Below are 144,179 nucleotides of genomic sequence, written 5' to 3'. Positions count from 1 at the left end.
CCATGGGGTCACGAAGAGTTGGACACGACTGAGCGACTTCCCTTTCACGTTTCACTTTCATGCATTGCAGAAGGAAATGGCAACCCACTCCAGTGTTCTTGCCTGGGGAATCCCACGAATGGGGGAGCCTGGTGGGCTGCCATCTATGGGGTCACACAGAGTCGGACACGACTGAAGTGACTTAGCAGCAGCAGCAGCAGTACTTATATTAGTTACTCTTTAAACAAGCAAGCAGCACATATATACTCAGATTCCAGGTAGGATTTTGGGGGATACAAGGAGAAGTATAAAAGGGCAGAACCTGGTCTCTGAAGTCTTTAAAGAGAAATAGGAAATCATTACAATGATTGGAACTGCATCTTTACAGTTTGGAATCCACAAAAGCTGGAGAAATGAAAGGGCATCTCTGGGAAGCCAGTGTGAATGCACATTTCCTGTGGCCAGGACTCACTCTCATTATCCTGCCTCTTTCTCTGGTTGTTTTTCTTTATCTTTCATGCAAATTAACCTGTCTCTGTAGTCCTTTCTTCAGTCTCCTTTTATTAATTAGAGCTGATTATTATTGCCTTCTTGGGTAATATTATTACCTTCTTTTATTTTTCTGAGCTATTCTACTTTAACTCTGCTTAGAGGATCAGTTTGAATGTGCTAATTACCAGGACAAACTTATTGGGGCTCTGACCTCCTTTATGTATAGGTCTATTGCCTATATCTTTGGGTCCTATCCCCCATCCTCAGCTTTCTCAAGGGCTGTGTGGACACATGGCACAAACCATAATTATCATAAGCAAGGACTTTATCTCAAGGATGGAAGCACGCTAGCAGAGACCTCTCATGAACTGTGGTGCTTGGCATCCCTTATTTTTTAATCATAAGTTGCTAATTTAAAAAAAAAATTCATTTTATTTTAAGCAGTCCAATTTATTGCTCCCCATCTATTCTCTTAGACCCATTTTTAAATAAACATAGGTTACTATAAACATTTCAGATAGAAAGTAATTTGGATAGAAGTAATAACAAAATCAAACAAGTAGGAGTCCTCTTACCTCATGCAGTCACCAGTAATTGACTATTTAGTCAAAAAGTCATTTAGTGTGAGGAATATGTTTTAAATGATATGCTGTTTAAAGATCATATTTTAACTTAATGCACATAAATATCTTATTAGAGTGTTCCATAGTAGTCCATGTTGTACAAAGACCATCATTTCTAATGAAGTGAAGTGAAGTGAAAGTCACTCAGTGGTGTCCGACTCTCTGTGACCCCATGAACTATACAGTCCATGGAATTCTCCAGGCCAGAATGCTGGAGTGGGTAGCCTTTCCCTTCTCCAGGGGATCTTCCCAACCCAGGGATCAAACACAGGTCTCCTACATTGCAGGCAGTTTCTTTACCAGCTGAGCCACAATACGACATCTCTAATATCTAACTTTGGCTTCTTTAAAGTGAAAATTTAAATACCTTTGCAAATTAAAATTAGTGTGTAAGTCTTAAGACTTTGAGACTATTTACCCAATCATTTATGAAATTCTTATCTATGCCTCATTTAAAAGAAAATTTTATCTAGAAACACAAGGTTATCATGGCTTAATCACAGAACTAAACTTGGTTTTTATAGAAATAATTTTATTTTCCACTCATATTTCATTCAATTATGTATTTGAACACATTAAAATTTTTTGAGTAAAGTCATTTAAAATAACATTGAAATATTAAATAACATAAGGCAGCAAGAAAACTAATTCTGGATAAGTCTGTAAGCCAGCTGATGGGAACAGAGGTACCAATATGGCTTGGAGAAAAAAATAGTCTTCTGGTCTTAAATGTTTGCTCTGTCATGAGCCTCAATCAACCTCACTCACTGTGATGACTATGATACAGAGAGGAAAGAGAGAATTCATTCAACTAGCAAGTAAGCTAAGGGGTTTTCCTAAACAGAAATTCAATGTGATTCTCTTAGGTTAGATTATAATACATGTAAGCTGAAAAAAAAATTTTAAGTGGAGAGAGAATTCCGTTGTTGAATTTTAAATAGAGGAGACTTCTGTTCGAAAAACACAAAACAACACAGAATGAAGACTTGCAGGTATAGGTAAATCAGTTCAGTTAGTTCAGTTTAGCCATTCAGTCATGTCCGACTCTTTGTGACCCCATGGACTGCAGCATGCCAGGCCTCCCTGTCCATCACCAACTCCCAGAGTTTACTCAAACTCATGTCCATTGAGTCAGTGATGCCATCTAACCAAGGATGTCATTCCCTTCTCCTCCCACCTTCAATCTTTCCCAACATCAGGGTCTTTTCCAATGAGTCAGTTCTTTGCATCAGGTGGCCTAAGTGTTGGAGTTTCAGCTTCAGCATCTGTCCTTCCAATGAATATTCAGGACTGATTTCTTTTAGGATGGACTGGTTGGATCTCCTCACAGTCCAAGGGACTCTCAAGAGTCTTCTCCAACACCACAGTTCAAAAGCATCAATTCTTCTACTCTCAGCTTTCTTTATAGTCCAATTCTCACATCCATACATGACTACTGGAAAAACCATGGCTGTGACCTGACAGACCTTTGTTGGTAGTCTCTGCTTTTTTAAATATGCTTTTTAATATGCTGTCTAGGGAATCAGAAACAGAAATAGGTACTTCCTCAAGATACATAATAGAAATAAAATCCAGGTGAATGAAGTTTACTTTATTCTACTTCATTCACTTCATTCTACTTCATTAGAAGTAGACTTCTGTTTGTCGCAAACACAAGAAGTGGAGGACATGAAGAAATACTTTATAGCAAGCATTCTTTAAATACATTGGGAAACCAGAGATGACAGGGAACCTGCCCTTCAAGATGTGCTAATCTTGACTTTTCACAAAGATTGAAACAGCAGCAGAGAAGCCAGAACTCAGAAAAGCAAGGAGTTGGACTGGAGGCCACCAATATACGTTAGAACCTGAAGTCCCTGCAATTAAAAGGTTAAAAAGAAAAAGGAAAAGGAAAGCTTCCTGACTCAGGGAGAATATAAGGAAGTTTACTGTAGACTGGATTTTGAGTGGCTAAAAAAATTTCTGTGTTGGGGCTGAACCAAACATTGTCTGGTTTGGAAAAGAAATTACCATAAAAATTGCTCTTAAACCAGTAATACTTCTAAGAGTCATGGAATTAATAAAGCATAAAAATTCCCTGATAGGACATGGTTTCAACCTAGGCTGCACAGGATTCCTATGAGAATGAAAATAAGTTTACAATGCAATTACAAAATGAAAGGAAACAATCCACCAGGAATGAGACAGCACATACTGCAGATATAAAATCCCAATAATAGCAGAAAATAGGACATTCTGACAGAGATTCTGAAGTAAATTATTAAGATGACTAAAGAGAGAGAAAATAAAAGCAAGACTTGAAGATGTAGGAAAAAAAGGCACAAAAGCATAAAAGAGAAGATATTGATAAATAGATATAGAGGGACCAGATGGACAAATATGTATTAGGATGTTTATAGTAAAATATGGGTGTGGTTATACAGGTGTGCAATGTAAAATGACTTCTTATCTGTTTGAATTTTTTCATAGTAAATTATTGGGAGAAATATACTATGAACAGAAATGGCAAGATATAAAAGGAATCAGCAACTATAAAAGCTGGACAGATACTTATAAAACTGTTTGCTGACATTAGCCGTCAACAAAGGATTACAATAAAATACAGAGGATCACGATAAAGCTGGAATAAGCAAGTTTAGAAGCAAATAAGAACCATCTGACCAGAAGAATATGCTCAAATAATAAAGACCAAAGTTTAACCTAGAGCACTGCTCAGTGTGGTCCTCTGACTAGCAACATCATCATCACCTAGAAACTTGCATAAGAAGTAAATATTCAGGCTCCTCCACAGACCTGCTGAATCAGAGACTCCATGGCTAGAGCCCAGAACTCTGATTTAATACAGTCTCCAGGTGTTTCTGATGCTCTATGATTCATCAGAGAGTCACTGGTTATAGGGAAATAGACCTTCTGGCATAAGGAAAGTAGCTTACAAAAAATTAATGATAATACTTAATCTCATGCTCCAAAATCACTGCAGATGGTGACTACAGCACAAAATTAAAAGACACTTGCTCCTTGGAAGAAAAGCTATGACAAACCCAGACAGCATATTAAAAAACGGACATCATTTTGCCAACAAATGTCCATATATTCAAAGCTATGGTTTTTCCAGTAGTCATGTATGGATGTGAGAGTTAGACCATAAGGAAGGCTGAGAACCAAAGAATTAATGCTTTCAAATGGTGGTGCTAGAGAAGACTTCTTTGAGAGTTCCTTGGACAGCAAGAAGATCAAACCAGTCAATCCTAAAGGAAATCAACTCTGAATATTCTTTGGAAGGACTGAGGCTCAGCTGAGGCTCCACTGCTTTGGCCACCTGATGTTAAGAGCTGACTCACTGGAAAATACCTTGAAGCTGGGAAAGATTAAGGGCAAGAGGAGAAGGCAGCAACGGAGGATGATATGGCTGGAAGGCATCACTGACACAATGGACATGAGTTTGAGCCAACTCTGGGACATAGTGAAAGACAGAGGACGCTATCATGCTGCAGTTCACGGGGTCGCAAAGTCGGACACGACAGCAACTGAACAACAAATCTTAAGAGAATTCCTTTTCAATTGAGTTCTTTTCAAAATGAATAGTATTACCACTTCTTTCAATGGAGTGCTTGCAAACAATTTTATTTTCTACATTAAAAATATTGGTGAATGTTATTGTCAAACTATTAAAACTGATAAGAGAGTTCAGCAAAGTCATGCTGGATGTAAGATTAATATTCAAAGTTATATAAAATGTAAACATATTTCTATGAGACAGAATGATTTATAAAATGTAATTTTAAGAGATACATTTACACTTAGGAAACTCAAACAGGGGCTCTGTATCAACCTAGATGGGTGGGATGGGGAAGGAGATGGGAGAGAGATTCAAATGGGAGGGCATATGTGTATACCTGAGTTTCGTGACATTGTGCAGGAGACAGGGATCAAGAGCATCACATGGAAAAGAAATGCAAAAAAGTAACATGGCTGTCTGGGGAGGCCTTACAAATAGCTGTGAAAAGAAGAGAAATGAAAAGCAAAGGAGAAAAGGAAAGATATAAGCATCTGAATGCAGAGTTCCAAAGAATAGCTAGAAGAGATAAGAAAGACTTCTTCAGCAATCAATGCAAAGAAATAGAGGAAAACAACAGAATGGGAAAGACTAGAGATCTCTTCAAGAAAATTAGAGATACCAAGGGAACATTTCATGCAAAGATGGGCTTGATTAAGGACAGAAATGGTCTGGACCTAACAGAAGCAGAAGATATTAAGAAGAGGTGGCAAGAATACACAGAACTGTACAAAAAAGATCTACACAACCAAGATAATCATGATTGTCGGGAGCTGCGTTAGGCATTACTGACAAAATGGAGGCATGGCCCCCAGCCCCCTCTCCTCATTTCACAGGCAGGGACCTGGGATTAAGGAGTTAGGCCTTGTAATTCTGACTTGTCTTTTCCTCTCCTTGACTGAGTTGACTGAAAAGGAATATTAAGGTGCTTATCGTTCTTGAGCATAAGAAGGCACAAAGCCTTCTGCAGCTGTGCTCAGAAAATAATTCATAAAGTTAATCATTGACATTTGTTCAAGGACGTTTACAAAAGAGTGTTCCAGGATGAGCACATAGTTGATAGCTTGAGGCCATGGGAAGGATTGCTATCTGAAGCCTATTTGTGAGGAGAATGTTTATGGCAAAGGAGTTTAATGAACTTAGGGCTTAGAAATAATTAAAATAGTTAGAAGTTAAAGATTTAAGGAATGTTGTAAGTTCAGTTCAGTTCAGTTCAGTTCAGTCGCTCAGTCATGTCCGACTCTTTGCGACCCCATGAATCGCAGAACGCCAGGCCTCCCTGTCCATCACCAACTCCCGCAGTTCACTCAGACTCATGTCCATCGAGTCTGTGATGCCATCCAGCCATCTCATCCTCGGTCGTCCCCTTCTCCTCCTGCCCCCAATCCCTCCCAGCATCAGAGTCTTTTCCAATGAGTCAACTCTTCGCATGAGGTGGCCAAAGTACTGGAGTTTCAGCTTTAGCATCATTCCTTCCAAAGAAATCTCAGGGTTGATCTCATTGCAGTCCAAGGGACTCTCAAGAGTCTTCTCCAACACCACAGTTCAAAAGCATCAATTCTTTGGTGCTCAGCCTTCTTTACAGTCCAACTCTCACATCCATACATGACCACAGGAAAAACCATAGCCTTGACTAGACGAACATTAGTTGGAAAAGTAATGTCTCTGCTTTTGAATATACTATCTAGGTTGGTCATAACTTTTCTTCCAAGGAGTAAGTGTCTTTTAATTTCATGGCTGCAATCATCATCTGCAGTGATTTTGGAGCCCAAAAAAATAAAGTCTGACACTGTTTCCACTGTTTCCCCATCTACTTCCCATCAAGTGATGGGACTGGATGCCATGATTTCATTTTCTGAATATTGACCTTTAAGCCAACTTTTTCACTCTCCTCTTTCACTTTCATCAAGAGGCTTTTTAGCTCCTCTTGACTTTCTGCCATAAGGTGGTGTCATCTGCATATCTGAGGTTATCGATATTTCTCCCTGCAATCTTGATTCCAGCTTGTTTTTCTTCCAGGCCAGCATTTCTCATGATGTACTCTGCATAGAAGTTAAATAAGCAGGGTGACAATATACAGCCTTGACGTACTCCTTTTCGTACTTGGAACCAGTCTGTTGTTCCATGTCCAGTTCTAACTGTTGCTTCCTGACCTGCATACATATTTCTCAAGAAGCAGGTTAGGTGATCTGCTATTCCTATCTCTTTTAGAATTTTCTGCAGTTTATTATGATCCACACAGTCAAAGGCTTTGGCATAGTCAATAAAGCAAAAATAGATGTTTTTCTGGAAGGAATGTTGTAAAGTTACCATATTTTACTATAGCTTATAGAAGTTAGGAATTTTTAGAGACACTATAGCTAGAAGCCTTTTTAAGAGATAGCATTCTGAAGGAGATCAGCCCTGGGATTTCTCTGGAAGGAATGATGCTAAAGCTGAAACTCCAGTACTTTGGCCACCTCATGAGAAGAGTGGACTCATTGGAAAAGACTCTGAGGCTGGGAGGGATTGGGGGCAGGAGGAGAAAGGGACGACAGAGGATGAGATGGCTGGATGGCATCACTGACTTGATGGACGTGAGTCTGAGTGAACTCCGAGAGTTGGTGATGGACAGGGAGGCCTGGCGTTCTGCGATTCATGGGGTCACAGAGTCAGACACGACTGAGTGACTGAACTGAACTGAACTGAGCTCAGGATGTTAGGGGCAAACAGGATTTAGGAAGATAAGTGGTAAACTGAGGAATATAGCATGAGTTACAATGTAATCACAAGTTAACTATAGGACACGTTAGAAGGAGTAGATAATAGATGATAAGGCTGATTCCGAGAGAATCACTGAAGCAGGAACTCTATTTGAAGAGCAACAATGATTTCTGGAGATAATAAATCTGGGAGAGAGGAAACTGAAAATTTCAAACCTCTGGCCTAATGTTTTTGTAAAAGTATAAAAGAGAATCTTAAACTTGAAATAAACAGGCAGTCCAAGAAAACTGAAAGGCTGTCTCATTCGCCGACACCATTCACCTCTTTAGGTTGAACCCCTGGCTGCTGGAGTTGGGCTCCGGCACATGATGGTATGATCACTCACCTACAGCCAGATATCCTGGAATGTGAAGTCAAGTGGGTCTTAGAAAGCATCACTATGAACAAAGCTAGTGAAGGTGATGGAATTCCAGTTGAGCTATTTCAATTCCTGAAAGATGATGCTGAGAAAGTGTTGCACTCAATATGACAGCAAACTTGGAAACTCAGCAGTGGCCACAGGACTGGAAAAGGTCACTTTTCATCCCAATCCTAAGAAAGGCAATGACAAAGAATGCTCAAACTACCACACAATTGCACTCATCTCACACGCTAGTAAAGTAATGCTCAAAATTCTCCAAGCCAGGCTTCAGCAATATGTGAAACCATGAACTTCCAGGTGTTCAAGCTGGATTTAGAAAAGGCAGAGGAACCAGAGATCAAATTGCCAACATCCGCTGGATCATCGAAAAAGCAAGAGAGTTCCAGAAAGACATCTATTTCTGCTTTCTTGACTATGCCAAAGCCTTTGATTGTGTGGATCACAATAAACTGTGGAAAATTCTGAAAGATGGGCATACGAGCCCACCTGACCTGCCTCTTGAGAAACCTGTATGCAGGTCAGGAAGCAACAGTTAGAACTGGACAAGGAACAACAGACTGGTTCCAAATAGGAAAAGGAGTATGTCAAAGCTGTATATTGTCACCCTGCTTATTTAACGTCTATGCAGAGTACATCATGAGAAACGCTGTGCTGGAAGAAGGAAAGCTGGAATCAAGATTGCAGGGAGAAATATCAATAACCTCAGATATGCAGATGACAACACCCTTATGGCAGAAAGTCAAGAGGAACTCAAAAGCCTCTTGATGAAAGTGAAAGAGGAGAGTGAAAAAGTTGGCTTAAAGCTCAACATTCAGAAAATGAAGATCATAGCATCTGGTCCCATCACTTCATGGAAAATAGATGGGGAAAGTGTGGAAACAGTGGCAGACTTTATTTTTTTGGGCTCCAAAATCACTGAAGATGGTGACTGAAGCCATGAAATTAAAAGACACTTACTCCTTGGGAAGAAAGTTATGACCAACCTAGATAGTATATTCAAAAGCAGAGACATTACTTTGCCAACTAAGGTCCATCTAGTCAAGGCTATGGTTTTCCCAGTGGTCATGTATGGATGTGAGAGTTGGACTGTGAAGAAAGCTGAGTACCGAAGAATTGATGCTTTTGAACTGTGGTGTTGGAGAAGACTCCTGAGAGTCCCTTGGACTGCAAGGAGATCCAACCAGTCTATTCTAAAGGAGATCAGTCCTGGGTGTTCTTTGGAAGGAATGATGCTGAGTCTGAAACTCCAATCCTTTGGCCACCACATGCGAAGAGTTGACTCATTGGAAAAGACTCTGATGCTGGGAGGGATTGGGGGTAGGAGAAGAAGGGGATGACAGAGGATGAGATGACTGGATGGTAGCACCAACTCGATGGACGTGAGTCTGAGTGAACTCCGGGAGTTGGTGATGGACAGGGAGGCATGGCGCGCTGCGATTCATGGGGTCGCAAAGAGTCGGACACAACTGAGCAACTGAACTGAACTGAACTCATGGCTGATTCATGTTGAGATTTGACAGAAAACAACAAAATTCTGTAAAGCAATTATCCTTTGATAAAAATAAATCAAAAAAGATACATTTACAATAAACATTCCTGTGTGGTTCTTATAGGTCCTTTATTGGTTCCTATAAATAAAGATAATAAAAGATATGTAAAATATTGTGAAGTGAGTAGATAAAATCTTATTGAAAAATCACAGAGATATCTAAGAGATATCTTACTGTATAGAAAAATTCAATCTCACACAATGAAGGGCTCCCAGAATAAGTGTGTACATATGTACACATGCATATGTTTTGGATATGTATATAGACATATATACACACACATATTACATATATGAATATGTCTTTAAATACATATGAATATGTCTTTAAAATTTCAGTTAGTTCCAATCAAATTCCCAAATATATTTTTAATGTGAAACAAGAATCAAGAACAAAGAAAACCTTAAAAAATGAGTTGATTTACCATCAAGGCTTGCCATAATTAAAACAATATGGTACTGACTGTAAGATGTGACCATAAGAACAATGTTGATAATATAGCCTAGAATCGTACTTTTGTATACACAAGGGCTTTGAAAATAGTTAGAGAATTATTAATTATTGGGGGGGAAATGGACTGTCCAATATAAATATGAGTCGGTTGTCTCCCATATAGTAAAAAATAAGATTGCATTTTTACCTCACATCACACCACATATAAAAATAAGATGATAGATGATTTAAAAGCTAAATGTGAAAAGCCAAATTTTTTAATTTTTTGAAGAAAATATCAAAGAATATCTTTATGACATGCAGTACTAAAGGATTACTTAATCAAAACACATTGAGCCAAACAGAATAGAGAGCTCAGAAATAAATCTACTCATTTATGGTCAACTAATCTACAACAAAGAAGGCAAGAATAAACAATAGAGAAAAGAGAATCTCTTCAATAAGTGGTGCTGGGAAAACTGGACAGCTACGTGTAAAAGAATGAATTAAAACATTTTCTAATGCCATATACAAAAATATACTCCAAATGGATTAAAGACCTAAATGTAAGACCAAAAATCATAAAACTAGAATAGAACATAGACGGAGCACTCTTTGATATAAATCATAGAAATGCTTTTTTGGGATCTGTCTTTTAAGGCAAAGAGTTTCCCTTGTGACTCAGTGGCAAAGAATCTGCCTGCCAATGCAGGAGATGCAGCTTCTATCCCTGGGTCAGGAAGATCTCCTGGAAAAGGAAACGGCAACCCACTCCAATATTCTTGCCTAGAAAATTCCACATACAGAGGAGCCTGGTGGGCTACAATCCATGGGGTTGCGAAGAGTCACAACTGAGCGACTGAACACGCAGAACCCATGCAACCACAATATATAAAAAGTTCATACAATTCTATATCAAGAAAAAAAAAACTTCATAGACTGATTTAAAAATTGGGCAGAAGATTTAAATAGATATTTTTTCCAAAGAAGGCATACAGCTGGTCAATAATATAGTCATCAGAAATGCAAACCAAAAACACAATGGGATATCATCTCAAACCTGTCAGAACAGCTGTCATCAAAAAGGCCACAGACAACAAATGTTGGTGAGGGTGTGGGAAAATGGAAGCCCCACGTTAGTTAGAATGTAAGCTTGTGCAGCAAGTGGAAAGCAGTATGGAGTTTCCTCAGAAAACTACAAATAGAACTACCATATGATCCAACAATATTCATGTATCCACTGCTGAGAATATATCCAAAGTAAACAAAAATGCTAATTCAAAAAGAGGCATGCACCTCAATGGTCATAGCATCACTATTTACAATACCAAAATACAGAAGCAACGTAAGTATCCATTAGCAGATGAATGGGTAAAAACTATGTTACCCACACACACACGCATGCATACATACACGCACACACACATGTACACATGCAGTGAAATATCAGCCAGTCATAAAAACGAGTGAAATTTTGCCATTTGCAAAACCATGGATGGGATTTGGAGGGTATTATGCTTAATGAAATATGACAGACAGAGAAAGACAAATAATGTGTGATATCAATTATATATAACAAGTGAATATGGCAAAAAAAAAAAAAAAGAGAGAGAGAGAGAAAATTCTCAGATATAAAGAACAAACAAGTGGTTACCAGTGGAGAGAAAAATGGGAAGGAGCAAGACAGGGACAGGGGATCAGGGGTACAAGCTACTATGTATAAAATAAATAAGTTGAGAGGGTGTATTGTACAGCGCTAGGAATATAGCCAATATTTTATAATAACTATAAATGAAGTATAACCTTTAAAAATTGTAAATCACTATATTGTACACCTGAAATTTATATGATATTGTAAATCTACTGTACCTCAAGTGAAAAAAAAATACATAGAGCCAAAATATGAAGGAAATGATGGATATATTTACCTACTAATTCTTTTATTTGATACAAGAAATCATAAATAAAGTGAAATCCAAAACTATCAGATGGAATAAACTATCTATAATGCCTAGAACTGGCAAATGATTAGTATCTAAAATACATAAAGAAACTCTTATAAGAAGAAAAGCTCAGTAGAAGAACGAATGAAAGCTCTGAAAAGTCAGTTCACAGAAGAATAATCCTGAATGGGCCAGAATGTATGGAAATGAGACATGTTTTCCCATTGGTTTTCTGTTCTTGCAGTCAAGTATGAGTTGCATACAGGAGGGCTATAAATGAATATTGCCTTCCCTTTTAAACTTTAAATCTATTGTTTTGTATCAATAATTTGAAAGTTTTTGCAAAAGCTATGACTAATTTGCTGCCTACTCAACCGGTTTTGATTTGAAGGCCTAATTTTGGATGAAGATACATGCTCTCACAGCTTTGACTTTCCAACTAGACCTAAGAAAATTCATTCATCTATTGACTTAATAGCTTAATTTCTATATAACTCATTGAGTTGAGAGTATTTCTGTTCTCACAGTACCCCACACTAGCAACAGCTAAGAGTGGCGGGGGGGGGGGGGGGGGGGAGTTTTTTAATGTCTGTTTGTGTGTCTCACAGTTAAGACTCACTCTCTGGGGGCATTTAAAACTTTGGGTGCAAGAAAAAATGCGTAAAAGTTTACACTTGGAAAAGCTATGGAAACGTTGAAGCTGGGAGCATTTTATATAATCAAGTTAGGTTATAGTCAAAGGAGGTAATCTAGGGAGGCCAAGGTCAAATCTGAAAATTAAGCGGAAGGTGGGAATACCTAAGGATTAGGAGCATAACTCAAACTTTGTCGTTACAAACTGACTTTTTAAGACTCATTTAGCTCTTACTGTTTGAATGTGGCAATTTTTAAATTAACTTTATTGGCATATAGTTGACATATTAGTTTCTGCTATAGAGCAAAATGAATCAGTTATACATATATCCATTCTTTTTTAGAATCTATTTCCATAAATATGGCAATTTTAATTAGCAAATTCTCTTGTACCTAAGAAAATATCACTGGTGGGAAAGTAGCTCAGATTTCTATTCATATTTTAAAGAATAGTTAGTGGGTTGGCAGGTTACATTTCCTCTCTGTCTCAGTTTCCTTATCTGAAAGATGGAATGGTTAAGAGCACCTACCTCATAAAGATTAAAGGAGCTAATACAGGCAAACACAAAATGTCTGCAAAATACTAAGCACTGGATAAAACTTAGCTATGTGGCACAATGGTAAAGAATCAACCTGCCAATGCAAGAGACACAAGAAACCAGGGTTTGATCCTTCGGTCAGGAAGATCCCCTGCAGTGGGAAATGGCAACCAGCTCTAATATTCTTTCCTGGAAAATTCCATGACCAAAGGAGTCTGGCAGGCTACAGTCCATTTGATCACAAATAGTGGGACATGAGTGAGCACCCATACGTACATACACATCTAAATTTGACCATACCTAAAGGAAGCCTGCCTATTTGGATCTTTAGTAAATAGCTATAGTTTAATGGCTGCCAGTGTTTGTGCCTGAAAAGTATTAAATGATCTTTTTTAAAAACCTGGAATTAAAAATTAAATGTTAAGAGAATGGATACATGAATGAAGATAACATTTATCTCCAAACAATTTCATAATTCATATTTCTGAGGGAATATACACAGATTAGGTTAGATCTGACCACGGATACTAAACACACACAGACACATACACACACACTCTCTCTCTCACACAGTTACACACACCCCAAATATAAGGGTCAGCCAAACCTGGGTACACATAATTTGCATTCCTAAAACCCATGGAAACAAACCACTGTGCTGAAATTGATATTCCATATAGTCTTTGCTATTAACCAGAAGTTAAAATACTTTCCAACACAATTAAAATACGATTGAAACTACAAAATGTGGAGTATGCATTTTAAAACCATTTTGAAGCCAAATCATTAAAACCAAACTTCTTAAATTTACAGATGAGGGAACTTAGTATCATAGGTGTTACCCAGGACTAGAACCTAGGTCTCTCAACAATCTGTCCAGTATTTTTCCCACTCTCCACTTTGATGATGACTTTTCCAGTTGTATTTATTGTAAATTTAAGGGATACGTTCATATGGCTGCTTATAAGGAAAAGTATATATTCAGTATAAACTTTGTGCCCAGGACTCAGCTAGACATCCTGGGGAGATGTGTGGTATTTATATATGGCAATTTTAATAAAAGATAGCTGGGGAAACTGGTCAACCACATGTAAAAGAATGAAACTAGAACACTTTCTAACACCATACACAAAAGTAAACTCAAAATGGATTAAAGATCTAAATGTAATACCAGAAACTATAAAACTCCTAGAGGAGAACATAGGCAAAACACTCTCCGACATAAATCACAGCAGGATCCTCTATGAGCCACCTCCCAGAATACTGGAAATAAAAGCAAAAATAAACAAATGGGATCTAATTAAAATTAAAAGCTTCTGCACAACAAAGGAAACTATAAGCAAGGTGAAAAGACAGCCTTCGGAATGGGAGAAAATAATAGCAAATGAAGCAACTGACAAACAACAAATCTCAAAAATGCACAAGCAACTTATGCAACTCAATTCCAGAAAAATAAATGACCCAATCAAAAACTGGGCCAAAGAACTAAATAGACATTTCTCCAAAGAAGACATACAGATGGGCTAACAAACATATGAAAAGATGCTCAACATCACTCATTATCAGAGAAATGCAAATCAAAACCACAATGAGGTACCATTTCACACCAGTCAGAATGTCTGCGATCCAAAAGTCTACAAGCAATAAATTCTGGAGAGGGTGTGGAGAAAAGGGAACCCTCTTACACTGTTGGTGGGAATGCAATCTAGTACAGCCACTATGGAGAACAGTGTGGAGATTCCTTAAAAAACTGGAAATAGAAGTGCCTTATGACCCAGCAATCCCACTGCTGAGCATACACACCGAGGAAACCAGAATTGAAAGAGACACATGTACCCCAATGTTCATCGCAGCACTGTTTATAATAGCCAGGACATGGAAGCAACCTAAATGTCCATCAGAAGACGAATGGATAAGAAAGCTGTGGTACATATACACAATGGAGTATTACTCAGCCATTAAAAAGAATACATTTGAATCAGTTCTAATGAGGTGGATGAAACTGGAGCCTATTACACAGAGTGAAGTAAGCCAGAAAGAAAAACACCAATACAGTATACTAAGTCACTTCAGTCGTGTCCAACTCTGTGCGACCCCATAGACGGCAGCCCACCAGGCTCCCCTGTCCCTGGGATTCTCCAGGCAAGAACACTGGAGTGGGCTGCCATTTCCTTCTCCAATGCATGAAAGTGAAAAGTGAAAGTGAAGTCACTCAGTTGTGTCCAACCCTCAGCGACCCCATGGACTGCAGCCTTCCAGGCTCCTCTGTCCATGGGATTTTCCAGGCAAGAGTACTGGAGTGGGGTGCCATTGCTTTCTCCGCCAATATAGTATACTAACGCATATATATGGAATTTAGAAAGATGGTAATGATAAGCCTGTATGCGAGACAGCAAAAGAGACACAGATGTATAGAACAGACTTTTGGACTCTATGGGAGAGGGAAAGGGTGGGATGATTTGGGAGAATGGCATTGAAACATGTGTACTATCATGTAAGAAATGAACCGCCAACCTAGGTTTGATACAGGATACAGGATGCTTGGGGCTGGTGCACTGGGATGACCCAGAGAGATGATATGGGGAGGGTGGTGGGAGGGGGGTTCAGGATTGGGAACTCATGTACACCCATTGCAGATTCATGTCAATGTATGGCAAAACTAATACAGTATTGTAAAGTAGAATAAATAAATAAAAGTTAAACAAAATAATAAATAAAAATAAAATAAATTAGTGATAGCCAAGTGTTGCGAGAGAGCATAATGGAGAGTGCCTGTTAATGAATACAAGGTTCCATTTGGGGGTGACGAAAATATTCCAAAAGTAGATAGTGTTGATGGTTACTCATCTCTGAATATACTAAAGAACACTGAATAGTACACTTAAAGGGGGTGTGTTTTATAAATGAGTATTTTGTCTCAATAAAACTGCTATTAAAATAAAGAATAAAATTGAAAAAAAAAAAGATAGCTGGGGTTTTTTTCTTTGTTTTGCAAAAAATGACCAAGTGAAAAGTAATGTGTGATATTTTCACTTTCAATTAAAGTGTTGTGGTTAAAAGTAAAGGGTCTTGATTGTTAAACTGGCAGGGTTCCAGTTTAGGTTTTACTAACTCCTAACCATGAAACTTTGGTTAAGATATTTAACCTTCCTTCAGCCTCAGTTTTCTCATTTTGTAAAAGAAGATTGTTGGACCTTGAGGGCATTATGCTAAGTGAAATGAGTCAGAGAAAGACAAATACACTACAATCTCACTTATACGAGAAATCTTAAAAAAAAAAAAATCTCATAGATACAGAGAACAGACTTGTGGTTACTAGAGGTGGAAGTTAAGTGGTGGGCAAAATCCATGAAGGTGGTCACAAAGTACAAACTTCCAATTATAAAATAAATAAGTCCTGGGGATGTAATGTATAGCAGGGTGAATACAGTTAACAACACTGTATTGTATATTTGGAAGTTGCTAAGAGAATAGATCTTAAAAGTTCCTATCATAAGGAAAAAGTTCTAACTGTATGTAGTGATAGACGTCAATTAGACCTGTGTGATCATTTTGCAGTATATACAAATATCAAATTATGATGTTGTATACCTAAAACTAATATAATATTCTATGGCAATAATATCACATTAAAACAAAAACAGAGTTTGCATCTTACTTGAAGAGTTATGAGAATAAAATTGCATAAAGTGGGCAAAGCACTTGTGGGCCAGTATCTAAAATAGAGTAATATGATCAGTAAATATGAAATTAACATTATTGTTACCATTCAAGATGTTATTAAAGCTCAGCATTTCTCCTTGAAATAGGAAGAACTCCAGAGGTCCTTCCTTCTTGGCTACTAATGATCACAAATTCTTTAGCTACCCTCTATTTTGTTCATAAATTTAAGCAAGAATACTTCAGGGTTATTGTAAGATTGAAATAGATAACCTACATGAAGAGCCTGGGAAAGTGTCTGAACTTGATCAAACCTAGGCCCCCATCACTTCTTTCAGTCAGTCAGTTCAGTCAGTTCAGTCGCTCAGTCATGTCCGACTCTTTGTGACCCCATGAATTGCAGCATGCCAGGCCTCCCTGTCCATCACCAACTCCTGGAGCTCACTCAGACTCATGTCCATCGAGTCTGTGATGCCATCCAGCCATCTCATCCTCGGTCGTCCCCTTCTCCTCCTGCCCCCAATCCCTCCCAGCATCAGAGTCTTTTCCAATGAGTCAACACTTCGCATGAGGCAGACAAGGTACTGGAGTTTCAGCTTTAGCATCATTCCTTCCAGAGAAATCCCAGGGCTGATCTCCTTCAGAATGGACTGGTTGGATCTCCTTGCAGTCCAAGGGACTCTCAAGAGTCTTCTCCAACACCATAGTTCAAAAGCATCAATTCTTTGGTGCTCAGCCTTCTTCACAGTCCAACTCTCACATCCATACATGACCACAGGAAAAACCATAGCCTTGACTAGATGGACCTTAGTTGGCAAAGTAATGTCTCTGGTTTTGAATATGCTATCTAGGTTGGTCATAACTTTACTTCCAAGGAGTAAGCGTCTTTTAATTTCATGGCTGCAATCACCATCTGCAGTGATTTTGGAGCCCAAAAAAATAAAGTCTGACACTGTTTCCACTGTTTCCCCATCTATTTTCCATGAAGTGATGGGACCAGATGCCATGATCTTCGTTTTCTGAATGTTGAGCTTTAAGCCAACTTTTTCACTCTCCTCTTTCACTTTCATCAAGAGGCTTTTGAGTTCCTCTTCACTTTCTGCCATAAGGGTGGTGTCATCTGCATATCTGAGGTTATTGATATTTCTCCTGGCAATCTTGATCCCAGCTTGTGCTTCTTCCAGCCCAGCGTTTCTCATGATGTACTCTGCATAGAAGTTAAATAAGCAGGGTGACAATATACAGCCTTGACGTACTCCTTTTCCTATTTGGAACCAGTCTGTTGTTCCATGTCCAGTTCTAACTGTTGCTTCCAGACCTGCATACAGGTTTCTCAAGAGGCAGGTTAGGTGGTCTGGTATTCCCATCTCTTTCAGAATTTTCCACAGTTTATTGTGATGCACACAGTCAAAGGCTTCGGCATAGTCAATAAAGCAGAAATAGATGTTTTTCTGGAACTCTCTTGCTTTTTTGATGATCCAGCGGATGTTGGCAATTTGATCTCTGGTTCCTCTGCCTTTTCTAAAACCAGCTTGAATATCTGGAAGTTCATGGTTCACAAATTGCTGAAGCTTGGCTTGGAGAATTTTGAGCATTACTTTACTAGCATGTGAGAAGAGTGCAATTGTGCGGTAGTTTGAGCATTCTTTGGCATTGCCTTTCTTTGGGATTGGAATGAAAACTGACCTTTTCCAGTCCCGTGGCCACTGCTGAGTTTTCCAAATTTATTGGCATATTGAGTGCAGCACTTTCACAGCATCATCTTTCAGGATTTGAAATAGCTCAACTGGAATTCCATCACCTCCACTAGCTTACTCCATCATAAAAAATAGGTTATAGATATTTCTGTAAATAGGAAAATCTAGCAATATTTTTCCCAAATAGAATGCTTAAAATACGTGCCTATAACTTCCAAATGTAGAAATGAGACAAGTCAAAGGGACAAATTATAATGACAACTGACAAAATGGATGTTGGTGAGAAGGGAGACAAGACTTAAAGAGCCTCTGGTTCTTTTCCTGAACCGGCAAAAAAAAAAGAAAAAAAAGAAGTGAAGTGGTCACAGAAATAAGTAGCTTGCCAATCTGGTATACATAAGGCTTGTAAAGTGAAAAAAAAAAGATGATTTTAAAATCTAACATCTTGTTATTCTGAAAGCATGTTAGATAAAGTTGCCAGCCAAGAAGCTAAACAGATCTAAAATTCTGTAATGATTAACAGAGTTCAGCAGTGTTCCCCAAAGCAACAAAGGCTGGGGCAGGCATTTAATATTATGAATTATACATCCGTTCTGAAGGGTAGAACATGAAAGGACTAAGGGTGGAGGGCCCACCAGAGGCAGAAGGACTGAGAAGGAGGGACCAAGATAACAGAAAGAAAATTCCTCTTCTTCATATTTTAGCCAAGAGCCTTCCACATAAGTTTTGTTAATGCAACTGAGCCCTGGTGCAAAGTGTGAAACCAATACCATTCAATGGATTTTGCCCACACTAAGAATCTTGGAAGCCATATGTTATGGGTTGAAATGTTTCTGCCCCAAATTCACACATCAAAATATTAACCCCCAGTACCACAGAATATGACCTTATTTGGAAACAGATTTATTGCAGATGTAGCTAGTTAAAATGAGGTCACACTGGAACATGCTGGTGCCTAATCCAACATGAGGGCTTCCCTGGTGGCTCAGATGGTAAAGAATCGGCCTGAAATGCAGAAGACCTGGGTTCAATCCGTGAGTTTCAAAGAGACATGACTAAGTGACTAAAACAGGGGGAATTTGGACATAGACATGCACACATAGAAGATGTGAAAATGAAGGTAAAGATTGGGTAGAGAGGCTACAAGCCAAGAAATGTCACAATGCCAGCAAACCTCCAGAAGCAGGTGAGAGACAAGGAACAAATCCCCACACCCACCCACAGCCATCGGAAGAAATCAGTCCTGCTGACACCTTGATCTTGCACTTCTTACCTCCTGGGGCATGCATGCATGCTCAATTGCTCAGTCCTTTCTGAATCTTTGCAACCCCATGGACTGTAGCCTGCCAGGTTTCTCTCTTCATGGGATTCTCCAGCTAAGAAGACTGGGGATTGTGAGACAATGAATGTCTATTATTTATGCCACCCAGTTTGTGGTATTTTGTTATGAAAGCCAATATGGAGAAGGCAATGGCACCCCACTCCAGTACTCTTGCCTGGAAAAATCCCATGGATGGAGGAACCTGGTGGGCTGCAGTTCATGGGGTTGCGAAGAGTCGGACACAACTGAGCAACTTCACTTTCACTTTTCACTTTCATGTATTGGAGAAGGCAATGGCACCCCACTCCAGTGTTCTTGCCTGGAGAATCCCAGGGACGGCGGAGCCTGGTGGGCTGCCGTCTATGGGGTCACACAGAGTCGGACACGACTGAAGTGACTTAGCCCCAACAGCAGCAGCAGCAAGCTAATATGGCTTCCCTGGTGGCTCAGTGGTAAAGAATCTGCCTGCAATGCAGGAACCACAGCAAACACAGGTTCAATCCCTGGGTCAGGAAGATTCCCCTGGAGGAGGGCATGGCATGGCAACCAATTCCAGTATTTGCCTGGAGAATCCCATAGACAGAGGAGCCTAGGGACTACAGTCCATGGAGTTGCAAAGAGTCAGACATGACTGAAGCGACTTAGCACACACAGCATAGCAAGCTAATAAAGATTTAGCTTTTCTGGCATTACCCCAATGCTGACTACCATTGTGACTTGCTGTAAAGAACTTTGTGTCCTCTTGAAGAGAGGATCTTTTCTTTTAAAAATGGTACAAGTAAACCTACTTATAAAATAGAAATTAAGTCACAGATGTAGAAAACAAACTTATGGTTACCAAGGGGGAAAGGGCTGAGGGATAAATGATAAGATTGGGATTGACATATATGCACCATGTGCATGCTATACTCAGTAGCTTCTGCCATGTCTGACTCTTTGCAGCCCCATGGACTGTAGCCCACCAGGCTCCTCTGTCCATGGGATTTTCCAGGCAAGAATACTGGAGTGGGCTGCCACGCCCTCCTCCAGGGGATCTTCCTGACCCAGGGATCAAACCCATATCTGCTGTGTCCCCTACATTTCAGGTGGATTCTTTACCTTCGAGCCACTGGGGAAGTTCCATAGATACACTACTACTATATATAAAATAGATAACTGTTAAGAGCCTACTGTATAGCACAGGCAATGATACTCTATACTCTGTAATGACCTACACAGGAATAGAATCTAAAAAAGAGTAGATATATGTATATATATTAGAGAAGGAACTGGCAACCCACTCCAGCATTCTTGCCTGGAGAATTCCATGGACAGGAGTCTGGTGGCCTGCAATCCATGGGGCTGCAAGAGTTGGACATGACTTAGCAACTAAACTACCACCACCATTACCATGTATATGTACAACTGACTTACTTTGCTCTACAGCAGAAACTAACACAACATTGTAAATCAACTAAACTCCAATAAAAAATTGATTTAAAAGAATTCTTTGATAAAAAAATTTTTTCAGAGACTGCTTAAGAACAGATATTTTTCCAGGTTTTTAGAGAGGTCTAATAAAGCTGGGAAGCAAGTGATAGACAAAGGAATGCCTATGTACAGTGAGCAGGCTAAAAAGAACAGGAAGGATCCAAAGATATTGGGTTTATTAATTTCATACAGGTAAAAAATGTCAGCTTGTTGTATGTCATAATAAAAATTAATGCATACAATTAATTTTGAAAAAATATTTAAGGAGGAAGAGTTGATCATTTTTCTCTATGCTAAGGCCCAAATAATCTGTAACTGATAGAATTTCAGAGCAGTAAATGACTTTAGACAGTACCTCATCCTATAAACGGGGAAGTAAAAACAAGAAGGATTAAGGGGCCTGGGCAGGCATGATGCTGGCCAAGACCAGAGACCTTTTGTCAGAGAAACAGAAAAGCGGTTGCTGCTGCTGCTGCTGCTGCTGCTGCTGCTGCTGCTGCTGCTGCTGCTGCTGCTGCTGCTAAGTCACTTCAGTCGTGTCCGACTCTGTGCGACCCCACAGACGGCAGCCCACCAGGCTCCCCCATCCCTGGGATTCTCTAGGCAAGAACTCTGGAGTGGGTTGCCATTTCCTTCTCCAATGCATGAAAGTGAAAAGTGAAAATGAAGTCGCTCAGTCGTGCCCGACTCTTTGCGACCCCATGGACTGCAGCCTACCAGGCTCCTCCGCCCATGGAATTTTCCAGGCAAGAGTACTGGAGTGGGGTACCATTGCCTTCTCAAGAAAAGTGGTTGAAGTCCTTGAATTGAGTCAGAATCTCTGTCCCTATTCCTTGCTTGAAGTCAAAAGCAAGCTTAGTCAAACATGGTCCTGGAAGTTAACTATGCCAAAATGCCAGTACAACTATTTCCATAGCAACTTCCATCTAACTTTATAAGCCACTGAATCATCATGATTCTAGAATCCAGCTAGTTTGTGCCTTTCTTTTTAATTCCTAACCTGGTTATAAGTGTTGGTCACTCAGTCATGTCCTACTCTTTGCGACCCCATGAACCATAGCCTGCCAGGTTCCTCTGACTATGAAATTCTCCAGGCAAGAATACTGGAGTAAGTATCCATTCACCAGCCTTTCACTTCTCCAAGGGATCTTCCTGACCCATGGATCAAACCTGGGTTTCCTGCATTGCAGGCAGATTCTTTACTGTCTGAGCCACCAGGGAAGCCTGGTTATAGGAATGCTGAACTTGAGCAATGAGCATTTCTAGGGCTGATGAGAAAGACATGGCATTTGAAGGAACACAGTCTGCAAAGTTGTTTCATTATTCACTGTGCTTACACATGTTTTGTTTTCTTCTCATCATCCCTTGGAAATTAAGAGCTATGGGGTAGGAGATATTTTAGAGAGTCACACCCCTTCAGTTTGCAAATAAGGAGGAGCCCTAGAGTGACTGTGCTTTACCCATGATTATGCAATCTATTTTAGCAGAACTGGGCCACGGGACTGGAAAAGGTCAGTTTTCATTCCAATTCCAAAGAAAGGCAAAAGAATGCTCAAACTACCACACAATTGCACTCATCTCACATGCTAGTAAAGTAATGCTCAAAATTCTCCAAGCCAGGCTTCAGCAATATGTGAACCATGAACTCCCTGATGTTCAAGCTGGTTTTAGAAAAGGCAGAGGAACCAGACATCAAATTGACAACATCCTCTGGATCATGGAAAAAGCAAGAGAGTTCCAGAAAAACATCTATTTCTGCTTTCTAGACTATGCCAAAGCCTTTGACTGTGTGGATCACAATAAACTGTGAAAATTCTGAGATGGGAATACCAGACCACCTGACCTGCCTCTTGAGAAACCTATATTCAGGTCAGGAAGCAACAGTTAGAACTGGACATGGAACAACAGACTGGTTCCAAATAGGAAAAGGAGTACGTCAAGGCTGTATATTGTCACCCTGCTTATTTAACTTCTATGCAGAGTACATCATGAGAAACACTGGACTGGAAGAAGCACAAGCTGGAATCAAGATTGCCGGGAGAAATATCAATAACCTCAGACATGCAGATGACACCACCCCATGGCAGAAAGTGAAGAAGAGCTAAAAAGCCTCTTGATGAAAGTGAAAGAGGAGAGTGAAAAAGTTGGCTTAAAGCTCAACATTCAGAAAACGAAGATCATGGCATCCGGTCCCATCACTTCATGGGAAATAGATGGGGAAACAGTGGAAACAGTGTCAGACTATTTTTGGGGGTTCCAAAATCACTGCAGATGGTGATTGCAGCCATGAAATTAAAAGACGCTTACTCCTTGGAAGATAAGTATGACCAACCTAGATAGTATATTCAAAAGCAGAGACATTACTTTGCCAACGAAGGTCCATCTAGTCAAGGCTATGGTTTTTCCTGTGGTCATGTATGGATGTGAGAGTTGGACTGTGAAGAAGGCTGAGTGCCGAAGAATTGATGCTTTTGAACTATGGTGTTGGAGAAGACTCTTGAGAGTCCCTTGGACTACAAGGAGATCCAACCAGTCCATTCTGAAGGAGATCAACCCTGGGATTTCTTTGGAGGGAATGATGCTAAAGCTGAAACTCCAGTACTTTGGCTACCTCATGCGAAGAGTTGACTCATTGGAAAAGACTCTGATGCTGGGAGGGATTGGGGGCAGGAGGAGAAGGGGACGACAGAGGATGAGATGGCTGGATGGCATCACTGACTCGATGGACGTGAGTCTGAGTGAACTCCGGGAGATGGTGATGAACAGGGAGGCCTGGTGTGCTGCGATTCATGGGGTTGCAAAGAGTTGGACACAACTGAGAGACTGAACTGAACTGAACTGGGCTAGACTAAGTTTTTCAGACTCCTAGTTCACCTGTTTTTATTAGCAGCACACCGCTTTCCCAGGGAAGCCTCTCTTTTATATGTATTTATTTGTTCCCTGTGAAGCGAAGGAAGCATCACTGCCATGCTGCTGATCACTTTAGAAATGGCCAACTCTTACATGTGACGTATAGATGGTAAACAGTGCACAGTCATTCTACAGGCTTGGCCAGCTCTTGAGCCTTTTTGCATTTCTTTATCATAGCCCCAGCTTACAGAGGAAATGGATTCTCTTCCAGTCACTTCCGTTGAAGGATATTATGTTTCTACATAAAAGCTTAGGAGTCCTGATAGGTACCCTGAAAATATACAAATGAATATAGTAGATAAACTTGTGCCAGACATACATTTGGCCTTGCTCTATGACTCAATGTGTTTTCAAAGTACTCTAAGAGCAAAATAGTTCTTTGGGGACTAGCCAGAACATATTTTTAAACCCTCTGTGCCAAGATCTCTGCACTTCAGCTACTAACTGACAATAGTTGGCACTCCCGAATTCATTCAATCCAAGTGTACAAGAGCCCCACTTTCAATATGCTGTCTGGCTCTACCCTGTGGTGCAGAGCTAGCAAAAATTCCACTGAAGTTAATAGGTCACACTCCTCTCAGTGTGGAGGGGAACAAGCAAAACCAACAGCCAGAGTCTACTGAACTTCAAACTGCCTCCCGCCGCCCCCGCCCGCCCCCCCCCCCCCCCCCGCCCCCGTGACTCTAGTCTCAATTACTCAATATGCAGACCATAAGTTTTGAGTCCTGAGGAGCATTCCTAGAGTTTTAATCTTTGTCATTCTAACTGCTTTTCTTCTGCATGTCTGCATTTCAATTACATTGTAAGAGATTAATTGATAGCCTCACAAAGCGCAAACATCAAAAGGAGAAAAGGAAACCAAATCCTGCATGGCTGTTTAGGCTAGAAGATAAATCAAGTTAGCAGTTCTACCCCTGGTAAAATCTAATACCAGTTTAAATGAAGCAGATAGCTGTTCAGTAATAATCAACTTTTTCTGAGCATCTTCTTTTCTTACAATGTTCTCCAAGGAAAATGCTGACCTTGGTTAGGACAATGGATTTGTTGCTCGTCAAGATTAGGCCTGTTTTTTCTGCTTCATTTTTAGACTTCCCTGGCTACTTCCAGATGCCTGAAAGTTCTTAAGCAAAACTTTTTACTCCATAAGTAGAGATTAAAGACTTAATATATCTGAATGTACTAGTGCTTAGCCACTCTGTCATGTCTGACTCATTGGAACCCATGGACTGTAGCCCACGAGGCTCCTCTGTTCATGGGATTTCCCAGGTGAGAATCCTGGAGTGAGTTGCTATTCTGTTCTCCAGGGCATCTTCCCAACCCAGGGATCAAACCCACATCTCCTGCATTGCAGGCAGATTCTTTACCATCTGACCCACTGCAGAAGCCTGAATATACTAGGCTACTCAATAAATATTAAATGAATGAACGATGTCATTATGTCAATTAGTTTCTGCATATATGGTTTACAACTTAACTCATTTGTTAAAACTACTGGATTTTACTGAATTTGAATTCAAACGTAACCATTTCTTGCTAAGAATCTAAAAATATACATTGTCACAATTTTAGGAGAGATGGTGAGTGGACCCTTAGACATATTGGATCAGAAAACAACAGTGCGAAATCCTCCCTTCACACGGAAGCTTCCAGTTGTGGAAAGAGAACACATGAGAATATAGTTCTAAAATCCACTTGACAAGCAGGGGAAGAGCAGTAAAACCACAACTTGCAGAAGGGATTTCCATCTCCATTATTAACAATTTTGAGCTGAATTCACCATTCCCCCATTTAGATAAGACAGTTCCTCATTTACTGAATTTGACTAGAGGAGCAATAGTACACCTAGGAGAAAGAATAATCTTTGAAAACTATTCTGGCTTCTATGTGTTTCCTCTGAAAATATAATTCTTTCCCTTTAAAATACCTTATATAACAACATTTAAAATGTTAGGGGGAATTTCTATATGTTTGATTTTTCTACACAGTTTGTTTTTTAACTGACTTAGCATCTTGCCTAAAACTCTAGAAGCCAGATTCTGTCTAGAATGGAGTTTAAGTCTCAGCAGGATTCTCTTTCCTGAAGGGAAAAAAATATTTCCTGTCATTCCTGTTTTAGATCGGGGGAGAATGGCCAGGAGTTTTCATAGGTAGACTCATTTGGTCAGTGTGCTTAATTTCTGGAATCAAAATATGCCTTCACTGGTCGGGGTTGTGAGGCTGATATTTATTCAGCTCTCACATTTGAGGGTGAGTGGATGCCCCCACGTAAGAAATGTGGATGTCTGTCCAAGAGGTGTGGGAGAGTCTGCCCTGGTTTCCTTTACAGAGTATTTGTCTCACTGGGTTGATGCATCTGGAATTCCTCAGCTTCCTTATGAAAATGTTGATGTTTATTCAGACTTGCTGAATCTTGACAACGATGGGCAGATGCCTGTGGCCACCTACGTCTCTGGATGGGAAGCTGGCAGCCCTCAGGACCACGTATTCTGCTGTCTGCGACACATCACCAGAGATTTGAAAACAGGCTGGTCAGAGTCAAGTCCAGATAGATGATGTGTAAATGTTTAGTCTGAGGTATTTTTTTTTTAATCTGTGTCTCTTTCTCTTGACAAACTCTCCTTCCTTGGTTTGTTGGTCCAGCTTGGTCCTGACAAGATGAGATACAGTCTATTTTTCTATATTGGCCTTACAAGAAGTTAGACTCCTTTCTGGTGTGAATACAGAAGGAAGTTGTGAGAAACTGAAGAGAATGGAGATTGTTAGAGTGATTGTACCTTTCAGAGAGATAATCAGTGCATTCAAAATATACTTCCTAAGACATGCGTATGATTAAATACACATTGCACTTAATGCATTTCATCCTGACATCCCAGGGTACTCCAAACCCAGGCTTCTCACCATGATCCCTGAACCCCAGGGGAAGCTTGGTGTGGTAAAGGATGAATGGAAAAGAAATAATTGCAATTGGTCTGAGGATGTCCATGGCTAATCCCACTATACCTGGATGATTTTCTTCTTAAACTGTAGTTTATTCCATAATTCGATAAGATTCATATCTAAAATTGTCAGGGTTTTTTTTGTTGTTTTTTTCCAGCTGTGATTCTACAACTACAGCAGATCTGGAAAATACACAGTTGTAGGCGTTTCGAGATCACATTTCAATATGACCCTCTGTGAGCAACAGGCCAACCGGGGCCAGACGAGTTCACCTTTTCAAGGCAAGGGTAGAAAACAGTCCCCAAACAGGAAACTCTACCGTGGAGATGATTTTGTAATTCAGGGGCTATGTGAGGAACCAAAGACTTAAATGAAGCACTTGAACTTACCATCCTTTTGGTATTCTATCATTCTAGTCTAACCATACAGATGTCTTACAGTTAAAAGCTGAGGCATAAAATCTGTTTGCTGAAAGACAGACATTTCCAACTTATTAAATATCAGCACATGAAGGAAGAAATTACTGGAACCTCTTATAGTTGCTTACTTTGGGCAGCAGCCAAAACAGAACATTCATTACTTCTGGGTAAACCTTTGTATATCTAAGTAGACTGATTTTCAGATAGAAGGCATGTATAGACTCAGCATCTGGAAAGCTTTCTCATAATCTTCAAAATCTTGGTTCAATTTTGAACGGTGGACTAACCACAGCTATTGAAATGCTTGGACTGCCTTTCCACAAAGGGTGTTTTAGGTGAAGTGAGGCTGGCTTCGTCTGGGCTTCACTTCAGACCTGGCAGTGCTTTTCCCAACAAGCAGGTGTTGGAAACAACAGAATTAAGGGGGTTACAATCGATAGGACACCTAAAAATGAAATCCACATAGAGCCACCATCCTCACTGATGTGCTCGGCAAAATGCCCATTCCTTGAACACAAAGATTTCTACCCATGTTTCATTTCTATTTGCTTGGTTTTTAAAAAAAAGCCTTGCTGTGTGAATACATCTATTTATAAGGTTTTATTCATTCTCAAAATAATGTCAATATAATTTTTCAATTACATTAAGAAGAAAAAAACTTATGTAGAGAGTTGGAATTTTTCTATTTATATTCATATATAAATATGAATGAGAAGGAGAGAGATTTTAAGGAACTGGCTCACCTCATTGTGGACACTGGCAAGTATGAAATCCGCAGAACAGGCTGGCAGCTAGGAAATTCCAGAGAGAGTTGGTGTTGCCGTCTTGATTCCAGAGGCAGTCTAAAAACAGAAAACCTTCCTTTTCTAAGGACCTCGGCCTTTTCTCTAAGGTCTTCAACTGAATAGATGAGGCCCACTCACATTTCAGGCGGTAATCTACTTTACTCAAAGTCTACTTTACTAATTTAAATGTTAATCACATCTAAAATACAACTTCACAGCAGCATCCAAACTGATGTTTGACCAAGCAGCTGGTGACCACGGCCTAACCAAGTTGACACATAAAATTAACCAGTACACTATCTCGTGCATAATTCAAATTTTTGTAACTTAAATATGCTCAGAGGAGTGTATGGAAAATTATAAACCTACAATACATAAAATCTGGATTAAAAGCTAGTCATAAATTATTTCAGTTTAATAATTCTAGTTGTCATTGGTTCCTTATAAGATGGCCTAGAAAGAATAGTATTAGGAAGTTATCATCCTTATGCCAAAATAGGATGTTAATTGAAACCTAAATCAATACCATAAATAAATTTTTCAAAAATATAATAAGGATATAAAGAATCCAAATTTCCGCTAAAACTAACCTCAGCGTGGAAATGATATTGATGTTTAGTTCGAGCTCACTGATAGGTTTTTGAGTTAGAGTTGATTACCTCTCTCTCCGGAAAGGTCGTTAACTTACAGTAAGTTCTTGAAATAGCATTCATTTCTGGGGAAAAGAGTGACATTCTCTGATGAACAGAGTCTTCCAGTTTAACTCTGAAAATGAAAGATGGATAAATACTGTAATCCAGTGGCAACCTGACAATTATTTAGAATCTCTTAGGTGTGACATAGCTTCTCAGTGATTTATGACCAAAAAGAAATTCATGTTATATGGTTGTGTACATGCATAGATCTAAAAGAAGATGTAAATTCAAAAGTTTTAAACTTTTTCCCAAAGACTCACATTTCTTTCTCACAGAATCCGCTTCAGATGACTATGTAGCAGTTACCCCGGCTCTCAGCTTTCCTTTGTGATTTCTGCTTACTCCTTCAGTGTCTCTTGGTCATTTCTTCCCATCCCACCTCCTTCACTGTATCCTAGGTTTACCTTCGCTGGGGAGCACTGATAAGATGGGCCTTCTCTTGTTAATAACTTACAAGTCTCACATATACCATTATGCCACAAATATCTGTCTCATTTTTTTTTTTTTTTTTTTTTTTACTAAATACACTGTCAGCTCAATTGGAGAACAAAAGTGAAAACTCTGCCCTTTCACAGAGAGGAATTTAGAAGAGAGCTCTAAACTCTCTCTTCTAGTGGTCTAAAAAAAGATGTTTAACTTGAAGATGAATCTGTTGCTATTGAATTGATTAATTTATTATAATTATTATAAAACTGTAGGAAGGCCAAGGGTTTCTCAGTGTTCAGAATAAGATTTTTTTATTTTTCTACCTCAAATGTAAAAGAAACAAAACACATTGAAAGCAGAGTTATTGCCTTAGCTTTCGAAATCAAAAAACCTTTGTTACTTCTTTCCATGACTGGTTAAAAATAAGTCATTAGGACATCGGAAGACCACTGAGTTAAGAAAAAAATCAAAGTATGGGATTTCCCTGGTGGAACAGTGTTTAGGACTCTGCTCTTCCACTGCAGGGGGTACAGGTTCAATCCCTGGTTGGGGACCTGGGATCCCACATGCTGGGCAGCCAAAAAAAGAAAGAGAAAAGGCAAAGCAGATTCTTCTGGCACTTGCTCTATGGAAATGTTTTGTTTCATACTTCATGTTTCTTTGGTATGCTAGGATTGGTCATTGATGACCGAGTCTTTGGTCTGGAAAAGTAATGAAATAAAAGCTACTTGAGTTCCACTCTTTCCAGTACCATAAAGCTCACCTCATTAAGAAAGAAGTAAAGGTTTCAAGAAAGCACAAAGCAAAAAGGATAAAAATGCAAAACTTCTTTAGGATGAAGTTTTCCGTGGTTTTCCTTTGCCAAAACATTTGCCTTCATAACACTACATCTGTGCTATCTACTACACTGTTGGCTTTTAGAAGGTGAACATCCTGCTTCTTTGGCAGTTTTGGGCTGTGGCCTCAACCTTTTTTTGATCATATGCCTCTATCAATAAAATTATTGAGCACATACTCACAATGTATGTATATGTATGTGTAAACCATACAACTGTACTTTTTAAAATAATATATACATTAAAAAGCTATACACACATAATTTTAAATGAGAAAAAATTTTCCTACACCCTAGTAAATAATTTTGTACCTCACATGCTACCATACCCTCTGCTTGGCAGATCATATCTTCAGCAAATTTTTTCCTTCTATGGACCTTTCACTTCCAGCAAATTTCAATTTCAATTAGAAAGTAACACCTGCTTACTGCAGCTACAGGTTTTACTGTTTCCTCTTATGACAAAAGGAAAGCCCTTTCGGCAACTAAGACCCAGCACAGCCAATTAAATAAATATATACATTTTTAATCTATGCCTTCCTACCCTTCTCTCCTCTCCTCTGATGAGCCAGGTTGCATCCATTTCATTATCCCAGTTCAGTTCAGTTCAGTTCAGTCACTCAGTCGTGTCCGACTCTTTGCAACCCCATGAATTGCAGCAAGCCAGGCCTCCCTGTCCATCACCAACTCCTGGATTTCACTCAGACTCACGTCCATCGAGTCAGTGATGCCATCCAGCCATCTCATCTTCAGTCGTCCCCTTCTCCTCCTGCCCCCAATCCCTCCCAGGATCAGAGTCTTTTCCAATGAGTCAGCTCTTTGCATGAGGTGGCCAAAGTACTGGAGTTTCAGCTTTAGCATCATTCCTTCCAAAGAAATCTCAGGGTTGATCTCCTTGCAGTCCAAGGGACTCTCAAGAGTCTTCTCCAACACCACAGTTCAAAAGCATCAATTCTTCGGTGCTCAGCCCTCTTCATAGCCCAACTCTCACATCCATCATGACTACTGGAAAAACCATAGCCTTGACTAGATGGACCTTAGTCGGCAAAGTAATGTCTCTGCTTTTGAATATGCTATCTAGGTTGGTCATAACTTTTCTTCCAAGGAGTAAGCGTCTTTTAATTTCATGGCTGCAGTCACCATCTGCAGTGATTTTGGAGCCCAAAAAAATAAAGTCTGACACTGTTTCCGCTGTTTCCCCATCTATTTCCCTTGAAGTGATGGGACCGGATGCCATGATCTTCGTTTTCTGAATGTTGAGCTTTAAGCCAACTTTTTCACTCTCCTCTTTCACTTTCATCAAGAGGCTTTTGAGTTCCTCTTCACTTTCTGCCATAAGGGTGGTGTCATCTGCATGTCTGAAGTTATTGATATTTCTCCCGGCAATCTTGATTCCAGCTTGTGTTTCTTCCAGTCCAGCGTTTCTCATGATGTACTCAGCATATAAGTTACATAAGCAGGGTGACGATATACAGTCTTGACATACTCCTTTTCCTATTTGGAACGAGTCTGTTGTTCCATGTCCAATTCTAACTGTTGCTTCCTGACCTGCATACAGATTTCTCAAGAGGCAGGTCAGGTGCTCTGCTATTCCCATCTCTCTCAGAATTTTCCACAGTTTATTGTGATCCACACAATCAACTACTACCTAAATCTCTCACTATTAGTATTCTGACTACACCCTTAGTAAGGCCAATCCCTTATTTTTTCATGAAATGAATGGATTAATTTCAGACTGTATCATTAACCTTGTTGCGTCTCTATATACCACTAGCCACAATATCCTTACAATGCTTTCCTCCCTTGATTTCTGCCTCAGTCTGTGATCCTTGGCTGCTGGGAACCCAACCTACTCAAGGCAGCCTAAGTGTTGATAACAGGAACCCGCAGGCAGCTACCCCTCTGGACCTCTGAGCAACTAACTGGAACCAGAAAGTTGTAACCTGATTTTCTTTCTCAAGCACCCCGTGGTCGCTGAATATCTCATACCTTCTCCTCGGATGAGTTTTCTCTGCTTTAGCACTGAGATGGCTGTCCTGATCCTAAGTTCCCATGGCCTCTAGTGCAAGATCCCAGTAAAATGACTCGAGTCTCTCATTATAGTTACACCCATCAAGAAGAGGGATCTGCTTGACCCATCTTGAGTCTAATGTCAGGTCCTGATCTCCAGCCCGCTGTGGTCAGTAGCTTGAGCTCTTTTGTTGGTGCAGACTCAGATTGTGGTAGGGGTGAGACTGTCCCCCAACATAGAGGCAGGTAGAATGTGATTTCGCGTTTCTAGAATAGCTTCTATGGCTCTGCTCTTCAATACTGTCCTCCGACTCAGGCTTCTCCTGCTTGGATTCTTCCACAGGCTCTTTTCTTCCCGTGTTTAGGGTGTTTTCTCATTCTGTCCATGATTCTCTGCATTCCCCACACTCGTTCCATTTAGCTGGCTTCTGCAGCCACCCAGCATTGATTTATTGATACCTCATAAGGCACACAGCACCCGATACTGTCCATACCAGTGTCCCTAGCTCTAAATCTGTCCTGAGCTTTAGCCCTCTCTACACCTACCTACTGTCTCTCTGCCTGATGCCTTGTGGTCACCGCAGCCCAGGCTAAGCTCACCATCTTTAGCCCCACCCAAACATCCCATCCCTAGGATCACCACCCCTAAGCAGCCACCAAAACCTAGGAGGAATTATAATTAGACTCCTGCTTCTGTCTGGACTATATGTTTTCGTTCTCATTGGAGATTTCTTTGGAAATGTACATTTCTATTGCTTTAAAATATAAAACATGACAGTATTCAAAATATTTCTGCTTAAACAACAGTGATCAAATATTGATTAACTTATCATAAATGAATTTAACATATAGCTTCCCAAATAACAAATAGCTATGGACAGGATCCCATGTCACTGAGGGCACTGATGCCAGAGAATGCCTTGGAGAACCATGAGGTAGTATCTCTCATTTATTATGTACCCTAACCATAGAATGTAAGTGTTTTTAGTATTCCCATTTTACAGGTAAAGAAAGATATTGCTCTTTAGAGCTTTTGAATAATTTGTGCAATTAATTTTTGCTGTTGTTGTTTGTGCTTGTATTTTCCTTTCCAAAAAAAGTCATTGCCAAGACCAGTAGAGGAGTTTCCTCCCTGTGTTCTCTTTGAAAAGTTTTGCAGCTTTGGGTCTTATGTTTAAGTCTTTGATCCACTTAGAGTTAATATTTGTGAGTAGGATAAGATAGGGATCCGGTTTCATTTTTCTGCATGTAGTTATTTGGTTGGAGAAGGCAATGGCACCCCACTCCAGTACTCTTGCCTGGAAAATCCCATGGACGGAGGAGCCTGGTAGGCTGCAGTCCATGGAGTCGCGAAGACTCAGACATGACTGAGTGACTTCACTTGCAATTTTCACTTTCCTGCATTGGAGAAGGCAATGGCAACCCACTCCAGTGTTCTTGCTTGGAGAATCCCAGGGACGGGGGAGCCTGGTGGGCTGCCGTCTATGGGGTCGCACAGAGTCGGACACGACTGAAGCAACTCAGCAGCAGTTGCTGCAGCAGCAGCAGCAGCAGCAGTTACTCGGTATTCCCACCAGTTTGTTGAAGAGGCTATCCTTCCCCCATTGGGTGTTCTTGGCTCCCTTGTCAAATGTTAGTTGACCATATATGTGTGTGGAGGGGGTTAATTCAGGGCTCTCTATTCTATTCCTTTGACCTATATACCTATTTTTATATTAGTACCCTTACTGTTTTTTCTATAGCTGTATGGTATAATCTGAAATCAAGAAGTATGATGCCTCCAGCTTTGTTCTTGTTTCTCAGGATTGCTTTGGCTATTCGGGGCCTTTTTTGGTTTCTTTCAAACTTTAGGATTTTCTTCTCTGAAAAACACCATTGGAATTTTAATAGGGCTCATTCAGAACTATACATGGCTTTGGGTAATATTAACATTTTAAAAATACTAATTCTTCTGATCAATGAACATGGGGTGCCTTTCTATTTGTCTGTGTCTTCTTCAATTTCTTTTAACAGAGTCTTATAGAATTCAGGGTAGAGATCTTTCACTTCATTGGTTAAATTTACTCCTAAGTATTTTGTTGTTTTGAATGTTGTTGTGCCTGAGATAGCTTTATTTCTTTTTCAGATGCTTCATTGTCAGTTTATTGAAATGCAACTGATTTCTGTATGTTGTTCTTATATCCTGCATCTCTATTGAATTCATGTATTAATTCCAACTGGATTTTTTAAAATCTTTGAATTTCCTATATGTATTTAGGGCTTCCCTGGTGGCTCAGTGGTAAAGAATCCACCTGCCAATGCTTTGAACCCTGAGTTGGGAAGATCCCCTGGAGAAGGCGGTGGCAATCCACTCCAGTATTCTTGCCTGGGAAATCTCATGGACAGAGGAGCCTGGTGGGCTACAGTCCATGGGGTTGCAAAATAGTCAGATATGAGTTAGTGACTAAACAACAACAATAGGTATATGCTGCTGCTAAGTCGCTTCAGTCGTGTCAGACTCTTAGCAACCCCGTGTACTACAGCCTACCAGGCTCCTCCATCCATGGGATTTTTCAGGCAAGAGTACTGGAGTGGGGTCCCTTTGCCTTCTCCAACAATATGTATATAAGATCATATATTCTTCAACTAAGAACAGTTTTACTTCTTCATTTTCAATTTGGATGCCTTTTATTTCTTTGTCTTGCATAATTGCTCTAGCTAAGACCTCCAGTACTGTATTGAGTAAGAGTACAGAGAGTGGGCACCATTTGCCTAGTATCTAATCTTAGAGTAAAAGCTTTCTTCTACATTGAGTATAATGTTAGCTGTGAGTTTGTCATGCTTGGCCTTTATTATGTTGAGATATGTTCCTTTTATACCCAATATGTTGTGGGCTTTTATAATGAAAAGATTTTGTATTTTGTTGAATGCTTTTTCTGTATCCAAGATAATTATATGATTTCAATTTTTTCTTCTATTAGTGTGGTGTTATCGCATTTGTTGACTTTCATGCATTGAACCATTCTTGCATTCTAGGAATAAATTCCACTTGGTCATGAAAAGATGCTTTTAATATGTTCTTGAATTCAGTTTGCTAATATTTTGTTGAGGATTTCTATATCTTCATCAGTCCCTTATTGATCTATAATTTTCTTCCCTTGTAGTCTCCTTATCTGGTTTTGATATCAAGGCAATGCTGGCATAGTATGAGTTTACAAGTATTCCCCCTTCTTCAGTTCTTTGGAAGCCTTTGTCTTTGAAAAACATTGTCATTAATTCTACTTTAAATGCTTTTTTGAATTCACTGTGAACCTGTCTGGCCCTGGGGTTTTCTGTGTTGGGACATGTTTGATTACTGATTCCTTTACTTACTATCGGTCTATTCATATTTTCTATTCCTTGATTCAGTCTTAATAAGTTGCTTGTTTCTAAGAATATATCTATTCTAACTTTTTAATTATTCGTAGTAGTTTCTTATAATCCTATATATTTCTCTGATATCAGTGCTTTCCTCTTTCATTAACAATTTTATTTGTTTGAGTCATCTGTTTTTATTTCCTTTGTTAGTCTAACTAAAGGTTTTTCAAGTTTGTTTACTTTTAGAAAACCCTCATAGTTTCATTGATGTTTTTTATTATCTTTCTGGTATATACCTCATGCATTTCTGCTCTGATCTTTATTATTTCTCTTGTGCTAACTTTGGCAAATAGATTCTGATGAGCATAATATAATCAGCCCTTCTGAAGTGACAGGTCCAGAATGGATTCTCATTTTTAGAGGAATATCCAGTTGAGATTCTCCTTGCTTGGAGACAAAGGAATATCCTCTCAAAACTCTTTCCAAGGTATATTAGAACATGTCCTACCCAACCCTTTAATCAAATGATAGTAGCATTTAAAACATCCTATACTTCAACTGTTTTAAGCCAACTTTTTCACTCTCCTCTTTCACTTTTATTAAGAACCTCTTTAGTTCCTCTCTGCTTTCTCCCATAAGGGTGGTGTCATCAGCATATCTGAGGTTATTGATGTTTCTCCCAGCAATCTTGATTCCAGCCTGTGATTCATCCAGCCCAGCATTTCACATAATGTACTCTGCATATAAGTTAAATAAGCACAGTGACAATATACAGCCTTGATGTACTCCTTTCCCTATTTGGAACTAGTCTGTTGTTCCATGTCCAGTTCTAACTGTTGCTTCTTGATCTGCATACAGATTTCTTAGGAGGCAGGTAAGGTGATCTAGTATTTCCATCTCTTTCAGAATTTTCCACAGTGTGTTGTGATCCACACAGTCAAAGGCTTTGGCATAGTCAATAAAGCAGAAATAGTTATTCTTCTGCTTTTTCGATGATCCAGTGGATATTGGCATTTTGATCTCTGGTTCCTCTGCCTTTTCTAAAACCAGCTTGAATATCTGGAAGTTCTTGGTTCATGTACTGCTGAAGCCTAGCTTGAAGAATTTTGAGTATTACTTTGCTAGAGTTTGAGATGAGTGCAATTGTGTGATAGTGTGAGCATTCTTTGGCATTGCCTTTCTTTGAGATTGGAATGAAAACTGACCTTTTCCAGTCCTGTGGCCACTGCTGAGTTTTCCAAATTTGCTGGCATATTGCATGCAACACTTTAACAGCATCATCTTTTAGGATTTGAAATAGCTCAACTGGGATTCCATCACCTCCACTAGCTTTGTTCATAGTGATGCTTCTTAAAGCCCACCTGACTTTGCACTCTAGGATGTCTGACTCTAGGTGAATGATCACACCATCATGGTTATCTGGGTCATTAAGATCTTTTTTGTATAGTTCTTCTGTGTATTCTTGCCACCTCTTCTTAATATCTTCTGTTTCTGTTAGGTCCATACATCCTGAGATTGCCTATGTGTATCTGAATTTCCTTTACATAAGGACAAAGAAAAACTGCTATCTTGTCTGAGTCATTTATTTTGAATTTCTATCATATTGAATCAAACCTAGTCTCAAATGATATAGTGTATATGCATCTATTCATTTAACCTCAGAATGAAGATCATGCCATCACTTCATGGCAAACAGATGGGGAAACAATGGAAACAGTGACAGACTTTATTTTCTGGGCTCCAAAATACTGTGGACAGTGACTGCAGCCTTGAAATTAAAAGGCCCCTTGCGCCTTGGAAGAAAATCTATGACAAAACTAAACAGTATATTGAAAAGCAGAGACATTACTTTGCCAACAATTGTCCATATAGTCAAAGCTATGATTTTTCCAGTACTCATGTACGGATATGAGAGCTGGACAATAAAACAGGCTGAGTGCTGAAGAATCGATGCCTTCAAACTGTGGTGGTGGAGAAGACTCTTGAGAGTCCCTTGGACAGCAAGAAGATCAAACCAGTCAATCCTAAAGGAAATCAACCCTGAGTACTCATTGGAAGGAACAATGCTAAAGCTGGAGCTCCAGTGCTTTGGCTACATGATGTGAAGAGTTAACTCATTAGAAAAGACCCTGATGCTGGGAAAGATTGAAGGCAGGAGAAGAAGGGGATGACAGAGGATGAGATTGTTGCATGGCATCACCAACTCAATGTATATAAGTTTGAGCAAACTCCAGGAGATGGCAAAGGATAGGGAAGCTTGGAATGCTGCAGTCCATGGGGTCACAAAGGACATGACTTAGTGACTGGACCATGACATTCATTTAACTAAAAAAATCTGAAGATGTAGTGTGTACTGGAAACTATGCTGAGTGCTTAAAAATGAGAGAGAAGACAAATCAGAAAGGTTCCCTGCCTCTGATGAGCTCACAGATTCATGGAGGAAACAAACATAAATATACACTTTAAATGTTTAGTTTTATAGAAAATTCGAAAAGAAAAGGTGAACAAAGTATTCAAAAAATCTTAGCTTGGAAGTTTGGGCAGAACTACCCAGAGCTAAGCTTTGAAGCTGTCCTTGAAGGACATGGGGAATTTTAGCAGTTTAGAGGTTGGAATGCTTCATATATAGAAAGAGCCAAGGAATGGGGCTAATGGTCATTGGATAGTGGGAAGTTAGATTTTGGTTTTTTTTTTTCAATTAACCTCATGGGCTTACCAGTTGATGCAGTGGTTAAGAATCTGCCTGCCAATGCAGGAGACACAAGAGTTATGAGCCCGATCTCTGGGTTGGAAAGATCCCCTGGAGAGGAAATGGCAACCCACTCCAGTATTCTTGCCTAGAAAATACCATGGAAAGAGGAGGCTGATGGGCTACAGTCCATGGGGCCACTAAGAGTTGGACATGACTGAGCAGGCAAACATACACACACACACAGACACACAGACACACACAGCAATAGAACACATTGAAGGTTCCATTAAAAATAATGAAGGTATTAAAGAGTGATTTTATTAGATTTACATTTTTGGGAGATTATTGTAGAGCTGCACTGCAGGCAACAGGCCTAGGTAGAGGACTGTTATTAAAAAAAAAAAAACTAACAAGAGATGATGAGTATATGAATGAGGCTAAAGGGCAATGCATTAATTCCCATCTATTTTAGTTTCAATTCAACTTGTCAAATGAGTTGTTAACCATCTGCAGATTAGCCTGTGTGGACCAACAGACTCTAACCTAGCACTAAAGTGAAACTTACCTCATCAGATAGTATATCTTGAAAAATATTTTTGACTAGCATCATCAGGCTTATGTAGAAGACATTTGGTGAAGGTGGCAGGCCTTCTGAACATCCCTGAGACAAGCGCAGGCCTGCTACCTTGCTAACGTTCCTTGAATCCTTGGATTTTCTCCATACTAACATCTCCCTGCCTAGACCAGTGCTGCCAGGGGGGTTGCTCTGCACCTGGCATGCCAACTTGGATCTACTCGCTTATCTTCTGTCTGCTCATCACACACAGATTCAAATGGATCTCCTTAGACATGACACTACATCTCCTTGGACATAAACTAATGTTGTCATCTTTGTGTCAAACTTCTGAAGTTAAAAACAAATTTGTTCCTGTGTTCCTGATATGGAATTCTAATTAGATGTTGATACCTATTTGATTCTGAACCATGAAAAGTGTTACCATTGGTACCTCTCTGGGAGTACTGTTTCTGCTCCTATTTTTTCCCCTCTGTGTGACCTCCCTTTCTTTCACTCTAGCATTGGATAGAGGCACACATTCATCTCTTTCTGGGAAGTGAAGCTTATAAGTGAGAGCATAGGCAAAGGCAAAATGAAAATGAGTTGATGACCAATCAGAAAGACAAATAGTAAAAAACACCCAAAAAGACTGGCTTTTCTTTAATACCAATGATGAGGGTATATTTGATGACATTTCTTTGAAATTCACAAAGAGTAGCATGAAAATACAATTTGCATTTATAGTTCTTTGCCTTTCCTCATTGACTAAACATGCAACATTTTTTCTTAAGTTTAAAACTTGCTAATCACTTTTGGATTGTAGATTTATTTTATCGGAACGTCTCCGTATTGTCTAAATCCACACGTAAATTACACACACACACACACACACACACACATACAAACATACATGCCACATATGATTTTATTCAAAGTCAGACCATGTAAAAGATGAAAGTGGGAGACTCCAAAGAAAATGTGGTTTCTTTCCAAGAATTCCACTGTGCTCTGATTTCAAATACTGACTTTTTTTTCTGGAAATCTCCTGTTGTTTAAATCGTCTACATACCAAGCTGGGTTCTCAGCTGGAACACTCAATATCAGAGACATGTTTCTGTACATATTTTTAAGGTTCATTCACATATTGTTTGAAAGGTGCAATAAATCAACTTAATTTGAATCACTTCATAAGCTCATGTGCCCCTGTAAACTTTATATAAACCATAAAGAAATACTTTCACTTTATTCACTTTCTCTGTTTCAGTGCTGTTTCAGGAGTTCAGTGTGGGTTTACTTGCACTGTTGATTTATTTATATATTCACCCAAGCAGCAGACATATATTGAATATCAACTATGTGGCAGATCCTAAGCTGGGAAGTGTGGTGATATAAAGATGAATAAGATTAACCTTATAGAGGTTAATATTAATAAAAATTAATAATGCTCTAGCCTCAAAGAACTTTCAGTCTCATAGGAGAAATAATATTATGTTGCATTTTTTCAGGCTTTGTAGCTTACGAAGCATTTTCAAACGCATACTATTCAAACTGCCTTTATAACAACCTGATGGGTTAGTCGAGGTAGGTGTTATTAACCCTATTTAACAGATGGGTAAACTGCATGAACTCTCATGAAGTCCAACTTTAAGCTTATCCACCATGACAGTGGGTTTCAACCCAAATACAATGAGAATCACCTGGGAAGGTTAAAAGGATAACCGATGCCTGAGTCCGCCTCTGGAGATTCACATTTTACTGGTCTAGGGTGGGGCCTGCTGCTGCTGCTGCTGCTGCTGCTGCTGCTGCTGCTGCTGCTGCTAAGTCGCTTCAGTCGTGTCCGACTCTGTGCAACCCAGGGTGGGGCCTACACATGGGCAATTTATTTTAAAGTTCATGAGATGATTCCTCTGTGTGACCATGGCTGAAAAGCACTGCTTTAATTTTACTGAACTACTTTTGCTTCTCCTAGGGCACCATACTGTTTCCCATCTCTCTTCCTTTGCTTCTTTATCCCTGCATTTGCTATTTTATATTGAAATACACACACACACACACACACACACACACACAGCCTTGAACTGTGTTGTATTCATCTTTTCAGCCCAGTTCCTAGTGCAGTACCTTATGCACAATAGGAGCAGAATAAGTTTCTTGAGCTAATGCCAACTTGATCAGAAAATATGCTCTCTTGTGTTATCACTTCTACCTCTCCTAGTCCTCTCATCATGGTCTCCCTTATCAAGGGGTGAAAATCTTTCATCTGATCAGGTCACCTAGTTCAGTTTTGTCACTAAAGTCCTGGGTCCTTCCCTGGGTCAAGGCAAGAGGACAAATTAAGTAGCTCCAAATCATCCCTCCCCATTCTTGCCCCAGCTCCCTCTTCCATGCCCCAACTCCCTCTCCTCACTCTGCATTTCAGAGAAGAGTAAGGGATGTGTTTAAAAAATGGGACATCTTAATATAAAAAATTATTCAGTTTAACATAGGGGGAAATTTTATTCTTGACCTCCAGCTGCTTACCTCATGCAGCCAAAAAGTTAGGGTCAGAAACCTTACCAAACTTCCTAAGAACACAATTTGTCTCACTGGCCCTAACAGATACGCCCAGCTGGGTCAACATTCAAAACGGCACCTAGTTTAGGCCTTCATTTTGCAGTCTACAGCATCCACCCAATACTCAGGAAGTTTATGTCTGAATAATAGATCATATCAGTATATTTTTCTAACAGAGTTAATGTTGTTTCTAATAAATGCAAAATCAAGTATTTTTATTCTGCAAACAAATTAAACTACCAATATCTCTAAAACAATTTCTAAAATTAATCCCATAATAGAATTAAAATATAAAAGCTTTATACTAGTTTGTGGACTTAAAAATGACTGCTTTTTTGGTTGTAAATGTCAATTTTTACAAATATCAGTAGGATAAAGTTGTTAAAGATTTTCCTGTTGACTTTGCAAAATTGACATATGTGTGTGGGCTTCCCTGGTGGCTCAGATTATAAAGAATCCACCTGCAATATGGGAAACCTGGGTTCGATCCCTGGGTTGAGAAGATCTCCTGGAGGAGGGCATGGCAACCCACTCCAGTCCTCCTGCTTGGAGAATCCCCATGGACAGAGGAGCCTAACGGGCTCCAGTCTTGGGGTCGCAAAGAGTCGGACATGATTGAGTGACTAAACGAAGCACACATATATATGTAGTATATCTCAATATGTGTGTATGTATATAGTATATGTCATATACACTGACAGAAAATATGAAATCTCTGAATTAGAGAACAGATTATTTCTCACAGAGCATCTTAGCTCCATTTCCCCAGAGGGCACTGGGATGAGGGCCAATTGTTCACCTGGGCATGCATGAGATTCATCAAAAGTCCTAGGAACAGGACAGAAACCCTGACATTATGGCTCAAAGTTTATACAGGGCAGCTGACATATCTACCCCTCCCTCTTCCTCTCCAGAGAGAGAGAAAACTTCACTCTGAAACATAACCAAATTTTCTCTGGGGAAAGGAAGGGAAGGGCTCTACCCTGGAATGTAAACAAATGGCTCTGGGGGCGGAAATCTCTAAATGTCCCTGGAGCAAGGCACAATCTCTGTCTTCCTGCATTTATGAGTTAGTCCTAAAGGCCAACTATGCAAAAATATGAAAATATCCATGGATAGAATTATCTCCCAAGAAAAATGATATACAGATATTTTTCGTATATATTTTGGAACAGCAGACCAGCATCCTTTCTTTCTTAATGAACCTAGTATTTCATGAATTTCCACAAATTCTAGAAGCTAAGCTAGATATCCACATATCTGTTCAATAGCAACAGGTATAAGAGCATCCTCGACTAGGCCACGTTCCCTACACCTGAGATCCTGGACCAAGACTTGAGAAAACCTGCTGTCTGTCAGATTACCGAGCATTCTGGATTTAGTGGGACATGAGTCAAGGCTATGGTTTTTCCAATAGTCATGTATGGATGTGAGAGTTGGACTGTGAAGAAAGCTGAGTGCTAAAGAATTGATGCTTTTGAACTGTGGTGTTGGAGAAGACTCTTGAGAGTCCCTTGGACTGCAAGGAGATCCAACCAGTCCATTCTAATGGAGATCAGTCCTGGGATTTCTTTGGAAGGAATGATGCTAAAGCTGAAACTCCAGTACTTTGGCCACCTCATGCAAAGAGTTGACTCACTGGAAAAGATTCTGATGCTGGGAGGGATTGGGGACAGGAGGACAATGGGACGACAGAGGATGAGATGGCTGGATGGCATCACTGACTCGGTGGAAGTGAATCTGAGTGAACTCCGGGAGTTGGTGATGGACAGGGAGACCTGGCATTCTGCGATTCATGGGGTCGCAAAGAGTCGGACACGCCTGAGTGACTGGAATGAACTGAACTGAACTGAACTAAAAAGATTTTCTATTTTGCTAAATCTGCTTTCACTATGCCAGGAGAAATTTCCATTTCCAAACTCCTTGTGAAATCTCAGTTTCTACAGTCACTTTCAACTTTCTTGTCACTTTTGGTTGTAAAAGAGTCCAGTCTTATTTAATCATTGCAAACTTTAACCTCATATCCTCCTTTCCTCAGCTCAACTTTAGCTTTGGCCTGCAGAATGAAGAATGAGTAAGGACTATGTGGACATGGGGTGCTCTGAGAACACCTCTTTGGCCCCTTTCTTGGTCACTTTCACTTTTGGCTTGGTGGGAGGAGACATGGAAGGTCATAAGCAATTGTTTCTCACCCATATCTTCCTAGGGCTTCCCTGATGGTTCAGATGGTAAAGTGTCTGCCTGCCTGCAATGCGGGAGACCTGGGTTTGATCCCTGGGTCAGGAAGATCCCCTGGAGAAGGAAATGGCAACCCACTCCAGTACCCTGGCCTGGAAAATTCAATGGACAGAATAGCCCTGTAGGCTACAGTCCATGGCGTCACAGAGAGTTGGACACGACTGAGTGAATTCCATCCAATCAATATATCTTCCTAAATACTCTTCTCTGAACAATAATCTTGATGATAGATTATAGAACAATAATTTGATGGCTCGCTAGTGGGCACATAAGTGGATTCTTTAGAAGAACGCTTGTAAAGACTTCTAAATACACAGCTTCTGTATGAGAGATTTGTTTCAGCTTGACCCTAATATCTCTATCAGCTGCTTCTTAGAGTGATCTTGCTTCTGAGTTGCCGTTGTCCAGAAGGCATTTCATCCACAGGATATTGCATGCATCTTGCCATGAAAGATAGTGAGAGTGAAATCCTGTTCCACTCCTGTCTCCTTCCTCAGTCTTTTTCCCATGTCTCCAGTCCATATCTCTCTAGTTCCCTTTCCTTTGCTCAATTTGATACAGGAATATTTAGTAAGTCCTCTGGAACCTACTAGATAATGAGATGCAAGGCTTTGATTAAAGCTGACTCTTCCAGTTTCTAGAAGTGATTCTTTCAGATCTCTCAGTCTGGGGACCATAGAGAACCACAATTCTACCTCCATGGAGGGGAAGCAAAAGCTGCAGTGCTCTCATCTTAGACTCCATCCATTCTCAAACTTCTGTAGTCTGCTCTTATAGACTGGTGGGCAGGGCTCACTGATGTTTCAAGTAAAAGAGCCAGTTTGGCCACCTTTTAATAAGACCTAAAGAGGTCTGGTCCCATTAGGATTCATTCAATAACCTTAGGCAGACTAACCTGTGTTTTCTTTTTGTTCACTAGTTGTTCTACATATTATAATTTCTAGTCTTGTACTGTGCTTCAATTCATGTAAATGCTCTCTTTCTACTTAGGTCACCTCGTTCTCTACCTCCTGTCATTCAATACTTTCTCAAAGCACATTACTCTTCTTAGACTAAGTAATAAATTATACTATCTAATGCTAAAAATGATTAACAATTTCAATAAAAATTTTTAAAGTGATTAACACCAAAGAATGTTCCAACTGGAAAGGACTGTCATGGGCTTAGTAAAATTCTTTCCATTAACTAGTAAGAACAGTGGATTTCAAAAGTTAAATTGTTTATCCAAGGTTATTGAGTGAGTTAGTGACAAAGATGGATTACTAACAAAGATGAAACCACAATCTTGGTTTTCTGTTCTGAAAGAAGACATTTCCCAGTACATTATAATGTTTCTCATGTCCAAATCAACATGTCCCAACAACAAAATTCATATGCTTTGAAAAATCCAGTTAATTACACTTATTTGATGACATATCTACTGAATACCATCACTTCTAAGGGGCATGAAAAGATAATTACATACCACTCATGATCAAATGGTCACTTCTTGTATTTATAAGGTCATAAGCCATTTGTTCTGTGAAGTCAGGCAAATTAAATACTCATGCTGAGTCATACTTAAAATTGACACTTTGTGTTTGGGATGCGCTCAGGAAAGACATCATTGCACAAAAGTGTGTATTCAGAAGAGATAGCAAGTTTGGATTAAGACCATAGAAACCAAGTTTCCGAGCAAATTGTGTCATTTTGCAGCTGTTTCCTTCATCTGTAATAACCTCGCTACAATTGACCAGTTTAAGCTGGAGGTGTCAGGATGTAACCTTTGTGATGACCCCTCTGGGTGCTAGGGAATTTTACTACAAGCAGTCACTAAAATATCTATAATAAGCTATTATAAAAGATACCAAAATCAGTGAATAAGGAGAACTATGCCCCCAAACTATTTTTCTACAAGTTTCAAGAGATTGAATTAACTTTGCAAAACATTTATAGGAAATATACTTGTCTTAAGAAAATTTAGGTGTGCATATCTTTCAAGAATGTCTTTGGAAATATTTATGAAAGAGCAATCCTGACACCAAGGTTAAGGAATCCAGCCCCTTCCCCCCTGAAAAAAACTAATTCACTTCTATAAAGTGGACGTTTCAAAGTCCAAAAGCAGGGAGACACAGGGCAGAGCAAGGCAGCTGTGTATATGGAGTAGGAGATTTATACCATGTTTATATTTATAGTGATATGATTCCCTGGCTCAGCTCCCTGTTTGGACACATTCATTTAGCTATTAATAATTTTGAGGTCCCAACTTCAACTGGACTGAACTTCTGCCAATAGTGGAGTATAAGAATATTATTCAAGACATGGTCTCTACCACTTAGGAATTTACTGCCTCTTTGGGAAATGAATGTGTACACCAATTATTACAATGCAAGCAATGCTGGTAGTAGTAACACCTCCTGCATCTTGCTGTCCATCTCTCTTGTTCCTTGGTTATGTTCCTGTTTTCCCACCACAGGTTAAGCTCTTAGGGAATCGGGATTGTGTTTTATTAATGTTTGTAGGCCTTGTAGTACCTGGAAAAGAGGCAAATACTAATATATCATAAATAAACCCTAGACAACATATTAAAAAGCAGAGACATTACTTTGCCAACTAAGGTCCATCTAGTCAAGGCTATGGTTTTTCCAGTGGTCATGTATGGATGTGAGAGTCGGACTATAAAGAAAGCTTAGTGCTGAAGAATTGATGCTTTTGAACTGTGGTGTTGGAGAAGACTCTTGAGAATCCCTTGGACTGCAAGGAGATCCAACCAGTCCTTCCTAAAGGAGATCAGTCCTGGGTGATCATTGATGGGACTAATGTTGAAGCTGAAACTCCAATACTTTGGCCACCTGATGTGAAGAGCTTACTCGTTTGCAAAGATCCTGATGCTGGGAAAGATTGAGGGCAGGAGGAGAAGGAGACAACAGAGGATGAGATGGTTGGATGGCATCACCGACTCAATGGACATGGGTTTGGGTGGACTCCGGGAGTTGGTGATGGACAAGGAGGCCTAGAATGCTGCGGTTCATGGGGTTGCAAAGAATCAGGCATGACTGAGCAACTGAACTGAACTGAAAAGGAATCACTTTGTGAATGAAGTTTTATAGTTTACGAAAAGCTTTTAAGTCCATGAAGCCACTTGGTTAACCTTATGAGATGGGTAGAGCCTACGTGTTTGCTCCCATTTCAGTCAACAAAAATCGGGTTCCGAGAGCTCATAATGGTTTCCAATAAACTAAGTGGTAGAAATGGGCTGTAGCTTATCTTCTGATTCCCTCTGTTCTTCCTGTACCCTTGGGCTGCCTCTTTAGTATGTGATAAGTGATCTCTGTGATGAATATTTGGAAAAGAGAGAGCTCATATGAGTAATCAAAAACAGGTGGCATTGAGTTTTAAGCTTCACTTCAGGACTTAGATATTATTAACTATATTTCAGTTAACATTTTTTGCCATTTTATTCATTTTTTTCTACATCATATTGAAGATGTTATTTTTAACTTGAAAGCTTCTAGTGAAAAAGATAATGTTTTGTACATGGAATATTATTCTGAATACCCATTGGTAGTAAGTATTTGATTTTCAACTCCTGGGTAATGCTCATCTTAAAATTTTTAGACTTAGATGCTATACAATTATAGAGCTAGACACCACTGTAGAAATACTTTAGCAAAGAAGTCCCTAACATTTTTGCTGCTTAGTGACCTTTTATTGAGCCATACCCATGAACAATTCTCCCTGTTTTAAAATAAGTAAGCCAGAAAGGAAAACACCAATACAGTATACTAACACATATATGTGGAATTTAGAAAGATGGTAACGATAACCCTGTATGCGAGACAGCAAGAGAGACACAGATGTAGGAACAGTCTGTGGGACTCTGTGGGAGAGGGAGAAGGTGGGATGATTTGGGAGAATGGCATTGAAACATGTATAATATCATATAAGAAACAAATCGTCAGTCTAGGTTTGATGCAGGATACAGGATGCTTGGGGCTGGTGCACTGGGATGACCCAGAGAGATGGTATGGGGAGAGAGGAAGGAGGGGGGTTCAGGACTGGGAACACATGTACACCCATGGCGGATTCATGTTGATGTATGGCAAAACCAATACATATTGTAAAGTAAAACCAAAAAAATTTTGCCCATTTTATTTCATGCAAAGTCAAAGAAAATATGGATCCTATATTCGAGGAATTTATAAACTAATGAGAGATATAAATCTGTAAATAAATGTGTGTAATAAATATATCCTCTGCCTATCTTGTGCTCTTTTAATATTCTCCGTCCCAGTAAATGATGTCGCCATTCACCCAGATGCCCTTGTCTTGAGCCTAGATTTTATTCTTGATTCTTATTTCTCTCATGGCCTACACACCACCCTTTAGAAGTTTACCAGTATGACTCTTGCACTTTATTAAAATATCTATTCAACTCTCACCTCCTTATAAAAACCTTTCCTGATCTCTTGACTAAATGTAGCTACTGTCTCCAACCTCTGTCCCCTTCTCTCCTCTTAAACTGTTTAATTTCTGTTTCTGAGACTGTCACTACCTGAATCACACTATATCAACTTTTATTTATTTATTTCATACTAGAATGCATAAAAAAAAACTATGACTTTGCATAATGCTCTGCTGTATTATTAGCTAGAATACATACAAGACTCCCAGCAAATATTTGGATAAATAAATAAGTGGATGAATGTATGAACAAATGGAATATTACATGAAGAAAATTATACCATGGGGTACAATGAAAAGGAATGAGCAATTGCATTTGAAACAAAAGCTAAGATAGGTGGCAAGAGCTGTGCTCTAAAGATAAATGAGCAGAGATTAACAAGACAAAGTAGGAGGGGAAGAGCAGTGCTGGCAGAGGACAGTGACGAGACCGGAGAGTGTGTGGATGTTTCCGTGGGTGGTTAGAACATAGGCTATGGATCAGAAATACCATCAAATGAGACAGGGTGTTCGACTGAGGCCTTGTATTAAAAGGCCTTGTATGCTTGCTTGAGATTTGGATTTGTTCTCTGGGTGATGCCAAACAGATTTTAAAAACCGAAATACTGTAATCAGATCAGAATGTACTTTACAGAGGAGAAGAAAGGAGACAATTTTGGACTTTTTTAATGATACTATCAACTGTGACTGAGTGATGCTTCTAAAATAAATGAAATGATGGAATTAAATGGCTGCATTTGGAAAAAGAGATGAAAAAAGTGATTGTTTTTTAAAAAAATAATTTTTATCGGTGTATAGTTGCTTTCCAATGTCCTGTTAGTTTCTACTGTACAGCAGAATTCATCAGACATACAAGTCCATAAATCCCCTCCCTTTTGAACTTCCTTTCTGTTCACGGCACCGCTGTACACTAAGTAGAGCTCCCAGGGCCATGCAGCAGGTTCTCATTAGTCACCTATTTTATGCATAGTAGTGTATATATGTCAGTCCCAATCTCCCAATTCGTCTGTATATTTCCTTGTCCCCTGGGTATTCATGTGTTTGTTCTCTATGTCTGTGTCTCTATTTTTGCCTTGCAAATAAGATCATCTATACCATTTTTGTGAATTCCACATATGTGCATTAATATACAATTTTTTTTTTCTTTCTGACTTACTTCACTCTGTATGATACTCTCTAGGTCCATCCTGGAATCTACAAATGATGCAATTTTTTTCCTTTTTATGGTTGAGTAATATTCCATTGTATACAGGTACCACATCTTCTGTATTCATTCCTTTATTGATGGACATTTAGGTTGCTTCCATGTCTTGATTATTGTAAACAGTGCTGCTATGAAGAAAGTGATTCTCTAATGCCTTTCTTAGCAGTTGTTAAGAGGGCGATGGGTTCATGAAAATAGGGAAGTCAAGAGGAGGCTGGGAATGAGGAGAGAGATGAGTTTAGTTTGAAGCAACAATACAATATCTGGCAGTCTATAGGTGTAAGGGAGTTGGATATTTGATTTTGAAGTTGAGAGAGAGAGAAAGATTAACTTTAAAATATAAGGGTTTGTGGTCCTAAGAGTATAGGTGGTAGCTGAATCCATGAAACAAACATCATAAATTGCTAATGAGTTTTGCACCTTTAGCATCTAAAACAAAATTTTTAGTTAGAGCTCCTGATTAGGAACTAACACAACCACTTATAACAAAAAAACAAAGAAACCTAAATTTTTAGCTAGCCTTTGGTGAATATATTATTTCTGAATTGTTTTAAAAAAACACACTGTTAATAATATACATCCCTATTCTTCATAGACATCTGGGAGAGAGGAAGTCAAGGACCTTTAAGTTAGGAATCAGTGTTCTAGCGCGGTTTTTCCAGGGGGAAAAAACAACTTTAAACCCTCAAGCAATATATCAGTTTAATGTTAATTCTGATTTTAAAATTGGACATGCAGGCTCCATGGCCATGGAAGCTCCTTGGATCATTTTTAGTACTCCCTTTCAGCTCATCTGATACAACAGTAAAAGAATATGGACTGAGGAAGGTTTTGGCCTAAAGAACATTAAATTCTGTCACAGTTATCATTCTGTCTTTACCTGTGTCCCTTATGCAGAGGATGGGGGAGATGAGCAGAAGGCAAGGGGCAGGGCTATGGGAGAAAGGCACAGAGGGCAACAGACAACATTTGCAAGCTCTAATCCATAGAAACACAAAATCGATATTGGGAATGATTATCCCCAGTTTCTAGAGAATATACCTAGTTTTCAGTTTCTTAGAGGTAAGATAGAAGGAGAAGGGGGCAACAGAGAGGATGAGGTGGTTGCTGAGGATGATGAGGATGATGGCATCACTGACTCAATGGACCTGAGTCTGAGAAAATTTCAGGAGATCATGAAAAACAGGGAAGCCTGGAGTGCTGCAGTCCATGAGACTGCAGTCAAACATGACAGCAACTGAACAATGACAGAGAGAGAAGAATGCCAGATGAAGCATTTGAACATGCTGCTGCTGCTAATTTGCTTCAGTCGTGTCCGACTCTGTGAGACCCCATAGATGGCAGCCCACCAGGCTCCCCCGTCCCTGGGATTCTCCAAGCAAGAATACTGGAGTGGGTTGCCATTTCCTTCTCCAATGCATGAAAGTGAAAAGTGAAAGTGAAGTCGCTCAGTCGTGTTCGACTCTTAGCCACCCCATGGACTGCAGCCCACCAGGCTCCTCCATCCATGGGATTTTCCAGGCAAGAGTACTGGAGTGAGGTGCCATTGCCTTCTCCAATTTGAACAAGGGACCTCTTATAATCAGAAATTGTGTGGTTTAATTGAGGAGGAAATACTAGTGTTTCTTAAAGATTAAAACTTTATTTGAGGATTATTAGGAAAATTATTGGGCTTCCCTGGTAGATCAGCTGGTAAAGAATCCGCCTGCAATTCAGGAGACCCGGGTCTGATTCCTGGGTCAGGGAGATCCTCTGGAGAAGGGATAGCATACCCACTCCAGTATTCTTGGACTTCCCTGGTGGCTCATTCAGCAAAGAATCTTGCTGCAGTGCCAGAGACCTGGGTTCAATCCCTGGGTTGGGAAGCTCCCCACAAAAAGAAAGAAAATTATTATTTTGCATAATGACTGTGTGTATATTTTTTTTTAATTTCAAGTTATTTTATTATTTCCTGTTATTTACTATTGTCTGTCCTTTTAAACTGCCCAGGAACGTTAAGCATGATCCGCCCCACCACTGTATGGTGACTCATGCTGGAAAAGATGACTTTGACGCCACATGGCATGTAGGTAACGTTAGTTACTTAGTCCCTTGTTACCATGGGCGTTTTGTTCTTGGTATTTTAAGCACCTTTCTCTCCTCTCTTAGAAATCCAATGTATTCACAGTTTCATTTCCTAAGATTTCTATCTTTTAACTCTAAATTACTTTTCCTCTGATATAACTACCATAGGATAGTTGTTGAAAAGAGGTATATATAGCCAAAATTGGCTAGAAATCCTGTTTGGGCATTCTATAGATGACCTTGGACAAGGTATGTAATCTCTGTAAGATTATTTTCCTCATCCACACACTAAGGATAATTTATCCATATAGTTAGGTTGTTTTGAGGATTAGATGAGATACTGCAAGGGAGGTCCTTTAGCTCCACAGCTGGCATATGAAACTATTCAAACAATTCAAATACCTTGTTTAAAATAATTCAACTAAAACCCTAAATAAGAAAGACTGGTCAGCTTAATTTTCAGGGTATACTTGCACTTAAAAACTGGAATCTATAGCCCATTTTTTTTCTTATTCTGATTCAGTAAATGACAACAAATATTTTTTATGGAACCTTTATAATTTACTTGTCTTATTTAATCCTCAAACAACTCTATGAGGGAAGTTATAATATTAGGCCAGTCTTACGGGTAAGGAAACTGACAGGTTAAGTAACTTACCTAAGGTTATAGCAATACATGTGACAAGTCCTAGAACTCAGGTTCAAAAGTAAGTCACCTGGCTCCCATTTTTTTAAATTTTCTTTTCCATTACCCAAAAATCGGGAAAAAAAAAAAAGTGAAGCAGCACTTTTCTGCCCCATAATCAATAATTGGTTACATCAAACGAATACTTCAGAGAGGAGGAACAAATGTGAAAGAAAGGAAATGTTGACACAAAGAGAAAAAAGATGAAGCAATGGAGAACAACAAGGTTTCTCAAGGTTAGCCAAAATCCTCAACTTGGAGACTTCTTACTGTAATCAGGAAGATAATGAAAGCTAAAGACAGAGGAAAGTCAGTCACTTTAAAATTGAAAACAAACAGCAAAATTCTGATTTAATCTCTCAAAAACGTATTTGGCCAGCAGATAAATCAACACCAGAGTAACATTCCCCATTTGCCCCTCATGTTTCATCATTGAGTCAGGAATAAGGACACCAGGTTTTTGTTTCTGCCCTGTGACTCAATAGCTCATCACACAAGAGGGAGAGAGATGGAAAGTATGTGAAGGAGAAGCATGCCCAGTGGGAAAGAAACAGTGGGGTAGGGAATAGTGTAAGGACTTTCAAAACCAGATTGGCTCAGAACAATGCATATTGGATACATTAGCAGTCACCCACGTAATTTTCATCATGGAATGGGTAGCCAAAGATTGTCACCTGAGAGGTGTCCTTTGTAGCTGCAAGGAGTATCTAACTTCCTATCTCTGCTTCCTTTAGGGCACAGATACAGTCATCTTAAAGAGAATTTAAGCAAGAAAGGAAAGAAAAAAATTCTTTTTCACAGCACACATCCATCTGTTTCATTTACAAAGTGAGCAAGCTGGTTGAGATAATTTCTGATGTTCTTTAAAGTTCTGTTGCTCAATGATAACTTGAAGAAGGGCTGACATGCTGAGTATCTCTCATAAAGGGAAAAAAGAATGGCAAATTTTTAGAGAATACATTTATGCCTCAAAGAAGTTTTTTCTAATTTGCAACAGTGAGGATTCGAAAATGACTGAAATATCAATAAATAAATGTTGAAAAATCTACAGTTATAGTCATGTTACGTACACAGTTCAGTCAGTTCAGTTGCTCAGCTGTGTCCCACTCTTTGCAACCCCATGGACTGCATCACGCCAGGCTTCCCTGTCCCAACTCCCAGAGCTTACTCAAACTCATGCAAATTGAGTCAGTGTTGCCATCCAACCACCCTCTGTCCTCCCCTTCTCCTCCTGCCCTCAATCTTTCCCAGCCTCAGGGTCTTTTCAAATGAGTCAGTTTTTCCCATCAGGTGGCCAAAGTATTGGAGTTTCAGCTTTAGCATAAGTCCTTCCAATGAATATTCAGGACTGATTTCCTTTAGGATCACAGTTATATAACCATTCACAGTTCACATTTATGTAGCCATTATTTAAAATTTCACTTATGGTAACAATGAGATTGTATATAACATGGACAAATGCTTGAATAAAAACAAATGACACATGCTGAAATTATAAGAAGTAATTCACACACTGTGTACCATGTAGAGCAAAATAAATGCTACTGAATAAATGCTAAGAAATAATAGTATTCAGTCCTCATGAAATTGTGGTGCTATGCTGTGCTTAGTTGCACAGTCATGTCTGACTCTTGGCAATCCCATGCACTGTAGCCCATGAGGCTCCTCATCTACTGGGTTTCTCCAGGCAAGAATACTGGAGTGGATTGCCATGCCTTCCTCCAGGGGATCTTCCCAACCCAGGGATCATATCCAGGCCTCCCACATTGCAGGTGGATTCTTTACCATCTGAGCTACCAGGGAAGTTCATGACTACTGGACCAGGTAATGAAATTATGGTGGAATGGGTTAATTTGCAAGTTTGCAATCTTCTGTTGCTGATTTTGGAAAGTGGTCTGTGTATCAAAAAAAGTGCCCATGACATTTGTACCAGGAATCTCACCTTTGGGAATTTATCCTAAGAAAATAATTCACAAGAAGGAAAAATACATATATATACTAACATACTCATTCGAGATCAGACGAGATCAGGTGCATTCAGGGTGGAATGGCCATAGACTAACACACTCATTCTACCATTATTTATACTGGCAAGAAATGGAAAATCAGGAAACACCTAGGACTTTGGATGATAGGGGAATGATTCAACTATGGTACAAAAACTGATGGAAGGTGATGCCTACTAAAATGATAATTATGAATATCAGCATACTAGGAAATCTTAAGGTATTATAAATTAAAGAGGACCCAAAATAGTGTCTATTCAGTGATCAGCTTTTTATTTCTATGGTCAAGTTCTACAAAGGAACTTAATAAAATGAAAAAAATGAAAATATATAATGTATATCAAACCATCACATTTTACACTGTTACACAACATTCTATGTCAATTATACCTCAGTAAAGCTGGGGAGAGGGGAAGAATAAAGTACTAAATGAGAAAAGGCAAATACAAAATTTTATATACATCATCACAGTCATGATTGAAAATACATAGGAAAAGAGATTGCTAGAAATAGACTGTTACTGTTGGTTGTCAGTGGGTAGGAGGAATTTGCATGAATTTTTTCTGGTCTTCTAATATCTGATTTTCTATGAGTGGGTTATTTTGATAAAAGTTCAAAAATAAATTTTTGATCACCTATATACATGTGGTGATTTCTTTCTTCCGAATGTATAAACTGCTTTATACTGCAGCCCTCACTGGGTATAAGAGGTCAGGCCGCCCTTGGCCCTGGTGACCATGAGCTGCGTGTAGTGGAAGCCTTGTCTAGTAAACTATGGACACAGTCATGTCATTCGCTTGTATGCAGACTAACTTAATTGCAATAGAGAACCCAGAGATCACCTCCAGCCTTTCCTCTTCTCCTGGGACACATTATTATTTGTTAGTGATAAGGTTCCTTTTGATGGAATTCAAAATCATTTCATCAAACATCAATATCTTTCATGACAGTAAAGAGTGCTGGGGTCATTCTTTCCTTCACTGTAATCTAGGCTATGTCTTGGTTTCTAGCCAATAACACAATCCAAATTCATTAGTGCCACTACCTTACCTTGATATAAACAATTATACAAAGCAACACTTCTTCCTATAAATTTGTTTTCGCTTTTGAAAAGCCACTTCTGCAGACTGACAGAGAGCAAACCAGTGGTTACCAGCACGAAGTGGGAGGGGCAGTACAGAGACTGGGGCTGCTAGTGCTAAGTCACTTTAGTCGTGGCCGACTCTGTGCAACCCCATAGACGGCAGCCCACCAGGCTCCCCTGTCCCTGAGATTCTCCAGGCAAGAACACTGGAGTGGGTTGCCATTTCCTTCTCCAATGCATGAAGGTGGAAAGTGAAAAGTGAAAGTGAAGCTACTCAGTCTTGTCCGACTCTTAGCAACCCCATGGACTGCAGCCTACCAGGCTCCTCCATCCAGGGGATTCTCCAGGCAAGAGTACTGGAGTGGGGTGCCATGAGTGGGAAGTATAAACTGGGTGAATGAAAGGGTCAAGGATGTATCATACAATATGGGAATATAGCCAATATTTTGTAATAACTATAAATGAAAAGTAACCTTTTAAAAGTGCTTTATATGTTTTAATTGAAAAAATATAAATATTAAAAACCATGTCTAGCCTTACATAAGAAAAGCACAAAGACAGCAGAAACTAAACTTTGTCACCATTCAGACTTTTGAAGAGCTTTCAAACCATTGACCTGCAGACCTTAAGAAATATTAATGAATTTCAAGAGAGGGAAAGTGCCATCAATCACAAATTTGCTCAATTTTGTTAGCCAACTCCCTTTACCCTCTAGAAAACAGAAGAAGTGACTCCAAGAGGAATAGGGAGATGTGAATATATAATCTCCAGTCTCAAAACCACATTCCCTGGCAACCATTGGGGGTTTGTTTTAAACCCTATGCACCAGCAACCTCTATCTTGGAAAATCTTGCCCGGGCATCAATCAAGCAGCAGGAGTTGGTCTCTGTTTGCCTAAGCAGAACCTTGAGAGAGAAATCAAGGACTCTTAACAGTACACTGCCTCTGCCCACATTGAGGGGCCTTCTCAGACTTAGTGAAGGCTGAGATCAACTGCCAAGAAAAGCCTTCAGGGTTCAATTAAGAGCGATGAGATGTTGGAAAATACTTAACAAAAACCAAGCTCCCAAACCAGCATAAAATGTGAAAATTCTGGACACTATAGGCAACATATCCTGCCAGATCCTTCTGATTATGTTTGGTGTATAATTGGAACTTCATCACCAGAAAAGTTTGGCCCTCTCTTGAAGTAGAAGAATATACAAGACCCCAAAGATCTCCCCTAAATAACCCAGGTTGCAAGAGAACAGGAATTATTTTTTAAAAGAAATAAATACCTACTGAACAAATATTTCCAGACCCATGATTTTAAGACCCAATTTCCAAAATATCTTTGGGATGATCAGCTTTTTTGTAAACATACTTGAATTAACTGAAAATCAAACTTGAAATCATAGAATGTTAGAACCAGAAGCAATCTTAAATATCAATTAATCCAACCTCCTCATTTTCTCATGAAGCCACTGAGACCTAGTGAGTTTTAATGGATAGCCTAACAAAGTATAGCTCGTCAGGATCAGAGTCATTGAAATAATCTCTCACATTTTAACAACTTTGAGATTTTCAAGCACTTTTTCATCTAATGGCTCGTTTGATCCTCAACTATCTCAGAAGCATGATGGCAGAAACTAATCAGTGGGTTGGTTCTTATATTTCTAACATGTTTTCAAGCAAAATAACATATCACTTGGGAGGGAAAAAAAAGTTCAAAAGCTGAAAAATGTTCCCTTCAATTTAATTTTCTGGGTACATTTCTAATAATGTCAGGAGGTTGTGTGTTCTTAGATGGGTCTTGTCTCAGAATCATACCAGGATGATCACCCATCCATGAACTCTGCTAAAGTAGTTGGAGTTCAGGTTTTCAAAGGAAAATCCTTATAATTTGTACTCATTAAAGAACACAGTAGAATGCTTTCCTCTAGAAAGAGGAGCTTTTTTAGAATTGGGTAGATACTCACCTGTGGGTAAGAATTATGTCAGAGTCTTTTCGGGAACTGGGGCTCAGGTTCCTTCAGTTCCTGGAAGTTAGGATTCTTTGGCTTTATTTTCTTCAGTTCAATAGGAGTTTGTTTTTTTTTTTTTTCAGCCTTAATACTTCTCAGAAATATTCTGCTCCTGAAACTCATTAAAGTCTGAATTCACCTAAAAGTTGACTAGTGTGGCCATGATATTATCTATCAAGTATAGACATTAAATTGGACCTAGCCTGTGACTTGCCTTCAGCGTGATTAATATGACTCTCATTCTTTCCCCACTTCCCCTCTGAGGACTGATGTAGAAAGCAAGACTACATTAATGCCTAAATAAACAGAAACTTTCTCCATTCATTCCACTTCTAAGCATCATAGTTTTCATAACACATGGATTAAAAATACATTTTAATCATACTTAATGTCATTAACTTTTTCACAAATAAAATAATCACATTCTCTAATGCCTGGTTAAACTCTTCTTCTAAAAGCTACTAACTAAATAACCAGCTAGAGTAACCAACAACTCTGCACTTTGCATGGCAGTAGAACTTGAGTTTACATTGAGTCAGACTTGAGTAACTAGGGAAATTTAATGAAATTAAGTACAGATGTGGAATTACAAACATTCATGTTTTTTAAATCTGTCACAATATGTATGGCTTTTCTCTTCCCTAATTTCCTCTTCCCTTGTTAATTCATGTGAAGTATCAGTCCAAGGTTCACACTCGTATCAGATTTCTCTTTCGGCCTATGAATCTTCAAATATACCTCATAAGAAATAATGTATGGGGTATACAGGCTGAGAGACACTAAACAGAAACTTCACATTTCACACTGAGACTACCATTCATGAGAAGCTTTTCAGTCCAATTTTATCATCTAGTAGGTAAGCACAGAGGTTTTTTGCTTTGTTTTTAGGGGAAAAAAATGAGTCTTTATCACACTTCTAAACTACAACATCTGTGTTTTTGTGTACACTAGATAAGTCTGTCCAAGGCCAAAAACAATGACAAAAACAAAAATAAAATTATTCTGGAAAAATAACCAAAACCCATTTTCCTCCTCTCAAATTCATACCTGGACAGCACTGTAAATATTAAACCCACAGGCAATCTATCTGGAAAGAAATTTTTAAAAGCACATCAACAACATTCCCATTTCATTCTTCCAGCTGAACTTGACTCAAGGGATTTTGAACAACCTGGTCGGTTATCATTTCCACATGATAGGTGCAGGAGCATTCCCCTCTCTATATTTCTCCCTTCCAAATTTATAGTCTGTGACTATTTGTAAGATAATTCTAATATATGATATTGCTAAGGGAGAAAAAAAAAAAGAGGATGAGTACAAGGAGCCTCATGGTTGCAGGTGTCTATATTATCTCTTACTTGATCTTCATTTTTGTGCATAAGTAGTTGACTAGACTGCAGTTACAGTGAACATCATATGTCCTGACCCCTCTATTAACCAATAACATATTATATTGCCCGAATTTAGAAATAATTTTAATTATAAAATCTAATACTGGATTAAAAAAATAATAAAGAGAAATAATTAAATCTCCCATTACATTGACTTGGATCGGAGATATTTCCAAATTCTAAATCTATTATTAAACAAAAACTAATGAAAGGAGAGATTTAAAATTCTTCCTGAATATAAAACTATGATATTAGGTGAACTGTGCAACCTACTAAGAGAATAAATCCAGACCATTATTACTTTTTAATCTGTATAAGTGCTTAAGAATTCCATTTTAAAGGAATCCAACTTTATAGGAAAAAAAAGGTAGGAAGAGGCACTTAAAAGCTATTGAAATTTGTAAGTTTCTCAAAGTGTTTGCAAAGAGAATGCCACTCGTAATATCCAGCAAAATGTCTATAAAATCTTCATCCATTTTTTTGTAATACCCTACATTGAACAAATTTTGTTTGCCCCAGTTTCCTCTGCTCCTTAAACATGATCCCTGAAAACTCTCCTTCAAAACAAAACAAACCTCACTTCCTTCTATTGGCCTTAATACATCTTTTCTCCCATAAATAAGGTACTATCTCTATACAGTAGAAGAAGGGCTGGTGCAAGTTTAATCTTTGAACATTTTGTAAGACAATGCCTGGATCCCTTAACAAGCCTTACCAAAGAAGATATTCTACTAGTTGCTGAGACAAACTCCCATTCAATCTTTCTGTTTGGGTCCCCACAATCCTATGGAAAGTCAAACCAAGCAATTTCAACTCACACTACTGGCACTGACTGTCTAAGACTTGAATTTCAGGGTTTCAAAACAAAGCTTTGGTGCCAGCTTGTCCCATGGCGGGAAGAAAAGCAAATGAAGCCACAGAGACATGCCAGGTTTAATTTGATTTCCGGCTCCGCAAATCAACTCTGGTATGAAAATAAAACCTAAAACCCAAATCTCTCCTGTAGTAACCAATAAAAAATTCCCTCTCCCACTTTTCTCCCAAAAAAGAAGCCTTCAGATTTTTTCCAAACCCAACTGTTGAATGTATTCAACTTCTCAGAAGGACGGCTGTGAATCACTGTGTCTTTTCAGGGCTAGACAGCACGGTGGGGATACATACCCTCAATAGCAAGATGTATGTGTGGGTGTAGAAATGAACAAAGGGAACAGAGTTTGGGCTTGGAATATAAAAATCTGATCCTGAAGACTAAATTTGTACCTAATTGAATCTAACAGTTTTAGCGGGGCCTTTTGGGTAGAAATGCTTTCCCTTCTACCCTATGCTTCCATAATTGATTTAACATGCTTTGGGAAGGGCGCTAAAAGTCCTGAATCCTGAACTCGGTCTGGTTAACCAAAACAGAAACACCAACACAGGATACAACGCAGTGCTGTCAAGTCCAAAATATACAGGACATAGGAAAATTAAGGAAACACAATAAAGGATTTATCCTGCCTTTGGGGCAGGATAAAAGATGTGTGCTAATTTCCTAATAACAGGGTCTTTTCATTTTATGTGCAAATATTTTCTTAACAAAAATTCCAAGAACAAAACTAACTTCACATTACTGTGACTTCTTATGTGAAAAGTGTTTACAGGAGGAAATAAGAAAATAGCATATAATTGAAAAAGAATGGTTATTTCGATGAGCTCTGATAAGTAAATTGGAACTACTTATTAGTAACAGGTTGGTATGGCAAATGTTCGCAGATTCCAGGACTCTATCCTGCTGAGAATGTCCCCATATCCTTTCAATTTCAAATGTACTTTTCAGAATGTTCTCATTTAATTCCCATTAACTCCTTTTCGTATTCATTTTTCTCCCTATAATTTGGCTTTAACGTGACCCTCATGGTCAAAGTCCTCATTTGGAGTGAGCAGGTGGGTAAAACAGAGTTGAGGAATAAGTTAAGCTAATAAGCTAATGGTTAGGAACAAGAGAACAAACCAAGAGAGATTATACAAGCAAAGAGCTGAAATTTCCCAGGAATCTAACTTGCTATTACTATTATTCTGCACTCATGAAAATGAACTAGCCAACTTTTTGGACAATTGGTATAAATAAAATAATTGAAACTTTTAGAAATGTAGAATTGGTGAAAAAGAATATACATTAATCATCTTAATTATTAATTCCTCATGAATTATTAATTCTTTTTTGTGTTTATCTAAGCATTCTTGTGCCAACAACTTTAAGGGAATACATTGTTCCTCATTTTAAAATATTTACATGCATATAAACTTATCATCTGGATTTAACTTTCAAACTTAAAAATAAAATGGCCAGTTATTTTATCAGAAAAAAAAAAAATATGTTTTTGTTTGGGAATGGCAGAGGAATTGCAATAGGAGAGGAAGGGTTACTTTATAGAGAAAAAAGAGAAAGTTGGAAGGGGCTGCTTTGAACAAAGGTCCATTGTAGGAAAACAGAAATACAGGGTGGTAATGGTTTCTCACTGGCTGAGCTGTTGTTTGTTGTTGTTTAATCACTAAGCATGTCCAACACTTTGCAATCCCATGGACTGCAGCATGCCTGGCTTCCTTGTGCTTCACTATCTCCTAGAGTTTCTCATTGGTTGGGCTGTGGCTAAGGAGAAAAGCCACCTTCCTCCTACTGGGGTAGTAAAGTAAGCTTCTTCATGCCCTGGAATATAAAGTAAGCTGCACCAGATGGTACATACATGAGAGCTTCTCCTTTAGGACTTCCAGACTCCGTTTTCAAGGGGGTTTTTCCTTTATTAATTTTTACACAATGTGTTCAAGACTGTGCCACCCTTGTTCTATTTATCCTTTTAGCTCCTCTTATTTTCTTATGAATGCTAAAGTATTTTAAAGAATCCCAGATATCTTGTTTCATCCAATATAATATTTCAGTATGCATCTCTAAAAATAAAAAATGATGGTGACAATCCCACCCTTAAAATTTTTAATAATAAAATTTTTAAACAAATAGAAAAAATAAAATAGACACCTACATAGCCACCAGCATGACAAAATAGATAACATTTGATCTTGCTTGCTTTAGCTAGGATTTTTTGTTCCTTCTTTCACAGAAATAAATCATGGCATATATTGTTTCAGTTCCTCCTTTTTCCACTAATTTTTTAAGTTTATACTGCCTCTTAGTCAGGACATTTAACAAATCCACACCAAATTTTCACTTAACTTCTACGATTATTTTAATTAGACCTTTAGAAATCTCTTCCAAGTTATGTTTTTTTTAAATTGAAGTGTGATTGATTTGCAGTGGCATTTTTTTTCAGATGTACAGCAAAGTGATTCAGTTATACATACATATATATCTATTTTTTCATTCCTTTCTCTTCTAGGCTATCATAAAATATTGAATATAGTTCCCTGTGCTATACAATAGGTCCCTGTTGGTTATCTGTTTTATATTTACTAATATGTATATGTTAATCCCAAATTTCTAATTTATCCCTTCCTCCCTTTCTTTTGGTAACCATAGGTTTTCTAATCTGTGAGTCTGTTTCTGTTTTATATATAAATTCTTTTTAAAAATCCACGTATCAATGATATCATATATTTGTCTTTCTTTTTCTGTCAATTACTTAGTATGATAATCTCTAGGTCCATCTGTGTTGCTGCAAATGGCATTATTTCATTCTTTTTTATTACTGAGTAATATTCCATTGTATATATGTTCCATATCTTTATTTTTTCATTGTTAGTGGACATTTAGGTTGCTTCCATGTCTTGGTTATTGTGAATAGTGCTGCAATGAACATTGGGGTACTTGTATCTTAAAATTATGATTTTCTCCAGATAAATGCCCAGGAATGGGATTGCAGGATCTTATGGTAGTGCTACATAAGACCAGATACCATAAAATTCCTAGAGGAAAACATAGGTAAACACTCTTTGTCATAAATCACAGCAATATCCTTTTGGATCTCTCTTAAAGTAATGGAAATAAATAATGACAACCAAATAGGACCTAGTTAAACTTAAAAGCTTTTGAACAGAAAAGGAAACTAGAAACAAAATGACAAGTTAGCCTACAGGATGGGAGAAAATATTTGCATATATTTCTTGATATATATATATTGATGTATATATCAATACAGCTTATACAATTCAATATAAAAAAAAAGCCAGTTGAGAAATGGACAGATAACCTAGACAGACATTTCTTTAAGAAAGACATACATATGGCCAAAAGGCACATGAAAAGATGCCCAACATTATTAAAGAAATGCAAATCAAAGCTATAATGAGGTATTACCTTATACCAGTCAGAATGGCCTTCATCAAAAAGTCCACAAATAGTAAATACTTGTGAGGATGTCAAGGAAAAAAAAAAACCCTCCTACACAGTTGGTGGGAATATAAATCGGAACAGTCATTATAGAGAACAGTATGGACATTCCTTAAAAAACTAAAAATGTTTGTCTTTGCCATTGGGTCACTCCTAGAAATATTTTCTAGAAGAACTACACTGTTCCATCAGGTTTAGCTTTAAATTACTACACATTGTCTGAATGTTTAGGTTAGGCCTCATATCTTACCCCATGTATGAACACCATAAACTTTCTGGTAGGTATAAAAGTAGAAATGCAATTAATTTATAATAGCATTAATCTGCAGAGACTACCATGCCTTTTTTCATTAAAATTTAGATGTTTAATTGATCTTGCTTGTAACAAAGTGAACTCTAAAACTAAATGCATCTAATTTACTTCATGAGATAATAAATAAGATAGGTTTATTTCCTCACTATATTTCCTTCTACCTGGTGCACCACCTCATATATCTTTTATCCGTCTGACCTCTTTCATCACATAAGAAATAATATGAGTGGAATGCAACAAGAAAAAAGGAAAATAGGAGTTATGTCTTAGGATGAAGTAACTTAGAAATTTAAGGCTTTTTCAATTTTTAATTAAAGTATAATTGATTACAATGCTGTGTTAATTTTGGTTGCACAGCAAAGTGATTCAGATGTGTGTATATATATATATATATATATATATATACATATATATATATTCTCCTTCATATTCTTTTACATTACAGTTTATCACAAGATATTGAATATAGTTTCCAACACTATACAGTAGGACCTTGTTGCTTGTCAGTTCCATGTTTAATAGTTTTCATCTGCTAACTCCAAACTCCCAGCTCACCCCTCCCCTACTCTCCCTTCCCCTTTGACAACCACAAGTCTATTCTTTGTATCTGTAAGTCTGTTTCTGTTTCATACACAGGTTCGTTTGTGCCATATTTTAGATTCCACATTTAAGTTACAGCACACGATATTTGTTTTTCTCTGTCTGACTTACTTCACTTAGTATGATCATCTCTGGTTCCATCTATGTTGCTGCAAATGGCATTATTTCATTCTTTTTTATGACTGAGTAATATTCCATTGTGTATATTACCATATCGTCTTTATTTTTTCATTTGTCAGTGGACATTTAGATTGTTTCCATTCTTGGCTATTGTGAATAGTGCTGTTATGAACATAGGGGTGCATTTATCTTTTTGAATTAAAGTTTTGTCTGGATATATGCCTAGAAATGGGATTACAGGATCATATGGTAATTCCATCTTTAACTTTTTGAGAAACTTCACATACCATTTTCCATAGTGACTGCACCAAGTTATATTCCCACCAACAGTATATTAGGGTTCCCTTTTCTCCATACCTTTTCCAGCATTTATTATTTGCAGACTTTTTAATGATGTAAATTCTGACTGGTATGAGATGATACCTCATTGTAGTTTTGATTTGCATTGCCAACACAGGTCCATCTAGTCGAGGCTATGGTTTTTCCAGTAGGCATGTATGGATGTGAGAGTTGGACTATAAAGGAAGCTGAGCTCTGAAATATTGATGCTTTTGAACTGTGGTGTTAGAGAAGACTCTTGAGAGTCCCTTGGACTGCAAGGAGATCCAACCAGTCCATCCTAAAGGAAATCAGTCCTGAATATTCATTGGAAGGACTGATGCTGAAGCTGAAGCTCCAATACTTTGGCCACTTGATGTGATGAGCTGACTCATTTGAAAAGACCCTGATGCTGGGAAAGATTGAAGGTGGGAGGAGAAGGGGATGACAGAGGATGAGATGGTTGGATGGCATCACAACTCAACGGACATGAATTTGAGTAAACTCCGGGAGTTGGTGATGGACAGGGAGGCCTGGCGTGCTGCTGTCCATGGGGTCACAAAGAATCAGACACAACTGAGCAACTGAACTGAACTGACTGAAAAATGAGCAATGATGAGTGTCTTTTCATGTTCCTGTTGGCCATCTGTATATTTTTTTTGGAGAAATGTCTATTTAGCTCTTCTGCCCATTTTTTAATTGATTTGTTTGGGGTTTTTTTGGTTGTTGAGTTATATGAGCTGTTTTTATATCTTGGAAATTAAGCTCTTGCAGTTTGTGTCATTTTCAAATATTTTCACCCATTCTGTAGGTTGTCTTTTATGGTTTCCTTTGATGTGCAAAATCTTGTAAGTTTGATTAAGTCCCATTTGTTCATTTTTCTTTTTATTCCTTTCATTCCTATTACCTTGAGAGTTTGACCTAAGAAAACATTTGTATGATTTGTATCAGGGAAAGTTTCATCTATGATCTCTTCTAGCAGTTTTATGGTGTCATGTCTTATGAGTAAGTCTTTGAGCCATTTTGAGTTTATTTTTATATACTGTGTGAAGACATATTCTAATTTCTTTCATTTACATGCAGCTGTCCAACTTTTCCAGCACCACTTGCCAGAAAGACTGTTTTCTCCTCATTGAATATTCTTGCCTGCTTTCTCAGAGATTAATTAACTATAGGTATGTGGGTTTATTTTTTGGTTTATCTCTACTCTGTCCCATTGATCATGTTTCTGTTTTTGTGCCAGTACTACACTGTTTTGATTGTTTCAGCTTTGTAATATTGCCTGAAGTCTGAGGATTATGCCTCCTGCTTTGTTCTTTTTCCTCAGAATTATTTTTACAATTCTGGGTCTTTAATGGTTCCATATAAATTTTAGGATTGTTTGTTCTAGTTCTGTGGAAAACATCATGGGTCATTTGATGGTCATTGCATCCAGTCTGTAGATTGCCTTGGGGAGTATGGCCATATTAACAATATTCTTCCAATCCGAGAGTATGAGATAGATTTCTATTTCTTTGAATCATCTTTAATTTCCTTCATTAATGTATTATGGTTCTCAGTGTATAAGTCTTTCATCTCCTTGGTCACGTTTACTCCCAAGTATTTTATGTTACTTCATGTAATTTTAAAAGATTTTTTTTTTACATTCCCTTTCTGATATTTCGTTGTTGGTGTAAAAAAATGTAACTGATTTCTGTATATTAATCTTGTATCCTGCTACCTTGCTAAATTTGTTTATCAGTTCTAGTAGTTTTTATATGGAGTCTTTAGGGTTTTCTATATATAGTATCATGTCATCTGCATGTAATGACAATTTTGCCTCTTCCTTTCCAATTTGGTTACCTTTCATTTCTTTTTTTGTCTGACTGCTGTGGCTAGAACTTGCAATACTGTGTTGAATAGAAATGGTGAGAGGGGGCATCCCTGTCTTGTTCCAGATTTTACTGAGGAGGCTTTCAGCTCTTCACTGTTGAGTATTATAGTGGTTGTGCTTTTGTCATAAATAGCTTTTATTATGCGGAGTCATGTTCCTTCTGTACCCACTTTAGTAAGACTTTTTATCAGAAATGGATGTTGACTTTTGTCAAATGCTTTTATTTCCATCTATTGAGATGATCATGTGATTTTTTTGTCTTTTGCTGATGGAATGTATCACATTGATTGTTTTGCATATATTGAACCATCCTTGTGAACTTGGGATGAATCCTATCTGGTCATGATGTATGATCCTTTTTTATGTGTTGCTGCTAATATTTTGTTGAGAATTTTGCATCTATATTCATCAAAGGTATTGGCCCGTAATTTTATTTTTTGTTGGATCTTTGTCTGGTTTTGGAATTAGGATGATGATGGCTTCAGAGCAGGAAGGAGAAGTCAAAGACGGGTGAAATTCCAGTAGGAGCAGTTCTTTCTAATCGTCTAAACTTTCTCTCAATCTATTCATATGTTCTGCTAAATTAGACACTACATTGCAAAAAGACTAAATATCTGCATCTGTAGCCCGCTAAATATTCTTTGCTTATCACTCAGAAGTTAAGCTTAGGGCATATTGTGCTGTTGTAAACCAACCAAATACTTCTAAGGTTTGTTCTCCCTTTCCCCAACACGCCCCAATTGTTTTATCTTCAACCAGTCATCTTTATAAAACAGCATTCCAGACAAATAGATCTCATCAGATTTTACCAGATGTTCTAGCCATCTTTATTTTTATAATTTAAAAATATACCCAAATAAAAATGGGTAAATACCCCATAATTTTATTCTTACAACTCACAATGTCCTGTAAAGGAAAAAGTACCAAAAAGGAAATCAGAAGAGATGCTTTGATAATGTCTCCTACTAAGGAGTATTTTCCTCACTGGGTTTTAGATTTCTCTGTAAAATGAAAGGATTGCCACATGATCTATAAGTTACTTTTATTATTGTTTGATATGCCAGAGTTGCATTAATACTTCATGGCATAGTTTTCATGTTTCTTTTCATATGTAGAATATGTTTACAATAAAAAATGGACTCTTGCCTGTTGCCACAACATAGCTGGACCTTGATGACATTAGAGTAAGTGAAATAAATCAGACAGAAAACAAGTACCACATGATAACACTTATATGTGAAATATAAACAAAACAAAATTACTGAGCTCCTATATTCAGAGATCAGACCAGTGTTTGACCAGAGGGGGTACAATTTGGGTGAAGAGAGTCAAAATGTAAAAACTGGCAGTTATAAAATAAGTAAGTCATGAGGATGTAATGTACAGCATGGTGACTATAGTTAACAATGTTATATTGTGTAAATGAAATTTGCTTAAAAGTTCTCATCACACAGACACTCAATTTTCAACTATATGTGGTGATGGGTGGTAGATAAACTTACTTTGGTGATCATTTAAAATTGTATATAAATATTGAATCACTATGTAATATACTTGAAATAAATATGTTATATGACAGTTATAACTCATTTTTTTTAATCTATAAAAATTAAAAGTTAGAAGATTGGGAAAAATCTTTAGCTAGATTCACCAAGAAAAAGAAGAAAGGACTCAAATAAAATCAGAAATGAAAGAAGATATCACACAAATACAAAGAATCATAAGAGACTACTTTGAAAAAGTATAGCCCAACATATCAGATAACCTAGAAGAAACTGAAAAAGTCCTGGAAACATGCAACCTACCAGCACTGAACCATGAAAAAATAGGAAATCTTAATAGACCATTTATTGGTAAAAGGGTTAAATCATAATCAGAAACCTCTCAAATAAAGAAATATCTAGCATCATGTGACTTCACTGGTGAATTCTACAAAGCATTTAATGAAAAATTGATAGAATCTTTCTCAAACTTTCCAGAAAATGGAAGAGGAGGGAAAACTTTCAAACTCATTTTACAAGGCCAGAATTACCATGATACCAAAACCAGACAATGTTGCCACAAGTAAAGAAAATTATAGGCCAATATTCCCGATGAACATAGATTCAAAAATTCTCAGCAAAATATTAGTCAATTGAATTTAACAGTCCACTAGGAGAATAGTACACCAGGACCAAGTGGGACTAATTCCAGTGATATAAGGATGGTTCAACATCTCCAAATCAAAATGATATACAACATTAACAAAATGAAGGCTAAAAATTATATAATCTCAATAAAATGCAGAAAACACATTTGTCAAAATCGAACATCCTTTCTTAACAACAACTCTTAACAAAGTGTGTACAGAGGAAATGTATCTCACATAATAAAAGCCATATATGACAAGCCCACAGTTAACATCATTCTCAAAACTGAAAAGCTTCTTCATTTAAGATCGAGAAAAGACACAGAAAACCACTCTCACCTCTTTTATTCAGCATATTACATAATACCTGAGTCATAGAAAAAGTGATTAGGCAAGAAAAAAAAGGAAAAGACATCCAAATTTGAAGTAAGAAATCGAATTGTCTACTTGCAGATGCCATAATAGTATATTTAGGAAGCTCTAGAGATATTACTTTGCCAATGAAGGTCCATCTAGTCAAGGCTATGGTTTTTCCAGTGGTCATGTATGAATGTGAGAGTTGGACTGTGAAGAAGGCTGAGCGCTGAAGAATTGATGCTTTTGAACTGTGGTGTTGGAAAAGACTCTTGAGAGTCCCTTGGACTGCAAGGAGATCCAACCAGTCCATCCTAAAGGAGACCAGTCCTGGGTGTTGATTGGAAGGACTGATGCTGAGGCTGAAACTCCAATACTTTGGCCACCTCGTGCGAAGAGTTGACTCATTGGAAAAGACCCTGAGGCTGGGAGGGATTGGGGGCAGGAAGAGAAGAGGATGACAGAGGATGAGATGGCTGGATGGCATCACTGACTCAATGGACATGAGTTTGAGCGAACTCCGGGAGTTGGTGATGGACAGGGAGGCCTGGCGTGCTGCGATTCATTGGGTTGCAAAGAGTCGGACATGACTGAGTGACTGAAATGAACTGAACTGAACTGATGAACTCCACCAAAAATCTATTAGAACTAATACTGGAATTCAGTAAATTTGCAGGATACAAAATCAGTAAATACAAATTGGTTGTGTTTCTATACACTAACAATGAGGCATGTGAAAGCGAATTTAAGAAAACAATCCCATTAACAACTGCATCAAAAATAATAAAAAAAATGTAGAAATATATTTAACCAATGAAGTGAAAATCTATAAATTGAAAATTGTAAAACACTGAAAAAAGAAATTGAAGAAGACACAAATAAATGGAAAGATATTTATTGCTGATAGGGAGAATCAGTTTAGTTGCTCAGTCATGTTTGACTCTTTGTGACCCCATGGACTGCAGCATGCCAGGCTTCCCTGTCCATCACCAACTCCTAGATTATTACTCAAACTCATGTCCATCAAGTTGGTGATGCCATCCAACCATCTCATCCTCTGTTGTCCCCTTCTCCTCCCATCTTCAATCTTTCCCAGCATCAGGGTCTTTTCCAATGAGTCAAGTCTTTGCATCAGGTGGCCAAAGTATTGGAGTTTCAGCATCAGTACTTCCAATGAATATTCAGGACAGATTTCCTTTAAGATTGACTGGTTGAATCTCCTTACAGTCCAAGGGACTCTCAAGAATCTTCTGTGGCACCACAGTTCAAAAACATCAATACTTCTTTACAGTCCAACTTTCTTTATGCTCAACTTTCTTTATAGTCCAACTTTCACATCCATACATGACTACTGGAAAAACTATAGCTTTGACTATACAGACTTTTGTTGCATAGTAATGTGTCTGCTTTTTAAAGCTATGTTGGTCATAGCTTTTCTTCCAAGGAGCAAGTGTCTCTGCAGTGATTTTGGAACCCAAGAAAATAAAGTCTGTCACTGTTTCCATTTTTTCCCCATCTGTTTGCCATGATGTGATGGGATTGGATGCTATGATCTTAGTTTTTTGAATGTTGAATTTTAAGCCAGCTTTTCACTCTCCTCTTTTCATCAAGAGGCTCTTTAGTTCCTCTTCACTTTCTGCCATAAGGGCAGTGTTATTTGCACATCTGAGGTTATTGATATTTCTCCCAGCAATCTTGATTCCAACTTGTGCTTCATCCAGCCCAGCATTTTGCATGATGTAACCTGCATATAAGTTAAACAAACAGGATGACAATATAAAGCCTTGACATACTCCTTTCCCAATTTGACACCAGTACATTGTTCCATGTCTGGTTCTAACTGTTGCTTCTTGACCTTCATACAGGTTTCTAAGGAGGCAGGTAAGATTGTCTGGAACTCCCATCTCTAAGAATTTTCCACTGTTTGTTGTGATCCACACAGTCAAAGGCTTTAGCATAGTCAATGAGGCAGAAGTAGATATTTTTCTGGAACTGTCTTGTTTTTCCAAGATCCAACAGATGTTCTCAATTTAATCCCTGGTTCCTCCGCCTTTTCTAAATCCAGCTTGTATGTCTGGAAGTTCTCATTTCACATACTGTTGAAGCCTAGCTTGAAGGATTTTGAGCATTACTTTGCTAGCACATGAAATGAGTGCAACTGTGCAGTAGTTTGAACATTCTTTACCTCCTTAGCTCAATTTATTCCTCGGTATTTTATTATTTTTGATGAGACTGTAAAAAGGATTGTTTCCTTAATTTCTCTTTTGGATGGTTTGTTGATAGTGTATAGAAGTGAAAGATTTCTGTACATTAATTTTGTATTCTAAAACATTATTGAATTCATTGATTTCTAGTAGTTTTCTGGTAGCATTTTTACAATTTTCTCTGTCTAGAATCATGTCACCTGCAAACAGTTACAGTTTGCCTTTCTTTCCAGTTTCAGTCAGTTCAGTTCACTTCAGTCACTCAGTCGTGTCTGACTCTTTGCAACCCCATGAATCACAGCACACCAGGCCTTCCTGTCCATCACCAAGTCTCAGAGTTCACTCAAACTCATGTCCATCGAGTCAGTGATGCCATCCAGCCGTCTCATTCTCTGTCCTCCCCTTCTTCTCCTGCTCCCAGTCCCTCTCAGCATCAGAGTCTTTTCCAATGAGTCCACTCTCCGCATGAGGTGGCCAAAGTATTGGAGTTTCAGCCTTAGCATCAGTCCTTCCAATGAGCACCCAGGGTTGATCTCCTTCAGAATGGACTGGTTGAATCTCCTTGCAGTCCAAGGGACTCTCAAGAGTCTTCTCCAACACCACAGTTCAAAAGCATCAATTCTTCAGTGCTCAGCTTTCTTCACAGTCCAATTCTCACATCCAAACATGACCATTGGAAAAACCATAGCCTTGATTAGACGGACCATATGCTAACTAGGTTGGTCATAATCTTCCTTCCAAGGAGTAAGCATCTTTTAATTTCATGGCTGCAGTCACCATCTGCAGTGATTTTGGAGCCCCCAAAAATTAAGTCTGACACTGTTTCCACATTTTCCCCATCTATCTGCCATGAAGTGATGGGACCAGATGCCATGATCGTTTTCTGAATGTTGAGCTTTAAGCCAACTTTTTCACTCTCCTCTTTCACTTTCATCAAGAGGCTTTTGAGTTCCTCTTCACTTTCTGCCATAAGGGAGGTGTCATCTGCATATCTGAGGTTATTGATATTCCTCCCGGCAATCTTGATTCCAGCTTGTGCTTCTTCCAGCCTAGCGTTTCTCATGATGTACTCTGCATAGAAGTTAAATAAGCAGGGTGACAATATACAGCTTTGACGTACTCCTTTTCCTGTTTGGAACCAGTCTATTGTTCCATGTCCAGTTCTAACTGTTGCTTCCTGACCTGAATATAGGTTTCTCAAGAGGCAGGTCAGGTGGTCTTGTATTCCCATCTCTTTCAGAATTTTCCACAGTTTATTGTGATCCACACAGTCAAAGTCTTTGGCTTAGTCAATAAAGCAGAAATAGATGTTTTTCTGGAACTCTCTTGCTTTTTCCATGATCCAGAGGATGTTGGCAATTTGATCTCTGGTTCCTCTGCCTTTTCTAAATCCAGCTTGAACATCTGAAAGTTCACGATTCACGTACTGCTGAAGCCTGGCTTGCAGTATTTTGAGCATTACTTTACTAGCATGTGAGATGAGTGCAATTGTGTGGTCGTTTGAACATAATTTGGTATTGCCTTTCTTTGGGATTGGAATGAAAACTGACGTTTTCTAGTCCTGTGGTCACTGCTGAGTTTTCCAAATTTGCTGACATATTGAGTGCAGCACTTTCACAGCATCATCTTTCAGGATTTGAAATAGCTCAACTGGAATTCCATCACCTCCACTAGCTTTGTTCGTAGTGATGCTTCCTAAGGCCTACTCCACTTCACATTCCAGGTTGTCTGGATTCCAGGATTCCAGGATGTCTTTCCAGTTTAGATTCTTTTTATTTCTTATGGCCAGGACTTCCAATATTTTGCTGAATAAAAGTGGCCAATGTGGGCATCTTTGTCTTTTTTCTTGTTTTATAGGAAATGCTTTCAGCTTCTCATTGTTGAATATTATGTTAGCTATGGCTTGTCACATACAGTCTTTTCTATGTTGAGGTATATTCCCCGTATAACCACTTTTTTGAGAGTTCATATAATAAAAGAATGTTGAATTTTTTCCAAAGCTTTTCTGCATTTATTGAGGTGATCATATGCTATTTATTTTTCAGTTCATTTATGTGGTGATGCACATTGTTTGATTTGTACACCAGTTGTTTTCCTTGGGAATCTTCCCTCCATTCACTGAAAATCTACCATTTCCCTTCCCCCTTGAAATGTATGCTTTGTTCACTGCATGTATTTTTTTAATATATGAGTAGATTAAGTATCACATATTCTTTTAAATTTGCCTTACCTCCCACCCCAGGTATTTCTCTTTTTTCTGAACCACCTATGAGCTTTACTTTAACTTTTATTATTGTTATTTGACATACTTTCCTTTATATTGCAGTTAAAGGAAACTTCACAGGAGAACATAATCTGCTGTGTTCAGGGATTGTGCTTCACTCATCTTTGTCTCCATGGAGCATCTAGCTTTACAGGTAGTATGTGCTCAGAAATAATTCCTGGAATCATTTGTAGATGTTGACTAAAAATGAAATATGAAGGACAAGGAGTTAAGGTTGTATGGATATCTGGTAGGGACTCGGTAAAAGTATGAGAGTCTTCCCTCTTGGTACCCCCTCAAGTTGTTTGAAAACACACATACTTATGACAATTCACTCACTTAAAGTAATATTCAGAAGAGTAGTTTGAGTTCAGTTGCATTGACTGTGACTCATCTGATCTTTATCTGGAAATCAATAGAGAAGGAAAATGAATAGAAAAGATGTAAGCAAACATGAATGATGTATCATGCACACTACGTAGTCAGTCACAGTCTTTGCTCGATTTCCACTTTTGTAATATATGAACAACCACCCTATTCTAATGCGTAAAGATATGAATTCACAGAGTAAAATCTTAACATCCTTCTGTTCATTATCTGAAAAGTTCTGTCCAAATCTTATGTGGAAAAATAAAAAATATAATAGGTAACATTAATTCCTTGTTTTAAGACTTTTGTATTTATCTTCATTACATGCGTAATTTTAGTGACCCTTTTTATGCTCTCTCAAAAACATACTTTCTTCTGCAGATATTAAACAATATTCCATTACTAACATGAACATTTACTAGTCCTTAATGGTACAGTAACATGGAAAACTCTTGACATGTTCTTTGTCAATTAAATTAACTTTTACAAGCAACTAAATTATTTATAGATCATATCAATGAAAACATTATATTTCAAATAAAATTCAAAGAATGGAAAAAAGAAATCTTGGAACTTTGGGGAAATATTTTTGTATATGAGAATGTTAAGAAACTTTCATTATGCTTTAAGCATGCTTTTTATTTTTTTTTAATTTATATTTTTACTTTGTTTTACTTTACAATACTGTATTGGTTTTGCCATACATTGACATGAATCTACCACGGGTGTACATGCGATCCCAAACATGAACCCCCCTCCCACCTCCCTCCCCACAACATCCCTCTGGGTCATCCCCATGCACCAGCCAAAGAAGAGTCTCATTTCTGTTGGGCCATGGAGAAACCACATTGTATTTTTAAATACTTTGAACACATGTTCAGCTTAACTATCTTATCCTGGTAAACTGAGACTTCCTTAATTAGAGCCTTAAGCAAGAAACAGTGTCTATCTGCATCTCTAGGTTTGACCTGATTGATAAGACTGCCAAGGCTTATAAAGGCATGGCAAATACCCGATGTGAGAAAGTAAGAACTGAGCGTGTGTGCTTAGTCACTCAGCCGTATCTGACTCTTTGCAACCCTTTGGACTGTAGCCTCCCAGGCTCTTCTGTCCAGGGGATTTTTCAGACAAGAATACTGGAGTGGGTTGCCATTTTCCTCCTCCAGGGGATCTTCCTGACCCAAGGATTGAACTCGCATCTCCTGTGTTTCCTGCATTCCAGGCATATCCTTTACCCACTAAGCCATCAGGGAAGCTCCCTGAGAGATTCTCAAAGACAGTTTCCTGTTACAAAGGAAACGATGAATAGCTTTTACCAAGGTCAGAAGTCGTATAACAACACTTCTATATGGTTGTTTTTTTGTTTTTGTTTTTTTCCCTGAAATCAGACAGGGACCGTGTTTAAAAGTTGAAATGGCAAATAGATGTCTTTTCTATGAAAGTGCTAAATGGTTGTTAGAATTAAAGCCTGAATAAAAGACTTCAGGAGTTTTTACTCCTAGTGGAGCTGTCAAAGTTTTAAAAGCATCTGAAAGTGGTACATAGACCAACTTTGAATAAAATACTTAGAGTGAACTAGTTCTGCAGATGCATGAGAAACTATAATTTAATATAATTATAGTTTATAGCAAGATTATAGCAAGATTTAAAAACTATAATTATATTAAGCAAGATTTAACAACAATTCTGGAGAAGGAAATGGCAACTCACTCCAGTGTTCTTTCCTGGAGAATCCCAGGGACGGGGGAGCCTGGTGGGCTGCCATCTATGGGGTTGCACAGAGTCGGACACGACTGAAGCGACTTAGCAGCAGCAGCAGCAGCAACAGTTCGGAGTCAGTGAATACAAAATCAAAATGTGTCTAGATTTTTGTTCTAAACTTACTTAACCTCTGATCTAAACTGTATTTATTTTTGTATGTATACACTTGCCCAGTTCAAGAAAAGTACTATTTTCAGAAGAATTCAAAAGACAAATGAGTTGATCTTCACATTAACCACACTTATAGGAAACCAAGGTGGTTTCACAGAAGCCCACCTGGAGACAATGTCTTCTAATAGCAGCAAAGTGCCTGGAGAGAAAATAACCAGAGTGCTGGTCTAACCAGTCCAAACCTTTCAGGAATCAGCACACATCACAGGGAATAGCAATTAGTAATAATTAGATTCAGTTATCTTCACAGGGTCTTCCCTGGCAGCTCAGACCGTAAAGAGTCTGCCAGCAGTGCAAACCCAGGGAAACCTGGGTTTGATCCCCAAGTGAGGAAGATCCCCTGAAGAAGGAAATCGCAACCCACTCCAGTATTCTTGCCTGGAGAATCCCATGGATGGAGGAGCCTGGCAGGCTACAGTCCATGGGGTCATAAAGAGTCAGACACGACTGAGTGAGTAATACACACACCCTTCACTTTTCAAACAAGGAAAAGGATTGTGATTCCTGAAGTCTCACATAGATGAAAGAGTAGGTGTGCCCTAGTAGGTATCTCAAATTGGAGTTCACTATCCCTTGGTCATGTGTTTACAAAAGTGTTTCTTAACCCTCATTTTATTTGTCATTATCTGGGGGAGTTTTAATTTAATTTTCCTCTTATAGTTGATTTACAATGTTGTCTTAGTTTTAATGTACAACAAAGTGATTCAGTTATGCATATAACCATTCTTTTTTGGATATTTTCCCCATATGGCTTATTACAGAATATTGAGCAGAGTGTCCTGTGCTATATATTAGGTCTTTGCTGATTATCTGTCTTATGTATACTAGTGTATAAATGTTAATCTCAAACTCCTAATTTATCCCTCCCCTCAACATTTCCCCTTTGGTAACCATAAGTTTTTTTTAAGTTTAAGTCTGTTTCTGTTTCCTAAATAAGTTCATTTGTGTCATTATTTTCTTTAGATTCTAAATGTAAGTGATATCCCATGATATTTGTCTTTCTCTTTCTGACTTACTTCACTTAATATGATAAACTCTAGGTTCATCCATGTTACTGCGAATGACATTATTCCACTCTCTTTATGGCTAATATTCCATTGTGGGCTTCCCTGCTGACTCAGTGGTAAAGAATCCACCTGCCAGTGCAGAAGATGCAGGAGACGTGGGTTCAATCTCTGGGTTGGGAAGATCCCTTGGAATACCCATTTCAGTATTCTTTCCCGGAAAATTCCATTGATAGAAAAGTCTGGTGCACTGCAGTCTGTGGGGTCACAAAGAGTTGGACATGACTGAGTGCACACATACACACAATAAAAGTGAAAGTGAAGTCGCTCAGTCATGTCTGACTCTTTGCAACCCCATGGAATGTAGCCTAGCAGGCTCCTCTGTCCATGGGATTTTGCAGGCAAGAGTACTGGAGTGGGTTGCCATTTCCTTCTCCAGGGGATCTTCCCAACCCAGGGATCAAACTCTGTTCTCCCACATTGCAAGCAGACGGTTTACCATCTGAGCCACCAGGGAAACGGTTCATATACACAATATTCCATTGTGTACACCACATCTTCTTTTTCCATACATCATCTGTCAGTGAACATTTAGGTTGCTTCCCTGTCTTGGCTATTGTAAATAGTGCTGTGATGAACATTGGGGTGCATGAATCTTTTCGAACTATAGTTTTCTCCAGATATATGCCCAGGAATGGGGTTGCTGGATCACTTGATAGTTCTATTTTTAAGGTGGTTCTATTTTTAAGTTCTAGTTTTTTAAGGAAACTGCAGACTGTTCTCCATAGTGGTTTTACCAATTTACATTCCCAGCAACAGTGTAGAAAGATTCTCTTTTCTCCACATTCTCTACAACATCCATTGTTTGCAGATTTTTTGATGATGGCCATTCTGACGGTATGAGGTGACACTTCATTGTAGTTTTGATTGGCATTTCTCTATAATTAGTGATACTGAGCATCTTTTCACATGCTCTTTGACCATCTGTATGTTTTCTTTAGAGAAATGTCTATTTAGATATTTTCCCAGTTTTTGATTGGATTGTTTGTTTTTTTATTTTTATTTATTTATTTTTTTTGATTTTTATTTTTACTTTATTTTACTTTACAATACTGTATTGGTTTTGCCATACATTGACATGAATCCACCACGGGTGTACATGCGATCCCAAACATGAACCCCCCTCCCACCTCCCTCTCCACAACATCCCTCTGGGTCATCCCCTTGCACCAGCTCCAAGCATGCTGTATCCTGCATTGGACATAGACTGGTGATTTGATTCTTACATGATAGTATACATGTTTCAATTGAGCTGCATGAGATGTCTGTGTATTTTGGAGATTAATCCCTTGTCAGTCCCTTTGTTTGCAAATAGTTTCTCCCATTCTATGGATTGTCATTTCACTTTATTTATGGTTTCCTTTGCTGTGCAAAAGCTTTTAAGTTTGGTTAGGTCTCATTTGTTTATTTTTGCTTTCATTTCCATTACTCTAGGAGATAGATCAAAAATATATATTACTGCTATTTATATCAGAGTGTTCTTTCAATGATTGTTTCTAAGAGTTTTATAGTGTCAAGCCTTACATTTAGGTCTTAAATCCACTTAGAGTTTACTTTTTTGAATGGTGTAGAGAATGTTCTGATTCCATCCTTTTATATGTAACTTTACAGTTTTCCCAGAACCACTATTAAAGAGCCTGTCTTCTCTCCGTGATATATTCTTGCCTTCTTTGTCATAGATTGGTTGACCATATGTGTGTGAGTTTATTTCTGGCCTTTCTATCATGTTCCATTGATCTATATTTCCGGTTTTGTGGCTATACCATTCTGTTTTGATGACTGTAGCTTTATAATATAGTCTGAAGCTAGGGAGCCTGATTCTTCCAGCTCCTTTTGTTTCCCCCTCAAGATTGCTTTGGCAATTTTGGGTCTTTTGAGTTTCCATACAAATTTTAAAACATTTTGTTCTAGTTCTGTGAAAAATGCTGTTGGTAGTTTGATAAAGATTGCACTGAATTTTGTAGATTGCTTTGGGTAGTATAGTCATCTTGACAATATTGATTCTTTCAATCCAAGAACATGGTATATCTTTCTATCTGTTTGTGTCATCTTTGATTTCTTTCATCAGTGTCTTATAGTTTTCAGAGTACATGTCTTTTACCTCCTTAGGTCAATTTATTCCTAGGTATTTTACTCTTTTTGATGTGATAGTTAATCGAGATTATTTTCTTGATTTCCCTTTCTGGTGTTTCTTTGTTAGTGTATAGGAATGCAAGATTGGGGAGTTTTTAAAGAACTATCATTGCCTGAGTGCTACCCTCACAAATTTTAATTTAATTGTTTTCTGGTGGGCCCCAGTCACCAATATTTTAACTTACCACCACCAAAGTGGTTTTAATGTACATACAGGTTTACAAAATCCTGGATTAGTGGAAGCCTCCTTATTGCAAAGACAATTGAAGAGAAAGAAGTTCTTGGTCTTGAGTTTTAAATGAGTCCTAATATCTCTGAAAATTTGAAGGACAGACTAGAAGAATAAAAAACTGTAATTTCAAAACATTGAATTGTTCTCTCACTGCAGATAGTGGGGACTTGAATTCATTTTTGGAATAGATCTTCCTTCACTCTAGGAAAACGATCTCAAGGGGTCTCTTATATAAAGTAAAGCAAAGCCTCCTTGGTGAAATAGAAATGTGGACTCCAACATTTTACAAACAGTTCTGTGGGCGCGTTACAATTGGAGTAAATTAGGATGCTTGGTGGAGAGAATGGCGGGTTAGAGCTGAGGGGAGAAAGGGGTAAATGAGTAAGTGGCATGGTAAATCGATCATCCTCTGGCTCCTTGAACTGGATATGAATCACCCGATTAGAATGGTGCAGCTCAAAAGCCAAATCATACATAAGGAATTCTGTGACATCCTGGGCCCCCATAAAGATGTAGTCATGAGGCACGATGAAGATGCCTCTCAGTGGCACTTCACGGCAGCAGGCACAGGACTATCCCATAGCTGGGAGGAGCACCACTGGCATCCCTATAGGAGTGCTGATCCCAGGCACTGTCAGTTGGCTCAGCCATGAGGCTTCTCTAAGGAGCTTTGTAGACAGTAGCACAGGCTAGTGAGAGACAAAGGAGGAAAACCACAGTATGCCATGATTAACTGCAGCTGACAGACTGGTTTGGTGAAAGATAACCTTTGAGTACCCCCAGAAATAATTGGGGTATACTTGGAGTGTTTAGATGATGTTTAATCCCTTGGCCCAGAAGATCTCCTGGAGGAGGGCACAGTATTCTTGCCTGGAGAATCCCATGGACAGAGGAGCCTGGCGGGCTGCAATTTGTAGGGTCGTGAAGAGTTAGACATAACTGAGGAAACTTAGCACAGCACAGCACGTTATCGGAGCAAGGATTAAAATTTAATCTGACCTCTATTTTAGATAGTAGAGAAGACCAGATCATACAGCTTCTACATAAAAGATACAAGGAAAGATGCTCAAAAAAAAAGCTTATCTCGGTGACTTCTAAGGTTCCTACTTCTATTTCTAATGCAAAAAAGGTCAGTATATGGTTTTAAAGGTAAACTAATTGACCACAGAACTGAACTGGTTTCCCTCATTGACTCAGTGTAACTATCTTCGGTTAGCATTTTACCTGTTTCACTCCCAAAACCACCCTGTCTATTGAAAAGACATTTCTTTGACCAAAAGTATGTACTAGTTTCACTTTACCACCCAGACAGAAATGCCAAAGAAATTGTTATGATGGTTTGATACATAAAAAAATGTAGAGTCATTGCTCCCGCCTTTAAAGACCTAAGAGTCTAGAATCAGATAACATATTAAAATGATCTGTATAGTGAGATAAGCTTGACGTGAATTATAATAAAACATCCTTCTTTGTTCTCTGTGACTGACTTGTTCAGTGTAGGTTTGGGGATATTAATAGTTTTGACTCCTGAAATATTAATACTGTACATAAAAATGGGGTTGGCTAATATCAACGATCATGTTGTTTATAAGATTATGATAAAACAGCATGTTTTTAAATATAGGTTTCATTATTATTCATGTATGATCAGGAGATGACTGCCATTGAAAAGTTACTTGTTACCCATAGATCCCATGAGAAGGGGGGCCCGTCACACCATAAGGGAAACACCAGAGTCAGTCAAGAGACAGGGAAGTGGGGAAAAAAACATGGATAAGAGCCTTTCTTGTGGTTTCTGCAGGAAGACAAGGTAAGCAGCTTTAGAATTGGCCAGTTTAAATATTTCAGGAGGCTCTGGGGCATAGGCACTGTCCCTACTGGTCTAGTACCTAGTCTTCTTTTTTAATTTTATAGAAGTATAGTTGATTTATACTGTTGTGTTGAATTTCTGCTGTACAGCAGAGTGACTGAGTTATACATATATTCTTTTTCATATTCTTTTCCAGTATGGTTAACCACAGGATATTGAATATAGTTCCCTGTGGTACCCAGTCTTAAGGTGACTAGGACAGACGGTTCGTGGTCCAGGAATGTGAGAGCCCTGAAATGGAGGTGGTTGAGAGTTTGCCTTCTGGATTGGTTGGTTTGCATACAAAAGGCATGTCTCTAGCAATTAGCTAACCTTGAGAGGAGCTTTAGGGTCAGCAAGGCCTCAAGGTGTCAAAGCATCTGAAAATAAGAGAAATGATTAATAGACTCTTGTTAGCCTTTTCCAAAGTGGTAGGAATTTCTATACTGGTCATAGAGTTAGATTTGGAACTAACCCTACCCAAATTGGGCAATGAGACCTGGGAAACTGTTAATAACTCTAAAAACAAGCAAGTTTGTAGTTTCAGCCTTGTTGAGGGACTCACCACCCAGCAGTGTTATTTTTAAAGGCAAAAATAAACCTGAACAGGAATAATGGAAAGGTAATATGCAAAGACACTGCAATGGCCCTCCCACCATGCTTGGTATCAGTCAGATCTTTGTTAGAGTGTTTCTGGCGCCTCATGTAGAGTTCTCCTGCCCCCATCCCCAGCCCAGAGGGAGATGGAAAGTCCATCAATTGCCAAAGAGCAACCAATCAAAGACAGGCTGGGCTGGAAAAATGGATTGATTATCATCTGTACTAAAGGGGAGAGGAGTTGGAAAAAATATTGTCATTTTATAAAACAGTTAAAGCCACCTATTTTTTTGAGAATACTCAAAAAGTGATGGTTTGTCAGACAAACCTGCACACATCACCACTCTTCTCTTTGCTGAGACCAAACTCTATTTTCCTCATGCCTACTGCTTTCAGCTAAGGTTCAGGAATGTAAATTTGGGAAGAAATTGTATTTCAAATTGTGACTTTTATAGGAGTAAAAGTCTATTCATTGATAATGGACAGATAATGAAATGGAAGTTTGCTTGCTCTCTCTGAGGTGTTCACAATTTAAACTTTAGAACTCAAGCCCGAGGCAAAGTGTTGAATAATGGTCACCGTGTATCAACATCCCTTATACTCTTATTCACCCCCAAGTCCCCAGTATACTTATAGTTGCCTTTGTGTAGTCTGGCCCTTTGCCGCATTCCTGACCGCTCCATCTGCACCCAGAATTTCTCTTGATTTCTTGTTCAGTTCAGTTCACTCGCTCAGTCATGTCTGACTCTTTGTGATCCCATGGACTGCAGCATGCCAGGCTTCCCAGTCCTTTACCACCCCAGAGCTTACTCAAACTCATGTCCATCAAGTCGGTGATGCCATCCAACCTTCTCCTCCTCTGTTGTCCCCTTCTCCTCCGGCCCTCAATCTTTCCCAGAATCAGGGTCTTTTCTAATGAAGTCAGCTCATTCACATCAGGTTATCAAAGTACTAGGGTTTCAGCTTGAGCAGCAGTCCTTCCTACGAATATTCAGGACTGATTTCCTTTAGGATGGACTGGTTGGATCTCCTTGCAGTCCAAGGGACTCTCAAGAGTCTTCTCCAACACCACAGTTCAAAAGCATCAATTCTTCAGCACTCAGCTTTCTTTATAGTCCAATTCTCACATCCACATGACTACTGAAAAAACCATAGCGTTAACTAGACAGAACTTTGTTGGCAAAATAATGTCTCTGCTTTTTAATATGCTGTCTAGGTTGGTCATAGCTTTTCTTCCAAGGAGTAAGCGTCTTTTAATTTCATCGCTGCAGTCATCATCTGCAGTGATTTTGGAGCCCCCCAAAATAAAGTCTCTTACTATTTCCATTATTTTCCCATCTCTTTGCCAGGAAGTGATGGGACCAGATGCCATGATCTTCATTTTCTGAATGTTGGGTTTTAAGCCAACTTTTTCACTCTCCTTTTTCACTTTCATCAAGAGGCTTTTGAGTTCCTCTTTGCTTTCTGCTGGAAGGATGGTGTCATCTACCTATCTGAGGTTATTGATGTTTCTCTCTGCAACCTTGATTCCAGCCTGTGCTTCATCCAGCCTGGCATTTTGTTTGATGTACTCTGGTAGCTCAGATGGTAAAGCATCTGCCTGCAATGCAGGAGACCTGGGTTCGATCCTCGGGTCTGGAACATCCCCTGGAGAAGGAAATTGTAACCTACTCCAGTACTCTTGCCTGGAAAATTCCATGGATAGAGGAGCCTGGACGGCTACAGTCCATGGGATTGCAAAGAGTCAGACATGATTGCACAACTTCACTGGTTCACTCTGCATTTAAGTTAAATGAGCAGGTGACAATATACAGCCTTGATGTACTCCTTTCCCTATTTGGAACCAGTCCATTGTTCCATGTCCAGTTCTAACTGTTGCTTCCTGAACTGCATACAGATTTCTCAGGAGGCAGGTCAGATGGTATGGTATTCCCATCTCATTCAGAATTTTCCACAGTTTGTTGTGATCCATACAGTTAAAGGCATTGGCATAGTCAGTAAAGCAGAAGTAGATGTTTTTCTGGAACTCTCTTGCTTTTTCAACGGATGTTGGTGATTTGATCTCTGGTTCCTCTGCCATTTCTAAATCCAACTTGAACATCTGGAAGTTCATGGTTCATGTGCTGTTGAAGCCTGGCTTGGAGAATTTTGAGCATTGCTTTACTAGCATGTGAGATGAATGCAATTGTGTGGTAGTTTGAATATTCTTTGGCATTACCTTTCTTTGGGATTGAAATGAAAACTGACCTTTTCCATTCGTGTCACCACTGCTGAGTTTTCCAAATTTGCTGGCATATGGAGTACAACACTTTCACAGCATCATCTTTTAGGCTTTGAAATAGCTCAACTGAAATTCCATCACCTCCACTAGCTTTGTTCATAGTGATGTCTCCTAAGGCCCATTTGAGTTTGAATTCCAGTATGTCTGATTCTAGGTGAGTGATCACACCATTGTGGTTATCTGGGCCATGAAGGTCCTTTTTGTATAGTTCTATGTAGTCTTGCCATCTGTTCTTAGTATCTTCTGCTTCTGTTAGGTCCATACCATTTCTCTCCTTTATTGTGCCAATTTTTGCATGAAATGTTCCCTTGGTATCTCTAATTTTCTTGAAGAGATCTCTTGTCTTTCCCATTCTGTTGTTTTCCTCTATTTCTTTGCATTGATCACTGAGGAAGGCTTTCTTATCTCTCCTTGCTATTCTTTGGAACTCTGCATTCAAATGGGAATATCTTTCCTTTTCTCCTTTGCCTTTCACTTCTCTTCTTTTTTCAGCTATTTGTAAGATCTCCTCAATCAACCATTTTGCCTTTTTGCATTTCTTTTCCATGGGGATGGTCTTGAACCCTGTCCCCTGTACAATGTCACGAATCTCTGTCCATAGTTCATCAGGCTCTCTGTCTATCAGATCTAGTCCCTTAAAGCTATTTCTCACTTCCACTTATGTATAATCATAAGATATTTGGGTCATACCTGAATGGTCTAGTGATTTTCCCTACTTTCTTCAGTTTGTCTGAATTTGGCAATAAGGAGTTCATGATCTGAGCCACAGTCAACTCCCAGTCTTGTTTTTGCTTGCCGTATAGAGCTTCTCCATCTTTGGCTGCAAAGAATATAATCAATCTGATTTCGGTGTTGCTATCTAACCATCTCATTCTATGTCATGCCTTCTCCTCTTGCCCTCAATCTTTCTCAGCATCAGGGTCTTTTCCAATGAGTCAGCTCTTTGCATCAGGTGGCCAAAGTATTGGAGTTTCAGCTTCAGCAGCAGTCCTTCTAATAAATATTTAGGACTGATTTCTTTTAGGATTGACTGGTTTGATTTCCTTGCTGTCCAAGGGACTCTCAAGAGTCTTCTCCAACACTACAGTTCAAAAGCATCAGGTCTTTGGTGCTAAGCCTTCTTTATGGTCCAACTCTCACATCCATACATGACTACTAGGAAAACCATAGCGTTGACTATGCAGACCTTTGCCAGAAAAGTGTTGTCTCTGCTTTTTAATATGCTGTCTAGGTTTGTCATAGTTTTTCTTCCAAGGAGTAAGCATCTTTTAATTTTATGCCTACAGTCACCATCTACAGTGATATTGGAGCCCAGGAAAAAAAAGTCTGTCACTGTTTCCATTTTTCCCTCATCTATCTGCCATGAAGTGATGGGAACAGATGCCATGATCTTCATTTATTGAATGCTGAGTTTTAAGACAGCTTTTTCACACTCCTCTTTCACCTTCATCAAGAGGCTCTTTAGTTCCTCTTTACTTTCTGCCTTTAGGATGATACCATCTGCATTTCTGAGGTTGTTGATATTTCTCCTGGCAATCTTGATTCCAGCTTATGAGTCATCCAGCCTGGCATTTCACATGATGTACTCTGCATATAAGTCTAATAAGCAGGATGCCAGTATACAGCCTTGACACAGACCTTTCCCAATTTGGAACCAGTCCATTGTTCCATGTCTGACTATAATTGTTTCTACATTCAAGTTTTTCAGGAGGCAGATAAAGTGGTCTAGGATTCCCATTTCTTTAAGAATTTTCCATAGTTTGTTGTGATCCACACACTCAAGGGCTTTAGCATAGTCAATGAAGCAGTAGATTTCTCTGGAATTCTCTTGCTTTTTCTATGATCCAATAGATGTTGGCAATTTAATATCTGGTTCCTCTGCCTTTTCTAAATCTAGCTTGTACATCTGGAAGTTCTTGGTTCGTGCACTATTAAAGCCTAGCTTGAAAGATTTTGAGCATTACCTTGCTAGAATGCAAATTGAGTGCAATTGTGTAGTTGTTTGAACATTCTTTGGGATTGGAATGAAAACTGACCTTTTCCAGTCTTGTGATCATTGCTGAGTTTTCCAAATTTGCTGGCATATTGAGTGCACTACTTTAATAGCATCATCTTTTGGATTAGAAATAACTCAAGTGGAATTCCATCGCCTCCACTAGGTTTGTTCATAGTGATGCTTCCTAAGGCCCACTTGACTTCACATTCCAGGATGTCTGGCTCTAAGTGAGTGACTACACCAATGTGGTTATCTGAGTCATTAAGATCTTTTTGTTTAGTTCTTCTATGTATTCTTGCCACTTCTTCTTAATCTTTTCTTCTTCTGTATCTTTTCTTCTTCTGTTAGGTCCTTGCCATTTCTATCCTTTATTTTGCCCTTCTTGGCATGAAATAGTCCCTTAATATCTCTAATATTATCTTAATATCTCTAATTTTCTTGAAGAGATCTCTAGCCTTTCCCATTCTATTGTTTTCCTCTTTTTCTTTTCATTGTTCACTTATGTACTCCAATACAAATTAATTTAAAAAACACAAAAGCAAAACTCATAAAAGATCATTTTTGAGAGCAGTCTGTTAATATGCTGTAATTTAACATAAAATATAAGTTTGAGTTTTCTGAGAGCCAAGGCACAAAGCAAAATAAACATGATTGGTCTCCATCTTTGATGAGCTCTTCATCACACTTCATGCTATTTTCCTCAGAGTTATTTTGTTATTAAAATTTTTGATTTTTATTATTGCCTTCAAGAAAGACAAATTTTCCAGGAACTGAACTCTAATGGGATTGCATCCAAGTAATACTTAAGAAGCATTAAACTACAATGCATCATGTTGTCAGTAGTAATTTTATGGAGGTGCATAAATGTCTTTCAGCTGACCCTTTTTCTCTAAGTCCATGATTAATTAGAGAATCACAATGCGCTGAGGATGTCTAGATAGCAGTGATTCTCAGCAGTATGAGGGGCTGCTGTGTGGGGGACATTCAGGTTATACACCTGCCCTCTCACTCACAAGGCCAGTGAGACAGTAGTCTTTCCCTGGGTAAGTATATTATCACTAGAGGTACATGGCAGTATGTGGTGGTGATACAGAGAATTCTCCTTCCATGTAGTTTGTCCTCTTCTAAACAGAAATTTTCTAGTTAAACTCAGATGCTATTTTTCTAATTTGCTTCTGTTTGAAACAACATTTCCTATAGTAGGTTTCACTTCCTGTAGTCTAACGGTAGCTGTTACCGATGGAAGTGTGTTGCACATGTGAGCAGAAGACTAAGTGATGTCATCACTTCTCACACAAGAGATACATCTTGATCTCATTAAAGCACAGGCCTTGGATTCACTCACTATCAAGTCAAGTTCTATATCTGCTGTTTTTCAGCTATTTCACTTCTTTCTGTGCTCACTCAGTTGTGTCTGACTCTGCAACCCTGTGGAATGTAGCTTGCCAGGCTCCTCTGTCCAGAGAATTTCCCAGGCCAGAATGCTGGAGTGGGTGGCCGTTTCCTACTCTAGGGGATCTTCCCAACTCCAAGACTGAATTTGCGTCTCCTGTATTGGCAGGCAGATTCTTTACCACTGTGCCACCTGGGTAGTCCTACTTCACTTCTAAAAGGCAATTCATGATACTTAGGATACAAGGCTTTTGAGAAGCTTAGAGACAATATACAGAATGTTCCCAGCAAAGAATCAGTCGCATAATAGGTGCTCAATAAATTATATCATTATCAAAAAAGATGAAGTGAATATATTAAGATAGAAGTTAGTACGTTTTTAGAAAGAAAAGTAATGAATGAATATTTGTCCCTTTTCTTTACTCCTCCAATAGTTTGTATGATAATCTTTGATCTAAAGAAGGAATTAAAACAACTAGGTAGAATTATTATTAAAATGGATTGGTAAATCCAGCTATGATCAACAGAAAAAAGTGTCAGATATTTCTAAACCCATGATCATGTGCAGCACAATCAGATCAGTATTTCCAAAGCGCAATCAACAATGTGGTGATACTGAGTTTTATCATTAAGCCCGACATCCAAACACTGCAGTAATCTCTTGACCATTTCTCAACATAGGTAAATGTAGGTTTGAGCAACAATGTTCCCCTTAAAAAGTCTCTAAAATTAGAGTATACTAATTCTATAATCTGAGTATTAGCTGGCACATTGCTGACATTTAGAAAGAATGCATTTGCTAACTATCATGTGCAGTTTCTCAAATCACCAATTGGGGGATGGTTTGCATCATGTCCTAAGGAGAACATTTTTGGAAAAAATAAAATGTTCTTTCTTTATAACTAGAGCAGCTAATAAAAGTCTAAGCCAGTGCATTGGTTAAGTGCACTGTCCTTTTGGAGAGGAAGGGGTGGAAGCAGCGTGAGTTGGGAGCATTTTGGGAGGGGTGGGGGCACAGAGAATTCTCTTTCCACAAGTTTGTATAGTTTTAAGCAAATTTTTTCTTATTAAATTCAGACACTATTTTTCTAATTTGCCTCTAGATTTTTACTGACATTTACTCCAAACAGATATTTAATAGCTCTGTGAAAATAATAATAAAATTGAACAGAAGGGAAGTATTTAGTAAGAAAAAGTTGGCCTCAGATTCATTTTCCCAGTCCCCTTTTTCTCTTTTGCCTTTTGTGTTTTGCCATTGACAATAATTCCAGTGACCTAACAATGCAAGCCATGGGGATAAGTCAAAATATAAATGATCTATATTTATTTGGGTAACGGCTGGAGGAAAGACAACATCCCATTTGAAGTTCATTATTAATTGAGATTAGATCTAAACTTTCCCAGTTAAACTGATTTATGAAAGCTATTCTGCCTTCCAAAATCAGCTTGGCAAATTTAATGATACTATTGTTTGAGAATAGACACATAATTTATTGAAACACTTCATTCTAACCCTGGGTTGGATTCACAAACTTTTGTGTGCTAATTGCTCATTGGTAGGCAACAAAAATATTGAAGCTTAAGAATTAGGCATTGTGATTTATGGCCTGTCTACACATTCCTGTGTTTAGGACTAACCCAGGCATACTCTGTGGCCCCAGTGTTTTCTGACCTCATGACAGCTATCTTCTGACTGCTAGGGTTACCTGATAAGGTCTTCCTCCAAAGTCACCCCTCTTTGAGTAGTGTGGCATGTTCCAAATGACACCACTGCTTTCTCTTTGCCTCCAGTAACACTCCTGATCTTGAGTGCACTGACCCTAGTATGTCCTCATGGTACCATGTACTTTACTGTACCATCATTGGTATCCATGTGCCTCTTCAGAACATGAGGTATTTGAGGACTCATGTTCCCCAACCTCCATGATGTCCTTGGAATACCAAAAGGGCACAGGAAGGAAGAACAGTAGAAAGAAAGGAAGGGGAGATAGAAGAAAAGGATCTAAGGGAGGAAGAAACAAAGGAAGAAAAGGTTCTAAGAGAAACAAATCCTAAGTAAATATTTATTAAGATAAAAACAACTCACGGCCAACCTTAAAAGGTCAAAACCCCAAGGAAGTTCTGACTTTTTGTACTTTTAAAATACATGTGGACAAAAGATAAACTATTAAAGACAAAATTTCAGATTCTGTTCTTCACCGGTAGAACAATTATTCAGGTCAAGAAGCCCCTTGAATGTCCCTTAAAGAACCCCGTATTTAGAACCATAAAGTGAATGAGTCCAAGTAGATCGCACCCTGCCTGTACTCCCTATTCACCCTTTTCTATAATGGGGTTTTCAGAAAGCTTGGCTTTTATGGGTACTGATCATTACACAGAGGATGAACTAGCAAAGTCCTAAATGAAGGTAACAAGGAGATGAGCAAGTGAATGTTAGAAAGTCAAACTTCTAATCAATGGAAGTGCTCTCGAGAAGTTCTGAAAAGTGAGGACAGAGTTCTCTGACATTATCTGGCTCATCTGCCTTTTTCATATTTATCCTCATGCAGTCTCTGAAAAAGAGGTCTCTGTTCTGAAGATAATACTGCCTCTTGTCCCTTCCCATCTCTTCTCATCTCTACAAATGCCTCTTTCCTGCAGTTAACACTGAGAAAACTCTTTAGCAGCCTCCTTTCTCTAAACCATCTCATTTCTCCTATTTTCAAACACTCAAATGTCTCTCATCTAAAAATGTAAGCAGTTCAGTGCAGCTGTTCCTCCTGTCAACCCACCCATCTCCCTAATCCACTTCTTCTTTTTCCACCAATCATTCCTTGTAATCTTATTAACCCCTCAAATCTGTTGTAATCAATCTATAAAGTCAGCGATAAGATCACTCTGAACAAATCCAAATGTCTCCGTTGAGTAACATATTGCATATTGGACTATTCTCTTCTACCAGAAACTGTTGTCTTGGCTTGCCTTCCTATTTTGTTTCTTCTGCCTCACTGACTTATTCCTCTGTTTCAGTCCTCTTCCTCGATTTCATCCCCTGAAAGGAGGATCTTCAGGCCTTTGTTTCTCTTCCTGTAGATTTCCACCATTCTCTCCATCTCTAATCTCTACTTCTTGCCCAACCTTCAATTACTGTACATTTGAATTATAGACCCACATTTTTTAGACATCTGGGTGTGTAGGGAGTGGGGGGACACTAAGAGGAATGGTGTGAAGTGATGTGTCTTGATAAAATTGACATTGATAATTAATGCCTCATGTTCTGTACCAAATGCTACAGAAAACATGTAATGAAAGATATAATGAAAACTATTCAGATATTTCTTTATACCACCTGTGCATATTAGAATATTACATGTCCCTTGAAAATTCCTCATTTGGGGTGCTTAATTCAGGAGACCCCAGTTTGATCCCTGGGTTGGGAAGATCCACTGGAGAAGAGATAGGCTACCTAGTCCAGTATTCTTGGGCTTCCCTGGTGGCTCAGCTCGTAAAGAACCCACCTACAATGTAAAGAATCTGCCTGCAATGTGGGAGACCTGGGTTCAATCCCTGGGTTGGGAAGATGCCCTGGAGAAGGGAAGGGCTACCCACTCCAATATTCTGGCCTGGAGAATTCCACAGACTGTATAGTCCATGGGGTCACAGAGTCAGACATGACTGAGCAGCTTTCACTTCAGGGTCATCTTTGAAACGCCTTCAAAGTCATAGGGTTCTATTCCTTCCAAATTGTATCAGATTTCTCCCATCCTTTTCATGTTTACCCTTCACACCTTAGTTGGATCTCTCATGGTCTATAGCATCTATTGTTTTGATTGTGTCAATGGCTCCCTGCCTTGTGTTCTTTTTCTTGTTTTTCCATGTCCAACCCAGCCTCAGATGCACAGACTGATTTATCTTTTTTAGAGAGATGTTTTCCACATTTTGCCCCATCTTAACAACTGGAAATGGCCTATTCCCAGGTCTAAGCTGAAGGTATTTCAAAGTAATTTAGCTTAAAATTTGTAGCAACAAAACTTGTAGGTAATAAAGAATGTCTTAAAGTATTTGACAAAATCTTTCAAAAGAGACTTATAGATAAGGTGAAGAAACATAAGCTGCTGCTGCGCTGTGCTTTGTTACTCAGTAGTGTCCAATTCTTTGCAACCCCATGGACTGTAGCCCACCAGGCTCCTCTGTCCATGGGGATTCTCCAGGCAAGAATACTGGAGTGGGTCACCAAGCCCTCCTCTAGGGGATCTTCCCATCCCAGGTCTCCCACATTGCAGATGGATTCTTTACTATCTGAGCCACCAGGGAAGCCCAAGAATATTAGAGTAGGTAACTGATCCCTTTTCCAGGGGAACTTTCTCACCAAGAAATCAAACTGGGGTCTTTTGCATTGCAGGAGGATTCTTTACTAGCTGAACTACCTGGGAAGTCCAAATGTAAGCTACATTTTGGCAAAATGAAAGAGCTTCGTGTCTGATTGAAGAGATCCTGTGTTTCAGAGTTGTGTTTGACCTTGTTTTAGTCCATGCGTTAATCAGTGACTCATATGAAGGCAAAAACATGCTTATATCACAATATCAATATTGTGGAGATTCACATTAACAGAACTGAAATTCAAAACATTCTCTCTGGGCTTGAAAATGCCACTAATATTTGACCCAAAGTTTTATGAAAGAAATAATATGGTTTGACAGCAACACTTCAGTTCAGTTCAGTTCAGTTCAGTCGCTCAGGCGTGTCCGACTCTTTGCGACCCCATGAATCGCAGCACGCCAGGCCTCCCTGTCCATCACCATCTCCTGGAGTTCACTCAGACTCACATCCATCGAGTCCATGATGCCATCCAGCCATCTCATCCTCGGTCGTCCCCTTCTCCTCCTGCCCCCAATCCCTCCCAGCATCACAGTCTTTTCCAATGAGTCAACTCTTCTCATGAGGTGGCCAAAGTACTGGAGTTTCAGCTTTAGCATCATTCCCTCCAAAGAAATCCCAGGCTTGATCTCCTTCAGAATGGACTGGTTGGATCTCCTTACAGTCCAAGGGACTCTCAAGAGTCTTCCCCAACACCACAGTTCAAAAGCATCAATTCTTGTGAGAATATAGGATATTTTAGTTGACAATGAACTTAATACTAATATAGATGAATAACATGAAATCTAAACCTAGCTTAACAGGATATTTTTTCTCTATAGAAGACACAAAACTAATTTGATAGTCCCTAAGTTAAGGCACTAGGGTTAGTCTGTTGTTATTCTAACACAAGCACTGACATTGGTTCTGCATCTACCAGCAAAGGCAAAATGCCACAATGGCCTAGTATTATCTTTCCTACTATAGTTCCTGGATCCCAGTATATGTTCAGTACTTGTTGCTTTAATAAACAAGTAAATGGACAGACAGTGATAAGGAACAGAACTAAGCCTACTGATAACACCATCAACATATCTCACAGAAGTTGTAAATTTTTAAAGCTTTCATGTATGGGTATATGTGATGAATATGCGTATAAAATAAAGAAGGTGTTGACCTTCTTTCAAAAAGCTTACAAAACACAAGCAAGTATAGTTGTCATGCTTAAGGAATAATTTCTGACAGTTAAAGAAATGTAGCATATAAAAATGAGCAAGGCATGAGTGTTATCTATTTTGGCCAAAGTCATCAATTTTATTCTCAGAGAAAGACTTCAGTGAAACTGAAGTTGATAGAGGCTATTTTTTTCAAATTCACAAGAATCTGACTTTTGTCAAGCCAAACATAATCAACAGAAGTAGCATGGTAGAAATACCCCCAAAGCTGCATCAAAATAGCAATTTTCCCACTGAAGGTGGGCTTCCTGACCTCCCTCTAAGGGAAAGCCAGTAGAATCTCTCATTAAAAAGAGGATTTAGTTGTATGGAATTGTACTTTCTGACTATCGTGTATCAGCGGCGATGATGTGAGAATTTGGCACAAGTCAAATGAATAAGTATTTATTGAGTGCTTAAAGGTTCCCTGCCTTGAAATAAAAGATTTGATATTTTCAAAGTTTTATGAAAGAATGAAAACAATGTGCTATATCAAAGGAAAGCATCCAAGCTATTTAATCTCCAGCCAAGCATATTCCAAAGGCTATGCCAAAATATGGCACTGACAAAGACAAGGATCTGGGTTTGACAGAAATTTTGTGAGCATTATAAAATAAAGATTCCTTAGAGGATAACTTAGTCATAATAGGTATACGTCTTGACCCCAAGCATCAGAGTTGATGAGTGAGCTTTGAACCCATGTGCCAACTCTGATTGTTGATAGTGGCTACTAAAAGTCATTGACAACAAAAGATTCTGAAGCTGAGTCTACACTAACTGGGGAAAAGAATTGAATCAGTCATATCTGATATGAATGGGAAATTAATAACATATTTCCTATGGCAGATCTAAAGATACCACATGCTGGTGTGTAACGAAATCAACAAACATCCAAAAGCATCTTCTCTTAAATTTTCCCAACCAGACTAACCCTAGTTTAAAAAATAAAAAATAAAGCTCATGAAAAAGGATTTGACTTATTGATAATACTTTCTCTTGAAATGTTCTCTCCCTTCCCAGCTTCATTGCCCCATGCCTACTGGCTGACATCTCCAACTTCCAATAACCCAATGAGATTTTTTTGGACTGGGGATTATATTCCTAGGATTTCCTGCCATTCTCCAGTGTTCTCTAAGATGAATACTAGGTAAGCTTATCTCCTTAAGACTTGGTTGAATTTAAAGAATACTTAAATTTTAGTGCCATCCCCAAAACTCTTCCCCCTTTTAAACAGTGTCTGCCTCTTGAGAGACATTGCTTTTCCCCATCTGCTTCTCCCAGTTTTACTACTTTAACCCAAAAGAGTTCAGTAATGGAGCTTTAAGAGTACTTCAAGGCAAGAAGAGACTTAGAATAATTTTCTTTCCCTCCCCTACACATTTTAAATTATATTTCTGTCCCCATAAGTTTTCCAGGTAGAATCTCAATACATTAACTGGAGCCTAACAGGTGTACCATAACATTGCTTCCCTTGCCCGGTCCTAAACACATGCTTATTTTATGACTAACATGGGCAAATTATAAAGATTATGTCAATTAAAGAGGTCAAGCAAAGAGAGTCCCATCTGGTACATACTATCTGTTACCTCAGCTTAAAGGCCAAGTTACCATTTTAATGTAGGTGCAGGAACATGATATTAACTAAAAAATATCTCGGATACATATGCTTGCTTTGTGAACCTCTATATAAAACATGAATCCAAGATGAAACTCTTCTGATTTTCTTTTTCAAAAACAGCAATGGCACTAGCATATCTGCTGTTGTTTATCCTTCTCAACACATATTCTTAACTTGTCTACTGAGCTATGAACATGGTCACTAGGATCCTTTCCAAGGACAGGTACCACTCTGGGCACCATGGAAAGAAATATAGTAGGATTCTAATTTAATTCCAAGACATCATGAGTCTTTGAAAACTAATTCACTGGAAAGCAGTTCATTATGCTTGTGAGCTTTGTTTATTTGCCAAAAACGTATTTAAGGATACTATTTTAAAATATATTCAAATAACTTGAGCATACATTTCTTCGGTATAGATGTATTCTTCTTAAAAATTCATATAATATATTCATGAAGAATATTTCTTAAAAGAACTTTTATGAATTGAGTAATCTTGGCAAATTTGGTGAATTACTCATTTGGCATGGATTGACTTGCCTCCCTATAGCAGACACCATTCTGAGAAGTGATAAAATAGTGTTGAACCAAGATTTACTTAAGACAGTAGTGGTCTCAGTCACAGAAGATGATGTTCCCTGGACGACATTTGGCAATATCTGGAGACATTTCTGTTGTCCCAGTTTTAAGGCTGTGGAGGAAGGACTATGAGCATTTAGCAGGTAAAGGCCAAGTATACTGCTAAACATCCTACAACACACAAGGCGCTCCCCCTACCCCCTACCCACCATCAAAGGATTATCTAGCACAAAATGCCAGTGGTGCCAAGGCTGAGAAACCCTGAGACGTGAAGATATGCCCCTCCAACTCTCCTACATCTCTCAAGCAACTGGGCATGTGTACCACATCATACAACCTTATAGTTGAGAATGATTTTTTTTTCAGTTGACTGGTTTTTGAGCATGGTGAGTACTTGGAATGTGGTGGTGTTGTTCAGTCACCAAGGCATGTCTGACTCTTCAAGACCGCATGGATGTCTTCTCTGTCCCTCACCATCTCCCAGAGCTTGCTCAAACTCATGTCCATTGAGTCAGTGATACCATCCAACCATCTCAGCACCTGTTACCTTCTTCTCCTTCTGCCTTCAATCTTTCTCAGCAACAGGGTCTTTTCCATTGAGTCAACTGTTCACATCAGGTGGCCAAAGTATTGGAGCTTCAGCTTCAGCATCAGTCCTTCCAATGAATATTCAGAGTTAATTTCCCTCAGGATTGACTGGTTGGATCTCCTTGCTTTCCAAGGGACTCTCAAGAGCCTTCTCCAAAACCATAGTTCAAGAGCATTAATTCTTTGGTGCTCTGCCTTCTTTATGGTCCAACTCTCACATCTGTACATGATTACTGGAAAGACCACAGCCTGGACTATATGAACCTTTGTCTGCAAAGTGATGTCTCTGCTTTTTAACACACAGTCTAGGTTTGTCAAAGCTCTCCTGCCAAGAAGCAATTGTCTTCTAATTTCATGGCTGCAGTCACCATCCGCAGTGATTTTAGAATGGAATGTAGTAATGGACAGGAAATAAATGTTGAACAAGTGTGTCAGGCTCTTGGGATTAACAGCCTCCTACAACTTTGATACACTAGGCCCCAAGGGAAGCATATCTAGAATCAAGGCTATAAAATCTACAATTCTATAAGATACACTCCCAGTCCCCTCTGACTACATATGGTTCCTTGCACGAAAATATGTGTTCTCAAGAGTTTAAAAGGAAAATATATATCTTTTTCCAGGTCCCCCCCTTCCCCATGTCATTCATAATATAAATCTCCAAAGTAGAACTTGGGGAGGAAGTGGAAGTGGCTCATTTTCTCTCTTCTCCTTTCTCTTCTCATCCCTTCCTCTAAAGACCACAAAATTCCTTTCATAAAAAAGAACATCAGGCTCTAAAAGAGCTTACAGATTGTTCTAGCAAAAACACAGAACCAGAGAAACAAGGGAAAAAACAAATAGAACATGTAATTACTAGGAACAGAGTTTGGAACTGCTTTAAACACTTCTGCTCACTCAGAAAAAAACGAAGTCCCTTTTTCCAAGGCAAGAGTGTGCCCTGATCCCAGTGGAGAACCTTCGCCAGGGTCTCTCCAGTAGGTTCTCAATGCTGCTGGCAGAGGAAATCTTATAGCTCCCTTCCTCCAGAGACCAGCTTGTCAATTCCTTCCTGTTACCTCCCAGGACCACCAGTTGAATGTGACCAAAGAAACCTTACAGTGTCTTGGGGGCAATTTTCTTCACTACTAAAGAGTCAAAGAAAAAGGAATAGAAACAGAAAGATGATTGTTATGGTGTTAGTGGAGAGAACAAATGGCTTGACTCACCAGGACAAAGTCCAGCGCCTTCCTTTACAGGGTCCAGAAACCCCAGAACACCAGGATTTCAAGCTCAGAAAGAAATGGCCAGACAAGCATAGGATAAATCAATTGAGTGAGGGAAGAGACAGTGATGTCATTCTGACCTGTCCCTACCCTGTCTGAATGGGGGAACAAAGAAAGAGACAGAATGTTAGAAGTGGAAAACACTGCAAAAGTTGTCTGAGTCTAAACTCCTCATTTTGGGCGATGAGGAAATAGATCTCCAGGGGGTAAGTTACTCAAGTGTTGTCAGATGCTAGCAAAAATCATAAGCAAGCCTCCCCCCTTCCAAAATAGTATCCTTTTGACTCCACTTAAATTTATGAATAACTATACTATCATCTCCCTTATCTTCACCATGGTTGTTTTGTAGGTTTGACAATATAAGATGAAATATTAGGTAAAAATATATTAGCAAGTTATATATTCAGTCTACTAAACAGCATTCTATAAAAATAAATTGAAGTTATTGACCTCATAGAAAATGTCTAGGAATTAAGCATAAAAATATTTCTGACTCTTCTGACTCTTTTTTTATGAGCTGGTTTTCATACTGGTACACTAATAGCCTTCAGTACTCGGTATTGGTACTTTAAACCAATTAAAAGATATTTTTTAAATGAAAAATTATGATGTGAACTCCACAAGACAAATGCATCCATGTGGAATTTATTGTTTAGTTGAGCAACTGATGGTGGTTGCAACACCTAAAATATTATGAGAATATAATTATGACTGAGCTAAGTGTAGACAGCCCAAATTAAGCCAAAACCTTCCATGTACAGTCATATAATCTTTCTTTAATAAGACTCATGAGATTATCCCCAGACTGACACCACATGTTCTCTTGGGCATGATAAAGCATCTAGTCTCTTTTTCCAAATTCATTCAGCTCTTTAAACACTAAAATTTAAACATTGGCTTCTCGAATTTTCAACTGCCTTATTATTGCTTTCTAATGCCATTTCTATCACCTTCAAGGGAATCAAAGATGATCAGATTAACTTGTAACTCTTAGGTTGGTGCTAAAGCAATTACGGTTTTGCATTGTTGAACTTTGCCGTTTGATATTAGAATACATTCTTAAATATATGTGGTTATGTTATACATCATTTTAATGTACATTTCTCACTTTATGTTTTTTGCTAATGAATTATCACTTGCTACTTATTTGATGTTTATTTTAGACTAGGGAAATGATGTTAGACTAAAAGCAAATTCAAGAAAATTTTTTATTTGAATACCAAATAGGGAATAAAGCAGTGGATGCAACTTGCAACATCAAAAATGTATTTGGCCCAGGAACTGCTAACAAATGCACAATGTAGTGATAGTTCGAGAAGCTGTACAGAGGACATGAGAGCCTTGAAGATGAGGAGTACGGAGTGGACAGCCATAGGAAGCTGACCATGACTAATTGAGAGCCATCATCAAACTGATCCTCTTACAACTACATGAGAAGTTGCCTAAGACCTCAAGGTTGACCATTCTGCAGTCATTCTACAATTGAAGTAAATTGGAAAGGTGAAACAGCTCAATAAGTGGGTGCCTCATGAGCTGACTGAAAATCAAAAAAATCAAGTGTTGTCTTCTCTTATTTTGTGCAACAACAGCAAACCATTTCTAGATCAGATTGTGATATGCAATGAAAAGTGGATTTTATATGACAACCAACTCAGTGGTTGTACTGAGAAGAAGCTCCAAAGTACTTCCCAAAGCCAAACTTGCACCATAAAAAGGTCATGGGTACTGTCTAGTGGTCTGCTGCCCATCTGATCCACTACAGCTTTCTGATTCCCAGCAAACCCATTACATCGCAGAAGTATGTTCAGGAAATAGATGAGATGCACTGAAAACTTCAACACCTGCAGCCTGCTTTGGTCAACAGAAAGGGCCCAGTTCTTCTCCAAGACAATGCCTGACCACACATCACACAACCGCTGCTTCAAAAGTTGAACAAATTGGGCCATGGGGTTTTGCCTCATTCACCATGTTCACCTGACCTCTCACCAACTGACTACCACTTCTTCAAGCATCTTGACACCTTCTTGCAGAGAAAATGCATCCACAACCAGCAGGAGGCAGAACATGCTTTCCACGAGTTTGTCAAATCCTGAAGTGTGGATTTTTATGCTATAGGAATAAACAAATTTATTTTTCTTTGGCAAGAATGTGTTGATGGTAATGGTTCCTATTTTAATTAATAAAGGTGTGTTTGAACCTAATTATAATTTAAAATTCACAGTTCAAAACCACAATTACTTTTTCATCAACCTAATAAATGCAAATTTGTTTATTGTCAAAATTCCTTTAAAAAATCTTGCAAAACAGAGTGACAAAAGAATCACAAATGTTAATTTTAAAAAAATAAAGCAATTTATTTCCTTTGAGTTCTGAAAAAATTGCCAGTTTACATTGGTGTCTTAATTAACCTAGGATAGTTTTTTTTTTTAAAGCATCTGAGCCCTTTTATTGCTTTGTAAGATATACAAATAAAAACTAGAATTTTTGTTGTGACCCCCCTCAGAAAAAAAACACAGAAAATCTATCATCTCTAAAGAAGCCAAAAAACTTCAAGAAATTGTAACAAAGGTGCCAATAACATTCTTTTCAGTAGCAAAACCAAGTGTTAGATATAGTCTCAGGCAATGGATGATGGTTTCAAAAAAAAACAAAAGATCAAAGAGACTAAAGTAAATTTTTCTCACCAATATTGCCCCACTATGCTTCTCATTCATTCTCTACAATAACATGGGAGCTCAACTGGCTATAAAGTCTTTCACTGACCAATAAGACACTATTAAAAGCTTCTGTGAAGAGTTCCCAAGATATAGAAAGAAAAGAAAGAGAGAAACAAAAGAAAGAGAGAAAGAAAATGAAGTCGCTCAGTTGTGTCTGACTCTTTTTGACCCCATGGACTGTAGCCTACCAGGCTCCCCTGTTCATAGGAATTTCCAGACAAGAATACTGGAGTGAGTTGCCATTTCCTTCTCCAGGAGGTCGTCCCGACCCAGGGATTGAACCCAGGTCTCCCACATTGTAAGCAGAGGCTTTACAGTCTGAGCCACCAGGGAAGTCCAAGATATAGAAAGGCATTTAGAATTAGAATTGTCAGCTAGAGTCACAGATACTTGTAATAATTGTTGTCACTCCGATGTCTAGAGGCATATAACGATTAGGCCAAGTACAAAAATAACTTGGACACTGTTATTCATGATTATCCAGGTAATACCAGGTGGTTTGCATGCCCCTTGGTATCTCTTAATTAGTGGCTGAGCAGTGTGTAATGATGACAGCCCCAGCTCTCTTGCTGTAGCTATGAGATATGACTTATACACCAGAGTTCCTCTGTGCAATCAGGCTATAGGACTTTGCCTAAGATTGCATCCTTGCTGAGTTTCTTCCCCTTCCTGGTCCTGACTCTCCCACTCCCTTCCCTGTTTCCCTGGAAGACTTCCTAAAAAATTGTTATATTTTTGTTGTTTAGTTGCTAAGTTGTGTCTGACTCTTTTGCAACCCCATGGACTGTAGCGGGCCAGGCTCCTCTGTCCATGGGATTTCCCAGGCGAGAATACTGGAGTGAGTTGCCATTTCCTTCTCCAAGGGACTGAATCTGCATCTCCTGCATTGGCAGGCAGACTCTTTATCACTGAGCCACTAAATAAACAAATAAATTACTTACATATTAATTTTCAGCTCAGAGTTTGATACTGAGAACCAGCCTAAGACATTTGCTTGTATTTTAAGAATTGGTAGATTTCACATAATCCAGTTCTAGCTTTTCTTAAAATATGGAAAGCTCTGGCAACACAGAGCTAGGATCATCATGCACTGTCAGCGTGATTGCTGCAATTCACCACTGCCTTCTCCTGTTGAACCCACTCATTTCAGTCATTTGCCTGCCTACTGGCGTTTGGTTTTGCTACACATTCACTGGACCATAGCTCCCTGTAAAAGGCAAAATAATGGTCCCTATGATGTCCATGTCCTAATCTCCAGAACTTGTGAGTATATTACTTTACAAGGCAGAAGGGACTTAGCAAATGTGATTAAGGGTACAGACCTTGAGTTGGGGAGAGTCCTTTGGATATTCCGGGTGGACCAAGTTTAATCACACAAGTTCTTAAAAGTGGCGAACCCTTCACGGCTATCAGTTCAGTTCAGTTCAGTCACTCAGTCGTGTCCGACTCTTTGCAACCCCATGAATCGCAGCATGCTAGGCATCCCTGTCCATCACCATCTCCCGAAGTTCACTCAAACTCACATCCATCGAGTCAGTGATGCCATCCAGCCATCTCATCCTCTGTCGTCCCCTTTTCCTCCTGCCCCCAATCCTTCCCAGCATCAGAGTCTTTTTCAATGAGTCAACTCTTCTCATGAGGTGGCCAAAGTACTAGAGTTTCAGCTTTAGCATCATTCCTTCCAAAGAACACCCAGGGCTGATCTCCTTCAGAATGGACTAGCTGGATCTCCTTGCAGTCCAAGGGACTCTCAAGAGTCTTCTCCAACACCACAGTTCAAAAGCATCAATTCTTCGGTACTCAGCTCTCTTCACAGTCCAACTCTCGTATCCATACATGACCACTGGAAAAACCATAGCCTTGACTAGACAGATCTTTGCTGGCAAAGTAATGTCTCTGCTTTTGAATATGCTATCTAGGTTGATCATAACTTTCCTTCCAAGGAGTAAGCGTCTTTTAATTTCATGGCTGCAATCACCATCTGCAGTGATTTTGGAGCCCCCAAAAAATAAAGTCTGACACTGTTTCCACTGTTTCCCCATCTATTTCCCATGAAGTGATGGGACCAGATGCCATGATCTTCATTTTCTGAATGTTGAGCTTTAAGCCAACTTTTTCACTCTCCTCTTTCACTTTCATCAAGAGGCTTTTGAGTTCCTCTTCTCTTTGTGCCATAAGGGTGGTGTCATCTGCATATCTGAGGTTATTGATATTTCTCCTGGCAATCTTGATTCATGGCTATAGTCATTGGAAAAAGGAGATGAAGGACAAAGAGATAAATACCATGTTGCTGGCATTGAAGATGAGGAAAGGGACCAAAAGCACAGCCTTTGGACTCTGGAAAATGCAGGAAAGGGGATTCTGCTCTAAGGATTCCAGAAAGAAATACAGGCTTTCTAAAGCCTTGAGCTTAGCCAAGTGAGACATATGTTGGACTGCTAGCCTGCAGAACTGTAAAATACTAAATTTGCATTGTTTTAAGTTGCAAATTGTGTGGTAGTTGTTACAGCAACTACAGAAAACATATACACTCCATGAGGACAGAGATTACGTCTGTCTTGGTTATTGCCATGTCCCTGTCACCTGCTGCAGTGCCTGATACATAAAAAGCATTAAATAAATGTGTGTTAATTAATACATGACTGTAACTTTCTAAGTTTTCACAAGTGAAACTTCAGTGAATAAAGTCCCATTTGCTCTTAGCATTTACATTGAATGTAGACATTTATATTCCAACTCAGTATTTTTCAACATTGAAATTGTAATCTTTTCCACTGACCTTGTCTAATCAGTACAGGCTCTTGGGTTTGTTTGTTTGTTTGTTAACTCTTTGTACTTATTCAAATTCTGTGTTGGGTAAAATGGTCAAAACTGGCCACAATATTCCAGAAACTAAAAAATGTGGAAATCTCTTCGCCATAGGATGAGTAACAGAATACTACTTCAGAATGAATCCGTAGGGCCAAAAGGTATGGAGGAACAAGAGGGCTGTATAACGACATGACTTTACATGGCTAGTCTGGAGTACAGTCGTGCATCTGAGATATCAGAGAGCCTGACAACATTTTTCATATGTACACCTGCTCTTTAATTTTTCTGCAGCGGGAGAGTGATAGAGGTAGTGGATATCTGTAATGAAATGAGTAGGATTAAAATCAGGTTATTCTGACTTGTAGCAGAGAATTATCTCCTTTTACTCTATTTCACATTCAGTTGTAACCTTCCTGGAAGTATAACTTTATCAACTAAAATTTTTAGTACCATGTCTTATACAATTTACAAATTACTAAATTTCATTTTCTGCACATTGACTTATCAAAATAATAGCCCAGGGATGGCATTATTTTATAAGGACTAGAAAGACCATGTCTGAAGAAGATCATGCTAACATAAACAAAAGATACTGAAATAGTACTTTGAAACAAAACAAGATTCCATTTTGGACAATGGCATTGTAGGAGACAAATACAAGTAAAGAAATAGTCAGAAAAAATCCTTGGGGCAAAAATTGTGAATGGCATGGTTCCAGATGTCTAAATGCCAGAGCTAAGAGAATATGAACTCAAAATCATTGAGATCAGAGCAATCATATAGAGAGTTGGTAAGCTGAGATTTTTCCAAAGATATTTCTGATAGAATGAAATAGAATGTGAAAAACATTTGAGACAAGAGGAAAGAAGAGTAACAGTAACATTTAGTATTGCATAAAACCTCTTAATAAAAATTGAGATATAATTGATAATAATATATCCTATATATAATCTCCTAAAATACTGTGAAGCGGGAGCTCTTATTAATGACTTTAACTGATTAAATTACTCCAATGGACCTAATAACTTCCAAATTCACTCAGCTGCTCCATGGTGCACCCAGGATGCCATTCCAGGTCTCTTAACTACAGATTCTCGACTCTTCTGTACACATTCTGTGTAATTCGAGAGGGTACCACAGAGTGCCTAACCAGACAAAGGATATGAAAGAATATTGGTTGTGAATCTGCTGAATGAACACTAGAAACCCTGATACAGTAAATGAAATGCTCTGGTTAGGTGATAAACTTTCTTTTTCTCTGTACTACTTAGCCCATTATCATAAAATTAATGATCCTGGCATCACAGAATTAAAGTGAGGTCTCAGCAAACTGAGATATATATAAATCTGCATGCATCAGACCATCAGACTGGTTTTGAAACTTTGAGAAATACAGCCACCTATTGGACTTTGTCTGGTATCGCACTTCTGTTCACCACTTGTTTTTGAATGTTCTTTGCAAAAACAGCTAGGTGTTTTTCTCTCATGAGCAAAAGAATTAATAAAAGCCTAGTTGCCACTGTTAGAGGAAATAAACATGGTAAAAGCCAGTAAACTGCCTTATTTGGTCTGTTGAAAAAAAATGGATCAATGTGTTTTCTCTAGACACAGTCTCAGTAAACTAGAAAGGAACATCCATAAAGAAAAATGGTGAATAAATAAAAATTTTAATCCCTTTACTCACAAGAAAGAAACCATAAGAGTTTGTTATTTGTTCACTCCAGTACTGGCCTCTTGAGCAGGGGTTGGCAAATTTGTTTTGTCAAGTTTTTCTACAGTAAACAGTTAATAAGGTTTTAAAGGCCTTTATGTTTCTATTCCAACTACTCCACTCCACTCTGGTGCTGTAACACCATGAAGCTATACATAATATATAAACAGTAAGCACAACTGTGTGTCAATAACTTTATTGACAAAAACAGTTGGTGGGCTAGGTTTGGTCCGCAGGCTGTTTTCCAATACTTGCCTTCGAACATGGCAGGGAAACTCCCACCTTGAGGCCTTTGCTCTGACTAGCCGCTCTGCCAGGGACACTCTTCCTCGAAATATCCACACATATTACTCACGCATTTTTACAAGTCTTTATTCAGATATCATCTTTTCAATGAGGCCTACCCAAATTTAAAAGTTTAATTCTATTTCTCCTGCTTTATTTTTTCCATAGCACTTAGCACATTCTAATATAGGATACATATTATATTCATTGTTTATGTTAAGAGATCTGTCTCTTCCCACATAAAAGAAGCTGCATTATGAAATTTGTGTTTGATTTGCTTATGAAATATCCAAGCCCTTAGAACAGTTCCTCAAATATAGTAGATGCTCAGTAAATATTGGTTGAATGAAAGGATGACTTTTTAGCATTTGTTTAAAAAAAAAAAAAAACCCTAAGAAAGTTTAGTAAAGTGACTCCCAAAGGGAGTAAATTGAGCCAAAAAATAAGTGAGCCTTGTCCGTATTTCAAAAAATTTCTGAAGTTCTGCTTTTCTCACACATGAAAGTGGTAAAACTACTACTTTTCAAATCAGTGAGAATATCAGTGAATATTAACCCAGACTACATATCATTTTATTTAAGCCCTAAAATACCCTTATTACATAGACATCTCATCCTTGCTTTACAGATGAGGAAACTGATTCTCAGAAGAGGCAATAACTTGCTAACAGTCACAAGTAGCATGTGAATGGGCCAGAATAAAGGTATTGTGATTTTAAAGTCGTTTCCTCACCTCTAATCTAGTTGATTCTTAGTACCTGGTACACTTTGGTACACTCACTTCCTTATCCTTGGCTAGAGACATTACCAGCTCTTAACAGAGTCCCTCTCAAGGTCTGGACTCCTGCTTACTGCCCAAACCTCTGCTCCCTGGTCACTGATTTCCTGGATAATATTTCCACTCTGGATTTTCAAATATCACCCACTACTCTACCCTTGTGCTCTATTCATGAATGGGACAATCCCACCTCTTTGGAGAACCTCTCCCTCAACCATAAGTATCAACTCTTTCCCTGTGTCTCTCTATATACTGTCTGTAGCCATAACTTCTGGATATCATGTTCTCCTTTTATGCAAATTCAGGTGTCCCCAAAATGCCTGCCCCAAACAAGATTCAGTATAAAAGGCATAAAAGTCATAGTCTGCTTTCTACTGGGGAGTTTCACCTAAAATGTCACTAGTTAGAAGCTCTTTTGTGAAGTAAGACTCCCGAATAGGAATAAAACTGAACACAGTTCTTGCTGCACTGTCTCCTATTAAAGACAGGTTGGTAGAAATGACAACAGAGCAAAGGAGGAAAACTGAGTTGTAACACGGAGGAAGGAAATAATGAGGCTTGGTGGGAAAATGAAGGCTTGATGAAAAAATGAACAGTCGAAGGTCACAGAAAAATAGAATGGGTTCACAGAATCTCCAGCGATCTCCATGTGATCAGAGGAATAACGATGCCACTGATGTCAGAAAAGGAGTAGTTGAAAAGTGGAGTAAATGTGGACAGGAAGATAAATTCCCTTGAAAAATGTAAATCACCATAGAGGCAATGAAATGTAAATTGGTCTTCTAGAGTACAGCATTATACAATTTTCTTATTTTTAAAATAATTTAAAAAGTTAATAAATAAAATAATTTTATTGGAGTATAGTTTATTTACAATGTGTTAATTTCAGGTGTACAGCAAAGTGATTCAGTTATACATGTATTCATCATTTTTAGATTCTTTTCTCATCTAGATTATCACAGAATATTAAGTATAATTCACTGTGCTCCACAGTAAGTCCTTATTGGCAGCCATCTTTCTTTATTTTGTTTTGTTGTTGTTGTTTTGGCCGCTCAGCATGCGAGGTCTTAGTTCTCTGAGCAGGGGTCAAACCTATGCCTCCTGAGGTGGAAGTACCAACTCTTAATCACTGGACTGCCAGGGAAGTCCGAGTTACCTTACATATATAGTGTGTGTATGTCCATCCCAAGCACCTGATTTATCCCTCCCCTCTGTTTCCCTTTTGGTAATCATAAGTTTGTTTTTGATACCTGTAAATCTGTTTCTCTTTTGTAAATAAGTTCATTTGTATCTTTTCTAATTAGATTACACATATGAGTAACATCGTGTGCTATTTGTCTCTGTCTGACTTTACTTAGTATGATAATCTCTTGATCCATCCATGTTGTTGCAAAGGACATTATCCCATTCCTTTATACAGCTGAGTAACATTCCTTTATATATATATGCCCTGCATCTTCTTTATCCATTCATCTGTCAAAGGACATTTAGGTTGCTTCCATGTCTTGGCTAACGTAAATAGTGCTGCAGGGAACATAGGGCTGCATGGAGCTTTTCAGAGTGTAGTTTTCTCCAGGCATATGCCCAGGCACAGGGTTGCTGGATCCTATAGTAGTTCTATTTTCAGTTTTTTAAGGAACCTCCATACTGGTCTCCATAGAGGTTGTACCAATTTACATTCCAAGAGAACTTTTTAAAATTGTTTTCACATTTATTTAGTGTCACACAAAGCCACCTGAGATGGTTAGGTACAATATATTCATCCCCTATTTGACAAATGAAACTGAAGCCCAAAGAGGAAAACAGCTGCAGTCCCACAGACCTGGAGCATGAACTCAGTTCTCAGGACTCCTTGTCCAGTGACCTTTCCACTCCACCATTTGGCCTTCCAGGCCAACTACAACAATTGATAACTTTATCTGAGTGTAATTCAGCTAAAGTCATTCAAGTCAATAAAAGACAGAACTTAGCCAAGTGACTTCTTAAGTCAAAAACAGCTTATAATAAAAGCTACAGGTCATAAACTTAAAGACACAGATATTTTATTTGATGAGAGAATAAAATAGACATGGAAAAAAATATTAAGTGTTAGTATTACAGGATAGTTGAGTCTATCTGTCTTTCTCCAAGCATCCACAAATTCCCATTAACTTCATTAAATTCCATGATCAAGGGGCCAACCTCTGTACTTTCCCATCACAAATAACCAAAACATTCATTTTTGCAGGATTATTTCATTTCAAATGTCAGTGATATGAATGATTGTCTTTTAAAAGACCCTATGAGCAGCATATTTAAAGCAATATTTGCTGGTACTTTAATCTCCAAAGCAATGAAAATATTTTTCCTTCTGGAGTGTTTCTTAAAAAGATAATGGTATTTTAGAAATAAATCAATATTTTGTTCTTATGTAAAAGTTCACCTGAGAAGTGCAACGTGTCTGGGTTTTAAGTTTTTTTTATTCCACTGACCTCTGCTTATTTTGGCCAGTGAGGAATGCTTGTTCTCACTTTACCAAAAGAGAAATCAATGTCTAGGACTTGTCTAATGAAACAATGAATTAATGACAGTTCTTGGAAAAAGAATCAGTCCATTTGATTTTCAAGGTTTAAACAGATGTTTTCATGCCAGGCTACAATCCTTGTCCAACATGAAGGGTAAACTTCCCACCCCAGGACCAAAGACCCTGGAGAAAGTTGGCATTCTTATGATATTTTCATAGAAAGTCTATCTTTCCTTTCCATCATATGATCCTCAGTTCAGTTCAGTCGCTCAGTCGTGTCTGACTCTTTGCAACCCCATGAATTGCAGCACGCCAAGCCTCCCTGTCCATCATCATCTCAAAGTTCACTCAAACTCACGTCCCTTGAGTCAGTGATGCCATCCAGCCATCTCATCCTCTGTCGTCCCCTCTCCTCCTGCCCCCAATCCCTCCCAGCATCAGAGTCTTTTCCAGTGGGGCAACTTTTCGCATGAAGTGGCCAAAGTACTGGAGTTTCAGCTTTAGCATCATTCTTTCCAAAGAACACTCAGGGCTATCTCCTTTAGAATATGATCCTAAACCTTTACAATTAAAAAAAAAAGTTTCAAGGTACTTAAGATGAAGAAACCCCCATGGCTTGGGAAAAAGTTTACAAAAATTACTTTCTAACCAGTGTTAAGCAGATGCCCTTTGACTAATAATTTTCTGTTATTACCAAAGAGCTTCTTGCTGATAAGGAGAATGTAACCATGGATAGAAATAGGAGGAAGGGCTAGCCTGTGGAGAAAAATGATGAATCTTGAAGTGAAAAGGATCTCTTCTGACCAACTCCTTTTCATTCCATTTAGCCTCTTTAAAAGTCTTTTTGCCTTTATTCCCTTCTTTTTCTTCCTTTTTCCTTCCCTTCCCTTGCTGGAAAAAAAAAAGAACAGTCCAAAGTAATTAGATAAGGCTAAGCAAAGTAGAGTCAAGAAGGCGGGGACCAGAGAGACCCAGTCTGAGAAGGCAAAACATCCATCCCACACAGTGTCACGTCAGTAGGAGCTAAAAGAGCCCAGGCAGGGTGAGGAAAGCATAGATGTAGGGGGTAGGGGGTAGGAGAGTGGGGCTGACATGGGGCATTAGATTCCAAGGGGAGGTTTCAAGGACTGCTTAGTGAGGATTGTCAGAGTTGGAGAGGAGTTAAGAGAGCATCTCTGCGAGAGTGGCCCTGTATGATATCAGAGCCCAAGCAGGTGAGAAGGTCTCCCTGGTGGGAGGCAGCTCAGCTCAGGCAATCACCAATCAGGGTGAAGGAGACATCTCCACAGGGGTACCCCAACATGGGCATAAAGTTTGAGCAGTGTGAGAAGTGTGCAGGAGAGCTGCCCAGGGGTTTTGGAGCCCAGGAGAGCAAAGAGGACATGCACATAAGGGATAGGACCTCAGTGGTGACAGTGACATTGAGAGATTGGATACATATAAGGGGGCTGAGATAGGTAGGTAGACAGATAGATAGACACATGCCCTCACATATATGGATAAAGGTTTCTCACTGTCACACACACACACAACACGGATGGTACAAATATGCAAAGAGAGAAAGCTAGAATAAAAATCCTAGGCAGTTGGATTAGAACTGAAAATGATAACAGGTAATGGATGAATGGATTGATGGAGAGAGAGGATTAATGGCATTCAATAAGCACCCATTAATTTATGTTCCCAAATTCACTTCAGCTTTTCGAATGTTTATGTTGTAAAATGTGCGTGATATAGCAGAAAGGATGCAGTTTCGAGTAATATCTCCAATCAAAATGATATCAACTACTGAGTGAGTTTATACAGTAGTGGTAAATCCTGTGGGACAGAAAGGAAACAAACTACAAAACATCTTTAAGTTCCTTTAAGTTCGTAATACTCATCCAAGAGTGACTTTACCCCCTAGGGAACATTTGGCAATTTCTGGAGACATTTCTGATTGTTATAACTGGAGGGTGCTGTTGGCATTTACTGAGTAAAGGTAAGGAATGCTGCTAAATATCTTACAATGTACAGAATGCTTATCACAGTAAAGAAAGTATTCTTACGGGCTGAATCATGTTCCTCAAAATGTATATGCTGAAGCCCAAACCTCCAGCACCTCAGAATGTGACTCTATTTGGAGACAGGACCTTTAGAGAAGTGACTCCATTAAAATGAGGTCATTGACATAGGCCCCAGTTTATTCTGACTGGTATGTTTATGAAAAGAGGATATTTGGACGAACAGAGACACACCAGGGATGTACTTGTCCAGAGGAAAGACCCTGTGAGGATACAGAAAGAATACAACCATGGGCAAGACCACGTGCCAGACAAGGGAAGAAGCCTTGGAAGAAATCAGACCTACCAATACCTTGATCTTGGACTTCTAGCCTCCAGAGCTGTGAGGAAATACATTCCTGTTGTTGAAGTCATCCAGACTGAGATGTTTTGTTATGGTAGCTCCAGTAAACTAATACAATTATCCAACTCAAAATGGCAGTAGTGCCAAAGCTGAGAACTCTGATTTATAAAATATGGAAACAGTACTGAAAAGAGCTTTTGAGAGTACAAAAGACAACCTAGCTAATATCTAGAATTTAAATGGCAAACTGAAGAAGAGAGGAGAAATATATTTGCCTTCCTGTGAAAATTAAAAAGAGTTATTCAGTGGAGAAAATCATTTCCTTGAGTTTATATGCTGATGAGCCAGTGCAGTTAACATTCTCTCTTCTGGGCTATAAAGCCTCTGAAAAGGCTATTAAAAAAAATAAAATCAGCCTGATTTGGCACTAAGTATATTTTTACTTCTTTGGGACTGTTTTTGGCAATAAAACCGAATTTGGAACACTCAAGAATTTTATTTCTATGTACATTTGCTCAAAACATTATTACCCAGAAGACTATGGAAATCCAACCGTCACTTAATCCCAAAGTTACTTTCTCATGGTTTACGAAGAAGGAAGGAATCTTCCTTGATCCAATGTATTTATTGGCACTTTTGTGAAAGTTCAAATGTGTAATAACACAATTTCATTACTCTTTGTTGGCATACAAATAAACTCAAAATAAATCATAAAGATACAGCTAAAACTATAAAACGCCTTGAAAAATACTTGAAAGCCCGACCTTTGTGACCTTCAGTTAAGAAAAAAGTTCTTATTCAGGACAACAAAAAAAATGGTTAGACTCTGGACACATTTTAAGTTCATGCTCTTTAAAATGTTCTGTTAAGAGAATTGAAAGGGGAAAATGGTATCCAAAAGTAAAAGAACTCTTATAAGTCAATAAGAAAAAGCAACCTCCAAAAATGTCCAGAGTATTTGAACATGGGAAAAGAAGATACAATAATAATCAATAAACACATAAAAATTCTCAACAGCATCAGTCATCAATAAAATAAAGATTTAAACCATTGTGAGATACCACTGTACACTCATAAAGGAGCTAAAATTAAGAAGATTGGTGTTACACAGTATCAGCAAATGAGGAGCTACTGAAACTCATCCTTTGCTGATAGGAGGATAAATGATACAGCCATTTTGGAAAAGAGTTTGGCACTTCATCATTAAGTTAACCACACACTCCCCATCTGACCAGCACCTCCACTATTAGGCATTTACCCAAGAGGAATGGAGGCATATGTTCTCAAAAACACATATGTATGTATGTATTTCTAGCAACTTGACTTATAAAAGCAAAACTCAGCACAACCCAAATGTTCATGAATAGATGATGACATAAGCATGTCATGGTCTATTAATACAATGAAATGCTATTCAGCATTGAGAAGGAGCAAACTACTGATACACACAACATGAAGAACCCCATGTTGAACAAAGAAAGCCAAGCACAATAAAAGTTGAAACCAATATGATTCTGTTATGAATTTTTAGAACAGATAAAATCGACTTACAATGATAGAAATCAAATCAGTGTCTGCCTGTGGTAGGGTTAGGAGGAACTGACTGCAAAGGAGAACAGAAGAGCTTTCTGGAGTGATGAAAATGTACCATTTCTTGATTGGACTGGTCATTACAAGGTTATGTACATATGTCAAGACTTATTCAAGTGCACACTTGAAACGGGTGCATTTGATGGTATGTCAGTCAAGCTTCAATAAAGTTGATTTTTAAATTAAAGAGAAGTAAACACACAAAGGTATATTTGTTTATATTTTATCACTTAAAGAAATTGTGAACAGCAACAGCCCCAACCAATGAGCATGCTTAGGAACCAGATCATGATATTTAAGTATAATTCTTCATTAAAAGGCACCTTGGCAAAATGGTTGACATCAGTTGAAGAAGGAAAATACAAAATGAACCTGCAATATCTTGTTTTGATAGAAAGTCAAGAAGCACTCAAAGAATAATGGGTTGCGTCAAAAAGATGAAGAATCCAACTTAAAGGGACTCCTATTGGTCAACTCTGAGAGAATTTGAGTACCAAAATACATAATGATAATAAGAGGTTACTTACCACTAAACTAAATAGGATATTTATTTATATCCTATGTAGTTGAGTGCATTGAAGTGATGAGGAAAGAGATATTTGTACAGATTTAAAGTTGTTGTTCAGTCACTCAGTCGTGTCTGACTCTTTGCGACTCCATGGGCTGCAGCACATCAGGGTTTCCCGTCCTTCTCTATCTGCTGGATTAAACTCGTGTCCATTGAGTCAGTGATGCCATCCAACAATCTAATCTCATTCTCTGTTGTCCCCTTCTCCTCCTGCCCTCAAAAGATTTACAGTAACTTCCCACAAAATATTTTTTAATTACAAAGGGTAAAAGTGCAGTGTTACAGTGGAGAAGCATGGCAGATACGGTTTTAGTCAATTGATCAAAGTCAACCTCATGACTAATGCAATAAGTCAGAAATGTGTGTTGTACCATGCAACGGGGTTTGTGAGAAGACTGAATTTTCTGTGACACCCCTGCTAAAGATGCATAACCTGTATCTATTCCTAGAGATGCTACAATATGCATCATGTCAACTTGAATTTTTGCTGATACAGCAAAAATCTCAGATATCTTCTCCTAGATGAGCAGGTACTACGTACTCAGTACATTGTTGTTGTTGTTGTTGTTTAGTAGCTAAGTCATGTTTGATTCTTTTGCAACCACATGGACTGTGGCCTGCCAGGCTCCAGGGGATTTCCCAGGCAAGAATACTGGAGTGGGTTGCCATTTCCTTCTCCAGGGAATCTTCCCAACCCAGGGGTCTAACCCTCATCTCCTGCTTGGCAGGCAGATTCTTTATCACTGAGCCACCAGGGAAGTTCCACCCAGTACATAGCATTGGGTAATTCTTCCCATTTTACCACTCACTCTTTATTGTCTAATGGACCTCTCTGATCCATCATCTCATACAATCTATTTACTGATCATTTTTACATTTTTATATATGCTGCACAATTTTTAATTTCACTTCCCATTTCTTTAATATTTGGATAAAAACAAATAGCAACATGAATAGCAGTGGAAGATTTTATGTGGAGATTAATCCCATATCTTTTAAAATATCAGGCCTTAACAAGTACAAAGCCTCCGTCAGATAGTGAATTATAAGTGTCTGGCACCCAGTGGCCTGTGACTCAGTTACTGGCTGACATTTCAGTCTCTGAACTCATCTAACAAGTGGCCTGTAAATTATACTTTCTTCTAAGTCTCTGACATAAGGAAAGATTAGATAGCGTTTGGAAACCAAGAGCATAACCTGCATGTTGGTCATGTTTGGTCCTGCATAGAGGCTTTGCGGGAAACTCAGCCACCTGAGGTCAGTGCAAAATGACAGCAGCAGCTGCCATCACATAGCAGAGAAATATGTCTTTCCTTCCTGGACTGCACTGCCTGCTGGGCCCTGGCCACTTGTGACGAGTGGTAAATTCAATTCATAACTTCAGTGTGTTCCTTGGGCAGCACATACATACTTGCTGACTTCTGTAAGGGTTGTTAGGAGCTCAACTGTTCAGCCCTTTGTCTTTATTTGAGCAAAAACACCAGACTCCACTTTTAACACCCCTATTAAGAGAAAATCAAATCTTTTTTTTTTCCTGGGGTTCTCTGCAGACCTGGAAATGATGATCCCATGGGAATCATGGGAAAATAGTTCTCCCTTATGGGGCAAAAGCTGTAACAGAAATAAATATGCAATTTGATTTTAAGCACCAAAATGTATCTAAGTCTTTAAACATCTCTGCTAATCTATTTTAGAAGTGGAGTAGAAAGAGCAAATTCCTAAAATCAAATGCATCTTATGCCACCAAGCCCAGAGGAACACTACTTTAGAAGCCATGCATGTGTGCTAAGTCACTTCGGTCATGTCCGACTCATCTCGGGCCCCATGGTCTGTAGCCTACCAGTCCCCTCTCTCTATGGGATTCTTTGGGCAAGAGTACTAGAGTGGGTTGCCATGCCCTCCTCCAGAGGATCTTCCCAACCCAGGGATCAAATCTGTGTCTCTTTATGCTTCCTGCATTGGCAGGCGGGTTCTTGACCACTAGCACCACCTGAGAAGCCCACTTTGGAGGACAGGTCTAACGTTTTGCTGTAAATTTAAGAGTGCTGTGTCATTGTTCCACTGTCCTTTAAATGAAATCGTGCCATTTAATTATTACTTATGCAGCAGGGTATGTTTTTAATAATTATATTCCAATATAGGCTCATTCTGGGCTTCCCTGGTAGCTCAGTGCTCAAAGAATCCATCTGCCAATGCAAAGACATGGAATCGATCCCTGGGTGGGGAAGATCCCCTGGAGAAGGGAATGGCTACAAACTCCAGTATTCTTGCCTGGGAAATCCCATGGACAGAGGAGCCTGGAGGGCTATAGTCCATGGTGTCACACAAGAGTTTGACACAACTTAGCAAGCAAACAACAACAAATAGGCTCATTTCAGAATGAAAAAAGCCCATAAAACAGATATCCTGTTCATTTCAGAATTTATTGGGAAAAGAACTCTCTGACTATGGTCTTCCTGCTTCATTCATTTGTTCCTGTGTGACAAGACGGTAAGAATATTCCATCCAGAGGCCCACACTCCTATCCTGGCCAGTATACTTATTTACAATGGAATAGCTCATAGTTTATAGCCCCTAATATGCAAAGAGCCTTGCAAATCTATTATAAACAAGAAAACTGGACAATCTGGGAAAGAGAATTATAACTGGCCAAGTGAAGTCACTCAGTCTTGTCTGACTCTTTGTGGCCCCATGACTGTAGGCTCCTCCTCCATTCATGGGATTTTCCAGGCAAGAGTACTGTAATGGGTTTCCATTTCCTTCTCCAGGTAATCTTCCCAACCCAGGTATCAAACCCGGGGCTCCCACATTGCAGGCAGACACTTACCATCTGAGTCCCCAGGGAAGCCCATAACTGGCCAAAAATTGAATATTTTTATCTGCTATTATTCATGAATACTACTGCTTTAATTTGCATTTTTTAAATGATGAGTTTAGCATTTTACTGGCCAAAAATATATTAAATGTGCTAAACTCATTTTAAAAAATGCAAATTAAAGCAGTGGTATATTTTGTCAATAATAAGAGCAGATAAAAATATTCAATTATAATATCTATTGGTAAAGATACAAGAAAATAGGCAATGAAGGTAAATCTGGCAAAATCTTGGGTAAGCAAGATTTGATATTTGGTATTATCTTTTAAAAGATAAAATTCGTATGCCCATTGACCTGGCCCTTCCATTTTCAGAAGTTTAAGCTATAAATCTCATATACATACACTGATATATATGATTTTATATATATATATGAAATACAGATATGTACACATATGCTATTGCAGATGTAATTTTTTTTTAATTTGAAAGCAAGCTAAATGCTTGCTTTAGCTTGCATTAATACACTAGCTCATTAATACCAAACATTTCAAATACATATTCATATATATAGTATAATACATATATATATATGTCTGTATATATGAGATATAGTATAACATATTGGCACAGTCATATGGTAGAAAGCTATGCCGTCATACACCTGTGTACACTTTCATTAACATAGAATATTTGTGGAAAAATTCACAAGAAACTTCACAGAGAACGCCTATGGTAAGGGAGAGAGAAGAACTCACCCAGAAAGAAACTTGTCATAATATACTCTTTTGAACTATTTGAATTTTTTATCATTTATATGTAGTACTTCTTCAATTAAAAAAAAAAACTTTTGTAGAAATTTTTGAGAAATCTAGTGAGTTTGGAATGGTTTCATGTGATTAGAGTATCTGTGTCTCAAAATAACAGGTCAGAATGAACAAATAATTAAAAGTTTTAAAATAAAACCTGGTGTACTATGTGCCAGTCAGCAATCTGCTTGTTTAAATAAAAGATCACCTCTTGAGGGTCATTTTCTCATCTTCTAAGCTCTGTGTTCCTCAGGGACAATCTTTTCTTTTTGAAAAGCACCACAGTACAAAATATGTTGTTGACTTTTAATTTTTTTGAAAAGCCTGTTGACTCCCAGTTGCTCTATTTTTTATTCATGAATTCCCTTTTCTGAAAAAAAAAAAAATTAGGCAAGGAAAAGATATTACATCAACAGTGTTCATTTGATTAAAGAAAATTATTTCCTTTAATAATATGGATATTTAGACAGGTTCCTGTTAATACAGATTTGGGTTATTTTTACTTTGGGAATAATCTCATTAAAGTACTATAAATATTCTTATATAAAATCTTTCGTGAATGTATGCATTATATTTTTAAACTTATTTTTTACTGAGATACAGCTGAACAACCAGTGTTGTGATAGTTTCAGGTGAACAGTAAAGAGACTCAGCTGTACATATACATGTATTCACTTTCCCCCAAACTTCTCTCCCATCCAGGCTGCAACATAACGTTGAGCATGTGCTACACAGCAGGTCCTTGCTAGTCATCTGTTTTAAACATAGCAGTGTGTACGTGTCCATCCTAAACTCCCAAACTATCCCTTCCTCCCATCTTCCTCCCGCCACAACCATAAGTTCCTTCTGTAAGTCTGTGAGTCTCTTTCTGTTTTGTAACTAAGTTCATTTGGATAATTTCTTTTTTTAGATTTCACACATAAGGGATTGTCATATGATATTTCTCCTTCTCTGTCTGACATACTTCACTAAGTATGACATTATCTAGGTCTATCTATACTGCTGCAAATGGCATTACTTCATACTTTCCAATGGCTGAGTAATATTCCAATGATTGCACATATGTGCTTCTCTATCTATTCTACTGTTAAGGGACATTTAGGTTGTTCCATGTCTTGGCTATTGTAAACAGCACTGCAGTGAACACTGGGGTATATGTATCCTCTTGGATCACGTTGTTCTCCAGATATATATCCAAGAGTGGGATTGCAGAGTCATATGGTAACTCTATTTTTAGTTTTTTTTTAGGAAATGCCATACTATTCTCCATAGTGGCTACACCCATTTACATCCCTACCAACAGTGTGGGAAGGTTCCCTTCTCTCCACATCCTCTCCTGCATTTATTGTCTGCAAATTTTTTGATGGTAGCCATTCTGGCTAGTGTGAGGTGGTATTTCATTGTAGTTTGGATTTGCATTTCTCTAATAACTAGTGATGTTGAATGTCTTTCATGTGTGCACTATTTTGACACAGTCTGTTACAAACTGAATGTTTCTGTTAGCCTACAAATCATATATTAAAATTCTAATCTCCAAGTGACAGTATTAGGTCAAGGCCTTTGGGACGTGATTATACCTAACCACAAGGGTAGAGCCTTGTTGAATGGGATTACTGATTGAGAGAGGAAAAACACTTAAATTTCTTCACTTTTCTGCTGCTGCTACTGCTAAGTCGCTTCAGTTGTGTCTGACTCTGTGCGACCCCATAGACAGCAGTTCACCAGGCTCCCCCGTCCCTGGGAGTCTCCAGGCAAGAACACTGGAGTGGGTTGCCATTGCCTTCTCCAATGCATGAAAGTGAACAGTGGAAGTGAAGTCGCTCAGTTGTGTAGACTCTTAGCAACCCCATGGACTGCAGCCCACCAGGCTCCTCCGTCCATAGGATTTTCCAGGCAAGAGTACTGGAGTGGGGTACCATTGCCTTCTTCATCTTTTCTACTACTCACACTAAACGCTGTGACCAGGTATGTGCAGGTTTTTCTGGCATCAAGCAATCCTCCAATTCTCTGAAGGATAGATTGACTGCGCATCCTACAATTTAACAAAATCTGACATTGCCTAGGGATAGCATCAGATCTCACAGGTTAAAGGCTCAGTCCTGTGAGAGTGACCCCACTTCAGATCCTAACTCAAGTCCTAGGTTGTCACTTGTGCTTCTGACCAACCACAAATCAGAGGTTCCCATAACCCCCTCCTCAGGTGCCATTAATTCACTAGAATGGCTTACAGAAGTCAGGAAAACATTTTACACACTAGATCACTGTTTATTATAGAAGGATATAGTGCAGGAACAACCAAATGGAAGAGAAACACTGGGCAAGGTGTCAATATATGGGCAGGAGAGCAAAGCTTCCAAGCCCTCCCTGACACCCATGTTTCAGGCACCTCCCTGTGTTCATCAACCAGGATGCTCTCCAAACCCTGTACTTTAGGGATTTTTGTGGAGGCATCATAGTGTAGGTATGATTGATTAAATCATTAACTGTGCCTGTGTCTGCTCAGTCATTCAGCTGTGTCAGACTCTTCGCAACTCCATGGACTGTAGCCTGCCAGGCTCCTCTGTCCATGGGATTCTCCAGGCAAGAATACTGGAGAGAGTTACCATTTCCTACTCCAGGGGATCGTTCTAGCCTAGGGATCAAGCCACTGTCTCCTGCATGTCCTGCATTGGCAAGCAGATTCCTTACCACTGAGCCACCTGGGAAGCCTGAATCATTGACCCACTGGGGATTAATTCAACCTCCAGCCCTTCTTCCTTCCCAGAAGGTTGTGGAGTGGGGCTGAAAATGTTAACCCTCTAATCATGCGATTGGCTTTCCTGGGAACCAGTCCCCAGACTTAAGGGCTTTCCAAAAACCACCTCAAGGTATATGCCCAGGAGTAGAACTGCTGGGTCACACGGCAGAGGCTTGCCTCATGGCTCAGTCGGAAAAGAATGCCTACAATGCAGGAGACCTGGGTTGGATCCATGTGTCAGGAAGATCCCTGGAGGAGGAAACAGCTACCTACTCCAGTATTTTTGCCTGGAGAACTCCATGGACACAGTAGCCAGGTGGGCTACGGTCCATGCAGTCACAAAGAGTCAGACACAACTGAGTGACTGAGGTAATTCTATCTTCAGTTTTTTAAGGAACCTCCATACAGTTCTCCATAGTGGCTGCACCAATTAGCGTTTCCACCAACAGCCAAGACGTTTCCTTTCCTCCACACCCTCTCCAGCATTTATTGTTTAGATACTTTTTTGATGAGGGCCATTCTGAAAACCACCTCGCTACAGTTCAAAAGGGCTTGTTTTGAATAACACAAGACACCTTCATTGCTCTATCACTTAGGAAGTTACTAGGGCCCTGGGAGTTCTTTGTCACAAAGACAGAAGACTAAAGACACCTTATTATAACTCGCAATATCACAGTACTCTTATAAGAAGAGACACAGCTTGCTCTCTGGCTTTCTGCTCTCAGACATGTGAGAATGCCAGGAAAAAATGGCCAGTTGCAAACAGAAAGTGGCCCCTCACCAGACACCGGAACTTCCAGAACTGGATCTTAATTGCCCAGCCTCTAGAACTTAAGAGAAATAGCGTTTTGTTGTTTAAGCCACCCAGTCTGTGGAATTCTGTGATAACCGCCTGAACTAAGACACATTCCAAGTTTAATACTCAAGATTATCTGCATCATCTTCTCTCCTTCATTTTAATTCTTCAGTTCATTTTCTCACTCACCAAATGATAGTTATTTTCCACAAGGTTCAATCTCCAGAATCTTCTTTTTTTAAGAAGATTTTAAGCGGGTCTTCTTTGCTGCATGTGGGCTTTCCCTAGTTGCAGAGAGTGGGGGCTACTCTTTGCTGTGGTGTGCAGACCTCTCATTGAGGTGCTTTCTCTTATTGTGAAACACAGGCTCTAGGGTGTGAGGATTCAGTAATTGTGGCACACAGGCTTCATTGCCACATGGCATGTAGAATCTTCCTGCACCAGGGGTTGAAACTGCATTCCCTGCATTGGCAGGCAGATTCTTAACCACTGGACCACCAGGGAAGTCCTCCATCTCTAGAATCTTCTTTGATTCCTCTCCTTCACTCTCCGTGTAAAATGACTCTCCAAACATAGTGTTTTCTTCCTATTAAAGTTCCTAGTGCTGTGTTATTGTTCAGTCACTAAGTCACATCTGACTCTTTGCGTCCTCATGGACTGCAGCATGCTGGCCTTTCCTGTCCTTCACAGTCTCCCTGAATTTGCTCAAACTTATGTCCATTGAGTCAGTGATGCCATCCAACCATCTCATCCTCTGTCGCCCCCTTCCCCTCTTGACCTCAGTCTTTCTCAGCATCAGGGTCTTTTCCAATGAGTTGGCTCTTCCCATCAGGTAGCCAAAGTATTGGAGCTTCAGCTTCAGCACCAGTCCTTCCAATGAATATTCAGGGTTGATTTCCTTTAGGATTGACCTGTTTGATATCCTTTCTGTCCAAGGGACTCTGAAAAGTCTTCTCCAGCACCACAGTTTGAAAGCATCAATTCTTCGACACTCTGCTTCTCTGTGATCCATCTCTCACATCCCTACATGACTACTGGAGAAACTATAACTTTGTATGGATCTTTGTTGGCAAAGTGATGCCTCCACTTTTTAATACACTGCCTAGGTTTGTTGTAGCTTTTCTTCCTGAAGCAAGCGTCTTAATTCTGTGGGCTCAGTCACCATCCACAGTGATTTTGGAGCCCAAGAAAATGAAATCTGACACTATTTCCGCTTTTTCCCCATCTGTTTGCCATGAAGTGGTGGGACCAGATGCCATGATCTTTGTTTTTTGAATGCTGAGTTTTAAGCCAGTTTTTTCACTCTCCTCTTTCACCTTCAACATGAGGCTCTTTCGTGCCTCTTCACTCTGTCATTAAAGTGGTATCATCTTAGGTTGTTGATATTTCTGCCAGCAGTCTTTGATTCCAGCTTGTAAGTCATCCAGCCCAGCATTTTGTATGATAGTCAGCATAGAAGTTAAATAAGCAGAGTGATAATATACAACCTTGACATACTCCTTTCCCAGTTTGAAACTAGTGCTGTATAATAAGTTAATTTAAAAAGTAGTGGTATAAAAACAACAACTATTTTCTTTTGCTCACACTTATGTGGGGGTAGGAATTCATAAATGGCTCAGCTAGGTGTTTCTTAGTCGGAGTTCCTTAGATAGTTGCAACCAGACCTTAGCTGACGCCACAGTTGTCTGAAGGGTTAGCTGACCTAGATGTTCATGAGCTGGCAGTTGATGGTGGCCATCTACCTGAATGTGTCCTCTCCAGCAAGGTGGACTCAGGGCAGTCAGACTTCCTTCCAGAGAGCTGAGCCAGCATCTCAGAAGCAGTAAGCAGAAGCCATATAGCTTTTTCTAGCCTAGTTAAAATCTTTTTCTGGTTGTTAAACATTAGGACAGCACTGACTTAGCGCTTCTTTCTTTGCTTTCTTTGTCTGTGTACACGTGAGAAATGTTTTGAAAAACCATAAAGCATTCTAATTGAGTTAACCAAATCTTGCTTTTTGAAGGTATATTTTTTCCAGTGTTTCATATGTTAAATAAACAAATTAGGATATATTATTTGATAAATAATTTACAACCACAAAAATCCATATTTTCAAAGAATGTTTTGAAGGAGGAAACAGACAGAGCTGGACTCCATCTTAGGCCAGGCTGCGAACATTAGGCTACACGCGCGGTCACCCTCCCAATGGACTCTGAACTTTGTGCCCAGTGTCTATAGAAGTGGCATACCAGTGGGAAACCAGACCCCCCTAATAAAAGAGCCTCAGGACTTGTACTTGGACTCTCTGTTGCCTAAAATATGCTAATTACCTCTGTGACAGACAAAGTCATAAATTCCATGACTTAAATTCCAAAGTCATAAATTCCATCCCATATCAGGATATGACCACAGGCCTATTGATAAATATCCACTGTTTATCTAGTCTTGTGACACATGAATCATGGGTTAACTTTGATTGTATCTCTCTTTTACCTTGTCCAGACTAGTTTCAAGGAATTTGAGGAGGTGGGTTTGAGTAAGTACACTTAGGGTATATAAGGTTTTCACAAAAACTGGTCAGGGTCCTTGGCTAAGAGGAGACTCTTCCTTGGGCCCACCGATGTAATAAACTGCACTCCACTATCTGCATTGTCCTTCTGAGTGAGTTTGTTTCCCGGAACGCATGGCTACAACAGTTTTTTATAATGAGTATTAATCATGATATATCATTAACAAAAATTGTTATAAAATCATATAATAAAACATGATCACAATTTTGTGGAGGGAAAAAAAAACCATAAAATGTTTCACAAAATTAAGAACATCTTAAAAATGATGATTATAGAAAAAAAAAAAATAGGCCTTATATCTGACAGGGTAGCTTACTGAGATCTCAGTTTGTTTCAATCTTGAATTTTTCCTGTGTTTCTATCAAAGTAGCTCCTGTATCTGGTCCTTTAATTCAGGGACATTATGAGACCAAAGTGAAATTTCCTGCCAATTTGCCTCCTGTCTTTCATTTTCAAAAGCCCAGAATTTTTGAGAAAATTATACTAGAGGATAATGAGGAAAAAAATCAAGCACCTTTATAGGAGTGAGTAGGAGAAAAGAGGAAGGAGAGATGGATGGCGAGGCCCTACTTCCCATCCTTTTAGAGCTTTCTGGGGGGCTTTGGTAAAGAATCCGCCTACAATGTGGGAGACCTGGGTTTGATCCCTGGGTTGGGAAGATCCCCTGGAGAAGGGAAAGGCTACCCACTCCAGTATTCTGGCCTGGAGAGTTCAATGGACTGTATAGTCCATGGGGTTGCAAAGAGTCGGACAAGAGTCGACTTTCACTCACTCCTGACAAGCAAACATGGTGTATGTCAGGATTGGCAACCTGCAGGCCATGCACTGGCACGCACTTTTGTAAATAAAAGTGGAGGGGTCGGGGGATACAGCATGTCTATTTATTAAAGTAGTGCCTGTAGCTATAATTACAGTTGCGACTGCAGAACTGAGTAGTTATGACAGAGACCCATGAGACCCATGGCCTGTGGCATATTTACTGTCTGAAAGATTTTTCTCCTGCTCCCTGTAAATGGTGCCTCCCAGAATTGAGTATAAAACCTGCACAACCATGCAACAGCCCTAAAACTACAGATCCCTAGCAAGGATATCATCCCTACTGAGGCTGGAAACCACTTCAAATGACGTGGGAGCTTCAGTAATATCATATTCATGGGCCGTGTGAAAGGAAAATCAAAATGCAGTCAGTATTGCTAAGAGCTCTCTAAATGGAGCCAGGAGGCAACTGAGGAAGTGTGACTTATGCATGTCTCAGCCTGGGAGGAATCTGACCTCTTTACCTGATTACGTTATCCAGAACACCTGCCAGAAATTCAAGATACTTACTGGACCCTTTCTTAAAAGAACTCATCACAGTCTATTTATTGGACCCCTACCCCAAAACAACTTGTGATTCCTTAACGACAAATATTTTCTGACTGCTATCAAAGCTGATACCAGTCAGATACCATCCCGTCGATACCAGCCAGGCAACGCTTAACTAACAATCTCATGGCTGTTTTTATTGGAATATAGTTGCCTTACAGTGTTGAATTAATTTGTCCTTAAGTCCCCAACCCTTTCTCTTCCTCAGAGCACTCTTTCTGTGTCTCCTGAATTGGAATTCTTAAGACCCCAAATAAACTCTTATCTGCAGCCTCCTGTATTATTTTGGTTAGCAGACCGTGTTCATTTTAAAAGAGGACAAAACCATGACTCTTGCACAAAAAGAAAACCAAGATTTTATTTAGGGGTTTCCCTGGTGGTTTAGATAGTAAAGAATAAACCAGGAAGCTACATAAAAATAGTTCAAATGAAAATTGGACTTTCTGAGATTTATATTCTGTCAAAACTCATTTTCATAGTCATGTCCAGGAGTCATTTGCTTATCTGTGCATACAAGTCATTTGCATTATTATTATTGTCCTACAAGTTAACTTCTGTCTTAATGGAATTGTAAGATAACCTCGTCAAAGACAGCCAAAAGCAGGGACAACCCACATGAATGAGCTTGCCAGAAAGCCTACGACATTACAGAGGTTTGCATAGTTTTCTCCTTTGGGACTGAAGACCACAGACAAGCCCCACAAATATTTTGCTTTTTTTAATTATTATTATTACTGTTAGGACCTGCAGATGACCCCACAGAAGCTGTATAATGACTGAAATTAAATGATTTGCCAAACAAGTGATGAGTCTCAGATTCAGAATACCATTGATTTAAAGAAAATAAATTATATTGTTATTTCTTATACTTCTGAGTGTCTGAAATAAAATTCAGATCTCTTGTATTCCAATTCCTTGAGAACAGAGAGCCTGTCTGATCTACTTCTGTTTTTTTAGACCTGAAAATGGATAAACAGGTGACTGGCAAATATTTGCTAAGCGGATAAAATAAATGCAAAGGAACAAGAGAAAAGTGTATATTTCACAGTTAAATAAAACATCATTAAGGAAAAAACTTCTAACCATGGACTGTCTTGCATGTGCATTGTGCAAATTCTTACCCAGTTTCACTATTTTGCGTGGGTGAGAAATAACAAGAAATATCTGATATAGAAGCTCAGAGATTGTAGAGTGAGTCTTGGATCTGCCTGTTTTCTAAGGAAACCAAGAAAGGAAAGAGCATCAAGCATGAAATTATTTTCTCTTACAGGAGAAGTTTTTTGCTTCACTGGAAGGCTACGCATTGTCTGGCATCTAGGGACCACTCTCAGGATTATCTGAGTTGACTTAGCAGCAGCAGCAGCAGTCTTTTATTGGCCCTGAGATCTTTTGCAACTCTGTAAATTGAAGATAAGAAGTAACAACGTAAAATAATTCTTGTCTATTGACATACAAGCTGTGTCTTGTTCAGTAGCTGTTAACTGATTTACCTTCCCCAGGTGACGCAGTAGTGAAGAATTCGCCTGCCAATAAAGGAGACGTAGGAGATGCAAGTTCTTTCCCTGGGTAGGGAAGATCCCCTGAAGTAGGAAACGGCAACCCACTCCAATATTCTTGCTTTGAGAAGAATGGATGGAGTTCCTCCCATGGATGGAGGAACCTGGCAGTCTATAGTCCATGGGGTCGAAAAGACTCAGACATGACTGAGTGATTAAACGCACACTCACACACACACACACACACCCCGTGGGAAAATCAATTTTGCGTCTATGTACACATTCATTTCTATATTCCTGATTTATAAGTGTGTCTGTTTCTTCAGATTCCCTTGAATGAGTTATGACATATGTCCAGTACCATCATTTGAAGCACACAAGGTTGGAGGTCCCCAGAGAAAGAGAACCAGGAATGGCTTTCTTGACATAAGAGGAGCCATTTTGGCCTAAGCCGTTTTTGTGATCTAAGTCTGGCCACAATGCTTGCCGTTGAACAAATTTCAGTAATTAGGTGTTCTTAAAGGAAGTAAGGGCATCTAGGAGCAAAGGAAAAGCAGTCAACCATAGTTCAGCAGTAAAACAGTCCTAGTTCCTCAAGGAATATACATAACAATCTGATACAGGTCTTTGAGTTCTGCAGGAATGAAGGCCCCCAGTCAAATGCAGGATGGAAGGATGATGTTGACCCGACAGACTTCAATCAACTGAAGCTTGGACTCTATAGTCCTTTGCTCCAATTCTATGATAAATTCCCTTCTGCTGGAGCCCCTTCATTAATAATCACATACCCTTAGCTTAAAACGTCCCCAGTTTTGCTGCTCAGAGAGGCACTTCTTTGGGAAAGATCCCTGATGTTCTCCTTACCTGATACAAGTAATAATAAATCCTCCCTTCTCCCAGTATTCAGCTTAGTGATGTCTGTTGGCTCAGAACCTGCCAAGAAGCAAATCCACCTTTCAGATAACATTATTGGTTAACGCGTAGAATAAAATCTTTAACAACTGTCCATTTTTATCTCTTTGAAAGTCTTTGTTTTTAACCTTTCTTTAGTATTTGACACTCTCCACAATAGTATTAGTTTTAGAAGGGAGTGAATATGCAATTCAAAGAGGAGAGGGAAACAATGGAAAAACAACACCAAGCTTTCAAACTTAATTGGGAGTTGAGTTTGAAATAATTGTTAGTGTACTCTAAGGATGCATTTAAATATTTATGCACATAATACATGATGCAGGCCCTCTAGGATAGCAAAGATAGTCAAGTAATACCCTGAAAACAGTGTGTAAACACTTTGTTTTAATTATTTACCTCATTGCCTTCATCAAAATGTCCAGATGAACGATAAGAGGAATCTAATCCAAATATCAATTTCTTTTTCTTCCCATATTTACATATTTCCTACTTCTTCCTCATGTTAAATATCAATGCAAAAAGCAGACCAGTGTTAACACATGTAGAAGCTGTAGGGCTCAGTTAGCCTCTTCGAGTCTAATAACGCACCTCCTCTGGGCTTTCCCAGGTGAGTCATTAGAATAGTCCACTTCCTCCAGGGTTTTCTGACTTAACATTTCTCAGAAAACAGAAATTAATGGGATAGGTTCAATTTTAGGTCACAAGGATCTTACTAAGTCAACTGAATCTGATACCAGACACCTATTATTTCTCAATTCTGCAGTACATCTGCACTGGAGATGATTCTCTGGGGAGACTAAGAGGAGGGTCTGCAGGGAGAAATATTGAAAGAACTTCCTTCTAAACCATAATTAGTTAGGCTGTGTAGAAAATAAAACACATGCTGGGAGAGAAATGCTCATTTGATTAAAAAAAAAAAAAAAGCAGTATCTCCCCAGACACCAGGGTATTGTTTGGGGAAGAAAATTTCAGAACTGAATATGTGAAAAAAAAAATAAAGGATGATTTCCTCGGAGATTTTTTTCAGGCTCTAGAAATAATGTGATATATGTAAGAAAATACCAATATTTCCCTAAAACACAGAAACAAACATCCTAGTTGATTACTCTTTTTAAAGCAGCTTTGGTGGGGAAAAAATAGTTACAGGCTTTCACCAGTAGAGGGGAATACTGTCCTAGGAAAAGGCACAGAATCTCTTCATGCTCATAGTTTTCACCTTCATTCTCATATTATTCTTTTACGGTATAATAAGAGATAAAGGTTTCTAGCTTGTTTTTCTCATTTATTAAATGTTTAATTGCAGGGGCTAGTGCATAATTGTTTTGTGGGAACAGAAAGGAGATTGTGGGACCCTGAGACCTGAGAAGGGTCATCCCAGGAGCTCAGACATTAGACCTTTGTGGCTAAGTTACAAAGCAGCTCCGCATCTGAAGGAATGAAGAGCTTGCCTTACTTGTGCACAACTCACTCTTTCCTCAAATACTCCAATGCAAAGTTTATTCCAGAATCTGCATAGTTTTTCATTGGCCTCTCCCAGTGGGAGACTAATAGTCATTGTTAACCAACAGAAACTTCCAAGGGACAGACCTTTATAATTCGTCCTTCAGGAACTATAAATTTTTTAATGTTTTGCTGTTTTCCACTTACTATCATCATGTCTTACATAACGCTTTCTTTTCCAGCATTTCTAATACTGCCAAACATTAAGAAGTTGATTTAATGAAGGGAAGTTTTACCATATAGTAGGATTACACAAGAAGTGTCATGGTGCTGACGAAATGAGAGGGTCCATTAGCTTGCTAGATCCTGAGGCTGAGAAAGCTCCCTGCCAAACCAGTTTTAAAACCCCTCTCATAATCAGAGCAAGCAGAGGAAAGGAAAGTGGAGTCTCTTCAACAGAACACCATAATGTTCTCAAGTTATAGCACCATGATAGCACCCTCAGGTTAGAGAGAGATGCTGAAGTCTCATGTTATCCAGCCATCTTCAGAGCTGAAAGAAAAAGAGGGATGGAAGGAGGGAGGAAGGGAGGAAGGGAGGGAAGAAAAGGAAAGAAAAAAAAACCAGAAAGCTATCAGGTTGGAAATTCTTAGAGAGGAGGAACTGGTCTAAAACCAGAACTCATTGTATATTCTTCATTTTTTGTTGTATCATGTAAGAATTCAGGTCCAATTACAAGACAGAAACCACACAGTGATTTTTTTAATTGAAGTATACTTGATATACATCATATATATTATAGTATATGATCACAGATATATAATTGATTTACAATACTGTGTTAGTTTCAGGTATACAGCAAAGTGATTCAGATATATTTTTTCCAGATTCTTTTCCATTATAGGTTTTTAGAAGATTTTGTATATAGCTTCCTGTACTATACAGTAGGTCCTTGTTCTTTATCTATTTTATATATAATAGTATGTATCTGTTAATCCCAAACTCCTAACTTTATCCTTCCCCCTGCTTCCCCAGGAACCGTAAGCTCCCATAACTTGCTTTCTAGGTCTATGAGTCAGTTTGTTTTATAAATAAGATCATTTGTATCATTTTTTTAGATTCCGTGTGTAAGTGAAAGATGATATTTATCTTTGTCTGACTTACTTCACTTAGTCTGATAATCCCTAGGTCCATCCATGTTGCTGCAAATGGCATTATTTCATTCCTTTTTATAACTCTATAATATTCCATTGTATATATGTACCACAACTTCTTTATCTATTCACCTGTCTTCCCTTTAGGTTGCCTCCACACCTTGGCTCTTGTAAATAGTGCTGCTATGAACATAGGGATGTGTGTATCTTTTCAAATTATGGTTTTCTCTGCATATATGCCCAAAAGTGGGATTGTTGGGTCATATGGTAATTCTATTTTTAGTCTTTTAAAGAACCTCCATACTGTTTTCCATGGTGGATATACCAATTTCCATTCCCACCATGGTGTAGGGGAGTTCCCCTTTCTCCACACTCTCTCCAGCATTTCCTACTTGTAGACTTTTTGATGATGGCCTTTCTGACCAGAGGAGCATCCCAGGTGGCACTCGTGGTAAAGAAACTGCTTGCCAATGCAGGAATCGTAAGACAAGCAGGTTCAGTCCCTGAGTTGGGAAGATTCCCTGAAGGAGGGCATGGCAATCCACTCCAGTATTCTTTCCTGGAAAATCCCATGGACAGAGGAGCCTGGCGGGCTACAGTCCATAGAGTTGCAAAGCACTGGACACGACTGAAGCAACTTAGCACACACGCATTCTAACCAGTGTAAGGTGATCCACAAATGTCATTAATATATAATTCATGTATATCATATATCATACATATCATGTATATCATATATCATGTATATCATTGATATACAAATCACGTAGATACACAAATCATTTCAGTTTTTATTCATGTTTCTCTAATAATGAGCAATGCTGAATATCTTCATGTTCCTGTTGGCCATCTGTATGTCTTACTTAAAGAAATATCTGTTTAGCTCCTATGCTCATGTTTTTCATTGGATTGTTTGGGGATTTGGGGTTTTTTTTTTCTTATTGAGTTGTATGTGCTGTTTGTATATTTTGGAAATTAACCTCTTGCCTGTCACATCATTTGAGAATATTTCTTCCCATTCCATAGGTTGACTTTTCATTTTATTTTTGGTCTCCTTTGCTATGTAAAGCTTATAAATTTGACTATATCTCATTTGTTTATTTTTGCTTTTATTTATATTGCCTTGGGAGAGTGACCTAAGAATACATTGCTACAGTTCATGTCAGAGAATGTTTTGCCTATTTCTCTTCTAAGAGTCTTATGGTATCGTGTCTTATATTTAAGTCTTTAAGCCATTTGGAGTTTATTTTTGTGTATGGTGTGAGGCAGTGTTCTGACTTCATTGATTTACACACAGTGATTTAAACAAGGGAAGTTTAATATTAAAGGATTATGAAACTATGACCAAAGAGTAGGCATTATGAAAACTATATATAGTGTCCGAAGGCTGAGACTGAGAGTTCCCACGGAAGGCCAAATTTGGAAGAAAGACTTCCTCCCCAAGGCTAAGTTCATACCTCACTGGAGAAGGTGAGGTTGCATTCCGCAGTGTGCCAGAGAAGTTTTCTGGTTTTCCTGGACCAGGTCTGATCTGCTCTAAGTGGGCAAACAAGGAAGCAGCCTTCGGGGAGTGCAGACTTGCCCCACTTGGCACACTGACATGCAGAGAGAGGAGAGCCCTCCAGGCACAGGCAGAGTATAGGTGAGCCTCAGCTAGTGATCAGGGACTGGAGGGCGCTGACGAGTGGCGGTGCCTGTGGAGGCAGGAGACCTGTAGTGTACAGCATCTAGGTGGGCTGGAGCTGCGAGGATTTGGAAGGGTACCACATTCTGGGTTCTTGGCTGGGGCAGACCACAACCTTGTTTTCAAACACACACTCCTGAGTTTGCACCCTCTGATAACAGCAGATTCCCCCTTCAGCCTGCTACTATCCTTCTAGTGTCCTCTACTGAAAAAGCCCAACATCATCCTTGCTATAAAGGTGAGATGTTCGCAGAATTCCATCCTTTATCACAGAGCAGATATTGGAGGATAAATTTGGACCTGAGAGGCAATAAATTGATAAGTAGTACATATGAATAAGAAGCTATATGTGATTAAAACCAAATATGGGTGTAATAATTTTTTAAAAAATTGTACTTCTAAAGTTCCTAAATCAAGAACCCCTCCAGGTATTGGTTAAGTAATTCCATCCAACTGGATGGACCCTAACTGATCATTAAGATTCTGGAACCTAGAGTGTCAAGTAAGTAGTCCCACAGCCATCTGGGTGATGGAGCTCCATGACACTTTCATAATCTAATGTCATTAAAAAAAAAAAAAAAACTCTGTGAGGCAATTATTAAAATCCTTCTATTGCAAATGAGAGAGGCTAGTGAGGATCAGGGAAACCAAGTACATCATGATAGAGATAGAAAACTTCTCACCAGTCAAGAGTTAAAAGGGCTTCAGAATACTTTAAGCATTTATTTCTGTTTGTTATAAAAATTAAAGACTTTCTAAACATGAGGGGATAAAATAATCCAGGACTAAAGGCACAAGAAATAATCAATAGAGGGACAGTCTGATAAGGTGAGAGCACTGATTCTGGAAGCAGATTGCTGGAGTTGGAATCAGGGCTCTGTCACTAGTGATGCAATGTTAAAGGACCAAACATTTTACATCTAGCATTTAGATATTTTAAGGTAAACACACTCACTTCTGAATATTTCTACTGACTCTAATAATACAGTTGCTGCAACTGGAAATTTCTTGGTGTGTCCGCAACTATAATAAGATACTTTTCTACTTTGAATTTCTATTGAATGATAACACAATTCCACACACTGCTTGTGAAAAATAATTGGAGTTGGTCATGCTTTGTTTCTCAGGCAGCCTCATTTCCTAGGGAGCAAATGAGTGGAATATAGGTCCTGCCCTTAATTTTCTTAGTCCAACATGCTTGAAATGATTGCATAGTCTTCTGTTCTACATGAACAGTTCCATCAGTTGTCTCATTCCTTATTCTGTAAGAATATGAAAAATCAGTATTTTTCTCTGGTGCATGTCTATACATCTATTCTTGTTCATTTCTGCTTTTCAAAAATTCCGACCTCTTAAATTTTTAAAAATTCTTCCCACTTATTTCATATCCTAATAAGAGTATATGTTAATAACCTAATGCACATTATATTTATTAAAGTTTGATTTATTTCTACATTGTGCTGCTGCTGCTGCTGCTGCTGCTAAGTCACTTCAGTTATGTTCAACTCTGAGAGACCCCATAGACGGCAGCCCACCAGGCTCCCCTGTCCCTGGGATTCTCCAGGCAAGAACACTGGAGTGGGTTGCCATTTCCTTCTCCAATGCGTGAAAGTGAAAAGTGAAAGTGAAGTCACTCAGTCGTGTCCGACTCTTAGCAACCCCATGGACTGCAGCCATCCAGGCTCCTTCGTCCATGGGATTTGCCAGGCAAGAGTACGTTGTGAGGAAGATAAAATATATATATGTGTATTTAATTTTGTTTCATTCAAACTGCTTACCTCAGGGATCATTCTTTGGGGTAATTAGTGGATATTCCCTGTATATGTAACCCTGATAAATACGTAACAGATACTAATACGAAGCCCAAATCTAAAACCCTACTATTCAGGGATTCAAGTGCCATTAGTTTAGCAAAATAGTAAATTTCAATAAATGGTATCCATAATTATTTCATGGACTCAAACTCTAACCAAAGACAGGGCTGGGGTGGGTTTTCAGACAGGAGACACAGTTACTCTATTTGAGCACTTTCTTTATTTTTTGCACATTTGTAAAGAAAAATACATTAGCCTGACTGTTGTTAAACCATGATAAAAAGGCATTAGAGGAAAATGTGTGAAAGCAGGACTCCAACCAAGTAGGAGAGAGAGTCAGATTGTCGTGTTTTTGTGTCATCATTGTTGATTTGCTGTTGATTTTAGAAGCTTGCTGCCCATCCATCCACCAAGGCTTGGTTTCCCTCTCACCACCCCCTCACTCCCATTTTTCCTCCCATCCTTCCCCAGAAGTGAGACCCACACCACACTTCTGCCTCCAACTGGCCTTGCCTAAAAGCTCCCTGGTAGCTCAGCTGGTAAAGAATCCACCTGCAATGCAGGAGACTTGTGTTTGATTGATCCCTGGATTGGGACGATCCCCTGGAAAAGGGAAAGGCAACTCACTCCAGTATTCTTCCCTGGAGAATCCCATGGACAGAGGAGCCTGGAGGGCTATAGTGCATGGAGTCACAAAAGAGTCAGACATGACTGAGCAACTTTCACTTCATTTCAAGAGTCTAAATAAAAGTCTCACAACTATTATGTGTCAAAACAAGACCCAACCTCAGTTCCCATTGGCTTCGGGGTTCTCTATCACATAAATGCCCAGGGTGTGGGCGAATAGCACCTCAGTCCGTTTTCTGGAATTCCAAAATCCAAAACCTCTGAAAACTGTCCATTTTTCTAAGTTTATAATAAACTCATTTGGTAGCAAATCTGACCTGAACTGAAGTGAGAGTACCTACTGGCTTTATTTTTCCCACTTGGTGTGAATGTTCATACATTTCCCGAGGGAAGTGTTGATGTGTTTCATTACTGTTCTCAGCCCCTTGCTGCGGGCGTATATTGAGACACTGTGTAAGCAGGGCGGTCACTCGGGACCCCAGACTTACAAAAAGCCTGTACCTGGCGTAAAGCTCTGCTTTCACTATCTTGAAATCTTTAATAATTTTCGAACAAGAGGTCATGCAGTTTTCATTTTGCACATGACCCTGCAAATTATATAGCTGGTCCTGAGTATAAGCACTGAAGCATCTTTCTAAAATCTGAAAAGTTATGAATTATAAAACATTTCTGACCCTGAGGGCTTTGTTAAGGCACCTGAGCTGCTATGCTACCAGTATTGCTGTTATTATTACTGACACAATGGATTGAATGCCTCCTATAGGCAGGTGATCTTCTAAGCACTTTCACATGTTAAATATAACCTTGTGAGTACAAGTACTTTCTTCATTTAAAACAACTGAGTAGAAATTTAACCTAAAGTGTTTATAGTCACCCAGATATAAATGGCAGAGGTGGAATTCGAACTAAGGCAGTGGACTTCACCTTTTCAGCACTATGGACCAGCTTTTTGGAAGACAATTTTTCTTTCAGAGTGGGGTTATGGATGCTTTCAGGATGATTCAAGCGCATTACATTCCTTGTTCACTTTCAGTTCAGTTCAGTCGCTCAGTCGTATCCAACTTCTTGCAACCCCATGGACTGCAGCACGCCAGGATTCCCGGTCCATCACCAACTCCCGGAGCTTGTTCAAACTCGTGTCCATCCAACCATCTCATCCTCTGTCGACCCCTTCTCCTCCTGTTCCATCTTCCCCAGCATCAGGGTCTTTTCAAATGAGTCAGCTCTTCGCATCAGGTGGCCAAAATATTGGAGTTTCAGCTTCAGCATCAGTCCTACCAATGAACATTCAGGACTGATTTCCTTTTGGTTGGACTGGTTAGATCTCCTTGCAGTTCAAGGGACTCTTAAGAGTCTTTTCCAACACCACAGTTCAAAAGCATCAATTCTTCTGTTCTCAGCTTTCTTTATAGTTCAACTCTCACATCCATACATGACTACTGGAAAAACCATAGCTTCGATTAGACAGACCTTTGTTGGCAAAGTAATGTCTCTTCTTTTTAATATGCTGTTTAGGTTGGTCATAGCTTTCTTCCAAGGTGTAAGCGTCTTTGATTTTATGGCTGTAATCACCATCAGCAGTGATTTCAGAGCCCCCCAAAATAGTCTCTTACTATTTCCATTCTTTCCCATCTATTTGCCATGAAGTGATGGGACTGGATTCCATGATTTTACTTTTTTGAATGTTGAATTTTAAGCCAGCCTTTTCACTCTCCTCTTTCACTTTCATCAAGAGGCTCTTTAGTTCTTCTTCACCTTCTGCCATAAGGGTGGTGTCATTTGCATATCTGAGGTTATTGATATATCTCCCAGCAATCTTGATTCCAGCTTGTGCTTCATCCAGCCTGGCATTTTGCACAATGCATATAAGTTAAAAAAGCAGGGTGACAGTATACACCCTTGACATACTCCTTTCCCGATTTGGAACCAGTCTGTTGTCTCAAGTCCAGTTCTAACTATTGCTTCTTGACCTGCATACAGATTTCTCAGGGGGCAGATAATGTGGTTTGGTATTCCCATCTCTTGAAGAATTTTACACAGTTTGTTGTGACCTGCACAAAGGCTTTGGCATAATCAATAAAGCAGAAGTAGATGTTTTTCTGGTATTCTCTTGCTTTTTTGATGATCCAGTGGATGTTGGCAATTTGATCTCTGGTTCCTCTGCCTTTTCTAAGTTGTGCACTTTATTTCTAATCTAGTGCTGCCACTGATCTGACAGGAGGTACCGGTCCATGGCCTAGAGTCTGGGGACACCTGAACTAAGGAGGGAATGATGCTGAGGCTGAAACTCCAGTACTTTGGCCACCTCATGCGAAGAGTTGACTCATCGCAAAAGACTCTGATGCTGGGAGGGATTGGGGGCAGTAGGAGAAGGGGACGACTGAGGATGAGATGGCTGGATGGCATCACGGACTCGATGGACGTTAGTCTGAGTGAACTCTGGGAGACGGTGATGGACAGGGAGGCCTGGCATGCTGCTATTCATGGGGTCGCAAAGAGTCGGACAGACACGACCGAGTGGCTGAACTGAACTGAACTGAACTGAACTAAGGTCTGATTCTGAAATCCTTGTAAGAACACTTAGTATTTTTGAAGAGAGGTACTTTGAAAGTGTTAGGATGAGACTGGCATATGAGATTGCCAATATTCATTTCTTTTGATGTAGGAAAACAGCACTTTATTCTGGCTTTGCCTGACAGATATGAAGGGCTACTTGTAAAATATAAGCTTCCTCTACTTCATCTATTTATTTATTTTTAGTCTAAAACCATGATTAAGCTAGTATTTTTGCAAAAATAAATAAAAGATTGCAGTGAAGTCAGAAGAAAAATTTATGTAGTACAATTTAAACCCAGTTGCATGTCTCATCCTGTCTCACCAGAGATGACATCACTGCTCCTAAATGGGGAGGGCTGGTCACAGGGGAGACCCTGTTTTTATTGTGATCAGCTGCAGACCATCAGCAACAATGACCTCATCTGCAGCTGAGGAGGTTTGACCTTTACCCCCTTAGGCATGTGAAGCAGAAAAAGAACGCTTCACAAGCCAAGGAATGTAAAACAGACAAGCATCCTTCAGCTTGGCAGAGTTTATCAAGCAAGTGTTAAGTGCAAATGGTCAGACTTGGACATGATGTAAAAGCAATTAAAAGGAAAAAAAAAAAAAAAAACAGTGAGCAGCCTGGGAGTTGGGTGGGTCCTTTGACGTTTCTTGGAAATATTAAAAAAATATTATTTTCATTTTACAATAGTAAAAGATAAAGGAGATTTTTTAAAAACTGTGCTTGTATGGAATTTTCCATAAAGAGATGGTAGAATTTAAATTCTTTTTGGTATCAGTTTCTATGAGAATATCTTAGACCTAATCAAATCAATTTGGTCCACCAATGGATAGGTTAATTGCCTACATTAAAAAAAAAATACAACTATAAGGCATGCTCTTTAGCTAAATTTTTTAAACTTTTTATTTTGCATTGGGGTATAGCTGATTAACAGTGTTGTGACAGTTTCAGGTGAACAGCAAAGAGGCTCAGCCAGACACATCCATTCTCCTCCAAAGGCCCTCCCATCCAGGCTGCCACAGTACACTGAGCCTAAAAGTAGGTGCTTGTTGGTTCTCCATTTTAAATGTAGCAGTGTGTAGAGGCAAGCTTAAGTTCCTTCTCTAATTCTGTGTGTCTCTTTCTGTTTTGTAAGTAAGTTCATTTGTATCAGTTCTGTTTAGATTCCACATTTAAGGAATGCCATAGGATATTTCTCCTCTCTCTGACTTACTTCACTCAGTATGACAATCTCTAGGTCCATCCATGTTTCAGCTAAATTTTTTAACTGTTGCAGTGATCATGAAGATTCCATAACAAGGGCCTGGGTTAGACACTCACACACATCCAGTAATGTGTGGACATTCACTGGGGACATTCTACTGAGTATTCTTTTCCCATCCTGCCTTCTTCCACTGAACAACTCACAGGCAGACCAGTTCCAAAGTAACAGTTCCTTCCATTCAAAAACTCCTTAATAACCGGAAATTGTTTAATATTTTAGGATTTTTGACATGTATCCTTTAATGTGCACCATGAGCGGAAACTCTGAAAGTCAGTTTAAAAAGATGGGTGAAATTGTTAGGTCAAAATAGATTGTTCCCATCTCCTGGCTGATTGTTAATCAATATCTTCTAAATCAAACAGCCTGTGGGAAGCAGATTTTATGTGTGTTTCACTTGCAACTAAATTGGAGAGATAGAAGCCTTCCAAACGAGTGCTGAAATCTGAAACATGAGAAATATTTCATTCAGGTAAAGAAGGCAGTTCATTATCCTAATTTTAAGCTGGGCAGTTACCCAACGAACAGGCCAAGTCCTTTATGTGTCCTGAGTGAGTTTTATCTGACTCACTGCTTCCCACTCTCGGAATGAAATGTAACTCATTCCCTCAAGCTAAGAATCTGAGAACACCAATTGCTTTAAAAGATGTGAGGAAAAGAGCTGATGATTTAGGTGAAAATTCTGGGGAAATCTTCACATTCTCTTTTAAGAGGGGGGAAACTTATGGGAAAAACAATAGAGCAGAATGAGTCTTTAGACCCAGATTTCTCAAGTCAAAACCATCTGCTCATTTAGGTGGTTAGCATTGTAAGGAACCCCTCCATTATTATTTTTGTGGTGCTGGTGATGATCATTTTAATGCTTGTCTGATGTATTTCTATTTACTAAAATTCTGTTGAAAATGAGATGTTAAATTTCAAAAAAGTTCTTATATTCCAGCAATTACTATTTCAGAGAGTTTTCCTTGGTTATCCCTCAGGACCCCAGAAAAAAATACTCAATTTACCATCTGGGTCCAATAGACCCTTTTAGTTTGCATAGTTAAATTGTATTTATAATTCATTTTTGAATACTTACAGAGGTAAACATGAAGCGGTAGTGTAAAATTTATTATAGAGAAAGAAGTTCATAAAAGTATTATACCGTAGTGTCTTTTCTTTTCCACTCCGTAAAGTTTATTGGGTTCATAACTGGATGGCTTGAACGGATATAAATTGTGATTTATCCATACGATAGAATACTATTCAGCATGAAAAGGATACATCCAACAACATGAACATATCTCAGAAAAATTATGCTGAGTAAAAGAAACCAGACCAAGAAAATAATACATTCTGTATGACTCTGCCAGTTACATAAAATTCGTAGTAAATAGACACTAATCTGTACTGACACAAAGCAGATCAGCGGTTGCCTGAGGGTGCCAGAGGAGGCAGGGAGGGAAGTGAGGGAGGGATCACGAAAGAGCAAAAGAGACTCTTGGGGTTGCAGAATATGTTCATCATCTTGATTGTGGTGAAGGCTTCCTGAGTGTACACACATGTCAAAACTTATCAAGTTGTCCACTCCATGTGCAGTTTGTCACATCAAAATAAAGTTGCTAAATTTTATCAACGAAATTAGGCATGAAAAAGCAAAGGGTTAGGTCATGAAAAAAAAAACAAGGACTTGTAATCAGGTTTCCTGACACTAAAGTCTGCAAAGAACAAAAGGATAATTCTGCCAAATGAAATGCTTGCTAGTTAGAGGGGACACCTTGCCTGGGCAAGATTGCTTGTGGATTAGGATCACGGGTCAAGGATACTTCAGTAGGGAAGTCTTCTAGGGAAGGACTGTCAGCAGGGAATTTAACTGGAGGGCCTGTTCTTTCTTTTTTTTTTCTTTTGAAATAATTTTATTTATTTATTTTTGGCCGTGCTGGGTCTCTGCTGCTGAGCAGGCTTCTCTCTAGTTGTGATGAGAGGGGGTGATTCTCTAGTTGCAGCGCACTAGTGGTTCTAGGGCATGCAGTAGTTGTGGCTCCTGGGCTTAGTTGCCCCTCAGCATGTGGAATCTTCCCAGACCAGGGATCAAACCCACATCTCCTGCGTTGGTAGGTGGATTTTTTTTTTATCACTTAGCCACCATGGAAGCCCCAGACCTGTCTTAAGTTTTCTCTGTGAGACCTCTAAAATCATATGAGTGACCTTAATTTATCAGAGAAAAATAAATATGGGTAAATTCATGTGGCTTTCCTTGGCCAAAGTATGGCTGCTTAGCAAGAAAGTCTTAACAGATCAACAAATAAACAAATACCATAATCTTGGAAAATTCTGGGAACATACGTTCTCTTTTAAATATAGGAAAACCACTGGAAAAAAAATAATACACCAGGATGACTGTTTAGACCAGGGTAAATAATGAATAAATTAACTTAATCATAATTCTCCTTTTGTTAAAAATGACAGTAGATAGAAGTTCTAATCCTAAAAAGCACTGTAAATATTTGGAGAAGGCCTCTAAATGTGGATTCATCAAAGCAACATTTGTATCCAGGGCCACTGATAAAAGATATATTGTATATGTGATCATTTCAGACCCTTCCACAATGCAGAGAAAGGAGTTATTTGCATGCTAATGTATGCAAAAAGATAAGTAATTCCTCCCCTTCTTCTGCTAAATACTGATCACAAAGCTTAGATTCAATGTCAGTCTCTGAAAGCTGGTACTAAAAGTCATTGCTGGGGAAGAGAAAAGCTTTATGTGTCTAGCTAGGCCTATGAACAAAGCCAAGGTTTTAGGCAAATACAAGGCTTACATTCCAGCTGTGCGATCATCTCCCTCTGTGACCTCAGACAAATGATTATACTTCCACATTCCTATTTCTTCATCTTTAAAAAATGTTGAAGTGTGGTGGAGGGGAGAAGAATCTCAGTGTTCATACTCAAACTATAGATCAAACTGTTATAATTGAACCCACAACATAACTTAGTCCCACAAGCCTAGAGTAGATGCCATAATGTTATAGCATTTGTCACTTAAAATCTGCTTATATTCCAGCTGTACAGACACAAAGGTGATGTACTATTTAACCAGTAAAATAAATCCTATTAGAGTGTACTGCTAGTGTTGTTCTTTCCCTGCATTCTTTTAACTCCCTTAAAACAAAAGTGTTCTTCTGGGAAACATGAAAAAGACTGAATATACAGGATGTGAAACTCTTTTGAAGAGTAAGTTTAATTTTAATCAAAACCCCATTCTACTTTTAATAGTATCCTTCATCTGAGAATGTGAAGAAAAACTTACTTGGATTATGCTCTTAGATTAATAAGAAAAAATGGTTTCTAGCCCTGGTTCTGTGAATATCCAGGTATGTGACCTCGGAAAAATAGGCTGATATATAGAAGAAAGGGCTTCCCTCATTGCTCAGTTGGTAAAGAATCGACCTGCAATGCAGGAGACCCCGGTTAGATTCCTGGGTCAGGAAGATCCGCTGGAGAAGGGATAGGCTACCCACCCCAATATTCTTGGAGTATCCTGGTGGCTCAGCTGGTAAAGAATCCGCCTGCAATGTGGCAGACTTGAGTTTGATCCCTGGGTTGGGAAGATCCCCTAGAGAAGGGAAAGGCTACCCACTCCAGTATTCTGTCCTGGAGAATTCCTTGGACTGTACAGTCCATGGGGTCACAAAGAGTCAGACAGGACTGAGTGACTTTCACTTCCACTTTATAGAAGAAAATATTATATAACCATTACGTACATTTGGGAGGCTTTATAATAACATTGAAAATAATTATAATAAGTTAAAAAGCCTTTAAAAGGTTTTTTTGTGCTTTTAATAACTTACAAAAATAGTCAAATAATATTAAATGAAGAGGCAAGAAAAGGTATACTAATTATATGTTCAGTATGATCTCAGCTGCCAAGATCAAAAAGAAATCCAACAAAATGTCAGCAGTAGTTGTCTTATTTATTGTGGTGGATTTGTAAATGATGTTTTTCTCTTCTCTCAACTTTTCTACAGAATATTCTCTAATACCATATATTATCTTATAGTTAGAAACCAACAAACTATAAAAGAAAAAATAAATAAATTACCCCAATGCAAAGAAACTACTTTAGCTTTCATCCATTAATCCTTCAAGTAGTAGTGACAGTTATTCCTAAGAATGCTTGATAAACTTACACATCCCCAACATTCTCAGAGTCAAAAGATTAGTGATACCCCACACCTTGCAAATATTGATTTCCTGGTATTGCTGAATTTCTCTGCTCATTACTGGAGTCAAGTGATGTATAATCAGGGTTGGCAGTGAGGGAATAATTGCTTTTGCCACAAACCGGGCAGCCATTGACACCACTGGAAGAGGGGGATGGATGGTGGGCAGCTGCGATGCACTGAGAAACACCTTATTAATGGAGCCACAGAATAACTTCCAAATGAGCATAAGTCATGCCTAGCAAATGTGTCAGCAAACCTCTGTGGCTTTATTGCTCAACCCTCTTCCTAGAGGAAACCACGTCCCTCTCCCACAGAGGAGTCATGGCCAGTTCTGGAGCTGCCACAACTGCACACATGCTCCAGAAGACCTCTCCAGTGTCTTTCTGAAATGTACAACCAAAGCTCTTTCCTACTACAGCTGTCACATCCCCATTCAATCTGTATTTATCAAGCACCAAGTATTTGCTGGGCTTCGCTAGCTCAGACAGTAAAGAATCCACCTGCAGTGCAGGAGACCCCAGGTTTGCTCCCTGGCTCAGGAAGATCCCGTGGAGAAGGAAATGGCAACTCACTCCAATGTTCTTGCCTGGAGAATCCCATGGACAGAGGAGCCTGGTGGGCTGCAAAGAGCCTGACATAACTGAGCGACTAACACTTTCATTTTCAAGTATGTGCTAAACCCAGGAAACAAAAATATCTCCTCGTTTAAACATGAAAGTTTAAAACAAGCCAAATTTGACTCACTCTGGCATAGCAGTATCTTGAAGTTATAACTTGGAGTTTGCCTCAAGCCATTATAAAGAGGTTGCATTTTATTTTATTTTGGTTATTTATTTTTGTTCTTTCTTACATTTTCACTATGTAATCTTCTCATCAAAAGTTGCATTTCAGAGTCAGGAAGAGCTGGGCTTCAATCCTGAAAGAAAAAAATATTAATAGTTTGCCCTGATTAATTTACATAACTTTTCTGAGCTTTGATTACTTATCTACAATGGACCTAAGAAGACTGATGACATTTAAAATCCCTGCAGCAGATCATTGCAATTCTCAATACATGTTACTTGCCTACACTGTTAGCAACATATATCTATTAACAGTTAAACATAATAGTAAAGGCATACTCCAACAAAAATCATTGCTTCTTCAAAAGCACACAGAAAGAATAATCAATTTATCTGATCAGAACAATATGCCCCTGAGAAACATGGCTAGAGAATAGCCCATTACTCCCTCAATTAGTTGAAATAAACAGAAGTCATTCTAGACTTTTAAATTTTGTTTTTATCTGTATCTGATGGAAGCATTAATTTCAGCATAGAAACCCCCAAGTAAGTGGCTGACTGTAAAGTGAGGTATCTTACTAGAGCAACCTCTCTCTGAGAAATCCAAACTACTAGGAAGCAAACAAACCAATGAAAATCTCACATACTGTTGAATTTCAGCTCAAGCCTAAATCATCCAGAAATGGGCATCCAGCTCAACCTGCTTAAACCACACTCGTCAAGGAAACAAGAATGGTTGCTTTGTATCCTCATTCACTGTTTTCTAGCAGCTTCCCTGGTGGCTCAGATGGTAAAGCATCTGCCTGCAATGAGGGAGACCTGGGTTTGATTCCTGGGTGGGGAAGATCCCCTGGAGAAGGAAATGGCAATCCACTCCAGCACTCTTGCCTGGGAAAAATCCCATGGACAGAGGAGCCTGATAGGCTATAGTCCATGGGGTCACAAAGAGTCAGACATGACTGGGCGACTTCACTTTCACTTTTCACTGTTTTCTGGGTAGTAGAGAATGACCCAAGTGTTTCTGAGGGAAAATAGAAGAGCTACTTTCTGAAATATAAGAGATAAAGGCCAAGTCAAATGTTCATTTTCCTGAAGGTGAAGATACATAGAGGGATGGTGTAGAAATGAGGCTTGGAGGAGACTGTAGGCCACAAGTGGAAGTAGTTGTATTTGCCATCATCATTTCATTTAAAACTTGTAACATATACAGGACCTAAGCAGGTGAGAGATAAGGAAACCAAAGTAGGTAATGTCACCATGCATGAAATGGGATGGCAGGGTAGATACGCAATTTCCTGATTCCTAGGCCAGAGTTCATGCCCACCATCTCATGCAGCCTAATAGATGTCTTACCAATGGACTAAGTTCAAGGCTTGGCAGAGTAGAATAAATTTGCTTATATTTGTTACACTGTTTTGTTATGTTTTGTTCACATGTCCTGTAGCATATGAAATGACAAATTTGGTTGCATCTTTGGGGTTAGTATAAACAATAGATGTAAACAAAGTATTATGAAGAAATATACAGAGGAATCACATGTGGATAAAATAATTGAAGAAACACTTAAGGGATGAAATAAATCACGAGGATTTTCTAGAAAGAGAAATGAGCAAATGGAGGAAAAGCATGATTTACCATGCCTGTCTTTTCTTGGATGCATCCCCTCAACTGCAAATGAATTATTTCACTTTCTACATATTTTCCTCCTTGAAACTTTGATAGAGAGATTAGCTGAAATGTATGAAGCCCATTGTTTGCTGAGAGTAAAGGAGAACTCTAACTCCAGTCACAGTTCTTCATCTGCTCTTTTTGAGCTGTGACAGTATATGGAGCAAGGATATATCTGCCGAGACTTTAAAAATGCCATCTTGCTGCTCCTGCATACGTCGTTTAAGCAGAGGCAGGCCCTGATTCAGTCTGACCTCTACAGCCTTCTTTTCCTCATAGACAGAATTACTTAATCCCCTTCTAAATACTCCTTATCCCTAATCTAAGAGACCAAACCTGACAACTGGCAGAAAAGACATAAATAATACCAGCTCTCTCTATTCTAACATTTATCATCTTGTGATACTTGTTCCTAGTTGGGTCATAAACTTGCATCCCAGACTGTAATTGTGAGAAATAAGAGGACAGCAGCTGTGTCTTGTTTTCCTGAGTACATTCAGAACCTAGCATACCAATGGCATACAGTAGTCACTCAATAAGTGTTTGCTTACTAACTGACTGATTCATTAAACTGAGCTTCTGCCTTGGTGCCAAAACCCAGTCACCACTAGTCTGGGGACTCAGTCCCTATTCTGATCCCTGTTGGATACCTTCCTAATATTGTAACTTTTCTTGGACACAGGGCCCTCCATTTCTCACTCCTGGAAATTCACACACAGACCTTAATTCCTGTTCTTGAGCATGCTACTGCAATCTTTTGATTCTTGGATCACCAAAGCCATCTTTCTCTGGCTCCACCTTCGCTCCGACTTTGTGACTTGCTTTGCAGCAGCCTGCATAGAATCTCCTGAGGGCTATTTTTGCCTGGACTATCACTTTGATGAGTGTAATGTGTACACCCAGATGTCTTTTGCTTATCAATTATGCACAGTAATTGATAAGCAAAATCACCTGTTTTTATAAAAATATAATGGTTTACATGCTACCACAGCCTATTCCATTTACATATAAAATCTGTGACTATCTAAATTATATCAGGGTTCCATGAAATAATCTGTCAAATGCAAAAAAGAGATAGGCAAAATAAATGGTAATTATCCAAACAGACAATTAAATCACCTCAAAACTCCTCATTAAAGTTGTGTGTGTGTGTGTGTGTATGTCTGTGTGTGTGTCTGTGTCTGTGTCTGTGGTTTTTGTTTAAGTCAGTTGAACTGTCTCTACCCTTTATATTTCTTTCCAGTTTAAATAACAGGTCAGTCAACACATTTCCTCATATTGAAAGTTTCCATCTTAAGCTCTTGCTTCATCTTACTTTTCATAAAGTCAAACAATCTAATTTGTTGTGGTTTAGTTGCTAAGTCATGTCCAACTCTCTTGCAACCCTATGGACTGTAGCCCGCCAGGCTCATCTGTCATGGGATTTCCCAGGCAAGAATACTGAAGTGGGTTGCCATTTCCCTCTCCAGGGCATCTTTCTGACCCAGGGATTGAACTCATATCCACTGCATTGGCAGATGGTCTTTCCCACTGAGCCATCAGGGAAGCCCCAATCAAATGGACTAAATCAAGCCAGAGTTTGAGGAATTCCTTTTTTAAAATTCACCAATGGTTCCATTTGTCATGGACTCTATAGACCCAAGTGTCTTGGCCTTGATACTAAAAACTTACCTCTAAGACAACATCCCAACCAAAAAACCAACCTCTGCCAGCTCACTGCCTACAATCACTAAGATGAATAATTAGAAAAGTCCCCTGGAGCTTGGGAAAAATCAGGGAAATCTGTAACCTTCACAAAATAATGGACAACATTTTCATCAGGTTTTCAAAATTCTTTCTGAATCACTGAGGAATGAATCGTTTTAATAGCATTTTCCCTTGCTAAGAGGAAAATGACTCATGGCTTCAAAGATGAGCTGATGCCAAGGCCGAGGCAGAGCAGTGCTTTCAGTTTATCTACCTCAGTGCTCT

The sequence above is a fragment of the Ovis canadensis genome, chromosome 1 (genome assembly GCF_042477335.2).
Source record: "Ovis canadensis isolate MfBH-ARS-UI-01 breed Bighorn chromosome 1, ARS-UI_OviCan_v2, whole genome shotgun sequence".
Classification (NCBI taxonomy): domain Eukaryota; kingdom Metazoa; phylum Chordata; class Mammalia; order Artiodactyla; family Bovidae; genus Ovis; species Ovis canadensis.
Note: the sequence above shows the minus strand (reverse complement) of the source record.